Source organism: Momordica charantia, assembly GCF_013281855.1.
Source record: "Momordica charantia cultivar OHB3-1 chromosome 10 unlocalized genomic scaffold, Mcharantia_2.0 BLBB01000010.1, whole genome shotgun sequence".
Classification (NCBI taxonomy): domain Eukaryota; kingdom Viridiplantae; phylum Streptophyta; class Magnoliopsida; order Cucurbitales; family Cucurbitaceae; genus Momordica; species Momordica charantia.
In genome coordinates, this window is record NW_028275158.1 from 20,410,269 (window position 1) to 20,518,500 (window position 108,232).

The 108,232-nt window shown below is 33.7% G+C and overlaps 9 protein-coding genes, 2 long non-coding RNA genes and 1 other non-coding gene across 40 annotated transcripts; 5 read left to right on the forward strand and 7 right to left on the reverse strand.

The window, feature by feature from the left end:
* Window positions 1–1,045: 1,045 nt before the first annotated feature.
* NS1 (Class II aminoacyl-tRNA and biotin synthetases superfamily protein) lies at window positions 1,046–11,587 on the forward strand. Its single transcript, XM_022298331.2, has 15 exons — window positions 1,046–1,527; window positions 2,053–2,121; window positions 2,754–2,864; window positions 4,017–4,121; window positions 6,014–6,151; window positions 6,265–6,345; window positions 6,538–6,615; window positions 6,708–6,776; window positions 6,882–6,956; window positions 7,072–7,155; window positions 7,298–7,384; window positions 8,360–8,455; window positions 8,543–8,617; window positions 9,829–9,955; window positions 11,274–11,587. Exons 1-15 carry the CDS (start codon window positions 1,141–1,143, stop codon window positions 11,387–11,389), a joined length of 1,698 nt encoding a protein of 565 aa, XP_022154023.1. The 5' UTR covers window positions 1,046–1,140; the 3' UTR covers window positions 11,390–11,587.
* Window positions 11,588–12,548: 961 nt separating this feature from the next.
* LOC111021382 (protein transport protein SEC16B homolog) lies at window positions 12,549–21,693 on the reverse strand. Of its 3 annotated transcripts, none has more exons than XM_022298332.2 (14): window positions 21,537–21,693; window positions 19,424–21,380; window positions 18,873–19,202; window positions 18,024–18,152; window positions 17,791–17,913; window positions 17,478–17,645; window positions 17,040–17,165; window positions 16,819–16,953; window positions 16,011–16,138; window positions 15,319–15,427; window positions 14,907–15,227; window positions 14,662–14,814; window positions 14,228–14,535; window positions 12,549–13,437 (listed from the first exon to the last, which is right to left on the reverse strand). In XM_022298332.2, the coding sequence occupies exons 2-14, from the start codon at window positions 21,140–21,142 to the stop codon at window positions 12,909–12,911; spliced, it is 4,278 nt and encodes a 1,425-aa protein (XP_022154024.2). In that variant the 5' UTR covers window positions 21,143–21,380; window positions 21,537–21,693; the 3' UTR covers window positions 12,549–12,908. The 3 variants fall into 3 exon arrangements, with proteins under 3 accessions (XP_022154024.2, XP_022154025.2, XP_087974740.1); XM_022298333.2 differs by having other exon boundaries at window positions 19,424–21,357; window positions 21,537–21,674; XM_088118614.1 differs by having other exon boundaries at window positions 19,424–21,389; window positions 21,537–21,657.
* Window positions 21,694–23,497: 1,804 nt separating this feature from the next.
* DUO3 (Homeodomain-like superfamily protein) lies at window positions 23,498–35,940 on the reverse strand. Of its 3 annotated transcripts, none has more exons than XM_022298289.2 (14): window positions 35,515–35,940; window positions 33,795–35,425; window positions 33,312–33,672; window positions 32,140–32,224; window positions 31,673–31,729; window positions 30,699–30,758; window positions 30,415–30,606; window positions 28,090–29,085; window positions 27,526–28,002; window positions 26,245–26,436; window positions 25,154–25,238; window positions 25,007–25,063; window positions 23,871–24,083; window positions 23,498–23,749 (listed from the first exon to the last, which is right to left on the reverse strand). In XM_022298289.2, the coding sequence occupies exons 2-10, from the start codon at window positions 35,113–35,115 to the stop codon at window positions 26,413–26,415; spliced, it is 3,573 nt and encodes a 1,190-aa protein (XP_022153981.1). In that variant the 5' UTR covers window positions 35,116–35,425; window positions 35,515–35,940; the 3' UTR covers window positions 23,498–23,749; window positions 23,871–24,083; window positions 25,007–25,063; window positions 25,154–25,238; window positions 26,245–26,412. The 3 variants fall into 3 exon arrangements, with proteins under 3 accessions (XP_022153981.1, XP_022153982.1, XP_087974920.1); XM_022298290.2 differs by having other exon boundaries at window positions 23,871–23,911; window positions 24,018–24,083; window positions 33,795–35,940; XM_088118794.1 differs by having other exon boundaries at window positions 33,795–35,940.
* Window positions 35,941–42,961: 7,021 nt separating this feature from the next.
* LOC148208763 (uncharacterized) lies at window positions 42,962–43,318 on the forward strand. The gene has a single exon (XM_088119179.1). It carries the CDS (start codon window positions 42,962–42,964, stop codon window positions 43,316–43,318), a length of 357 nt encoding a protein of 118 aa, XP_087975305.1.
* Window positions 43,319–47,133: 3,815 nt separating this feature from the next.
* Window positions 47,134–48,171, forward strand: LOC148208764 (uncharacterized). Its single transcript, XR_015788467.1, has 2 exons — window positions 47,134–47,435; window positions 47,670–48,171. It is a non-coding gene; the product is annotated as an uncharacterized LOC148208764 (long non-coding RNA).
* Window positions 48,172–53,645: 5,474 nt separating this feature from the next.
* On the reverse strand, window positions 53,646–54,692 carry LOC148208765 (zinc finger protein ZAT9-like). The gene has a single exon (XM_088118931.1). It carries the CDS (start codon window positions 54,488–54,490, stop codon window positions 53,756–53,758), a length of 735 nt encoding a protein of 244 aa, XP_087975057.1. The 5' UTR covers window positions 54,491–54,692; the 3' UTR covers window positions 53,646–53,755.
* A 5,984-nt stretch (window positions 54,693–60,676) lies between these two features.
* On the reverse strand, window positions 60,677–64,349 carry UMAMIT7 (Nodulin MtN21 /EamA-like transporter family protein). Its single transcript, XM_022298351.2, has 6 exons — window positions 63,922–64,349; window positions 63,443–63,508; window positions 63,020–63,368; window positions 62,485–62,649; window positions 62,240–62,391; window positions 60,677–61,203 (listed from the first exon to the last, which is right to left on the reverse strand). The coding sequence occupies exons 1-6, from the start codon at window positions 64,092–64,094 to the stop codon at window positions 61,071–61,073; spliced, it is 1,038 nt and encodes a 345-aa protein (XP_022154043.1). The 5' UTR covers window positions 64,095–64,349; the 3' UTR covers window positions 60,677–61,070.
* A 952-nt stretch (window positions 64,350–65,301) lies between these two features.
* LOC111021398 (Pentatricopeptide repeat (PPR) superfamily protein) lies at window positions 65,302–67,355 on the forward strand. The gene has a single exon (XM_022298353.2). It carries the CDS (start codon window positions 65,552–65,554, stop codon window positions 67,274–67,276), a length of 1,725 nt encoding a protein of 574 aa, XP_022154045.1. The 5' UTR covers window positions 65,302–65,551; the 3' UTR covers window positions 67,277–67,355.
* Window positions 67,356–67,417: 62 nt separating this feature from the next.
* On the reverse strand, window positions 67,418–69,807 carry LOC111021400 (protein NONRESPONDING TO OXYLIPINS 2, mitochondrial). 8 transcript variants are annotated; one of them, XR_015788498.1, is made up of 5 exons: window positions 69,581–69,807; window positions 69,352–69,470; window positions 68,689–68,777; window positions 68,083–68,125; window positions 67,418–67,752 (listed from the first exon to the last, which is right to left on the reverse strand). XR_015788498.1 is itself a non-coding variant. In XM_022298356.2 (4 exons), exons 1-3 carry the CDS (start codon window positions 69,733–69,735, stop codon window positions 68,106–68,108), a joined length of 294 nt encoding a protein of 97 aa, XP_022154048.1. In that variant the 5' UTR covers window positions 69,736–69,807; the 3' UTR covers window positions 67,418–67,752; window positions 68,083–68,105. The 8 variants fall into 8 exon arrangements, 3 of the variants coding, with proteins under 3 accessions (XP_022154048.1, XP_022154047.1, XP_022154046.1); XR_015788496.1 differs by having other exon boundaries at window positions 69,292–69,470; window positions 69,581–69,806; XR_015788499.1 differs by lacking the exon at window positions 68,083–68,125.
* Window positions 69,808–71,298: 1,491 nt separating this feature from the next.
* On the forward strand, window positions 71,299–90,627 carry LOC111021367 (uncharacterized). Of its 14 annotated transcripts, none has more exons than XR_015788260.1 (16): window positions 71,299–71,452; window positions 71,668–71,849; window positions 71,985–72,108; window positions 72,194–72,351; window positions 72,605–72,745; window positions 72,869–73,019; window positions 73,318–73,402; window positions 73,597–73,687; window positions 76,124–76,332; window positions 76,591–76,687; window positions 76,863–76,939; window positions 77,026–77,145; window positions 78,147–78,247; window positions 78,546–78,683; window positions 87,101–89,627; window positions 89,703–90,621. It is a non-coding gene; the product is annotated as an uncharacterized LOC111021367 (long non-coding RNA). The 14 variants fall into 14 exon arrangements; XR_015788263.1 differs by having other exon boundaries at window positions 87,101–88,025; window positions 89,356–90,621; XR_015788265.1 differs by having other exon boundaries at window positions 87,101–87,955; window positions 89,356–90,621.
* A 4,483-nt stretch (window positions 90,628–95,110) lies between these two features.
* LOC111021375 (pentatricopeptide repeat-containing protein At4g16835, mitochondrial) lies at window positions 95,111–98,488 on the reverse strand. Of its 5 annotated transcripts, none has more exons than XM_022298324.2 (3): window positions 97,746–98,488; window positions 97,609–97,649; window positions 95,111–97,244 (listed from the first exon to the last, which is right to left on the reverse strand). In XM_022298324.2, exon 3 carries the CDS (start codon window positions 97,161–97,163, stop codon window positions 95,184–95,186), a length of 1,980 nt encoding a protein of 659 aa, XP_022154016.1. In that variant the 5' UTR covers window positions 97,164–97,244; window positions 97,609–97,649; window positions 97,746–98,488; the 3' UTR covers window positions 95,111–95,183. The 5 variants fall into 5 exon arrangements, with proteins under 5 accessions (XP_022154016.1, XP_087975139.1, XP_022154015.1 ...); XM_088119013.1 differs by having other exon boundaries at window positions 97,738–98,488; XM_022298323.2 differs by having other exon boundaries at window positions 97,734–98,488.
* A 1,985-nt stretch (window positions 98,489–100,473) lies between these two features.
* Window positions 100,474–100,547, reverse strand: TRNAE-CUC (transfer RNA glutamic acid (anticodon CUC)). Its single transcript has one exon. It is a non-coding gene; the product is annotated as a tRNA-Glu (tRNA).
* Window positions 100,548–108,232: the final 7,685 nt, after the last annotated feature.

Here is a 108,232-nt window from a genome sequence, read left to right on the forward strand (position 1 = left end):
AACAGATAACAAATTTCATGGACATTTTCTTGTAATTTAACCTGTAATATTTAAATTTGTAGCTAAAAAATTGTTAAATATATACTTCAGTGCTTGATATTTTTTCATATTTTTAAAATTTAATTTTTATAATTTCAAAACATTCCAGTTATGCCATGCCAGTGAAGTACTGTGAAAACTGAATGACAATATTACATTACACAATTAGAAACAAACTTAGAAAATGTATTAGAATACTTAATGGATTCAAAGACACTCTTTTTAAGGGAGAACCTTTGTTGTACTAAAATTTTAAAAATAATAATAATAATTTTTGAAAATTTACAGCTATTTTTTATTGTTTTTAAGGATAGCGAACATTCAACATCAAACAAGGTAATAAATGATTTGATTTACTGGATAGTTTGTATTTATTGAATAATTAACTTCTAGCGTCACAGGGTGAGGTTTCAAATTCATGACAAAATAGACGTTGTTTAAGTTATGGTTGGTTGACAAATTATATTGATCAAATTATTAGTTGTTAATAGTGTTAACAAAATATAAAAAATTGCCCGACTCTTATGTTGGCACATTTTTAATTATACAATTTCTATGGAGGGATGTTGAAGTTTTTTTCAGTATAGCGTAACGTGGAAAATCGAACTCACAGCCTCTTAATTAGAGATAAATGTCACTTACCAGTTAAGTTCACTTTGACAGTTGAAGTTGATTAAGGATTATAATGATAGTTTGATTATAAAATAAAGTTCCGAATATTTTTTTCAAATAAAAAAATATTGACTTCTCATTTTACTTAATTTTACGTTTTTTATCGACTCATCCGTTAAGTAGTGGTAAGAACATAAATCATTGTATATCACTTATTACCAAGTATTGAATCACTAGATTATTATTCAACTAACCGGAAGATCGTGACTTCGAATTTAACTAACCGAAAGATCGTGACTTCGAATATCGTGATGGAACAATGGTTTATATAAATTTATAAAATACTTCTTTTATAATTTGTCTATATACAACCAATTTTCTCCGGCCTGAATCAAGGATTATTGGAGTCCGCTCCACAATTGAGTGTGAGAGTGGATATATATCACAAACCAGTAGCAGACACTCAATTTTTCTTAAGAAAAGCCTTCAATGGCTGCCGCCATGTCGCCGGCCATTTCCCTCCGCTTCAATCCCTATTCAACTCTCCGCTTCATCGCCGGATTTCCAAGAAAACTGCCGCAGAGCATTCCGTTACCGCCGATTACCCGCCGCCACTCTTCGGGTTCTTTCCGGCGAAGTTTTCGCGCTGTGTCTGCTGCTCTCTCGTCCGGAGAAGCTGTGGAGAAGACCAAACCTGAAGTTTCCAAAGACTGGAAGGTCACGCGGGGCGAGAAGGTTGGGGAATTTAGGAAGAAGCTCAGGGTGTCTGAAATCAAGGGCGGTCTCGATGAAGGGCTGGATAGAGTCGGGCAGACGCTGGTCGTGAAGGGCTGGGTTCGGACTCTTCGGTTTCAGAGCAGCGTTACGTTTATGGAGGTAAGAAGAGTCAATTCGTGATGGGAGATACGATTTTAGAGGCTGAGAAATGCAGGATAGGAAGCTTTGTTGTTTCTTTTCTATTTCCTTTTTCATATCGCATGCATTCAGGAGGTAAATTCTTAATAGAATTGAAGGATAAGATTGCATTATTCATGTGAAACTGGCTTTAACATTCTGGGCCGGTCTGGTATTCTTAGTGTGTTAAGGAAAAGTCACTCGGTTTCGTTGAAGGACAACTCAGTCCTATGGTGGAGTTTCTGTTATCAACATAGTCGTAAATTTGTTTAAAGCTCTGTTTTGCTTCCATGAAAAAAAAAGTTGTCTTAGCAATAACAAATTAAAGAGGTTGGGAATACGAAACAGGGCCAGCATTGACATCAATTTTAAATGAGGAAAAGGAAAAAAGAAAGAAGGAAATATGAGGTTGGAGTTCTGGAGAGAGGGTTGGATATGGATCATAGGAAGAAGAAATATTGTTTAGTATTGTGATTATCTTAAATGCCTCCTTTGTCTTGTGCTTAGGTTAATGATGGTTCATGCATTTCAAATATGCAATGTGTCATGGATTCAACCACGGAAGGTTATGATCAGGTACCTGAGTCAGCTAAATCTGTTACTTCAATAGCTGTTTAATGTTTCTTATTTCTGTTTTTGAATTAATGATAGCAATCATATCTATAGTTTGAAACAAATAAAATGGCCATCTTGAAGATTTGAACTTCAAACCAAATGAGTTAAAAAAAAAAAAATGAGAAGACTGGATGTCATTAGAAACAGTATGGGGTTAGAAATATGCATGTATTTGTTCTTCAACTAACTTGCTTGACTGATAGTGTGATCAACTTCTTTCTCTTTCATTCTCATTTTGGTGGCTGATATTCTAGGTGGATGATCATGAAAGCTGTTAACAAACGGTTGGCAATAGAGAATGTAGTTATTTACCCATTTACTATTTGTTCACGATCATTTTATTTACTTTGAGACAGATTTTTTTTATTATTAAAAAAAGGGACATTTGAAGATCTACTGGTATGTGGGCGAACCGTTTTTTCCTCTTTGTTGTTGAGAGAGATAATAAGGATTACAAAAAGAGGCTCCATCAACTGTAGCAGATAATTTCAAAAAAATTATATTGTGCACACTGAGAGAGGCATTAAGATTTCTTTTAATATGGTATCTACTTGTCTCTGTGCTCTTATTCCAGCTTTGGAGTTTGTTGACAGGTTGAATCTGGCTTGATCACAACTGGTGCATCAGTATGGGTGCACGGGGTTGTGGTGGCCAGCCAAGGATCAAAACAGAAAGTGGAACTGAAACTGCAGAAAGTGGTCATGGTTAGTACTTCTCATCCTTTTTGCTCAAGTAGGTTTGGCTACAATATTTTTTCCTGCTTATGAACTGCAGTATTTACTTAAATACATCCAGCAAAAGGTAATATATAATTTGAACAACACAAAAAGTTGGTGCGAATATGCAAGTATGTGTTGCTTGTTCATATTTGATTTCTAGGACGAGGTATTAGAATGTTGGAATATCTTATTTGTAAAGGCAGTGACCATATGCATATGTGTATAAAAGGAAGCTAGAAAGAATGATACAATAGCTAAGGGTCCATTGGATAACTATTTCTATTTTTGGATTTAAAATTCCACATAAGAAAGTTATTGAATAATGATTTCTTTCGTGACACTTAAATTGAAAAAGTTCAATGCTGCACGATTTTGACTTTTCTAATAGACTGCTCAAATGGGTCTCCCAGGTTCGGGGTTCGGGCCTTGGGGTAGGTGCGGGTACCCCAGGTACACGGGAGCAAAGCTGTAACTTCAGTTATAAAAAAAATAAAAAACTGGACTGCTCAAATGGGACGGGCAAGAATGTAAAAGGAAATTGTGTACAAGGACAGGAAAAGAGGAGAAAGCACATATGGAGATACATTGGTGAGAGGAAGTGTGTACAAAGAAGTTGAGTGTGTACAAATATATTAGTGAGAAAACATGTGAATTGAGAGAAGTTAATAAGAGAATATTTGGGTAAAGGGAGATCGGTGAGAGAGACTATATAGAGAAAATTTTATTAAAAGTATATGAGAGAGAGATTAATAATAGAGTGGAATTAGAGTTTTTAGATAATAAATTTATGATTTTTGAAAAAGAAAAGAAAGTTTTCTGGCAGTTTTTAAAAATTAGATAAGATATCAAAAATGTTTTTGAAGAGTTCAGAATAAACTGTGATCAAACATATTTGATTATAAAAAAGTGAACATGGTAAGTGGAACGGTCTTCAAACAATTCTTGGATCCTTGCATCAGTAACTTTCTCCTTGTCTCTGTCAGTAAATAAAAATGGAAACAGAGTTTATTTAAATGAGGTAAAAGTTGAAATGTTGAAAATACCTAGATTCACACTCCATTCATGACTGATAGCATCCTAGGTGCAAATTCAGAAAACATTTCCTCTCTATTTATGTAAATGTTATCCATATTTCAGGTTGGCGAGAGTGATCCTTCCTATCCTATCCAAAAGAAAAGAGTCAGCAGAGAATTTTTGAGAACGAAAGCTCATCTCCGTCCAAGAACAAACACTTTTGGGGCGGTATAGTTCTGTTTTCTATTCAGTCTAGATTCTGGAATACAAGCCTAGAGTGCTAATCCTACTCATGAAAAGTAAAGGTTTTAATTGTATAATTTACTAAAACGAACCAAAGTTTTTGTTGAGGGGGGCTCTCTCATCCCCCTGCCTTTAGGTTGTTTCGTTTTGCTTTTGGTTTGTTAATATAATTCTTATCCAAAACAAAAATATTCCTCAAGAACATATTTTCCTGGCGAAGATTTTGACATGACTACAGGTGTTATTTATTTTTTTCTTTTCTAATGTAATGAGCAAAGGAGACAAGGACGTCCTCTTTTCATCTGCATATGGTATTATTGTTGGAGATTATTTTTTCAAGGTACTTGTATTGTTCTTGGACCTTTCATAGGTTGGCAAAAGAAAACACAATGTATTTTCACTATGTGGACATTGATTTAGAGGAAAGAATAAACCATTGGATGAATTCTGTGAAAGCAATTGTACGGATTTTGTGGTTGGAAATGAATGCTCACGTATTCCATAAACGGAAGGAGAATGAATGGGGTCTTTGGTTTGGCAAAATATCAATGCTCTTGTTGTGTAATTAACTCAAATTGAAGTGCCTTTGACGTAATCTAAGTTTTTTGTTAGAAGAATCTTTTAATTATGCTTTCCCTACCACTGTTGGTAATTAATTATGACAAATTATCTTAAAATGTAACGTCTGACTGTAGTTGATGGCTGTGATATTAAGATGGGTAGCTTCAATTTTCTTTTCATTTTTTTTCATTAATCCTTCATGATTGGAAGGCTTTTCAGTGATTAGATCCTGATTTTTGAAGTTATCAATGGGATAAATTTAATTTTTTATTTTGAGGAGGAAGTATTTGAACCTCTTATTCTGATATCTCATAGGGATGCTAATGGAGCTTCCTCTAATGCCTCTTTGGAAGCTTTTCATCTGATTATTGATGGAAACTTAGGTGTTTATTTGATCTCCCCTGTTTTATTGAAAGGGAAAGAATAGTGTGAGACCTTTTCTATGCCAAAGAAAACCGTTGGAAAAGATTTTTCTTCGGTTTACAGTAGTCAGTAGTAGAAGGCAAAGAATCAAATTGGTTATTAACAAGGATATTTTGGTAATTCATCAGGTTCATTCTCAGGGAGCGACAATCTATTCCTTGAATTCTTTTTTTAGAATTTTTTGATGTTTAATGATCTTTCTCTTTGGGTGCCGTCAGCTGTAAGTGTTTTTTTTTAGATGCTTCTACTTCATTTCGGTGGCTTCAGTGGTTGGAAGTTTCTTTTGGATCATTTCATTTTAGAGTTTAGTTTTTTGGGTTGTTTCAATGGAGCCTATTGGTTTCTGGGTGCTGCTGTTCATGGATCATTTAGATTGATGACTCATTGTTTGTTATTTTCTTTATTTATCTTTTTATGGTTGTATTGCTCCTCATTGAGTTCGTTCTTCATTTCTTTTTTTCTATCTATCTAACTTTTCTATCAATGAACAGTTATTTCTGGTTTTTCTTTTCTTTCTTTTTTTTTTTAAATCTCTAGGGAAGGGGGTTTACTCTTCTGCTCCCAGGCATCAGGTTGTTGGCTTCTTTTTTTTTTTGTTTTTTGTTTTTTTTCCTCTTTTCTTTTATCCCAATACCATTATCAAGTTTCTTATTGTAGAAAAAAAATCTTTTCACTAACTATTGACAAACGAAGAAAGTATATTCATGCTTTAAACACTTATATATTCAGCTTGTGATATCCTTTATGCAAGTTAATTGTCTCGTTCATGTTTCCTAATAATTGGTAAATGATCAAAATAATTAGTCGGATAAATTTCTTTATTAGCTTTTCGTTAGTAATTTCATATGAACAGTTGTCTATTTTATCAGTTTGAATATTATGGTGTTGTGTAGGTTGCGCGGGTGAGGAATGCTTTGGCATATGCTACACACAAGTTTTTCCAAGAAAATGGATTTGTTTGGATCTCAAGTCCTATAATTACGGCATCAGATTGTGAAGGAGCTGGTGAACAGTTCTGTGTGACTACTTTGGTGGGCATTTTAACTTAGAAAAGTCTGGAATTTGTATGGTCTATACGAGGGATATTTTAGTGGAACAATGGAATATTTGAAAAATAATAAAAAATATTTTCTGATTTTGACAGATTCCAGGTTCTGGAGAAGCTGCTAATTCTGATGTGGGTGCAATTCCCAAGACAAAGGAGGGATTTATTGATTGGTCACAAGTGAGTTAGCTTCGCCTAATTTGGGGATCAATCTCTTGAATCTAGTTATATTATATTATGTGTCAACCATCTTTTTGATTCTCACGATCAAAATTTATGGAAGAAATGAAACAAGTCATAACTGCTCGTTGCAACTTCATCTTATTATTTTTCTTCGTAAGTATTTAATTTTTTTTCCCATTTCTGTTGAAGGATTTTTTCGGGAAACCAGCATTCTTGACTGTCTCAGGGCAACTCAATGCTGAAACTTATGCTACTGCTCTATCTGATGTATAGTTTTTCTTCCACGCATTCTTTCTTGTTTCGACATGACGGTGGAATTTTTTTAAACCTCTAATAATTTGCCCTGAAATCTTTCTCAGGTTTATACTTTTGGACCGACATTTAGAGCAGAAAATTCCAATACATCTAGGCATTTAGCTGAATTTTGGGTAACTAGTATTCACACTGGTTTAACTTTATACCCAACTCAGTTCTACAAGTTTCCTTACGTGACAAGAAGCATCTAAAAGTAACCCTTTTACTTTGTTCTTTAGATGATTGAACCAGAACTTGCATTTGCTGATTTGGATGATGACATGGCTTGTGCAACTGCATATCTCCAGTATGTAGTATGTTACCTTTGACTATCATGTTGCCTTATACTATAATCGTTGACAAATATTTGGAATAGAAGTTCTATATTTGATTACTTGACTAGAGAGTAACAAAAACTTTTGTTTTTAGGTGAGACATGTTCTTGAAAACTGCAAGGAAGACTTGGATTTCTTCAACACATGGATTGAGAAAGGAGTTATTGATCGGCTGAATGTAGGAATTCTTACAATTACTCCTAGTCGTGGATGATTTTTCATATTCATTTAATAAGTATAACTGCTGAAACATTATTACACCTACTGTCTATGCCAGTTCATCGTTGACATAACTTTTGTAATATTTCTATGTTATACAGAACCTGGTTGAAAAAGATTTTGTGCAGTTGACTTATACTGATGCAATTGAGCTTCTTCTTCGAGCAAATAAGAAGTTTGAATTTCCGGTACTGCCCATTAGTTTTATTGCATCAAGCTGTGCATTTTTTGGTTCCATCTTGCATTTATTCCTTTGTATCATATTTCTTGCATATTGGTAATACGTTCTTTGTTGGAAGCAAACTATGCTAATGAATGCTTGCATTGAGTATCACTGATGTAACCATGGTACCGTTAGTTTACTTTGATGCTCAGTCTACTTAGGATAGTTAGTTTACTTTGTTGGGGTAGTTAGTTCGGTTATACATATTATCGTTAGCCTTACTTTTGGCTTTCCTTTATAAATAGGAGCCTTATGTACCTTTTGAGATAGATTTCATTCTTGAATAAGATTTGATTCCTTTACACTACACCAATCACTTAAATTTATTTGTTTGTTTGCATTATAATCTTGATAAGCAAGTCAAGTTGCTTTCACGAGAGTTGTTCTTGCCTCCCAAGTTGTTGTACACCAGGCCAAGTCTGTGCATTTATTTTTCTACTTACCCAGAAGTGTGGTGACTATGCAACTGTCCTTTTTATTACCATGTTGCACACTTATGGCATATCTACTTCATCATTGCTGCTTATAAAGTTATAACTTAAAGGTGATGTACAGAAGTCGCTATGCACTGTACTTGTCACCAGAACAAATATCAATGGTTCCCTTCACTTTTACTATATTACTTTCTTATCCAAACTTTAGTACTTGACGAGTATGGATGTCTGACACTTGCAGAAAACTGTTGCGAATAGAAAATAGCAATGAGTAAGAGAATGAAAATCCTTTATCATTCAACAAACAGGAGAGTCGAATTTGTTTTTAGGTGGCCATCATGTATCACTCTTGGTGTAAAGATTTTCTATTTTCATAACATATACGTTTTACTTTTATATTTGTAATACTCACATCATTTCTTATATGATGATACTTCTATATGTCAGTCACGTTTGTTATGTGGCCATTGCTGTGTTGGTCTTATGCTTTTTAAAAATTTTCTTAGGTTAAGTGGGGGAGTGATTTGCAAAGCGAACATGAACGATATATAACCGAGGAAGCATTTGGTGGATGCCCTGTTATAATCAGAGACTACCCAAAGGTAGGATGCTCTTCTTTTTGTTTATAACTTTTGTAAGTATTGATCATAGAAATTAAACTGATTTTCCCAATCGATGTGGAACTATAGGAGATAAAAGCATTCTACATGCGGCAAAATGATGATGGGAAGACTGTCGCAGCCATGGATATGTTGGTTCCTCGGGTAATCCTAAATATGTTATGTTAATTATATCTCTAGAAAAAAAAATATTTTTTCTGTGTAGCTCGTTCAAGGAATTAACTTCCAGGATATCAGACATAGAAACAGTTTAAGTAGTTGGGGAAAAAATTTCAATGGGTTATCTCATTTTCAATTTTTGATTAATATGCAAGGTCAGGAACTTGTCCTCTTTCTTCTCTCAACTGGTTCCTTAATTATAGAGCTTGAGATTGAGATCCCTTTTTCCATATCATTGGTTATTTCTATACTATCATTTTATTCTAAAAGGCCACGAGTACAAGGAAGGAATTTGTTGGTGTACATCAGAAAAAGGATAAATACTTGTTGCAATTGAGTCAATAGTTGATGAAAAACATTTCTACAACTGATCATCATCTTCAGTGTCATGTGGGGCTGCCTTCTCTCTGGAGATTGAGATCCCTTTTTCCATATCATTGGTTATTTCTATACTATCATTTTATTCTAAAAGGCCACGAGTACAAGGAAGGAATTTGTTGGTATACATAAGAAAAAGGATAAAGACTTGTTGCAATTGAGTCAATAGTTGATGAAAAACATTTCTACAACTGATCATCATCTTCAGTGTCATGTGGGGCTGCCTTCTCTCTGTTAAACATACTCTAATCATTGCAATTGTCAAGCAGACTTATTTGTTGTTGAGGTCCATTTTTCCTGTGATCACTCCTTTATTCCTTCGTTCTACCAAACTGAAACAAAATTTGGAGATACCTTTTGTCTGGTTCCTGCCTCCAATTGAAACTTAGTAACTTAAAATTCTTGTTTTATCCGAGAGCTTCGCCCATTAAGCCTCCTTGAAGATTAATTCAATGGGCTATGAGTATAATGTAAGGAGTGTGCTCGACACTCCAGTTAATGTGTTTTGCTCACTTGTATTCCATGGGTATACATGCTATACTAATTTAGTAGCTTTCAGAGAGCATGTCTCTTGATATGCATTTAAATTTTAATAATATATTTTTCTTATGATTACTTTTGAAATATAAGGGAAACTTCTTTTACTCTAGAACTTTTTCATTGTTCCTGTGCCTATGAATTTCCTTCCCACGAGCACAATTATTATCAAACCATATCATCGCCTTAGCTGTATTATTTTCAAACTTTGGTAGATCAATTGAAGGTAGCATATAAAGTTGTATTGTTCTTATCATTTATTTTTCCTCCTCCCTCTTCAGATAGGGGAGCTTATAGGTGGAAGTCAAAGAGAAGAACGGCTTGATTATTTGGAAGCTCGTCTGGATGACTTGAAACTCAATAAAGATAGCTTCTGGTGGTACCTTGACTTGCGTCGTTATGGTTCAGGTTAGAGCTTTAGCCCTACGGTAATGATATTAAGTTTCTTTTGTGATCAAAGAAAAAAAATTAAAAAAATAATGAATGAAGGACAATTCTAAATTGTTTAGAATATTGAACTTTTTTTTAAAACTAAGAAACTTGCTTTCATGGAAACAAATTAAAATACAGAGGGGCCTATGGAAAAGAACAACCCCAACAAAAGGAGCAAACAGGACAAAACAAAAGCAAGTTATATAAGATTGCTCCAATTGGTGAGAATTAAAAATAAGGGATAAATACAATACTTTTTAAGATGAGTATGACAGGGGCATTGAAATACACCACATTCCAAAGCTTCTCCCCAGACTTTTGTACCTCTAAAACTCCTTTCAATAAGATAGGGAAGAAATTTTCTTGCCAAAGAAAACCCCTTTTCTATGGAGGTGAGGGGACTAATTAACAAGCACCTTCCCTAAGATGTCCTTGCAACCTTTGGCAGTAACCAAACTGACTCCAAACATCCCTAAAAAATTTCTTCCAAAGTTCTGTAATGAAAGGACAATTCCAAAGCAATGATCTGAATAATAATCTTTTTTTTTTTATTATTAAGTAAGAAACGAAACTTTCATTGAGAAAAGTGTGAAAAGAGTCTCAATGAAAAGAGATGCAAGAAGAGCAAAGAGGGCCTACAGGGAAAAAAAAAAAAAGGAAGGATCTACTTCTTGTCTACACATGGTGCACCACTAGGATCCAGAACCATGGAAGAAGATATGGACAAAGTTGATGGTTTTTAACCTCCCCAAAGAAACTAACCAAGAAGAAAACTTGATCTTTGAAATTTTTGCCTTCCATATTAAGATCGAAAGAAGGGTGGGAGATGAGGATTAGATGTGGAATGAGATGGCCAAAAAGAAACTTGGAAGAAAAAATGCCAGAAGGCTAAAGAACACTTTTAGGCTAAAGAAAATAATACAAATCCTCAGACTCAACATCTCGAAGAGGCCAATTGAAAAAAAACCCTCAGAACGATCTCTCCAGATAGCAGATAGAAAAAAAAGCATGAAAAAATTCTTCAATCTTCAAAACGACCTTATTCTCTTTTAGGCGAAAAGATTTAGGCAGTTCCTAGAAATAGAATGTCTGCGAGACTGAACCTATCCAAACTGCTGTGTTCATTAATCACAAAATATTTGAACGAGTGAATACAATATTCTTGGATGATTGTATCCAAGTTTACAGCTAAGAGATTATAGCATTATTTGATTCATTTGACGATTTTAACCAATTTCTCATTGTACTTATTTCACTCCAGTGCCTTGAAATAATCAAGCTTAATGTGTTACAGTTCCTCATGCTGGCTTTGGTTTGGGATTTGAAAGGCTTGTGCAGTTTGTCACTGGAATAGATAATATAAGAGATGCCATTCCATTTCCGCGCTCGCCTGGCTCTGCAGAATTTTAATGACAAAATTGTTCATCAACAAGATCTTAATTTAATTCTTTTATTTTAACATCCCCCCTTATGGAGCTTGTTCTTCCTGCTCTTCATCTCTGTATTTCAATTCTGTTTAAGGGTTGAAGACTAGAAATTTGTGTTGTATTTATTGTATACATTGTAATAAAATGTTCTTCATGTAGGCCTTCTAATGGATTGAAACAAGCCCTTTTTCTTTGCCAAACTATTGATTGAGCTTATATTATTATATTTATTTTTACTGAAAAGTGTGCTCTTATCTATAAAACAGTCAAAGGAAAACTTAAGCAAAATGACAAAACAAGTTAGAGAACTCCTTAAAACAAGCATCCTTTTTGGAAAAATCTTCTGCAAGGCCAAAATTGACTTATTTTCCACATACATACAATTAATCACTCACTTCAAAAATGTCTCATCCTTCAACGATGAATCAAAGCTCAAGGAACTCTCCACTGCAAACATGTGTAAAATTTTCAACCCTAGTTGCCATTGGAAAAGTAAGGACTTGTTTGGTATACCATTCGAATTTTATTTCTTATTTCAGATTTATCGGATCAAATGAGTTCGTTTTTAGATTTAGTGATCTAAATACCGAAAATGTGATTTTTTTTAAAAATTATATTTTGTACTTTCACCTTTTAAATTTAGAATTAACATTAAAAAATATAAGAACTTTGATAAAAGTACTATTTTATGTTATAAACTCATTTCTAATTAAAACATGTAAAACATAAATACACCCAAAACAATTCTTCAAATTGAGATTAAATTTTCAATTTTGCTACCAAATACATTAGAAAATACTTAAAACGTGAAATACATCTCTATTAATCTATAACTTTTAGATTTATATTTTCAGATCACCAATCAAACTAAACTTCCGAAACTTCAACGATTGTACCTGTGCACCAGATGATTATGTTTTTAAGTGTCTTCTGCAATTGAGAAGAACTCATGGGACTAGTCACTCTCAATCACTAAAATTATTGAACTAAAAGTTGGTAAAAAGCGCAAGAAGCAAATCATCTTATTCTTCACAATTTCAGTACATTTTTCCATCTTTATGATGTTCAATTTGAAGCACCTTGAGGGCCCATTTTCTAGTTTTCTGAGAAAACGAAGGGAAAAAAAAAATAAACAAATGAACTGTACAATGGGTGCCAATAAAGGCCTTGTGTGTTTGGTTTAATGTAAAATAGCAGCTCCAGAAGTATCGAACGTTGGAAACTTCCTAGGAGAATCAAATGAACTGACATCTAACCATAAGCATACAGAAAGAAATTGTCGCGACTATATTTGTTCACAAATTTCAGGGTGTTGGGAAAGGGAACAAAGAAATTTCAGAGAAAACAAAAAGGGCATGTCCTTGCTGAGGACTTGCTTTAATGAACTCTATATTTTGGCGCATACGACGACCCTATTACACGGGAGAGATGCAGGAGCGACCAATGCATGTATCTGTGTGGATCGACTACGGAACAAAACTTGGTATTTACATGTTAGCTACTTAAAGTTCCACCTCATGGAGTTCATCTCCCATGCTACCGCCACCTCCATTCATCGGACCATGAACCGAGGGCGGTTCGGTAGGCACAAAAGATGGTGGGGGCATACCCAGTGCTTCACCTAAAGGTCTAACTCCCACTGGTTTAGGAGGGGGGCTAAGAGCATCACTGAAGTTTCCACCACTCCATGATGCAGTTCGTCGTGAGTTAACTGTTAATGCCTTGCTGCTTTTAATTGCAGCCTTGACTGAGATGTTTCCCATGCTAGGGAACCTTTGCATGGGCATGGTTGCGGAGGGAGTATGAAATGACTCATTTGTGGTGGATGTTGAAGGATGTTCATTGGTTGTGGTGTCTTCCGGTGAGCATTCCGGTATAGTCTCCTCTGTTGGTTCGGCTGACAATGCGGGACTTGGAACGAAAAATTTTGCATTGGCAGCAACCTTTGGTTTAATTGACGGAATAGAAGGCGAAGGCGATTGAAACAAGTTTGCCGAGCTCGCGTTCCCTTGGTTGAAGGTGTCAACATACCTAATAAAACCACAAGAGCCAGCACGGTTTAGATCATGTTCTTCATTCAAGGACTAAAAAGATGACTTTTAACAGAAACTAAGAAAGCAATAGCTAGCCACGAGAAATTAAATTCAGTCACAGTCCCTTATTCCTTTGATTTCAATACTTTTGTTGGAAATCAGTATGCCCAAATAAATTATCTTGAAAATGCAACTAATAGCAAGTAAATCCCAAATAGACCAACCACACCATCTCGAAGTCTCACACTAATCGGTGTAGTATATAACTCTATTGGCAAAAATAAATACATAATCTGCGTCACCGACTCGGCGTTCGTGCAAGACAGCCAGTACCTGGGAATCAGAAACCGCCAAAAACCAATCACGAAACAATATGTTACCAAACTTGTTCCCACAAACCATACTACTACTTGCACATTATTAGACATCTATACTTCATTCCTACAACACTCCAAACATAAGCATTCACATTCCTAATAATCCCATTTCAATTCCTACAGGCCAAACGTCCAATTGATTATCTATGAAGAACCTGCATTTCTAGTGCAAAGCTGTGTACTCAAGGTGAATACAAAGCCCGACAGTTTTCCCAAAGCATTCCTTTAACTATACATTCATTGGTTAGTTTCATGAATCTGAAAGCTCAATTTCTTGCACAAAAAAAAAAGAGAAAAGAAATAATAATAATAATAAATAAATAAATAGAAGTTTCAAGGAGACCATTGAATGTTGCAACGAGAAAAATGTTCCACTTAATGAAATCACATATTAAAAATTTCAAGTAGTACCTTGAACGAACGCCCATCCGTCCTCGAGCTGAGAATTGATTTGAACTGGGTGGGATAGGGGGGATTCCGGAAATACTTTCTGGAGGAGTAGGATTGGGACTTGAAAACTCTGCATTTCCATCATTGGATGGTGGTGCTTCTTTCTTTAGTGCAGATCTCAAATTGTAATCTATCCCACCGTTCTGAAATGTTGCAGTTGTAGGAGGTGGTGGCAGGGCTGGCTCTTCAGCCGGAGTTTCAACACCTTCCTCGACCCATCTCTTCAGCTTTTCATCATAGTAAAATTTGTTCTTCTCACCCAATTTGGCCTTCAGTAACACAACCCAGAAGGAAAACAAATTTAGTTGGCTGTTGAAAAAATATCCACAACCAGATTGAGAGAAAACGAGGATCTCATGAGAAAAAGCTACAAAAATCTTGATATGACTAACAACCTGGCGACCTGGGCGAGGCCTCAAGACTAATCCAACAGTCTTTTGCAACAATTGTGAACCGAAACCAAAACGAGTGAAACGAGATGTTCTTGAATCTGATGTTTTGCCTTGACCGTCAGCTGACATTGATTCCTTTGAAGAACTGACATGATTCTATTGAAAATAATAGAATTGGTCAATTGATCTGGTCCATAATAATTTTTTCAGCAGCGACAGAGGAAAAATAAAGATCACAAACATCACACCTGTCTTGGAGTTCTGCCAAAATCTGGCTCTGAAACACTCCTGTTTGAAGCTGTCATCTTGCTGCTATCAGCAGTCCACTCACTTATGGGCTCCATTGAAGCAGATGGCATCAACGATGACATTGCCATTGTTGATTGACTAGTTGATACCCTTGGGCCTACTGATTCATGAAAATGTTCATTGCCATGAACATTGCCATGTGAGGTTGTTGATGGTGCAGGAGGTGGTAAGCCCCCGACAACACGATGTGCAGTACTGTCAAAAAAGTTAAGCAATTTTCCGACTAATTTTCCAGGGGCCAAATTTGCTGTATATCCACCCTGGAAGTTGTATGCAAATTGTAGGAACATTTGTTAAACTGCTGTAAACAGTTTATTTTTAAAGCGAGGATACAAAAAACAAGATGAATACCTGTTGATAGGCTCTAATCCTCTCATCGAGAGAAAACAGTAACTGCTTCCACGTTTCAACTTCGGGTGCACGACCCGTTTTAAGTGATTTCAAAACTGCCTGGCAGTACCTGATCCAAATTCCAGAGTAATCATATGTTTGCTGAATTTGTTAAAACATGAGGTTAATACAAAATCAAATTGTTTCTCATAACTATAAGGAATCTCAATAATCTATTTGGCCACACTGTCAAAGGACTAAAAGATGCCGGTAATTCGGTTTTAAAATATTTAATTGTGTCCTACTTTTATCAGCAGAATATGCAAGTATTCTTCAGTTGTCATTCGGGCACACTTTTGACAAAAGGCTAAAATTCTTTATTAAAACATTATGAATGGACTTCTCAGTTTTCCAAGGTACTAGGCTGGAAAGAAACGTTAGAATTTTTAAGTGATGGACCTCAAGGTGCTTTTAAGTAAAATTGAAGAATTCGTTTCCTTTTTAAATTTTAAGCTTCTAGATGATTTTTCATAAACAAAGAGTTTTCTTTTCCTGATTCAAACCATTGGAGAGCATTTTCACATGATCTCCTTCGGTTGGTTGTAGAGACTAAGAGGATCGAAATTCCATTTTTTTAATAATTTATTTTCTTATCTGATCTATAATTCTTATCCAGAAGAAAAAAAACATGCAAAACCAGTAAAGGCACTTACTTCAATGAGTCTGAAACTTTCCCCACTTCCGCTAACATGTATGCATATATAAGCTTATATGGCTGAAATGGTAGAAGGATAAACTGAGAGTTTCCAAGAACTTTGGAGTATTCGTACAATTCAGTTCTCTGTCCAGATACAGAAAAGTAAATTCTGTATGAATGTCTAAAGTGATTTACCAAAATAATAGAAGGATAGAAGTGCGTAGAAGCACAGAGGACTGCTAGGAATAATTGTGGAACAGCTTTGGTATGATACACAAGGAAAATTTTCAGGCATACAGAATATGCTAGGGGCCTAGGGCAGAGGGAATCCTCCCAACATTGTAAGAAATAAATCAGAAAATAAATTCATCCAAAGAAGCACACAACATGATATGCACATTAGGACATGGGGACATGGTATTTTCTAAAAATTTGAGACACGAATATGACAAGGACGGGAAGGAAATGTTTTTTTTAAACACATATTATCTTTATACAAAAAGAAATTTTGAAGTAAATAAGCTTGCATAATTATATTAAAAAACAAGTTTGGTGTATTTTACCCTCAAAATTTATTATTGATTATTTATGTTTCATTTTACATCTATTTTTTAAAATAAATGAAAGAGATAAAGTTTTAACACTTTAGTTCATGTGTCTAATAATTCTCTTTCGTATGTTTATAAGTATCCACACGTGTTAATTGCTTAACAAGTGTATAACAAATACTCATTTGTTTGACGTGCCTGACAAGTGCGACAAAACAGGTTACCTGACTTATGTGTTTGACTGTTCATGCTTCATAGAATATGTCTAATGAATACCTGGATAGCCTCAGGGTTAGCATAGGTTCGAGGAAATTTCCAGTGATCAGCTCCAATAAGACAGAGCCTAGCACTGTCGGAATATGACTCGAAGTTTGCTTCCGCAACCAAATAGCAAATGTGAGCAGCAGTTATCTGAAAATATTACCCCGCAAAATTCAGGTTCTAAAACATTTTCGATAGAACATCAACCACAAGGCTTTTTGAAGAAATAATCTAACCTCACTCCTTTCCTTCCATAAGGAGTCTCCAAGATGAATAATTACAAGTTCATCATCTTTTGTCCTGTTGGCAGTTATCACTGCTAGATTTTCTTCCCAATCATCCAGCATACTATTTGCAGAAAACTGTGAATATGACCCAGAGAACAACACATGAGTTTCGTAAGGCAGAATGTACCCAAAAAGTATTACATCACGTATCCTGAAAAGCTAATAAAAAAAATCAATCATTTCAACAATTCTAGCATTCCGTCACTAAGAATGTTCTCCCATTATTCGAGTTAGTTTCCATTTTTTCAAGGAAAAAAGGAAAAAAGGAAAAAGAAAAGAAAAAGAAAGGGTATCCATATAGCCACCATAGTTGAGTTGAAAGATAAGTCATTCCAGCAACAATGCTGAATATATTTTACTATGCAAATCATCCCGACCCTACATCACCTGTGAAGAATTTTGAGCCATGCTACCACCCAGAGGATTGATGTTAGACGTTATATCTGTAGAAAAGACCTCTGCAGGTTGCCCAGCTATAAGCAGGCACAAAGTCCGCAAAGGTGATCCAGGTACCAGCTGCTTAAGAGCCATTTGCTTTACAGTATCAATGTAAAACTGCAAAAATTCAAGATGCCCGCTATACATAATTAAGAGTTCAAAAAAACAGAGGTTTCACCAAATTTGATGAATTTGAGAATCCAAGATGAGTACGAAGGATAGGTCACAAATACAAAATCCACAGAAGAACAGCAAAACAAACCTGGTCACCAAGTTGTGAAGCAAGAACAAGGGCAGGTCCCCATAATTGACCTTCTTGTGCACATTGCAAAGCCTCTTTCTTTCTACCAGATACCAGAAGAGTCTGAACCTCAGAAGCAGTGGCCTAGAACAATCACCAATAAATGTTACATCCACTCAGAAGCCAGTGAATTGAATCTTATTTCAATGTCGTTATCGTGGATTTTTAAGAATGGGAGGATTATGAATTAATACCCTCATTTGTCCTTCAGAAGGCAATATTTGCAAGCAGTGGCTAAGAGCACGATAATTATTGAATTCAACACTACTTTTCTTGGCAGAAGCAAAAAGATTGGCAACTGCTGATTCTGGACTATCGCTTTCCTGTTAAAAATGCAAATAAAAATTAGGATTAAATGCCATGGACCTCAAGTGTTTATTTAAGAAGAAGTTGATGGGCACATTGTGAGGATAGCTCAGAAAGGTGCAACGGTAATTTGAAAATCAACCAAAGAAAATTTAAGGAAAACCCCATGAGAAAGAGGTCTGCATGAGAAATTTGCCTTCTAATTCAAGCAAGAATTAAATAAATATATACTAGTTCACATAGTGCTGTTTTAAATAAATCCTCTGGACGCACATATATTGGTACAAAGCAAGAGCAATAGATATGGAAAGCTACGTGAGAAGTCTGAAAATGGAAAGTAGAAAAAAAAAATTAAATATTAAAGACTTGGAAATAGAAATTGATAAATAACTTTTTACAAGTAAAATTGGCATAACACACCACAAGAAGTCTCCAACCCCACAATAGTCAGCGTGACTTGACACAAACATGCATGTCATGAGTCATACTTGAGGATATATCTCCTACAAGTGATCTTTGAGACAAATTTAAAGGACTTTTTTATGAACTCCGTGGCCTACCACTCGGGGAGATATCTTAACCCCTCATTTGGCTTCTGTTTCTTTTTATTACTTTCATATATATTACTTTTTAAGATGTAAATTTATAACCATCTAAATTTAAGTATAAACAAAGATAAAACCTGCCATATCATCAAATACACAATATTCGGGGTGGGGGTGAGGGGAGTGAGTTACCCTCAACATGGTGTCTGTCCCAAATGGTGATCTAAGCTTCCCGTAATGCTGGTATCCTATTTTAAGCAAATTAAGAAGCAGCCTCAATACTTCGCCTTTTCTGCTGTAATCCATTCCTGACGAATCACAATTCACAATCCTTTCATCAATCCATTTCTGCAACTCTTTATTCCCCACGCTTCCACCAACCAATGGACCAGGAAAGGATTGTTGGCAGAGAGCACTGAAGTAATTGCATGCACCAACATCATTGTTAATGGCATTGGCCTTGGTGTTACCCATGACAACTTCCATCAAGTTCATGACAGAAATTGTGCCTCCAACAGGACCCTTCACAAGTAACAAAGTTAACATATCAGATTAAATTAGTGCATCAAAATGAATAAATCTGAAAATATTTAATTTGAAGAAGCACATAGTGAGGCATCTTATTTTGATCATGTGGTATATATCTATCTATAACTAAAATACTCAAAACCAACACTTGCAACATAATATTTTCCCCTTATTAGTCAATAAGCAACCGAAAGGAAATGGACAGAAATGCTAACCTGATTTCCATAATTTGAGTTTCCAAATGAGCTGCTATCTTTCACCACTACAAGTTTACCACCAAATCCAAATGTTACCAATGCATGTGGAGGACGTCCAGCAGAAGATCTTCCAATATTTGAAGCATAAGAAGACTGATGACCTCCGTGAAAGGACTGTTGGATATCCGTCACGTGTTTCTGATTGCTATAATAGTCATTCGATAGAGGCATATGTTCATGTTCCTTGGAATTTTCCTGATGAAACTGATGACCATAATCCATAGTTGAGGCAAAGCTATTTAAGCTGGCAGGTCCATTGACCTCATTACGACCCTGACTTGGTTGGAAATATGATGGAGCTGTTCCAAAAGAATTAACAGACTTTTGCTGGTCTTTTCTTGCAGAAAACTCAGGACTAGAAGACCTATCCAGTAGCTGGTTTCCACCAAAAGTTGGGGCAGCCTGAGATGAAACACTTTCAGTTTGCCAACTAGTCAAACTCTGTTGATTTTCGTTGTGGTAAGACCCTGCCAATTTGTCATCTAGGCCTTGAGTATGAACACCTCTTGACCCATATTCATTAGGTTGCACATTGTCGCTATACATACTACTGTCGCTATAATTATAGCTATTAGCTGATAGATACCCATTTTGATTATGCTGAATATGAGCTTCGTTAGTCGATTTAATTGATGAATTATAAGATTCCAAGGAGCACCATACTTGAGCAATTGTGTCGTAATACCAACCAGGGTATTGAGGATCAAAATACATATGTTCAGGGTACCCAGTATTTCCTTGTGATACCTGATTAAAGTTAGAAACAATATCTGTCGTGCTAGCCTCGGTTACAGTGCCTACAGCAGGCTGAGCAGTTTGTGAATAAGCAACCTCTGTTTTTGTGCCAGAAACGTCAGACCATTCACTGTTCAAATTGGTGCCAAACGTACCTTGGACATTTTCTGCTGCAGCAGAGCCCTCGACCTGACACCATTGTCCAGTAACCGAATCGTACTTCCACCCTGGATAGAGATTTTCCCACTGCTGACTGCTACTTAAATCCTGCCCAGCCGGAATTTGATCTGTAGATCCTTCATAAACTTGATGATCGTTTTGATACTGCACATAATTAACAGAGTTATTTGCATAGTTCTCGTCTGCACTAGATTTAATTGATGCTGCACCATTCAGATGATCCTCCGAGGACACACCGAGACTCCCTGCATCATTATTATCCAAATCATTGAAAAAATCTGAATACGATCCAAACCCCTGCCCCCAATTCTGCGATGAATCAGCATGAAACGAACTCCATCCTACCTCCTTTATTGCCGGACCGCCAGATTCATCACTCTTGCACACAAACGAATCTGAGGTTGATTCCGATCCAACACCATCATTTCCTGATTCCAACACACTAAAGCACCCAACAGAATTAGACGAAACCAGAGAAGAAGCCTTCACTTCTGCATGCGCTCCCAATGCTCCTGGATCAGCCTCCACCGCACCCTTCTCCCCTATAGCTTCATGCCCACGGTCACCATCGGAATCCTTGATTGTATTGTCCGAATCATTAATACACAGGTTGGCAAACGCCTTGGCATCATCAGAATCACTCCCATCGAAGAACTTGGATCCAGAATCCTCGGGTCCCACAAATTCATCTTCCACCAATTTATCAAAGAAATCTTCATCCGTTTGATCCTCCACCTGAAATGGAGGAGGATTGGAAGCCATCTTTTAAACCCTAAATCCAACGCCTAATAACCCCCGCCCAAATTCACACCGTTTTCCCACTAGAGAACCCGAAAACACTTCCGAATTCACACCTCAATCAATTCAATTACAGCTACAATCGCAGCATACACCAAGAGATCCAGCACCTAAACGATCAAATGCACCTCGAAACCACTTCCCCCAAGTACGCAAGCTCCGATCCAACACATCCAGCCCTAAAACCAGCAAGATCTGGGTTCTTCAAATCCTCCCCAATCAAGCAACGACGAATCAATTACAAGTATTACCGAAAAAAATTAATAATAAAACACAAACCTAAATATCCACTAGAATTCAACGCATTGTGTGAAACGCAAAAACTACGAATTCTAGCACAAAACACATAATAACTTACAGATCTACAGGTGGATTCGCAACGAAATGGCAGAGAAAGTTAGAGAGAGAGAGAGAGAGGGGAGAGAGAGAGAGAGCCCTGAAATTCGCACCACCCACCCACCTTGAGCTTCGGTGTTTTTTTCTTTTTTTTTTTTTGGGATCAATCTCTGTAGTTTTTTTTATTTTTTTTGTGTTTTCGTCTCATGTGATTTTATTTTCTTTTATAATTAATTAATTACATCCAAATGTACACGTGGCGATCGTGTGTTATTCCACATCGATGTTCCGCATTTCCATATTTTTCTGCTTGCCTCCTCTTTGGCGATCCTTTCCGTTTCCCTTTTTTTTTCTCTTTTTGTTGAATTAATAGTTTAATTAATTATTAAGTAGAGTTATTAATTGTTTTATTTAGAAATAAAGTGATTATTAGATACGATCCATTCAATAATGTTATATTTTTAAAAAACTTTTGAGTAATGTTTTACTCACATGAGTACTTCACTAAATTTTTAAATTTTATTTCGACTAAATACGTGTTTTAATTTCTAATATTTAGAGCCGTTTAAAAAAAATTCTAATATTAAGATATTCTTTTTTTAATTTTGTCCTTATTGTTTAAAATTTTTGAGTTAGTCCTAATATTATACATTTTTGTTGTTAGAATATTAAAATTAATTGATGGTAAACAGATCTAGCGTGATACTTAATAAATATACAAATATATATTTATATATATATCTCGAGGAGAACTACCTTGGAAGGAAAGATCAGAATTTCTACCACTTTTTATAAATTTGAACAATGCGTTAGAAATTTTCCTATCTTAGGTGACATCTTTCCTAAATTTCCATCAGCTCATTCAGTATTATGTAGGTAAATTTTGATCATCAACCAATTTCACAATTGATCAACAAAAAAGATATAGTTGAAAGATGTTAAAACGCAAGAGATAGGGATAAATTAAAAACGAACAAAAAAAAACATATGAACACTAGTTTGCAAAACGTAGATGTCACATTTTAAATTTGAATGAGACAACGAGATCTCACTTGGATAAATTTTTTTTAGTACCTCAATTGGATAAATTAAAAATTAATGGGCAAGTCAAATTTTTATAGCAAATTACTTAATGTTTATGAATTTACCCCTGCAAAATCAAAATTTTAAATTCAGATCATGTCACCTCATTCAAATTTCAATAATTAAGAATTATGTATGTGCTACATTAATTAGTGTAAATAAGTATTGAAATGTAATTGGAACATTTTAAAATTTAATAATTAAGTAGCCATACACAGATTAGAAACAAATACATTTTGAAAATATATATATATATAGAGAGAGAGAGAGAGAGAGATAATCAAATAGTAAATATATTTAGTCAACAAAGTTTTTATTAAAAAAAAAATTGTAAGCAATAGGAAACCCAAAAAAACTAAATGCAAGCCTCCAAGCCTTCATCATGTGAAAAACATGCTCTCTCTCTCCTACTCTTCATTTTCTCTCTCATCTCTTTTTCCTATATTTATTGTAAAAATATGCACGTGCAATATATGCAAACATATTCAAATATTAAGCTGATTAATTTTTTCATTTGTTAAATTCCTAATTTTCATAGTGTAATTTACCATTTGTGACATATGAAGCTACTTATAAAGAAAAATATTCTACTTCCATTTTTTTTATCCATTCTGTTCTTTGTCAATAAAGCATTAAATATAATGAAAAACTAACATAAAGTTCATCACCAAGCTCATATTGTCAATCCTTTCTACACAAAGTTCATAGAACACATATTACCTGTCAACGAATTATAAAAATAAAATATAAAAAAAAAGGCATACTCTCGTTCAAAAATATTTTGTTTCAATTTGGTGGGCCCAGAAAACCTATCAAGATTTTTTGTAGTTTTTAACGCACTTTTTAAAAATGTCAAAAGTAATATAATTTCAAAAATATTGACAAAAGGAAGGGGGGAAGGGAAGAAAATAGGGCTCTCAGCAACTTTATCTCAAACATTTATGGATCATCAAAGACTGGAAACAATGAAGACAAATTAAGCATACAAAACATTGTATGATTCTTTAACCTTCATATTTTATAGGAATTTGGTTATGGGAGTGATCTGATATACCCTTGTTCCTCGTCTTGGTTACGTTCTCCTATCGATCCGATGGTGAGGTTGGATTCATCCCCTGGTTGATTCAAAGGATCTCTCGAGAGCGAATGTCCCTAGCCAGAACCATGCGAGCAAGTTTCCCATGGTTAGATGGTGAACAGAAACTCATTCTCAATAATTTGCGAGGCTGAAAAGTAAGCTGTAGAGCCCCATCCTTTAGAATGTCTGCGTTACCTGGGTTTACTTTCTTGCAGGATCGATGGGGTGGGAAGAAGCTGCATTTCGAATGGTGTGGTGGTACTGACTTGTAAGTCCGACCGAGATTTGAATGTAAAGAACAATCTGGTCACTGGCGTATTTGAATCTAAACTGGACCATTACCTGTTACTTGCATCATCACGAGGTGTAGTATCTGTTTAATCTTCTTCCATTGACAAGTTTTGAGTCCTACAAACGAAGGAAGCAGTCTTTTAGACCATTAAAGAGCTTCCAATTTCAGTCAATAATGAAATAAAAGTATGTATCCTTCTCCCCAAAAGAAAAGTTTTGGTAAAAAGATCATAAAGCAACGTAACGAAGACATACGATAAGATAACATTGAAAAGGCCGTTATGGTCAACTTTCTATAGCATTTCTACTAATAACATCATGGAAGCCATTTTGGGGAAAGTCATAAGATTTTACGTACCATTTGCATAATACTAACTATGGCAAATGCAGAAGAAAATTTTCAATGGTGTGCTATTACAGTGTTATTTCTTTTTTCTCAAAAAAAGTTAACGTTTCAGAAACAGAGATGTTTTGTATGGTAGTAACAAAGAGCGCTATAAAATAATGATGCAAAAAGTTACCACAGCTTCCTCTTAAAATCATAGTCGTTTGGAAACTCAAAAATACAGACTATCAAATTAAAACCGTTTACTATTTACACTATCCCTTACTAATCACTAGGCCAACCTATGATGGTTAAATGCAATTTAATACATATTCAACGGCATTTAGAACCACCATATTTTTCGGCTTCCAATTCAAACTATTATAGATTAACAGGGCTTATTTGTAAAGCTTATAAAAAGAATCCACTTTCTTCTTTACCCTTTGTATTAAAATGAAACGACCAATGTATAACTATCCAGTGCACTTCGATGCTCTGGACAAATTATAAAGAAATGTAAAAAGGGTAAAAGTGTAGAGCTTAATAGCTTGTAATTTCATATCATCAATAAAACTGTTCCTTTCCAAAAAAAAAAAAGTTTGTCAAAACATTGAAACTACATAAAAGGGTTACCAAGACTGGAGGCAAGAAAAAAAGGTTTCTTGAATCATTTCTAGCTAACTATAGAAAATTTAACAACAAATATGGTACTAACCTTTGTATTGTGTACTTCCCAAGCATATCACTGGTGGCTGTGGGAAAGTGCCAAGGACTGCAATAGGAGGAGAAAGCCACACAATATCATCACATGGAATCACATCGATCAGAATAAATTGAATTAAAAAATAAAAAATAGTAATACCCTCTACTTAATTAGCTCCACGTGTAGCATATTTCAGCTTCTTCGTATCTTCAAAATTGGAAACTGATCTCCAGGAGTGAACAACCTATCAAAATTATAATAATATGCAAGATAAGAATTTTCACTACCATCAGCAATAGGAGAATACCCAATTGTCTCATTTATAAGTATCTCCAGTGTTTTTGGTATTACATACAAGAGCAAGACAATACATCAATACGATTAGTTAAAAATTAATAACTAATTTAGTACTAATTTTAGACTGACTACAAATGGTTCTTTAATTTTTTAGTTGTGCAAGCCTAAGTTTAACCAAACAATATTGAACTTTATTTGATTATAATCAACTCAAAGTTACTTAAAAGTTTCAGAGCAAATTTTAGCTAAGAATATAAATGCTTAAGAAACTTGAGTATGGAATTGTGTCATGTTATTAGATTAGAATTAGAAGCTCGGGAATGTGTTCTTATTGAAATGCCTTCACTTTAGAAGCATTGGAGCTTGAGATAAGTTTATTACTTCTAAATTTCATCTCGTCTTTTTAGCGAATATAATCAAACACCAAGGAAGATTTATTTAAAAAATAACATATAGCATGTTTCTAGAAAATAATTTGCATCCAGTTAGTTGCCAAAGATGAGAAGGAAGTTTAAGGAAAAGCATTTAGGAGAAACATAGCAGTAAAAATACAATGTATTAGTGCCATTCTTGATGTAAAAATTCAACATGCAACCAAGCAGTGAAAAATCGACCAATGTGAGTTCTAAAGAGAAGATTGTTGAAATTATTATAATTTAAGCAAAAAAATAAGAGTATTTAATGCATAAGAGCACTTTTAAAGAATAATGGCACTTTTACAGAAGTAAAAGTCAGTAAAAGTTCACTGCTCAGAGCACATTCTCCAGGAAAAGGGTTGATTAGAAGTCAAAAGCGTGAGGAGAAGGTTTTTCCTTTTCTTTTTTTTTAATTTAAACAAGAAACAAACTAGATGAAAATATAAGCTTTTATTTTTTTTAATAAGAAAAATGTGTGAGGAGAAGATTGAAACAGAGTAAAATCTGATTGTAATCTAAGAGAGTAGAAATACTCACATTGTAAATTACTTTCAGGTCTCCAAATTGCATCGAATTTCTCAAACAAATGCTTAGCAGAGTCATATAAAGCAACTCCGAGAGAAATGGCAAACCAACTCGGTTATGATTCTGATCATGAGTTCTCTGCAATGGAAATGAAAATTTTCTCCACCACTCCGTACAAACTTAGCCTGCACTTTGAATATCCCTCTAAAAACAAAATTATCAGATTTAATGTATTATATTTGGGCAAGGAGAAGAACATCTCTATCCAAAAACTATTATAGAATGATAAGCAACATTTGGATTGAATGAGAGTCCACTTACCATTCGCTATGAATAGAAGCAATATATATACCTTTTTTACTATTTGTTTGTCTTTGTCGTGAATCATTTGAAGTAGGTTTGGGTTTGGATCGAGTGACGGTGATAATACATCAAAAGGACTAGGGCTAAGAAGATTCAATTGGACGAGCTAGAATGATAAAACTATGATTGGTAGGATTTTCGATCAAGCAAACTAGACCTGAGAAGCTTCAACTAGAAGCAGGTTTGGGTTTGGAGCAGTAGCAAATTCATAGAAATACAATAATTATATCCAACATTTTTTGCTAATTATTTTCGCATGCCTGATTTTACTTTTAATAGCATCAATGATGTGCAAATGCTATTATGATAAGCTATCGTTCCCTTAATTTAATTGTTAACCAAGTATATTATCACTTTTTTTTTTTGTAAGAATCACATTTATATTTTATAAACCAAGGAAAAACTAGATTTGAGCCCTCAGTATGGGAAACCAAAATATGGCATCGCCTAAGAAAAATCCATTGACACGATCAAAAGCCTAAATGCAGTATGATTGAAGATCAGATTGTCACTTGAAAGATGCAACTAGAAAGAAGAGATATGAGTTTCTGAAAACAAAATGGAAGGAAATAATAACCACTACAATGTTTATCTCAGGGACAAAGACGTAATGAACCAGTATAGCAGAATTAGTGAACAACTAAGCTTGACCTTCCCTGACAAAACCCTCTCCCCAGCGAGTCTATAAACAAGTTACCAGAAACTGATAATGTGGCCATTGAAAAGTTCCCATAAGCTGTAAAATTCATGCCAGTCAATAGTGTCTCTATATTGAAACGCATGTTTGAAAGATCACAACTCACTGTTAGTAAGAATCTACAACTGATCAACTGATCAACTGATCAATATATGCCTAAACAACTAGAGGATAAAAATATATTATCAATCATTTTTAAAAATATATCATAAACATTAACACGAGTAGATTACCTTATGTTGCAAATCAGTACTCGGTTCACAGTCAGATCCATCCTCTCCTTCAGAGTCAGCCATCTCCTCACACTCAAACTCTACATTTTCTTCAACTTCTTCATCGGTGTCACTTAATTCTTCCTGTTCCATTATGATACCTGGATGAGAATGTTCATCCACATCATCACTGCTATTGTCCACAGACAGTAGAACCAGGGGATGAGCATCAGAAACAAGACTGCCCTTATCATTGGTTCTTTGACATGTTTCAACATGCAAGTGACTATTGTGTAGGTTCTCTAATGCTTCTGAATTTCGAGCAGCTGCTGTTGATTTCAACTGATCATGTGCAGTGAATACTCTATTCCCTGGAACGGTCTCTTTGTTGGATGTTGAACTAAGATGCATCTCTAAATCCAAACCATAGGTCTTATCACCATGCTTGGTGGGTTCAGTACCCCTAGTAAACTTTCCGTTACTAACCGAAGGTTGATTCTGTAGAGCACCAAATATGTCATGAGCATTAGGAGATCTGCCCCCTGAACATGATACAAAAGCATCTAAATGTGCAGCCATATTTACCTGGTTTATATCATCAGTTCTTTGCAGGAGAGGATGGAAGTCAATGCCACGTGATGAAGAAGTGAATTTCTTTGACTTCAATAATTTTTCAAAACCTATATGGTATTCTGGCTGTGGATTATAAAATAGACTGAGATTCAACTGAGGCTGGTTTCCTGAGAAGAAACTGAAAGAATCAGATGAACCAGAGCTACAATTTAAGGGGTAATAAGGCACAGATCCATCATCAGAGGCCCGGAATAGTAAAGGATGCATATGAAGATCAGAATCAGTGCCTCTTTCTCCCTCAGTTGATTTATCATTGTTAGCTCTGCATTCTTCCACGTTTAATTTATAAGCATCTTCCATCAACGGGATGCTATTGTTTGTGTCATTTAATGGATTGCTTTTGTTCAGCCTGCCACTGACTGTATCAGCCACTTGAGAAATTTCTTTATCATTACTACTTTTGGCCACAAAAGCCTTTCCTGGTGCTCCAAACATGGATCCTTTGAAAAATGACTGGGGAACTACACGAACTGATGGAGGAAGATTTACAGGCGGAAGGTCTGGAGCTAGTTTGACCAGATGTGAACTATTACATTTACGAGCGCGGTAATTCCTAGAGTAGATTGGGGAATTTGAAGCATTTGCTTTTACATCTGAAACTCCGAGATTCTGTGCATTAGTATTGGATGTTACATGTCTAGTTGTGGTTGAAATAGATGATGGAGGCTCTGAATACTTTGATCCAGAAGAAAACCAATGAACATTTTTTTTCTGGATTTGCATGTCTCCGGATTCAGATTTGTTACTTTGTTCTCTGCTCTGGATATCCTTTTGTGGTAATATATCAGAAGGAAGGTTACCGTCAGTGAGGTTTGAGCAAGAAAGTCCACTGGATGTACCTGGTCTCCAATCTGCAACGAAAGCCTCATTTACAAAAGGAGTACCATCATTATCCACGTTCCCACATCTGCTATTATTTATCCTGCCAGTATTTTCAGATTCAGAATCCTGCAAAAACATCAAAATAAAAAAACTTGAATCATTAGCGAACAAACTCCCATACCCATAAATCTATTAACTCATACTTAAAAAATTCAGGAGTACACCTCATATGATAAACTTTGGGTGAAACTATATGGTGTAAAGTGGGTGTAAACTATCTAATAGTATAGCAAGCATGCATGCATTTTCAGCTTGATATTAAGTATATATAGTCTAATGGATAGTACCAACTTATAATTTATTGATAGGCCTGCCCTACAGGCAAATCTTATATAATCTAATGATTAATACCAACTTTTAATTTATTGACAGGCCTGCCCTACAGGTAAATCTTATATAATCTAATGATTAATGCCAACTTTTAATTTATTGACAGGCCTTACAGGCAAAATCTTTGCCTTTTGACCTCTCAACTAGGGTAGAAGCTGTTCCTATAAAGTTGTGCAATATTTTGTAGAGTGCCAAATGTACTAACAAATATCAAGGTGTTCTTGTGGCCCTCATTTAGGGCAGTATCAACAAGTATGCGCTTCTGTCCTTAAAGTCACACTATTTGTTAAGGATGAGTAAGATGTTATCACCCTATTCTTTCATGCTCTTTCAAGTTGAATTGTTGGAGGAAGAAAGATGATGAATTACTTAAGCTTTGAGGCAATATTTTCTAGGGATATCAAAGGCTTTATATATCTTACAAATGCTTGTGGGACACCCATTCATAGACAAAGGTAAAGCCCTTTGGATTGAAGTGTTCCTAGGTAAACACTTGGGAAAATGGCTTGAAAGAAATAAAACTTTTAAAGGAAGAGAGTTTTGGGAAGTATTGGGATCTTATTTCTTTTAGTGCCTCCTGCCCTCAGTAAAGTCTATTTTGTCATAACTCTCCCTCTATATTTAGAGCCAGGAGAGTGTTGCCAGTATCTCCCTTAAATTGGTTAGGTTGAATACCTTATCCGCCGACTTTCATGCAATTTTTTCTTCAATGGAAGTTGTTTATATCAAACATTTACTGGCAGACATTCACGCAGCATTCATGAGGCTTAATATTTATTTTTATTTTTTCAACACTGAAAGAAATCAGTGTCCTAAGGATCATGACATGACATTGTTTTATGTAATTATTATGCATTTGAAAAGGCCATCGATGGATATCATCTACCAAATTGGCATCTATAGTCCACACTGCACTACTTTTCACTAAGCATCAAGATCTCCATAAAATCTTGAAACTCTTCAGGACTTTAAATAATGGCAACTAGTGGATGAGTCGTTTCTGTAAATCGTTTCAGAGACAGAAAAAAAAAACCCCTCTCGTCCAGAAGAACAAGACCAACTTACAAGATTTGCAGCCTTCAGCTTTCTTCGTGTTGATTCGTACAAACGACGCTTCTCTTTTTTTTCTGGATCTTGTTTATAAGACTTCTGAATCCCAAGGGCAATGCGCCATTGCCGCGGTAGTAATGAGGGATCCCTATAGGGGACAACATATTGCCATACAGACATCCAGTCAGATTTGTAAATTTTAAGTCCCTGAGAAATTAGGTCATCCGTTAAGTTAAACAGACATTTATCAAATGCAAAACAATAAAAATTAAAAGTCAGCAAATTTTCTGGTCAATAACCTCCTGAATGCGTGTTATCTCTTCCACAGTCAAAGGTGATGTCTTCATCCTCCGAACTGCCTGCAAGAAGGAATTATCGAAATCAACTTTTAATCCTTTATTTTTTTAAGAAAAGAAACTAAGATGTCATTCAACAAAGAAAACTAATAAAAGACGGAAAGAAGAAACTTCCCAATTAGCTACAATACTCTCCAATTGACTTGAATATCAAAATAGAATAATTATAAAAGATCTTTGAGAGAGCATCCATATAGAAACCCCAAGAAATCAAATAACTAAACCAAAAGTCGCTTTCTTGGTGTAAATGTGTCCTGTATGGTTCATTTGTTTCTTTCGTCTGGCATAACATTTATTTATATGTCAAAGAAATTGGGCCACTTAAAATCCAACAGGTCTTATCAAAGAGAGTAACAAAAAGGTGAGGCACCTTTTTGTTACTCTCTTTGATAAGACCTGTTGGATAGAGTTTCCCATCTGTAATATTTCATATCTATATCATCGATCAAATATTTGTTTTCTATCCCAAATAAATAAAAGGCTAGGCATTTATATATCCAAAACAGGTTCTCTAATTTTCTAGAATCTACGATTTTTTTCCTTTAACTTTGATAGGAAACAGGAGCAACTTTCACTAAAGCATAAGAGTACAAAAAGATTGGAAGCAATCAACCCAATAGATGGGATTGCACAAAAAACCATAGTTACAAAAATAGAGAGAGAGATAGAGCAACAGAAAATGCTAGAAAGTCTATAATCTATGCACTATATGGGACAGTTGCAGAACACAAGGAAGAGATGCAAGGACTTAAACAATCAAGGAGAACTAAGAGTGTAACTTCTTTTAACATCTAGATAAGTTGCGGAGAAAACTCATCAATGAAATTGAAGTTTCATTCCCAAAAAATAAAAAATTAAAAAAAAAAATTGCAGAAAGAAGCTTACATCAAATTCCCCAACGAAAGGTAGTAACATACCTTGATTGGATTTTCTGGTGCTTTTGATGAGCATCGATTTTTCTGCCTAACAAAAATCTGCAACGTGAATAGAAGAAAATCAAGAAAAATACTGATATAGAAGGACTCATGCAAAAGAAATATATCGCACTAATAGGAGAAAAAACATAATTCAATACCACACTACTAAAAGAATATTCAGCTCTGTCATAGCAAATCTCAAATAATGCTAGATGTGTATTTTCATCCTTATCACCAGAGGAAAATGTATTTTCATACTTACTACTTTGGACAAACAGGTAACTATAGTATCGAGTCACAAAAACAACCAACAATTCTAATTCAGTCGCACTCATAACCATTTCAAATTCTTTAAACCTAGAGAAGTGTCTTCAATGACTATCCATATCACAACCAGCAATGCAACTCTCCCCCAAACACGAACGTTAGAAGAAAAGGAAAAGATTCAATTTATAGTATGAACCTACCTGATGCCTAGACTTGCAAGGAAGGAATCGCTGTTGAATAGCTTTCCAATCTGTATTATATTCCATCAATCCTAGGGCTAATAACCTGCATAGGTATTACTATTAACAACAGACATGGAGATGGACAATGAGTTAATGACATGCATAGGACGTCATCCTTGTGTGAATTTACAGATTTAGGATTTTTACAAATATTTGCAATGTTCATTTATTCATTTAAAATCATAATCTTCTGCCAAGATAGATAACTAAAATATGATAACTTTAAACAGTGAAGATCACATATAATTACAAATGATACAGCCTAAAACAAAGTTTTCAAAAGAACTACCCAAATGGCCATATTCCTGCCTCCAGAATTATGTACATGACATCCTTCAGGATCCCCACATCTTAAACCCGAATTGACCCAAAAAAAGGCTGATTAATAGGTTTTACTACCTTTCAAGACAATATTCCTCTATCAAAGAAGATAATTTAGAAATTCTTGAAGATCTTTCTCATTTTCCCAACCTTGCAAAAGTTTGATTAATGCAGCAGTGGTTGATTTTTTGAAGATGGGATTTCTTGGAATGGCTCATTTTTAGTTTATTGCTTTTGATGGGAGAAGTTTTTTATAGATTGAAGACTTTCATCTAGTGATCTTGTTTGCTATTTTCGGTTCATGGTTTCACAACTCAAGGGTCATTGACTGTATTTCTGATTTTCTTAGTTATTTTATTTGTTGTTAGAAGTGGTAGTCCTTTCAAAGCTTTGTATTATCTTTTCCTTTCGCTCCTTTTTGGAGTTTGTTTCCTTTGAACACTGTTAGTTCCCTTTATTTTTTCAATGAGAAGTTCGTTTCTTGTTAAAAAAAAAAAGTATAAACTTCACAAAGAGGGTGACAATATATTGACCCTACAAACTAGTGGGTAACAAATACCCCCACTCACTGGTGTTGATAAAAAAAATAATCATAGTAATATAATATCTATATAATTTATGTTTATATTTCCTCATGGAATGAGAGGGAGCAAAAAATTATCATTAATATTATCCTAAAGCATTGGCATTCTAGGTAATGAAAAGCAGCAACCGGTGAAGTGAAGCAAAAAAGTGAGCGATATTAGGAGAGAGAAAAATTATAATATAAGAGAAAGAAATTAAATTCCATTGGATAGAAAGTAACTCACTCATCCTCTGCATCAGTAAAAAGAACCCGATTTACCACAGCGGCAGGGGGTGGCTTATGAGGAAATAATGCTGGGTTGAATAAAGGAAAGAACTGCTGGGCCAACTTTGCAATTTCCTTTAGAACCATGGCAACAGACTGCTTCTTGGTGCTTTCAACGAGTGTGGCTGCCAATGTCTTCTTAGGTGGCTGTTGACTGGGAGAAAGTGCTTTTGTGTTGACAGATGAGGAAATGTTTTCAGGTAAAACTTCACAATTAACTCCAGGAAATGCATGAAGACTTGGGAGGGGGAAAAGGGGTTCTCTTTCTAAGGGTGTATCTGATGTTGATTCCAAACGACGTCTTCTATATTCTTGAATAACTGACATGCATTTCCAACCCAATAATAAATTAATTAAAAACATCAGAAGACTTTCATAGCATTTAAAACTTGAGACAACATTTAACTAAACATCATAGAGCACTTGAGAATAAATGTTTTACCATTATAAACATTATCCAAATAGCTTCCAGATAAGTGTAGAGGAGCTACATCCAGTGTAGATAGTACTGGCCCACTTACAAATGGTGCCCAACTTGAGCCTTCAATCACCTGTCTACTAGAAACAGAATCACGCCCTTTATCACTTGTTTGTGATCCGACCCTTTGATAGGTTTGTTGAGCAGAGCACACCACATGTCCATTGCAAAAATTATTTGATAGCAATGTTCTTTGCACCGGGAAACTATTGGGTACTTCATCTGGAATTGACGAATAAACACTTGGAAAGTCAAAGCAAATGCTAGGAAATGGATTCTTTTTCCATGCCAATACTTCATTGCGATTGTGAAGCATCTCCGAGATTAAACCATGTACCTGGGAGGCTATATGTTGTCGAGAAGAATCACATATACATATGGAAAATACTTGAATGAGAAGTTGAACATGCTCATGAATCAAATAGTATAACTGGCCTATTTGGTTTGGCGTGAAACCATTTATTAAGTTATCTTTATTCACAGAAGACCGACAAGTATGAGCGTTCCAAGTTGCCATGGTTTTTCCATCGTGACTGGAAAAAGAAGTTATAGGTTCATTTGGCAAAATTGGCAAGAGTGGCCGCAAGGGCCGCTTTGCCAGTCCTAAATGTCTTTTGCCATTTTGAACAGAGGCTTTTAAGCGCTTGTTCTGTCTGGTTTCTGGTCGTCTTACAGCTCTGTTATTCTCCTTTTGGGTTAAATCCCTTGTAATTTCATCAACATCACTCTCAAGTGCCTCTTCAAGTTCAATCTCAAAGTCAGCATCATTATCCTCATCCTCATCTTCGACAGTCGCATTTCCTTGACTTTTGCTACCACCATCTCCATCCTGCAACACTGCAACAAGAAATTTCCTATACTCTTCTTCATCGTCAACGTTTTGAAGGTCATCCTCATCATCAGTTTCTTGTAGAAAATTTTCCAGTTCATCAAGTGTGAAATTAGCAAGTGAATAGCGAGCCCTTGTGCGCGTACAAATAGCATCTTCATCATCTAACTCTACCGAGGGCTTCTGAGGTGGTTTACAACTAACTTCTTCTGTCATAATATCGTTAGCATCAGTCCCTGTACTTGATCTATTATCTTGAACCTGACCAGTCTCAATCTCAGGCTCCATGTTTAAGGCCTCTTTATTTTCCTTATGATTTTTTGACCCACTTTTCTGAAGTTCTTTCTCGCATGTTTTCATAAAAGAGTCCGTTATTTCCCGTACAATCTCCTTATCCTGCTCGGAATCTCCGGTGACATGGTTATGCACCTTGTCATCCAGGTTTGATAACTTCATCCCTACAGTTGCAGAGCTACTAATGATATCACCATCCAAATCTTCGGTTTCAGAGCTCAAACTTGATGTAGTTTCTGGTAAAGGTGTTTCTAATAGGAAACAGAAATTAAATTGGAAAATTAACGCATAGGCTAATATTACTGTTGAAAGATTTTATAAAGATAAATAAATACTGAAACTGTCGATAGCCTTCCAAGCTTTACTCCAATATTTGCCTATGCATGAACGTTCCCCAAATTGCTAGAGTAGTAAAATTCAAATCCCCATCAGCTAAATTTGCCACTCACAACCGAAATTTCTTCAACATCACCTGAATGACAGCATTCCATCCCAGCGCCAACCTCAATTACATCACTAATAGCTATTAACCATTCTGAATACAAAACTTTCATCACTCACCTTGTGCCCAAACGCTCCGTTCGTCGCCCTCGACTCTCCGGAACCAATAATCCCACCCTAATTTCAGCTATTCTCCTCCTCTCCGGCAAGAAACAATCATCTTCAATGTATCCCCCTTGCTCCACAGAATCCTCAATTTCTATTCACCATTCTTCAGAGTTCAAACATTCTGGCCGCACCAACGCCGACCACGCATGGTCGTGCCGACGTTGCTCCGCTGTCTGTTGAATTAGGTCGTCGAAATCGAGCTCACGCTGCTCATTCTCTTGACATTCCTCGGGTACAATGCCAAAAACTGCAGTCCCATGCGAACCACAGCTTCGATCTTGTAGGTTTTCTTCTTCTCGATTCTCTGCAACTGTCGTGAAATCTGATAAACCTTCGTTTACTATTCTTCACAGTTTTGTTATTCGTATTTTAAGTTATTATTTACCATTTTTTTAGGTTTTGATGGACTCCCGGCAAACGAACTTTGAGTAGATTCCTTTTCCATATTCCTGTTTTTTATACTTTTATTATTTCTTTTTCATTTATACAAATTTATAGTATTAATTTAGTAGATGTAATTTTATTTTAATTATTAATAATTTTTTAATTTAATTAAATTGTTATAATACAAATATTATCTATCAATAATAAAATAAAATAAATTTTATTGTTATTATTATTGAGCTATGCTCGCTTTGATTATTATTATTTTAATTAAAAAAATTTAACACACAACAATGTATTTGTAATTACCAATAAATAAGAAATTGGTATATTGGTAATTTTTATATATCTGATTCCTATTTCGATTCCACACCGTTTTAGTAAACAATATTGAAAGAATCATGATTCTAATTCTAGAAAATTTATGGTAAACACCACCAAAACATTATTTTTTCATGAATGAAATCAAATCGTGGGACCCACCTCATGAGGTCGGTCTCATTCATCCATACAGTCTCATCAATCACATTTTTATTCCTTATTCAGTGTACCTAACACATTTATAACAATTACTTTACTACTTTTATCGTTTCAGGTGCATCAGTGAGACCTGTAACCTTTTAAATTAATTGTTTTATACGTTTATTATTATTTTTTCATTTATACTACTAATAATTTTTCTTTCAATAAAAACGTATACCACTTTTATGAGTTGATGTGATTTTATTATAAAATATTATAAATTTATATCTAATTTTTTAATTTTACTTTGTTGTTTTTAATTAATATTAATAAAATTTTTAAAATATAATTTATTATTATTAAATATTAGAATAATTAATTTGAATAATATTTTATATTAAATTACTCTTCTTCAAAGTATTTTAGTTCGATTGAATTTTATTTTAATTATTTATTATTTATTAATATTAAATAAATGTTTAATGATAACAAATATTTGCTATCAATAATATAGTAATACATTAATGTGTTTATAATTAGCTAAAAATAATAAATCGGTAGACTAGTAACTTTTATGTATATGATTACGATTCCGATTTCAAACAGTTTTAGTAAACAACATCAAAAGAATTTTGATTTCGATTCTATAAAATTTATAGTAATTAACATGGAATGAATAACATTTTCATTCTGGTTGATTTTGTTTATTATTAATTCTCATTAAGTAAGTAGGATCTTATATTATGACTTTTTATATTGTAAAATAATCAATTCATTATTTAAATATAATTATTTTGAAACTAAATTTTAAAATAGTGATGCACTAATTTGGATTTATGTTTTGACACGAAGGCTCACGTTAATTGCTACACACAATAAATTTTTACATTGTCGTAGTTCTAAACCCGATATTTTTATATTGTAAAATAATCAATTCATTATTTAAATATAATTATTTTGAAACTAAATTTTAAAATATCGATGCACTAATTTGGATTTATGTTTTGACGACGAAGGCTCACGTTAATTGCTACACACAATAAATTTTTACATTGTCGTAGTTCTAAACCCGATATTATTAGCAAATAATTTCGTTAAGAATAGTAAAAACAAGGTTGTTAAAACATACATCGCATTCTTATCCATAGTTGATCTAGTTTGGATTGACTTTGGTATGATCTATTAACTGGTCTTACTAAGATAATTTGAACTAACTCCAAATCATGAAAATTTAAGTTGTCTACTATTTTACTACCAAATTAAATATAAAACTAATTATTTAATTAAATTATAAATATTAAATATTATTTAGGTCAATTAAATTTTAGACTATGTTTAATTAACAAATCAAATATAATTATTTGTTTAATTATTTAAATATTAAATACTAAATAATTAACTAATTATATTTAGTTTGTCCCCACCCATACCTTCTTGTTTCTCTTCACCTCCATCTTAGATTTGATTTGGTTTGATTAGGTTAATTACAATTAGTTTGCAATTTAATTTAATTAAATACTAATAGCTTATCTTAAATAAATATGTTTAATAACCTACGGATAAGACCTTTAGATTGTTTCAAAAAAAATAATAATAATAAGACCTTTAGATCACAAACTAAAAAACTTCAAAATGATATTAGAACCAATCAAAGGAAAAGTTCTAGAATCGATTACCTTAACGATCAATATCAATAGTAGAGAAAACTCATTTATAAATTCGTGATTTGAATCACTCTATAAGAAGTATGATCAACACCATTTGCACAAAAATAAGAGACGAAACTCTCAACCAAGCTAATGATAAAACTAACTTTTCATTCAGCTTCAATTGTGTCTAAAAAGGAACCTCGATACTGTATATAGTTATCCTAGTATGCCATGTGAAAAGACTGAAGTAAATGAAAAGATTTCTAATTTACGAAAAAAAAAAAACATAACTTACTAGGAACGAAAAGACATAACTATAAATGAGAGTACAAGAAAAAGAAAATACTAAGAAAATGGAGTGCCAACAAAATAAATTACAATCTCGTCCACAGAGATGCGAGTGTTTGATTTGAAATTTGAATTGAATGAGTTGACTTTATTGTATTGAATGAACTGATTTTGACTATCCTTAAAAACATTTAGAATGCATAACTTGTTGTCCCATCTTCCTTTAATTCTCATGTCGAGAGTTCATCAACACTTAAACACGAAGTAGTAAGATTAATTTGTTGAAGTTTTCTACCTCTTGATCTTGTAATCTATCCACAAGATTGGAATTAGTTTAAATTATATTTAGATTTGTACGAGTTACCTATACTACTCTTTTGCCTCTTTGCCATCTTAACAAATTCGTTGCTTCCCTCACATTTAAACAATCATATTTTTAAATTTAATTTATAACTTATTATATTTAAATACTTAGTGTGGTTTTTGTACAAAATTGAACAAAAAATATCCTAGTTACTTTCAAAACTTTTGTTTTCTTCCCTCAATATTACACCATTATCAATTTTATCTTTGATATTTTGAAAGTTTCCATCTTAATTTTAAAATATCGAACTGAATTACCTACAACACTGCAATCATTTTGATGGTTTTGGGAAGTCCTTCCTAAAGATTTATTTGATCTTTTTGTTGCTATGGACTGGCGGTCTGGGAAAGAAAGAACATAGAAAGATTTGGTGATTTGGTGTTTCTTAGTTGGAGGTATATACCAATTACAGCTGAGTTATGCTCGTTTTACCTATAAAATTATGATGGACCTTTTCTACCTACCATCTCAATACTATCTTAAATCTCAAATCTCATACTTCACTTTCTTTAAGAGTTAATCTTATTGCAAATTAGCTTAAAATTAAAAAAAATATATATTTTTTTGACATCTAAAATAAAATTATTATCTATAAAACTAAGATTTTTATGTGATGCTACATATATAATATTGTCATTGGTTCTTTTTCTTTTTTTTTTATGCATTTACACAAATAGCCTAAAATAAACATATTTTTTCAAATAAAATATATCACAAAAATATAAATACATATTAAATTAATGCCTGGAATTTCTTGTTTTTTTTTCTAAGAAAAAAATTTTAGGTTCATTAATTTGTTGCATTGTACGTAAGTCTTTATCAAACTTTTTTTTTTTTTTTTGAGAACGATTCTTTATCAACTTGATATAGTAACCAGTAATATAAACATTATATGGTTCTTTCTTTAAATTTACATGGTTAATCTTCAAAATTCTTCTAAGTTTAAAAAAATTGCACTTTAGCCTCTAAATTTGAAAGATTGGTCTAAAAAGTCCATCACATTTTTATGTTTATTACATTAACATTGATTTTTCTTTCTTCAAAATTTTAATAATATTTTTTAAGCTCAGCAATCTATTAGATGTAACGTTGAAAGTTTAGGTTATGCGTTACAAATATTTTATTTTTGATTTTATAGTTTTTAAAATCATGATCACTTCCCCCTAATTTATTTACCATGCTCTTCGAATTTCTTAAATAACATCTTTGGATTTATAGCAAAAATGTAAAACCTTCGAACAAAAATTTTAAAACTACATATTCTTTTGTTTTACAACTTGGATTATAATTGGAAAATGAGAGAAGAGAACTTTTTTCCCCTATTTTTGTAAGTTTCAAATAGAATAAAACTCAAAATAAAATAATAGAATGAGTGATTTTAAAAAAGGAGATTTAAATATAATTGATTTTTCAAAATCACCATCAATTGGTACTTTAAAAGTCAATTTAAAGTGATTTTATTAATTTTTCTAAAATAAATTTTTTAATTTGTCAAACATGATCAATGGAAAGAAAATGGCTCGTTTGGTGACGTTCTTGTTTTTATTTCTCGTTTTCAGTTTTCTTAAGAAATCTAAGCATTTGACAATTATTTAATAAACAATAACGTTATCAAAAGAAGCCTTAAATGATTTTAACAATAACAAAAGTGATTTGACCACTCCCAAACACATCCTTACTTTCAAACTTTAGATTTTGATTTTGATTTTGATTTTGGTTTAAAAAATCTTATTTTTTTCTCTAAATAAATTATTGTGGTTAATGTATTGTTTTTATTATTATACATATAAATTATTATAAAATATTACTTAAACAAAATCTTGAAATATTCATCAAATAATTTAATTTAAAATATCAGTTATGGAATTGACAGGATAGTTTTTTTTAATTAAAATTTTTAAAAACCATTTAAAGCTAACTCCAATAGTACAGTACGCTAAAGTCATAAATGAGAAAAAAAAATTCCATTTACACAACTCTAAACTTTTCTTATCCAAACTGTTATGCAATGGAAACCGAAAGTCGAGGTACAGGTGAAGATCGGAAGGAAGCCATTGGGCTGCGATGGGCTCGGTCCCGACCCGTGGCTCGGCCCATGGCCTTCCAGCGGCCCTTCGTCTTCGATCCACGGTTTCGCCCAGGCCCGCCAACGAAATTAGGGTTAGCTACCTATGGAATGTTCTGGAACAACCTGGCGACTATAAGTAGCGATCGAGCCTTAGAGGTAAGGGCATCTAAAACTAGCTACATTTCACATTATCCTCCTGCTAACTTAAGCATCGGAGCCCGTGTGACTAGAGTCGCACCGATTTAGCTCATCTGGTTTTGCAGGTACTAGTCCCGGATCAACAAGTTTGGTAGGTGCGAGGAGGAGAACCATAGGACCGAAATCACGCATCAACAATTGGCGCCGTCTGTGGGGACGACTTAAAGCATCCAGTTGAGCAACATGACACCAGAGAGGAGTCCACGACGCTCTGATGATGACTGCTCTGCCAAGAGGAGGCTGAACTTGGGCGACCCCCAGGTTGGAGGACCCGAGGATGGGACCAGCCAGCCAAACCAAGAGCGTCAGGAGGGGTTGCCCGAGGTGCAGGCATTAACGACCCCTGAGCCATTCCAAAAGCAGTTCGCGGTCTTGGAAGACAAGGTAGAGGGCATGCTTCAACGCATGACCCAAGTCCTTCGACAATTCGAGCGACAGGAGTCCGACGAAGTGCCCCTTGTCAGAGACCCGAAAAAGGGGAAGGGCCCAGCGGAAAGCGATACCAAGGAGTCAACGAACAGTGCAGGGAGCAAGTTGCGGATAGGTGGAAATACCAGGCGACGAACCCGAATTTTCGACCCTCGAAAGACGAAAAAGCAACATAAATCCCCGGCACCAAATGGGGGCAAGAGCGACCATGATGACAGAAACTCTGAACCGATAACTCTCGACAAAGGCAAACCGGTAGATCGGCCAGAGTCCTCGGAGAAGCGACATAGCCACAAGGAGAAGGGATTCGACCTCGAAGAACTACTGGATCAAGCCGACTCACCGTTCACGGAGGAAATCATGAGAGAAAAGGTCCCTCCAAAATTCAAGCTACCTACGGTGAAGCAATTCGACGGGATGACCGACCTAGTGGACCATCTAGATGCTTATCGGGAATGGATGGATATCTACAGAGTGTCGGAAGCGGTCAGGTGCCGGGTATTCTCGACTACTTTAAACGGGTCGGCCAGAATATGGTTTCGACAATTAAAACGAGGGTCGATCTCGAGTTTCAAGAGCTTGGCCAGAGCATTCGTGACCCAGTTTGTAGGGGGGCGGTGTCGGAGCCGACCCGTGGCTTATCTTTTAACCATTAAGCAGAGGACGACAGAGAGTCTACGCGACTATGTAGCCCGATTCAACGAGGAGAAGCTGCAGGTAGAAGGCCTTACAGACGCTGTATCTCTGCTGGCCTTCATGTTCGGCGTCAGGGATGAAAATTTGCCATTCTCGTTCGGAAAGAGAACACCGAACACCTTCTTGGAGGCGCTGAGCCGAGCTCAGAGGTACATGAGCGCTGATGAGTTCTTTTACTCAAGAAGGGAACCTGACGGAAAGCGAACCGACCCAAAGAGGGAGAGGTCGGGAGATAAACCGCAGGGGTCGAGATGGGAGAAGAGGGATCGGAGTAGCCAGAAAGATCCACCCCGAAAATTTGAAAAGTATACCCCAACCACCGTTCCAATCGAGCAAGTGCTGATGGAGATCAAAGACCAAAGGTTGCTTAAATGGCCCGGAGAGGATGAAGGCCCTGTCAGCTAAGCGCAGCAAAGGCAGGTATTGTCTTTTCCACAGGGATCACGGCCATGCAACTCAGGATTGTTTTGATCTCAAGGAAGAGGTGAAAGGACTAATCCGAAGGGGCTACCTCAAGGAGTATGTAGAGGAACCTAAAGCGACCCAGAACGGCGAAAGCGACAAGTCTCCCGCAAGAGAGATTCGAACTATAATGGGGGGCCCATAGAAAGAGAATCCGGGAAAGGAAAAGGCGAGCAGCGTGAAGCTAGGACGAGTCGCGAGCAAAATGAGGTCTACCACGCGTATACTACAAACCGGCCGGTGACAATTGAATTTTCGGAAGACGAAGCAACTCACCTCCTTCACCCTCATAACGATGCACTTGTTATCACGTTGAAGATAGCAAATGTTAAAGTACATCGAGTCTTGGTGGATGGGGGCAGCTCGGCGGATATCCTCTCCTAGACAGCCTATAAAGCTATGGATCTAGGAGAAAAGGTGCTCAAGAGTAGTCCGGCACCACTGGTAGGATTTGGGGGAGAACGGGTCATCCCCGAAGGGAGGATAGAGTTGCCAGTAACATTCGGAAGTGGGCCGAAGAGTGTCACCAAGATGGTGGACTTTTTGGTCGTTAACTACACATCCTCCTACAACGCAATACTGGGAAGACCGACGATGCATATGCTCAGAGCAATACCATCCACATATCACCAATCCATGAAGTTCCCAACACCGGGTGGGGTAGGAGAAATTAAAGGAGAACAACGAGTGTTACGGGAATGCTACTATACCTCAATGAGGGACAACGACAGAACTTCTACCAAGGGGGGCTGTTGACCTTTTTATTTCATCCTTCAAATATGATTGTTTTCTACTTTTAACAAGATTTCTAATTATAATTCCTTGTGTTCAATAAAGTACTCATTTATTTGATTCTCTGTCAACTGTATCTATTAAATCCAAAACGAGATACCAAGAGACTTTTTGATAAAATACTTTGTCTCGTCTACAAGCGTACTCTCAAAGGATATCGACAATACAATTGAGAGTAGGGGCAACAGGTACCGACTACGGCTACTCAACGACGTAAGCTTGGTAAATCCAATCCTACACGGTGACGGTAAAACCAGCTATACAGAGCAGGCCGAGCAGGGCTCGGGGCCGACCACTGCTCGGGTCCGACCACTGTTGGCGTCGACCAAGTGCGAACGGGCACAGATCTACATTAGTCGACGGTTTTACGAGATAGCCTATGTTTGTTAATAGGTCTTATTTTCGACTAAACACGGCTCGTGGACCGACCACTGCTCGGGTCCGACCATCACTCGACGCCGATCATGTGCGACGAAGCATGAATCTACTTTAATCGACATGTTTGGAAAGAACAATTAAACAATCTCGACACAGCCAAACCAGAAGCGGGTCAATTGGCCTAGCACGGTTAAAACATGAGATGGAGTAAAAATACAAAAACAACAGCGGGTGTAAAACCATTGGCTATGACCAACGAGTTAGAAACCTACGAAAAGAAAGCAACAAAACTCCATCAGGGTTAGAGCCGTAAGCCAGTAAGTGACTGGTAAGAGGGTTAATTGATGATTCCAAAGAAAAGAATACAAGCAACATAGTGACAAAGCACATAAAAGTCAACCGTAAGAACTACTCGCTCAAGCTACCCTATTCCTCGTCGTCGTCGTCATCCATGTCGTCAGGAGCGTCACGCTCGGCCCTAAAACGCTCCGGGAGGAAGGAAAAGTTAATGTCAGGGTGTTGAGTAGAAACCTGACGGAGAGACCAGGAAACACCACACTCCATGGCAGAGTTTTGCAAGTCAACATACTCCTGAGTTTTCTTGAATTCCCTGGCCAAGAACTCAGAATTAGAGAGTCGAGCGTTGGCCTCGTCAAGTCTCCTCTGCAGGTTAGCTAGCTCGTCTCGAGATTTTCTCTTCTCTGCTTCCAACTCGCGTTGGGTACCCTCCAGAAGGCTGGTGGCCTGGTTGAAGGAAGAAATGGCCTGTTCCAGCTCCTTCCGAGGGGCATAGTGGCAGCGGAAGTGGTTAATTTCGTCAACAATTCGACCCGAGAATACCACCAGACGGTTGAAAGTCTGCCAAGGATAAGATTTAACATTAGGGGAGAATGCTATGACAAGTACTGGAGGTTACCAAGCACTCACCTGGTGGAGATCGCTAAGGCAGGTGCTGATGCTGTGCTGAGGATTTGACAGACCAAAGTCTGACCCACTTGATGAGTCGCCGAGGCCTTGCCAGAGACTAAATGCTCGTTCCAGGTAAGCTGTCCCGTCAGCATTAGAATTATATGGGCCAGAGAAAGGGAAAATTGGGACTTGAGAGGAGCTTCCTGGGTGACCTCGAGGGGAGGACGGGGTAGCTATCTCATGAAGTCGAGCAGAGCGCCTCGGGACTGTCGGAGGCATGGAAGATCGAGCGTGTTTGAAGGGAGTCCCTCCTCGGTCAAATCAGTTACCTCGATATCCGAAGCCCGACTGGAACTGGCCCCCAAACCCCGGGTATTCCGACGACGCTCTCTTTCATACAAGGAAGCACTCCGTCTCGACATGTCTACAACCAAAGATAAAGGTAAAAAGCGACGTTCATGCAAAGGGAAGAGAGGATTTCGACAAGGACCTGGAGGGTTACGCGGAAGGGCCAAGCCAAAATCCACTAGGTTTTGCTCCGTAACCAAATCTGGGCCCCAACGCTCGATATCCGGTAGCTGGATAATGGTGTGATAGAAAGTGGTTGCCTCGGCGGTGAGCTCACAGTTGCGGGAAACTGCCAACAAAAAGGAATATCAGAATTGACGTTTGCGAAAGTCCCAACGGAGTTCGGAAGCTACTTACCCAACTCCCTACACTCGGTCGGGACAGGAAAATACAACCCTCTCTCATCATGGGCCAGCCAGTCACCGCCAACAAAGAACCATTCATTCTTCCAATGCTTCACTGAGGAGGGACTCATAACCAGAATTTGGTTCCGGGAACTAACATAAAAATGAAAGTTATCCTCGGGGCTGTGTTTGAGATAATAAAGCGACATAAAATCCGCGGCGGTTAGAGGCTGCTCGCCCCCGAGGTGCGACCACAAAATAAAGCAGCTAATCAAAGTAGACCACCCGTTCGGGACGATTTGGGAAGGAGCTATTTGATTAAAAGCTAAAAATTTTTGAAGGAAAAGAGGCAATGGTAGGCGAACTCCAAATTGGAACATCGCAGCATAAAATACTACTTCACTGGGATAAGAACCGTCAATACTCTCTCCCGGGTTCGGAAGACGAAGGCTAACCGAATCCGGGATACGGTATTTCGAACGCAAGCGGCGCAGGTCCTTCGCCGTAAGAGTGGAGTTATCCATCCAAAATGGACGATAAGACTGGGACTCTGACGAAGGATGCGATGATGACCCATCATCCGAGAAAGTCCACTCGAAATCAAGGTCGGCCATATAAAAAGAAAATACGACAAAGAACAGGGCAAATAAATGAATACCTTGTTGGGAGGTTGGCAAGAATTGATGAGGATGGAGGGGTTTAAATAGCCCTCAACTCATACCACAGTTCTCGGTCCAGAGGTCTTTACCCAGCGGGCCAAAGGGTGCTCGGCACAAGGCCCAACACTCTTGTGACTACTCGGCTCGGTACCCAACACCCTTGTGACTACTTGGCACGGTACCCAACACACTTGTGACATCTCGGCTCGGCGCCCAACACCTCGAGATCTCAAAGCATGGGTCTACTGTAGATGTGACAGTTGCATGACAAGCTGCATCGGGTCTTGCAAGGAAAAGGAAAATTGACATACACTTTCACTTTCTCGTGTCCCGTGAAGATAAGATCACTCACTGCGACAAGGGTGCCATGAGCCCCGCAATGATTCGACAATTCATTCAACTCGGGCCCGTATGACAAGATAGATCACTACAAAATCTATACTCCCAATGAGATTGAAAGCATCACATTGAGAGTAGGGGGCAACTGTTATGCAATGGAAACCGAAAGTCGAGGTACAGGTGAAGATCGGAAGGAAGCCACTGGGCTGCGATGGGCTCGGTCCCGACCTGGGGCTCGGTCCCGACCCGTGGCACGGCCCACGGCCCTCCAGCGGCCCTTCGTCTTCGATCCACGGTTTCGCCCAGGCCCGCCAACGAAATTAGGGTTAGCTACCTATGGAATGTTCTGGAACAACCTAGCGACTATAAGTAGCGATCCAGCCTTAGAGGTAAGGGCATCTAAAACTAGCTACATTTCACACTAACTTAAGCATCGGAGCCCGTGTGACTAAAGTCGCACCGGTTTAGCTCATCTGGTTTTGCAGGTACTAGTCCCGGATCAACAAGTTTGGTAGGTGCGAGGAGGAGAACCGGAGGACCGAAATCCACGCATCAACACAAACAAAGACTTCAAAACTCCAATTTAAATATTCCTACATCTCAAATACGTATTATACAACTTCACAATTTCAGATTTTTTTTTTTAAACAGACAACTTCAGACTAATTAACTTCACAAATTAAACAAATGTAATACCTCCACCACCCAACAAATAATCAAAGGGTCTTTAGTTGTTAATTCATGCTAGTTTATAAATATACTATTAAACAACAATTTTAATAAAAAAAAATATATTTTCAAATCTGAATCCTTATTTTTTAATTTGACAAACGCAACCTAAAACACCGAAATTTCCCTCCAATTACCGTTCATTAGAGGGAAAACGAAGCATTCCGCCATTGTCGAAAGCTTCTTCTTCTTCATATCTCGTAAGACAATCTCAACCTCTGAAACTTCTTCTACTCTGTCTTGCGGCAGATCCATAATCGAGAGCCTGTCTATCTCAGCGCAGATTGAGAAAACGCCGAATTCGATCGCAAGTTGAAATCCTTCTGTCACCGCGATCGTTTAATTCGTCGTCTCGGAGCACGATTCGACATAGAGGCAAGTAAAATTCCATTTGAATCGCAAATAATCGTCCCTACCCCGAAGAAATTATTCTGTTGTTTGAATGCAATGTCTGTATCTAGTTTGAATGAAGTAGGAACTCACCGATGCGACGGCTTCCTCCGATTTACTTCAATTTGTTAATTTTAGAGAATTTTAGGAAATTTGACCTCTGTTACTTTAGGATTTTAATGTTTCTGATATTGATTATTTCCGATCTCATCCATATAGGGATAAATCCACTCTGATTGAAACTTTGACCTTGAACAATCTGGTTTCTCCTCAACTGAATTTCCCACAGAAGTGAGCTTCAGAACATTTTTAGATAATTAATCCACAAGATTTACAATGTTGGACCAAGGAAAGTTATCGATCGGAGGCCAATCCTTCAGCACCTCTCTTACTGATTCACAGAGACATTAGGGCACGGGGAAGATTTTCATCCCTCTTACCACAAGCTAGCACATGTATGATCCATCTCTAACCTTCTTCATCCAGAGATTAAAATTATCTGGAAGCACATTTGAGCAAGCTCTTCACGAGAAACATTTCAATTTTTGGAAGGAGCTTCAATTCCGTAGATATCTCCACAACTCTAAGAACTAGAATACGAAGAGTTGGAGGGCCGGGGTAATTTAAAAGCCAAATAGGTAGCTTGTAGCCACCCTTCACCGAATAAAGACCATTCTTAATATTCATTTTTATTTAATTTTATTATTTTGATATTCTTGTTTTCAGCCCAGCTTGCTACTACATTTTCATATATCCTAAATAAGTGGTTACCATAATTTGAACTAATTCCCTCCAACCCTTTTGCTATTTATATTGGTCCCTATTAATCTATGATGGTTCACTAGAATATTCATTATTGGGTTGAAGCTTTGTGAATCCCTAATAAGCATATACACTTCAGTTTAGATAAATTGTCTAGATACATGTTTGTCATTTTGATACTCATCAGTCGTGTGTTAGATACTTACTAGCTCAATAGATGAGTGTCACACTAATTGGTAGAAAGTAAATATAGATTAAACACTTAAGTCCGCATGTAATTAATACTTGTTAGGTATAAAAAATCGTCAATGTTCTAAATTTTTAGAAAATGGCTCATCACCACGTCTAGACACCGTCCAACAAAATTTTTTTTATTACTCTCATTTAACTTGCTGTCTGCGGTTAGAAACTTAGAAGGCAAGAAATCATGCCATCCAATGGCAATTTAGGCAGAGAGCAAACCTGAAAAGTGGTCTTCGTAGGCACCTATTTGTCAGAGTAAATACCCACTAAGTTATCATTTCCAACACGCCACCCTGCCTTTACTAGAGCAACATCTCTCGTCCAGAGAGTACCAATTTAGGTAAACGAAGGTCTCCCTCCATTCCTTGTTTTACATCCAAGAAACTACTTTTAGGATTAGCTTTCTGCCTTCTAAGTAACAAAGAGGAAGGGTTCTTTATGACTCTTTCTGATCATGTGCTTCAGCCAGTTTGGCTCGATTAAAACCAATGGATTCCTCTAGAACCCAAACCACCCTTTACTTTTGGTGTTTCCTTATGGATATCAATAGGAAACTTGAATCAAGATATATTTGTAGAGATAACTACCTCCAGGTACGGCCTTCGATGATATTTTCTTATCTATTGTTGTGTTAAGGATTCTACATTGATAAGATAAGAGACCTAACAAACATGAGTTACTCTTTTTATTGTCAATTAATTTTGAAATGAAATCCCATGAATATATAGATATGGTATCAGAGTCTAAAACGTTCACACAAGCATCCGGTTAAAAAATAGGATCCGACCAAGATCGATGCAGAAACTATCAATTTTAAAAGAGGGATTAAGGTAAAATTTAATATACAATGTGGAAGTATACTTTATTAATAATGGAAGAATAAGACTTTTAATACAAATTTGAAATCTATATGCCATGTCAAGTCAAATGTAGTATTTGAAAGAATATGTGTACTTTTGAAACAAAGGGAAATCCTTCCATCATTACACAACATTCCACTCTCTTTCAAAAAGTTCAAAACTACATTAAAAAAAATGGGATCTTCGCCGGATCCCATTTTTTAATCAGATGTTCATTTTATTTTGTTGGGCTTTAATACCATATTAATATTTATAGTTTTCTATCTCGAAATCTAATTGACAATAAGAAGAGTAGCTCATATCTATTATAAATAATTGTAAGATATCTTTCGTTTCAATGTGGGATCTTTAACAATGTTCAACACATTTCTACACTCTCTATTTCATTGCTTATTGCTCGAAAAAGAAAAAAAGGGCTAATTGTCATTGGTAAAGAAAAGATGCGTGATAAAAGAGGTTTTCTTTTACAATTCTTTAACCTTTGTTCAAGTCATTCTCCTACGGACAAAAAAGAAAATGAAGAGTGCTATGATGAATCAAGTGTAAACATGTGACATACTCCTACTAAGATATGTGTGTGTAAGTCTTAGCTCCAATATGCCAAGAACGAGGAGGAAGTGGCCCACGTGCCCAAAAATAGAGCTTAATTCGATTCTAAACCTGGGAAAATTCTAACTGGCGAAAAACACATAGGCAGTGAAACGACAATTTCTACTGGTAGGGGATCTTTTGATTGCCCGTAATAAAAAAACCATGTTTTCTAATGTTCCTTTATAAAAAGAGGAGTTCCACCTCGTCAAAGGTACCCCGTTTGTCTTCAACTATGTTTAGTTTGACACCAACTCAGACTAAGTATTAACTTACTAAAGTTTGGAGTGTACGTAGCCAAACATAATACTGATAACATGTCACTGTTTAATTTACATTAGAGTTCACTTGCTGACATGTAACCTTAGTCGAAATCTTCCATCAACAAAATCTATAATTGATCTGGGATATTTCTTCATTAAACCAGCCGATCCATGTGAAGTTGAATTAATGTTCAAGGCAATGATCCAATCCTCAGATATTTTAGGTTCTAATCTAGGAATCCATCCGAGTCTCCTGCTTTTGACGGGGGAATTTGTTTAATCGCCCGGTTGATATCCTCCTTCAAAGATCAACATTCGTCATTAAAAAATAAAAAACTTTGATTTTAATACTCCAAACAGGTGGTCCAAATTATATAAACTTAAACTTTTCCACCTTAGATTTCATAATCCCAAAACTTTTTAAGTCACTGGCGGGGGATTTCCTAAAGATTTTTTTTAGAAAGGGGGGATTTCCTAAAGATTAGTTCATGTAAAATAAAAATAAAATAAAATGTTAACAATACCTTATGGACAAAATTTTATATCTAGTTACAAAATAGTTCTTATGTTTTTAATTTTTGTTTATTTTTGTTAGGGTACTTTTAAAATTTTTACTTTATGGTTTATTTTAGTCATTATCCGTTTAGAACATTCATTTTTATCCTTGTAGTTTTAAAATGTGATAGTTTTTTTTATCAATTCATTTTATTTTTTATCTCATTTTTTCGATCACAATTTCAATACGGCATTACATTTAATATATTTATTGAAATGTAGTCTATCATTTTGTATCGAAAGAGTCGTGTTATATATAAAATTTATGTTAAAATTTTACAAACAAAGAATAACATAAACATCTTTTAAAAGTTTAGAGATCAAAACAAACATTTTAGAATTAGAATAATTCAAATGAACTAAAGTTCAAATACATGACTAAACCATGGTTCTAAATATCCGTCGACACGTCGACATTTCCATCGACATATCCATGTTTACATGGGTTCGATATCGACATGAGGCGATAAATCGACATTTCCAGCATAGTACAATAAAATCGACAAAATATGAAAATATCAACGAAATGTCACTAATATATACATAATATTAATATTAATTATTTTTAACTCATTTAGAAATAGGAAAATGTTTATTTTATTAATTTAAATATTTTTTACGATTTTTTAGTTTTTCTAACTTTTAGAAAAATATCTATCGATATTTCCATCGATATCTCTACGAAATTTAGACTTAGATATTTTCATCGACATTAATATTTAAAACATGCGACTAAATTGAGTGTTTTAACCCAAAAGTATTTTCAATTTTTCTAACGCAAGGAATAATCTTCTTTCTCTCGACAAAAAATAGAAAAAGAAAAAGTAAAGATAGAACTGAAGATGGATTAATGGTCAATGGATCAACTGCCATGCGTCGTACAAAACATCCATAGAAGCTATAAGCTATTCTATTGACCAACTTGATTAGACTGCATATAAATATTCTTTTAAAAATGTCACTTGTCAGCCAGTTCGGCGTTGGTCTACCAGTTTTGCATTTTCCATTTTTGACCTTCTCTATTTTAATTAATTTTTGGTAAAATATATCATTTCATTCAATTAGAAATTTAATTTCTATTATTTTAAATACGGTACCTATTTAATTTTGTAGCAAATCTATATATATCATTGGTCAAAAAGTTAGACATTTAAATCTCTTCCACCTCGAACTAAAATATTTTATTTAATTTTATCATATAAACATAGTTGAGTAGAACTATTTTCATTGTTACAGTACTCGCTATTAAAATTAACTCTACATGTCTAGGACTAGATTTTGGTACAACTCCATAATAATCAAAGTCGAATTTTGAACTTATTAATGAAGCAACAACTTGGATAATAGAGAAGTGAGACTATAAATGAGAGAATCGTGACCAATTTGAAAGATCATTTGATGGAGTTGAAATAACTGAAGTTTGGATTGTCTTATTAGGTAACATCTACTATTTCTTTTGAGATTGAAAGCTTCAATTTTCAAACCCTGCATTTGTTATAATAGAAAAACGACACCTATTTAAATTTATCTTTTGGGAGATGTCATAATAAATTTTAAATATTGACGTTGGCTTGATCCCTAACGTTAGCTTCAAATTTTATTGAAAGGTAAAGTCGAAAAGTATGATGGATGAAGATAGGAAGCTTAAAATTAGTTTAATTTAATTTATCACAAACTTAATAACATACAATTTTATTATTGACTTTGAAAATGTGGATACATGTTGCCTAAAATGCAATCTATATGGTTTTTCATGGTAATATTAACGCAAAACATACTATAAAAATTAAATAGGCAAAAATTAAAATGACAAAACTCTATATTATTATTTTTTATATTTTGCAACATTTTGTCCCTACTAATTTTTCCATGTTTGTTTGTTTGTTATCAATAAATAAATAAATATATGTTTATTTTGAACTCACTTTTGTTTTGGATGAATTTTCAAATGTTGTGCCAAAGATTGAGTTAAAAATTTGGGGACTTTTTAGAAATTAGGCTGAATTCACTGATAACTCCCGTTGAAATCTTCTCTTCACCCTCCCTTCATTGTTCCAAGCTCCACTTCTTCAGTTAATACCAAAAACACAAACAAATTGTTCACAGAAAATTTGGAGTAATCTTGATTCTATCTTGAATCATTCAACTTCAAAAATAACACAGTTTCCATTGATCAATTCGTTCTTATCGTTATATCTTCAATTTTATCGATCAAGTCCCTAAATTTTTTAAGGTGATCATTTTGATTGTTTCATTTTTATTTTTATCTCATTTTTTCCAATCATAATTATAGCATAATGCTTTATTTATTAAAATTATTGAAATTGAACTATAAATTTATATGAAAGGATTTTCATTGCGTATAAAATTTGTGTTAAATCTTGCAAATATTAATCAAATTGGTTACTTTTTGAGAGTGAATAGATCAAAACAACATTATGGAAATATACTTAATAAAATGAAACAAAATTGAAAATTTTGATACTAAAATGAACCAAAATCAAAATGGAAATAAAATAATATTTAAAGTGTATACTATTATTTTTAATTTTTTTTAAGTACAATATGCTAAGATTTGAATTCTCAATCTCATAATTGAAAATATATATCAATTATCGTTCGATTATACTCATTTTAATATTATAGTAGTTAGGAAAGTAGTTCTTTCATGTTTGTTCCCTAAAGTTATCAATTTTTTTTAATTGTTAATTAGATTAATCTCTTTTTTAATTAATTAATTTTAGTGATGGATTGAGGAATTTCTTAAAATGCCAGCAATAATTTATTATAAATTTTTTTTTTAACATACTTCACTCTAGTAATTCCATTTTCCCAACCAAAATATCAAACATCCAAGCTTCTTCCTTCAATCTAAACACAAACTAAACTGATATAACCTTAAAAAAGGGAAAAAAACGCAAACATTTAGAAAAAGAAAAATATATATATATCTCTGATTGAAATTTGCATAAAAACTTGAATCTGTGACAAAAATCTGGACAGGGAAAAAAAAAGAAGATATGATCATCAATCATCATGCCTCAGAAACTACGCTGTAATCATCTTCTTCCAGTGGAGCCGGCAAGTTGAGATCCAAGCCGATCTCAACCTTGCTGGAGCTTCCATTAATGGCGGTTCTCATCGAACCCTGTAGATGGGATCTCTTATGGCCCCCCAAAGCTTGTCCTGAACCAAACACTTTACAACAATATGGACATTTAAAGATCTTCCAGTTACCTCCATTTTCTTCTTCTTCTTCTTCATCTTCGTTTCTGCAAATTTTTCTGTGCCCACACAGTGCTCTGCCCGATCGGAAACTTTTCCGGCACTTCTCGCACCGGAGAGATACCCCCGCCGCCGCCGTCGATTTCTTCGATTCCGGCGTCTGGTGTTTTTCGGCGCCGATCGATTTGTCCATCGAAAGCATCACCAGGCATATGGCGACGTCCTCCTCCGGCGACGTGTCGGAGACGGAACTCGCTGGCTCCGGTGACTCGGCGCAACTCGGCCGCGGCGGAGGCGAGTCGATCCTCGACCTCCGAGTTCGCTTGGAGCGCCTCCGAGTTGGGTTCTTCGACTCGGTCTCGCTCTCTCTGTCTTGGACGACGGAGGAAGAAGAGACCGAGTCACGGCCGCCGAGTTGGCGGCGGGCGACGGCGGCGGCGGGTGGAAGAGGGAAGGTGGCCAAATGGGATTTCATGTGGCCGCCTAATGCGCGGCCATTGGAGAAGCTTCGAGAGCAGAGCTTGCATTTGTTTCTCTCCTCCATTTTTGTTCACAGAAGAAACAGAGGAAAACAGAGGAGGAAGAAGAAGAAGCAAAATAAAAATCAGATCAAAATTTTCTCTCTCCTCCTTTTTTTCTCTCTCTCTCTAGAAAGTAGAAGGAAGGTTGAGAAGTTGAGAGAAATGAGTAGGTAACAAGCATTCCCTCCTCCACCAAAAGACACACACAATCCAAAGTTATGATTTTTAATGCCTCTCTTCCTTTCTTGCATATAAATTTTTTTAATATTAATACAAAATAGGGAAAAAAAATAGTTTTGATTTCTCTTTTTTTTTTAATAATTTATTGATGTAGTTGGTTAAAAAATATTTTGGTCCTATAATTTAGTGACGAGCACTGATTTAATCTAAAACATCAAAATTGAGTGTTGATTTTTTGTTATGTAACAATTTATAATTTATAAATATATTTTGTCTCTCGTCATTTTATTGATCTACGTATATAAAAAATCTTATTAGGTCTTGAAAAAAAAAAAATTATGATGGTGACTAGATCTTTAAATATTGAATTGTTATATATTAAAGTTGGACTAAATTGTTATCCATTTGAAAATACATAGACTCAATTGTTACAAACTAAAATTTATTAACTAAATGTAAAACCGAGCATAGCTCAAGTGGTTAAGTTTTTAGGCCTTGATTCCATGTTTCCTATCTCTAAAATTTATGTAATAAAAGTTGATTTGGTATTTGTTGTCAGACTTATCTAATGCATATAATAGAATTTTGAAAGAATATTACATGCATATAATAAAAATTTAAAAGAATATTACGACTCAAATAAAAGATAGGGATTTAAAATTATGCCTTCTCTATTATCTCGACAAATTGAGCTATCTTTAAAACAGTTTGCTTTTATTTACTTGTGCCAAAATTAGTATTAAATTCAAAATTGAATGACAATAAATTTATGTTACACGTTATAAAGAAAATTACTTTAGATTTTACTATGACTTTTAATGTTTATTGTATTATAATTTTTAAATTTTCAATTATTCTAAATTAGTCAATGAACTTTGCATAAAAAGAATATTTTAGTCCTCATCATTAATTATCTATAAAGCATATTATGAAGAAAAATTTATGTGATTTGTTAATTTGTTTATTTATATGATAAGAAGACATATGTTGAATTGTGGACAAGGTTTAAAGCTATATTTGGCTGTTTTTTTTTTCTTTTGATAACCATGAGTATCTAGACGAGACAACCGCCTAACCCGACTATATTTAGTTGTTGAAAAAACTTACAATATTAAATTTTATGTAAATGACCACCATGGTTTGAACCTCACGTTTTGTAAATTAACTTAAGTTAACAAGTCAAAAGATTTGTATAAAAATTATTAACAAAAAAAGGTAATAACAATGATTGAAATAGTCATTTAGGTAACCAAGCGAGCATAGTTCAATAGTAATTGACATATATCTCTCAAGAAGTTGTAAGTTCAATCTTCACCCCTACGTATACTAAAAGAAGAAATAATTTTTTTTTGTGTGTAAATTTTAGGATTACAATATAAAAGTTAACCGTTTAAAACTAAAATAGAATATTTAAAATAAAGACTAAAAAAATAAATATAGATCCAAAATAAAAAATTAAAAAAGAAATCAGGGGCAACAATCAAAATGCATATGTTAATAAAAGGTAAAACATCAAATATTTTAAAATATCATTATTAAAACAATAATAATATGAAAATTTAGAGATTAAAATAAAAATAAGTGTAAGATTAAATTAAGCCCCCTCTCACTTTAATCCATATAAGCTCTTTTTAACCCTTTTTTTAGATATTATTTCATTAACTTATGTTGATACTTGGGAAGAAAGACAACTCGAAAGCCGAAACTCAATATTTAAAATTAAAGAGAAAAATATTTAAAAAAATTTATTGGTTCATTTCGTTTATATTTTGTTCTCTATATTTTTAAAAATGGATCATTTTGATCTTTATTTATAAAATTTTAATACAAAATTTATTCACAATAGAAATATTATTATATAAATTTATGATTACATTTTAAAAATTTTTAATGAATTAAATATCACACTAAATTTTTAGTCAAAATAAATGAGTTAAAAAAATGAATGGAACAAAAATTATAGCTTTTTAAAATACCGTTACCAAAGCGATTAGTAAAAAAAAAAAAAGAAGAAAAAGACGAAGGTAATTTCTATTAAATTAATTATTGGGATCTGTGTGTCCAGTTTGCTAATTCCAAAACTTATTCACGACTTGATTCGAATTATCGTCTTATCCTTTAAGAAATATTCTTTTTTTTTTTCCTGTTCAAATTGAATACATTTGAGACAAAAAATGTGTTATTTTAAATAAATTTTTTTCTGATTGGTCTAGATTTTTCAAAATTTGACTGAGTTGTGGACAAGGGTGTTATGAAATTCTTTATATGTGTTTGTGTAAATAAATTAAATTCCTCTCAAATTAGTTTGAATTCAACTGAACAAATTTAAATTAAGGAATTTTAAAAAATATTTTAATTTCTTTTAGAACATGACTACAAATATTTATTTTCTTTTTCCTTAAAGAAATTCTCAAGTGGGCTCTTAAAAAGGAAAAAAAAAATTATCCAATGATCTTTAGAAACCAATTTGTTGAAGTTTTTTTAGTATTATTTTTCATAAATTAAATATAGTATTGAATTACTACTTTCGATTCAATATGTGAAAATATTTTTCTTCTTTTGAAAAATTATGTGAAAATGTCGTTCTAAAAGAACTAAAATTTTTGCTACTTTTTGCACAATTTTCAAGATAATCAACTTTCAACCCTATGAGTTTGACCCCAAAATATTGCCGATGACCGTTTCGTTTCCAATTTTTTTTTACGATTTCATTAATAATTTTTTCACCTCGTCCTGGAAAAATATATTTTAATTTTTAACTAAATAAAATAAAAATTTTAAAAACGATTTTTTTCTTTAAATTTTGGTCTAATTTTTAAAATGTTAATTAAAACTTTATAACAAAACAGATAAATGAAGTAATATTTAGCTTAATTTTTAATAATAGAAAATTAAAAATAAAATGGTTATCAAATCCATGCGGTTGAGTTAGGTGCATCACCTAACTAATTAAATATCATTTAAATTAGACAAAACTGCAATTTTAATATTTAAATTTAGTTTAAAAAGCCTATAAATCTAACAAAATTTAGTACATAGACATCCTTATTCTCGAGGTTGGAGTGTTTTTTTTTATACTATGAAATTATTCTCATTTGAATAAGGTCGAAAAGTAAGTTTAGAGACCCTTACAATGTCCAAGACATTTTATGAATATATGACACATCGATGATTTACATTATAGTAATTTTTATCATAAAAGAATAATAGATATGCAGTGAAAGATTACACTAATAAATGAAAAAGACAAATACAACTAGATTATATCTTTCTTCAAAAACCCAAGTTCAAATAAAGAGAACAATTCTACTTTTCTTATAAATGGAGTAATAAAAACAAAAACAAAAAAGTATTCAAATTTCAATTATATGATCCCATAAAATTAAAATTAGATTGAAATGAAAAAAGTGCTTTGCCATATTGCTTCTTCCATAAAACCACTGCCAAATGGATGGAAATAGAATTTTTTTTTTTTGAATAATATTTACCTCTCGACCACCGATAAGAATAGAGAGATGTAAAAAGTACAAAGAGAATAGAGAATATGTAGCTATCAAATTTTTAGTGATGATCATGCTCCTTTTTAAGTAAGTATTTTTTAAGGAAGTAGATTCTCAAAATATAAAGGATTAGGTTTTAGGTTTTAGACGTGGACATAAAAAAATTAAAAGATATATAAAAATGTCGAAGCTTCAATTTTAAAAAAATGACAACAAAAATAATATTAAAATACGATGTTTGAATTTCTATAGAAATTATAAAATAAAAAACTCATAATAAATATTTAAAATAAAAATAAACATTTCACTCTTTTTAAATAAATTAAAACTCATTAATATTAATATCATGTTTATATTATATATATTTTTTATATTTTGTCAATTTTGATGTGATACCATAAAAATATCGGTTAATTTCTTGTGTTAACGTCTAATATATGGACATATAGAAATATCAATATGTTGACGATAATTTAATGCCGAAGAGTGTGGAAGTAGGTAAAAAAAAAGGATAGAGAAAGAGAGGGAAGAGAGAGAGAGAGTGTCAATTATTATATGCCACACAAGTTGTTGGAGTTTGTTGCATTTTGCACTCACAAGTCCTTTGATTGTAAACATCATGTGATCTTGACAATGTGAACTTGTTATTAATTTCCAACTAAATTCATTCATTAAAAAAAGTCCCAACTAAATGTTGTCTTTTTCTTTGCTATTTTTTTTTTCTTTTGGTTTTTGAGGAAAATATGCATCATAAAAGGTGAGTTTTTTTAGTAGAACAGATGGAAGATGGAAGTGAGAGATTCAAACTCATGACCTCTGGATCAGAGATAAGTGTTAATTATTGGTGAACTAAAATCATTTTGACAAATATATATAGCCTAAGTCTCTTAAATTCGCACTTTTAAAAAGCTTAAATTTTACTTTAGTCTCTAATATTTGTGTCGTTTTTCACTTTCGTTATTAAACTTTTTTATGGGTCTTTCTTTTTTCCAAACAAAAGGTAGAAATTACGATTTCAGGAGGAGAATCGTTTGAATCAACTTTTAGAAGACTACTTTTTTTAAGGCTAACTATGGAATTTCATTAGCTAGACGGTGTTGCGTGGGCTACAATAGAATCATCCATATTAAGCTATTAAGGAAAGTATTTATGTTGAGATTGCAACCAAGTCTCATACATTGACGGTACAAAAAGATAAATATATATATAAGTGAGTGAACAATATCTTCATTGATATAAAGTCTTTTGGTGAAACCAAGAGCCACGACATGAGGACTTACGTTCAAAGTAGACAATATATAATACTATCGTGCAGAATATGAGATGTTAGTAACATTACATTTTTTTTTATTAACGTACTCAATCTAGTTAGGTTCTAATCGAACCGAACGCCCCTATAAACCAGAAGTATTCAAATCCTAACAAATTTAATAAATTTGCTATCCTCTCCAATCCAAATCACAAATTGATTGAATTTTTTTCAATCTACTAGTTTTTTTTCCCTTCTGATAACTGATATAAAAGTTAGTTTTGCTGAGCTTAGTTCAACGGTAATTGACATTTATCTATTTCTGATTAAGAGATAATGAGTTCGAATTCTTCCTCCCACTTATGGTACTAAGAAAAATAAAAAATAAAAAAATAAAAGTTAGATTTAGTACATTGTATTGAGGTTGATCTAGCATTAGCATGCTTAAAAAACCCTATTTTGCATATTAAATTTCTAAAATAACAACCAATTCCCTTTCCTCTCACTTTTTGTCTCTTTTTCTTTGTGTTATAATTGCAAGCACATCTATGTCCTTTTAAGAATCCCTCTAATTGGGCATCTTTTTCTTTTTTTGAGCCACTAAATTAGCTTATAATGTGAGATCTTCACAATTTTGTCCAACTTTATTTCTCTCTTATAAAAAAAATTTAGAATTAAAATAAAAAACGAGATAGATATACATTCTAGAGGGTGCATTTAGTTTGCAGAAGTAATGACTCTAAATGACGGGTCTCGTTTTCCATTTTCAATCTTTTAGAAATAAAAGTGTTTCTCATTTTTAAGAAACATTTTCAAAGTTGGGTAGAAGTTTTGGAAATAACAAAATTAAGTTTATTGTTTCTCATTCCTATCTCCAAGATATAGATAAAACATTACTTTATTCACTTGTTTCCTAAAAAATGCATAATAAATAACAAAAGTTAAATATAACATAAAACGGTTGAATATTTAATTTGAAAAATTAATTTCATACAAAATTTTTATTTTCTCTAATAAAATTTAAGAGAACAAAAAAACAAGAAATTGTTACAACTGTTTTATTTTTTTTCCAAAAAAAAAAAGAAAGAACAAGAAACAATAGTTACCGAAAGCAATTTTATTTTTATACCAGAGATGAAGGCGCAACATAATACATGATAAACCTACGGAATGATAACGAAAAAAGTGATTGAAATTAAATTAATGGAGAGAAATTAGACCAGAAAACATGATGAAATCGTCTCTCTAAAAGGTCAAGAAATTACAATTCTAGCAATATAAATAATGAAAACTCAACTATATATTGAAAAATTGAATCTATCCCACAATCAAATTCAAACTGATATTATTCTAACAAAAAAAAAGGGAAAAAATTCAAAAAGAAGAAAAGATTCTGATCTGTTGTTGCTGAACTGATATTCCACTCTCTTCTGTGTACAATTTTCTTAAAAAACTCAACCATAGAGCACAGAATTTTCCCAAGAAACAAACACCCAAAGATTGGAGCTTGATCAAGTTTCTGCAAAAGTTAATGTTGGAACTGTTCATTTGGTGTTATACTCTAAAACCCTCTGAGTTTATTATTTTTTTTTCTCATCAAAATCCTTGTGTGTGTTTTTCTATCTATTCCTAATGAGAATAAGAGATAGATGATGTATTGTGTTGTATATTCATTCAAATTCTTGTTAAAAGAGGCTTGTCAATGTCGAACTCACTCTCGGGGCCGTTTCGGGTGCCGTAACTTTCCTTCCGTTTCGCCCATAGCACGAAGTAGAGCCCGGTGAACATCAGGAACATACCGGCAAGGCTGCAAACGATAATAGTCAAATATGAAGATACAACGAAGATGAGGATGATGAAAATTAAGGACTCGTGTGATAGTGTTCATATTTCTCGTTTACTGTTTCGTTCATTAAGGACCCGTGTTTCTTACTGTTTCTTTTTTTTGGTTTACTTTTTTTTAATAAGTAAAAATAGAGTTCCATTTCGTAACTTAAAAAAAAAAGAAACATAAAAGTAACCATTTCTAATTTCTCATTCTTTAAAATTGCAAACTAAAAAGGTAAAAATTTTATGTGAAAGTTAATTTTAAATTTTTAAAAATATTTATTATATATTTTATAAGTAAAAAATGGTAAAATAATGCTTTTATGTATGTTTTGAAAAAAAACTAATATAAAAAACCAGAAACAACAAACATTTCTAAAATTTATATACAATATTGGAAATATTTCTTAAAATATTGATAATACCAAATTTTGTAGACTACTAATGAAATAAAGAAAAAAAAAACCAAATTATCTTTTTTTATATTTTTCAAAAAGTTAAAAAACTATCAAATCTTTATTAGCTTCAATAGATTAATAATCACTTATGTATTATTCTTCTTTAAAATGAGAAACGATAAAACAATTAGAAAATTCTTACAATTCATTTGATTTGAAAACAAAAATCTAAAAAGATTAAATGAAAAACAAAATTGTACAAATTTAGACCTTAAATTCCAATTTAAAAGATTATTCAAAGTGTTTTAGTAATATTGGTAAACTAATAATAACTCTAAGTTAAATATTTAGTTAATTTATTTATTAACATATATAAAATAGTATTTTATCAAAACTTTTGTCATTTTTAACAATAAATCTACCTTTTAAAGTTTCAAACTCAAAATCCAAAAATACTACAAACATAAAAGTATTCTTTTTCGAATTTCTACTAAAAATAAACAGATCTTCACTGAATGGATGAATATGAAAACAAGAAACATAATCCAAATTTTCTACCAAACAAGTTGTTTACGTTTTTTAAAAAATTAGAAAAAACGAAAACGTTACGAAACGTACCTGCCAACGTTGATGGATTCTCCCAAAGTGAAAAGTGAGAGAATGAGTGATGAAACAGTTCCTATGGGACTAAACATTGACACCAAAACCGGGCCTCGTTTCTTCATCGCCCATCCATTGAAGCTCACGCAAGCCCCGCTCACGCTTCCACCCTAGACCCAAAACCCAAAACCATTCATTAATTACTTCATCTTTAAACCCAAATTCAATACCAAAATTAAACTAAACCACGCAATATCTCTTACTATAACACAATATGCAGCCATTTCTTTTACACTCACAAACCATGGCCACACAATCTCCACTGTTTTATACTCAACTATCTGCACCCCTATTGTAAACATCACCCCGATCAAGGACGTTATTGCGCACAAAGACATTGGTGCCGGGAAGTCCCCTAGTGTCGCTGCCTGTCCATGCAAAACGGTCCAACACATGAATTTGATTTATAACTCAAAAGTTCTAACAAAGATTTATAATAGACATAGACTAATCCTCTAATTGGTTTTGAGATGGAATCTCATAAATATCGATAAAAAGTACACTAAGATATTGTAGGGGTCCATCTTCTTACCTTTTTATCTATAGTATGTAGTTTTTTATGACACTATTTATTTAGTAGGTAGATGGGTGAATTTTTGGGGTATTCAAAATAGGAAATGATCTCGAAAATTCACTTGGTGTGTGAATCCATCTCGAAAAACTAGTACGTTAAGGTTTTATGAGTGGAATATGGTAAGAAGATGAGACCCTTGCGATAAAAAGACACTGTTTGCATACCTGCAAGACAACTATGCTGGATAAAACAACTACCGCCGTGAAGAGATACAAGCAACCGAGGATCTTCTGTCTATCCAAAATTTGATCTTGCTCGTCAAATAGCGGTAGAATGGTACTATCTACTTTTGAAGCGCTGTGCATTATGGTCATCGTGAATGCACCTACTACGCAGAGAAGTGTACCTAAAATCTTGATCTTGCTATAGATGCAACTCAACTCTACTTTCTCTAATCTAAAGATCCAAGCAATCACAAAGATGAGTCCCGGGGCGAGATTCGGCATCGCCGTTGCTAACGAAGGCGAAGTGAGCTGTATTCCTTTCAGAAAAAGGGACTGGAACAATGTTACCCTGCAACAAACACAACCACCTCAATCACTTTCTTACCATACTTTCACCTTTTCAAACCCATCTCATTTGCTTACCCTCCAAAGGATATGAGAAGAAGCTGAGAAATCAACTTTAGAGTAAGTTTGTTTGGCCACTTGGACCTGCAAAACCATCAAATTTTCTGTTCCAATCAGATTATTCAGTTAAAAAAAAAAAACGCGAAACATAAACCTTTGATTCCGAATAAGTCCTTAAAAATTAACCAACAAGATGATCATGTAATGTCAAAATACACATTAGGTAAAATGCACTTTTGATTCTTAAGGTGACATAAGTGCTGACTGTACTTATTGATTCGACTTATTTTAATAATATTCTTAGGGTGATATCGGTATTTGGTACTTTCTCTCTCCTCTCTCCTACTCCTTTCTCTTCCTCCTCCACTGCCCCTTTCGGTGGCCACCCCTCCCCATTGCAGAGGAGTCGTCCAGATAAAAAAACGACTCGAAGCAAGAACATCGGTAACCGTAAAACAAAAGAAGTTTTTGTCTGTGAGGGAGAGATAGAGAAGTACCTTTCAAAATAAACAGCAATGGGAGAGACAATGAGGAAAGTGGAGAAGGTAGAGAAGATGACAAGAGTTAAAGGATCAATTCCCATGGACATGAAAAAGCTCATAAGAACAGAGTTTCCTGCATAAACAAACTGCACACCCACCAATCCACCCATTATTGCTAAATCTTCCATTATTATTCCCTTTTTCCTTCACAACACAACAAAAATTCCTCTGTCTTTCTCTATGTCTGCAAAAAAACAACAAAACTTCTCAAAGTTTCCTTTTTTCTCCCATGTTTCCTCATTTTTTGGGTTCCTCTCTCTGTTTTTTTTTCTCCTTTGTTCTGTTTTTGTTTTTGTGTGTTGTGTGTTTGGTTGGTAATTAGTGGTCAATCAGAAAATGTTTGCTTTGGTTGTTTTGTCTTCTCCTCCATTTTCTTTTTTTGGTTGTCCTCTCAAAGGATATCCATTTCTTTCCTTAATTTTAGCAAATATCTCCCAAAAGAGTGGGGGAATGTTGTTGGTCATATATAGCTTCAAAAGGAATTGGGATTTATGTTTCCTTTTTTTAGTGACCACTCATCTTTCTTTTGACTCTTTTTAAGTTTTATGTTTTTCTTTTTCTTTTCTTGTCTTTTCCTTTTCTTTTGAGAGAAAGAAAGAGAGAGAACTCAAGAGCATGATGTGTAAGGTCATGAAGTTTCTTATGGTGTTCTTCTTGATTTGATTAATCACAAATGCCAACTATTTAATTGTTATAATTTCAATTGCTGAGCCTTTCATGGCCAAAATTAGATTTTTTTTTCTTTAACAAATTGGTAAAAACTCTATTTTTGTTTTGATAAAATATTGGTATTAGATATTATATACAATTAAATTTAATCTTATTTGTCACTATTTCTCATAATAAAAAATTGTACTAACTTATTTTATTGAAATGTGATTTTATTATAAAATATTACAATTTTATATTTAATTTATTTAATTATTATTAATTAATATAATAAAATTATTAAAATATAAACATTATTATTAAATATTATAACAATAACATTATATGAATCCATTTTAGTTGATGTAATTTTGTGTTAATAGTTATTATTTGTTAGTATTAAAAATTGTTAAAACAAAAAATATATATATTACTATCACATAAAATAATATGAGCGAACTATTTAGTAAATGTAATTCTAATTAGCTAGAAACAAGAACGGGATATTCTAGCTATTGTTAAATGTTTTATTCTTATTCTGATTCCAAACAATTTGAGTAAACAACGCCAATAAATTTTATTATTCAAATTCAAGATAATTCCAAATAATCATTTTGATTGAATTCCTAAGTAGGGTTAACTCTTGATTCTCAACGGTTTAGAGAGTTTAATTCAAATCCATCCCCACCTATTTTATGCCCTTCCTCCCAAAGCATTACAGAATCTATTATTCTAGGTTTCACCATGTGAAGCAAACTCGGACGAGGAAGAAAGACGAATCAATAGAGAACACCAGTGGCTAGGAATTCAATTTCAATATGAAACTATTGCATTCAAATTTTGTTAACAATATCCCAAAAAACAAAACTATAAGAGGGGGCAAGAGGGCAAAAAGAGTGGAGAAAAATTGTGCAATGGGTAATTAATTTGCAAAATAATGCAAAGAGCCTGCTCTAAAAAGTTCCTAATCCTACAAACAAAAACACCACTCCTTCAAAAATCTGCCACCATTCACAACGCCAGCAATTTTCAGCCATGTCCCACAATCGCCGATCAAGATCCATGGACCAGCCTCCGAGCCGCTTTAGCCGAAGCCTTTCAGGCGAAGCCAAATGGCTACGCTCTGGTTCAACTGGTTCGAGCCTGCACGAGCCAGGCCTGCGATTTCTGCGGCCACCAGCTCCACAGCTACATTTTACGATCTGGGTTTGCCTCTGATGTCTTCGTGGGCACAGCAATGATCAGTTTCTACACAAAAACCGAGTCATTGGATAATGCCCGTAAGGTGTTCGATGAAATGCCTCAACCAAGTTTGGTTTCTTGGAACTCTTTGATTTCTGGGCATGTGCAATGCGGGCAGTTCCGCAAGGCTTTGTCTCTGTTTATTCAGCTTGATGGGTCTGAAAATCTTGTGGACGCTTATTCTTTGTCTGCAGTTTTGGGTGCCTCTGGTCACCTGGGTTGGCTGCCAATGGGACAGTCGATTCACTCAAAAGTTGTAAAACTTGGTGTGGAAGAGAATACCTTTGTTGCTAATTGTTTGATTGACATGTATGGCAAATGCGAGTCTTTTGAAGAGGCAGTTAAAGTATTCAATGGTATGGTTGGTAAGGATACTATTTCATGGAATTCTGTTATTGCAGCCTGTGCTAGAAGTGGGAGGTTAGAAGAGGCGTCGAGATATTTGCGACAGATGCCTCGACCCGATACTATTTCGTACAACGAACTGATAAATGGTTGTGCTCAATTTGGAGAAATTGAAGATGCTGTGGAAATTTTGTCAAAGATGGAAAGCCCCAACTCTTCTTCTTGGAATGCTGTGATAACAGGGTATGTTGATAGAGATGAGGCGTGGAAAGCTTTGAGTTTCTTCTTTAGAATGCACTCATGTGATGTCGGGATGGATCAGTTCACATTTTCAAGCGTTTTAAGTGGCGTTGCAGGGCTATCAACTTTGACGTGGGGTTTGTTGATTCACTGTTGTACAATTAAATGTGGCTTGGATACATCGACTGTCGTTGGTAGTGCCTTGATCGATATGTACTCAAAATGTGGGCAAGTGAACTATGCTGAATTGATATTTCAGCCATTGCCCAAGAAGAACTTGGTATGTTGGAACGCGATGATCTCGGGCTTGGCTCACAATGGCAAGACAGTGGAAGTGGTCCATCTTTTTGAGAAGCTAAAGACAGTGAAGGACGAAGAACCTGATAGCATCACATTTCTTAACGTTCTACTTTCGTGTTCGAATAACCAAGTTCCATTAGAGACCTCAATGCAGTACTTCAGATCAATGATGGAGGATTATGGCATCAAACCAACCATTGAGCACTGTTGTACTATGATCAGACTAATGGGACAGAGAGGGGATGTATATGCAGGTAAGAGGCTGATACACGAAATGGGGTTCAGTTCGAGCGGGTCGGTCTGGAGAGCTCTTCTGGGTGCTTGTGGCACTTGTAGGGATTTAAAACTAGCAAAGGTAGCGGCTGCAAAGGTAATCGAATTGGGGGCTGCTGATGATTATGTACATGTTACGATATCTAACATATTAGCATCTCATGGAAAATGGAGAGATGTGAGAGAAGTTAGAGAGCTGATGAGGAAGAAAGGGGTCAGAAAAGAAACTGGGTATAGCTGGTTGATTGGGATGGAAAACTAAATTTCTTTGCCAAACCATGTATGTCGAATTTGACGAATTGGAAGCTAATTTGGAAACAAGTTTGCAGATTTTGAATGTACTGACTAAGATCATGAATGACAACGTTGAATGTAGCTAACTAATGACTTCTTGCTCACAGGGTTTCAGTGCAATATTTTCCCAACAAACCTTGGTTATAATCTCTAAGTTCATAGTACAAAATAAGGAATGTACATATCCATCAGTATGACACAGATCAAACATTCATAACGCACAACAATGGCAACAATATAATTCTCTGAGTCACTATGAGAACTAGAATCACTATATTCTTATTTCAACCTATTCTGTCATTTGGAAAAATCAAAATTAGTCGAACAAATTCAGCAGTATTGGTCACAGTACTTAAAAGAAATCCACCAATCCATTTGCTGAGATCCCCTTGTCACTGCAATGATCAGCCCAAGGAAGTCACCTTGGGACGGATAAACCAAGCTCTGCAGCCACAAAATAAGAGTGCAAAAATAAGAAAAACAGAAACAAAGAATGGTAAATATCTACTGCAGGAATACTGGAATAGAGTCCAGAATGCAATAAGATTCGTATCATATCTCATTCATTATAACTTATGCCGCAATCTAGTTGTACACTAGCAAAGACCACCATACAATACCGTGAATGATGCAACTGATACATGATCCTTAAGCATGATATGGATTTCGTTACATTAGGTAAACCAAGGCACCAAGAACTAACATCTAGGGAACATTTATGCATCACTCGAAGTGACATTGCTAGATTAGTGAAGCATAGAGTGACAGGCCCACCTTCAAAAAACAGCATATATGTCTCACGTACCATCAATTGCATCTGGGGCAATGAGCAGTTATGTCATATAGATTATTTGACAAAAGAAATTAATGGGTTGAAAGATAAGAACAATCACCAGAGTATTTATGAGCTACAACTTTGAAGGTGCAGCTTATAAACTCTGCTACACACAATTAGATGTAAACAAAAATGATGCAAATGATCGCCAAAAAAAAAAAGCTTCATTCACATAATGGAGTAAACTAAAAGTATTGACTGAACCAAATGATGCCCATAAGGTCAGACTAGATTGTCGTTGAGATAACTTACTACACAATGATGATAACTAGATTGTAGACACAAAACTAACTTCATTTACTTCATTGTTGTTTTGGCAGTAAAACTTTTCAAGCTAAAGGTGGTTCGTAGAAAGCATTACAATTAAGGGATTCGGGAAATGACTTCTGTTAAATAAGAAAGTATGTGAAGACTTCATTTTTAACTGGGCAGATTAGAAGTGGTGCAAAGCCACCGACAGAAATCACTAGTTCCTAACAATAATGACAACCTGAATGAAATTTTTTTCGACATTTAGGACTATTATGAGACAATTAATTTCATACTTGAAATTGATTCACTGCACGATAATAGGAAAGCTCCACAAAGTTGCAATCTATTTCTTTCAAGCATATTGACAATTGATATTATGTGCCTGCAGGAACCAAACACTCCAGTCAGTTTCAAGGTCCCCAGTCAACAACCAAAGCCATTTATTCACTCCTTATTGTTATAGTAACAAGTTTACTCAAGAAATATGCCAATTGAACGGAGGCACAAAAGTTGAAGCCACTAGACACCGAGTGCAAACGGAAGAACCAAAACTACGATGGTTCTTCCTACTGCGGTGGTTAACTTAGACATTCTAGCTTAGCCTTCCATCTTTTAAGTAAGTTGATTAACAACCTCCCAAAAGATAAGTAACAATCCAGTATTCTAAACTTTAAAACTAAAATTGCACCAGAAAGACGTAAAAGAAAACTGAAAAAGATATCAAATGTATGAACACGGAATATGGTTGATACTTCATACACAGTCCACAAGATTTTGCAGAGCGATGCACCAATAACAAGACAACAAGAATTAGCAAATACCAAGACAAGAACACTGACAGACAATCTTAGAGCAAGAAAAGAAAAAGTCAGGTAATGCATAAAAAAGCTACTCACACTTCAAAAGAAAGTACAATATTTCATGTTAGAGGCCGGGAGAGGTGCAGCAGAGAGTACCCTGAGAAAGCGCACGGCAACTCCTCGAATTGGTGCTCAGACACGAAATCATTCTCGCTCCAGCAACCGCGTTGTGAAACGGCAATAGAGACTGCACGCATCCCAGCTCCGACGGAGACCTAGTAGCAGTGCCAAAACATAAAAAACAAGAAACTGAAACAATCGCACGACGAAATTTACACAGAGAAGAAGAAGAAACGAGGAGAAATGGGAGGATAAACGGAGATACCTGGCGAGCGAGAACCGGCGAACTGAAGGTGCAGTGGATTTAGAAGGTAGAGGGAACGGAGAAGATGGAGATTTGACCGGAGACTGTGTACGGACGGCTGCTCTGAAGGAGGATTGAGAGATCCTGCTCGCAATTCTGTGGCAAGCGGAAGCCATGAAAGGAGAAGAGAGGAGATCTGGAAATGCTTCAAGAAACTGCTGAACAACTGAAGGGGGTTAAGGGTTTTAGAAATAAAATAAAATCATTTTAAATTAAACTTAACAAAAAAAAGAAAGGAAAAAAAAAAGAAGAAAAAGGACGGGGACCGTGATGAGCTGGGCTTTTGCCTTGAGTTGGGCTGGCCCATTCTCAATTGGGTTTAGATAGGCCCAAAACCCATTTTATTTTCGTATTTGTAAATTCGGAAATATAGGTATCCAAATTTCAAAAATGACCAAAATTAAGTGTGCTTCTAGCTGGTGATCTGAAAAAAAATATATAAAAATCAGTGATTAAATGAAAAATAATGTTGTATTACTTCTTTTGAAAAATAATGTTCATATTATTTATTTTTAATGTTTTGGGATATATATTTAGTACAAAATTTGAAAATTGAATCTCAATTGAAAATTTTCTTCCTATTATAAATTTTGTAGGATTATTATTTTATAGTGTTATATAATTTATTGGTTTAGTTTTAATAAAGAATATAATAAATTTATAACATGGTCCGTTTGATAACCATTTTTTTTGTCTTTTATTTTTGGTTTTTTATTTTTTATTTTTAAAAAATAAAAACTATAATAAGATAATCTTATTTTAAACTTATTATTATCTTTAAAAAATAATAATAAGATAATCTTATTTTGAACTTTTTACTTCCTTCTTTTTCTTTATTTTACAACTTTTACTTAAGGCTAACAATAATAATATCAAAACTAAAATAAATAAATGTATATGGTAAATCTTGAACACAAGTCTACAATGACATCAATTAAGTGCTTACCCATACACCAACATATAACTTTGTTATTGGGTGCTATTTTGTATTATATAATATTGTAATGGTTTGTATTTTTGTTTTCTAACCACTTCAAAATGTCCACCTAGTTTGTCGTCTCGACCATGTTTTGATTTAAAAGAAAAAAATTAGATGTTGTGCCGACTAATCGACATGTTTGAAAGTCGTCTATTGATCTACTGACTATTCATAGGTCGAAGACCAACTATTTTTCGAGCGGAATATTTTTTGAAATAATTTTTAACATAACAATATTAACAAAAATAAAATCCCACTTCTTCTTACTCATATTAAATACAAAATTCATTTTCAATTCATTCATTATGAAAATATGAATTTATTATATAGATCTAAATTTGAAACTAAATTTTATTTATTTATTTTTATCATTGGCTGTGATGTTTTTAATGGGAGAGGGAGGAGTTTGGAATATAATGGAAGAATTCAAATAAAAATATTGAAATGGGAACATAAAAGGAAAAAAAAGTAGTAGCGTTGGTTTAACAAAGTAATAATTAGTGTGAGTTATAGAGGGGACAACACCTGGAAGTGGAACAAACAATAAATAAGGAGATTTTAAAATAAAAATGTAATTATTTAATGTAATGGAATAATTTATAATGGCGCGTGTGCGTGGACGTGGAGGGACGGGAGGAAGCAATTTTCCGTTATTTTTTTAAAAAATTTTGAAATTGCCAAAACAAAACTCAAACTCTGAAAATATCTGAAAAGTACCGTTGTGAACTGTGATCTCTCTTTCTATTTATTCTTCTTCTTGGCCAACACTCCAATTACTTCCTTCCGAAGCCATTTCTGATCAAAGCTTCGAATTGGAGAGTTTTTTTTTTCAGTTTCCGATCCACCACCACCAGGTACGTAGAGCTTCGTGTAATGGCAATTGCAGCATCTTCTGTTCTGTTCTTCAACCTCGCATGCACTGCGAAAATACACAATCTCCTCTTCTGTTCTGTGCTTGTTTGCTTGCGCTTCCATTCATTCTAGTGCTCTATTATTGTAATGTAATGTAATGCTGTGGCTCAACGATTAATCCATCGAGATTCTGTAACTTTCTGTGGACAATCATCAGGGCGATATTGGCCGAAGATTTCGATAACCAGAGTGCAGTCCGGCGGCCACGACCGGTGAAAAAGGTAAATCTCTTCCGATCCATGTTTTCGCTGGAATCATCGTCAAATTACTTTCTCCGTTTTCTAATTGCTTCGATTTCTGATTTCTGCTCGCGCGGCGGCGATTATAAAGCTACTCCAAGTAAGTGTAGAAACGGGAATGTTTCGATCGCATAGTTTCCCTGCATTTTGACTAGTTCTGCTCATTTTTTCAACTTAAATTCGCTTTGAAATCATGCATTAACATCTTGATTATTACTTCGTATGTTTTTAGCAGATATGGTCCCTTAATCCTGTCCTGGATGGGGAAGCAGGCCTGAAATACATGTTGAAAAATGAAAATAATCATTCGGGTGATATCACCGTGTCCGTGCTTCAGAAGCTTTGATGGTTCGCTGAAGGTATATTCGGACGATGTTCAATGTCACTTGTTTCTTCAATTGTTTGTTTGGAAACTTCCCTCCTACTTATTAACGATTTTCTCAGGTTTGGGATTTGCGCCAAATGAAAAAACCTCTCAAGGTGTTTGATATTCTCCCATTAACTATGCCCAAACAAATAGTCCTGATGAGCAACTCTTTCTGACTCGAAAATCGGCCGAGAAAGAGAGCAAAACAGGTGGGAATATCCCAAAGTTGAATCAGGTACAGTTTCTTTTACTTTTTTTCTATCTCACATGATGCAAAACACGTAAAATATGCATATTAAAAACCTTGTTATGAAGAAGCATGGAAGAGCGAGCAGGCTATGACTGAACGTATCAATCTATTCTGGACATAAGATGTGGGAGATATAGACGCTTTAATTGGGACTTTTAAGCATACTATATGATGTCAGTTTGATGTTAATAGGGTGTCGTATTATTTATTTTAAAGTCTTCTACCACATATGTAGCAGAGTTAGATTTTGTCCGTCCAAGAAGCATGTATAAGAGAAATGACACGAGCCGGACATGGAACAAAACAAAAAACTCCTTCCATATATATGTCAAAGTTAGATTTTGGCAAATACCTTCTTCATTTAGAATCTGCCTGTAAGGTATGTTTCTGTGCTGCACTTTTCTAAGTCGAGCAATATATCTAATCTATGGATAAGGTGTCCATTTGTTTGCTTCTTTTATCTAATTTAATTGAACTTTGTAAAACTACATTCAATTGAAAGCATTGGCTGAAGAAATGCAAGCAGGGAGTATATAGGTCCTGATAAACTGGAGCAAGAGCTAACTGCTTCAAAAACGTCCATATTAGTTTCAACCTATCAGAGTTGCTGAAAGCCAGCTCTCCTTCTCACAGGTCATCCTCCCTTGAGACAGGTAAGCTCAATGACATGGAGCATCATATTGTATACAATGCATTTTCTGTAAGTTCCATTTTAATTTGTTGAGTAATTCACATCCTTGAAAGAATTTGATTTATAAGTATAATTTATTTCCTCTTTGAGACTAGACTACATATCAAAGTTTTCGACTCCCTTTGCACTTGACCTCGTATTTTTTAACTGAATTCCCATTGACATAGATCATCATATTGTATACAATCTGTATTCTTCTAAACAAGCTCTAGTATATGAGAGGCTGTTCTTTTCAGGGTCTAACACTCTGCACTATTCAGATACGTTGTGACTTGTGATTGACCTCTCAGATGGCCTTTTCATGTTCATACAAAGGCATATTTGGATTGTGCTATCCTTAGAGATGTAAGTGTCGTCTTTTTCTCAAAACATAACTTGATCATTTTGTTTATTTGGTATTCATATTGGTAAGAGAATTCAAGCTGACTATATAGTTTTCATTTACTAGTTAACTGCCTTCCGTGTAACACCAGGACTGTTGGGAATTTATAGCAACCTAACGAATGCAATTTAGTGAATAATTGCTAAATTTATTTCAGGAAATGGAAATTTCGGCTGATGTGCTCGCCACAGGTTTGCTTTTGAGGTTGCTGACCCAGATCTTTATCTGATAAATTTTTCCTTCGCCAGGTTAGTATAAATGTTCTCAGTTCAGCATATTGGTGTGGATTGGAATAATTTGCTGGTAAACTCAAGTTTAATGATCTGTATTTTTTTGTGCCTATGAGCGTTGGATGAATGAACCTGATGTTTCAAATGATTCTGTGCTGAAACACAAACCTTTTGGGCTACAATCATGGATACAGATATTTGTTCATTTCTGCCCCTAGTTTTCTATTATTACTTTTATTATTTTTGTTATTATTATAATTTCTAACTTTAATATTATTTTCAATCTTTTTCTTTAATTTAACACCAACAAATTTTTTTATTCACTTTCTAAATTTAGAATTTTTCACTTTTAAAATGGTCTCTCTCAATTTTTTTTTCTATTTCTAAAATTTTCACACATTTTAAGGTTTTTCCTTTTTATTTTTTTTTTCAATTTTCAACTTTCTTTATCTCACTTTTTCAAAATTCCCCATCTCTCATTTATTTTCTTACTTTTTAACATATTTTTTCCTATCTCTATATTTTTCTCTCCTTTTCTATACGCAATATTTTAATCTCTTACCTAACTTTTCTCTCTAAAATTGGTCTGTAAACCTTTTTAACTGTTTTTTTCTCTCTAAAATATCTTTTATCTATAAAATTTTTGACCATCTTATTTATAATTTTTTACCTCAAAATTTTCTCTCTCTCTCTCTTTTTTTTTTACTTTTTTTTTTCCAATCTAAGTTTTTTTCCTCTATCTATTTATGAATTTTTTCTCTCTTAAATTTTTTTCTAACATTCTTCCTCTCTTTGAAAAATCTTCTCACCTTTTTAACTTTCTTTTTTTTTTTTTTAAAAAACCTTTTTAACTTTCTTGTATTATAGATTTTATCTCTAAAAATGTCATTTTCTTACCTCGTACTTGTCAGGAGAGTTAATTTTCTTACCTTAAACTTATTTCATCAAATTAAGACTAAAACTTGAGAAATTATATAACATCAACAAAAAAATGAAAAAAATAAGAAGAAAAAGAAAACACTCAAAATCAAACAACAAAAACGTCCAAACCCAACATTGAAAACACTAGAACATAGCAACAAAATCAAGTAGGTGAAAAACATCACTTTTTCAAGTATTAAGTTATTTGATGAAATTAAAGGTTTAAGTTTAAATTTCACTGAGTCACCCAGTCAACTACAGGGGTAAAAAGAAAAAGTATTTTTTTTTTTTAAGTATTTCTATTATTTTCTCACTTTTTAATTATTTATTGTCTAGTTTTTTTCCTTTTCATTTAGAACAATGCTCTCTCATTTTTTAACTTTTTGTATGTAAACCTTTTTTTCTCTCTAACTTTTTTCTCTTCAACTTCTTTTTTGGGGGGACATCATTTTCTTACCTCTTACTTGATGGGTGAATTGTTTTTTTCCTTAAACTTATTTCATCAAATTAAGACTTAAACTTGAAAAACTATTTAACTTGGACCAGAAAAAAAAAACACCCAAAATCAAACTACAAAAATGTCAAAACCCAACATTGAAAATACTATAACTTAGCAACAAAATCACGGAGGTAAAAAACACTACTTTTTCAGGTTTTAAGTTTTTGATGAAATTAAAGGTTTAAGTTTAAATTAAATTGACTCTTTCAGTCGAATACAAGGGTAAAACAATTATTATTTTCCAACCTCTTTCTATTTCTAGATTTTTCCACTTAACTTTATTTTCTATCTTTCACTTTTCAAACTTAGTTTCTCTCCCTTAAATAATCTTTACTTCTAATTTTTTTGTTAATTCTAAAATTTTTGTCCCCTTTTATCTAACTCTTTTTTCTTTTTAAATTCTTTCATTTTTTACTTTTTCTCTAAAATTCCCTTTTTCATAGTTTTTACCTATTCCTTATTTCTCTTGAAATTTTTGTTTCTTTTCCCTCTAAAACTTCCCCCTTGACCTTTTTCTTTCTAATTTTTTTCTTTTTCTTTTTTGTTTTTTCTTATCTCTAAAATTTTCATCATTTAAAAGTTTTTTGGGTCTAAATTTCTCACTTTTTACTTATTTTCTACTTTCTAACTTTTTCCTCTATCTAAAAATTTCTCACTTATTAATTTTTCTCTTTCGAACATTTGAAATTTTGTTCCTCTCTAATTTTTTTTTTAATTCTAATTCTTTTGAGTTATTGGAACGTCTCGCTACACTTGATTCGAGCGATAATTTTGTAGTTAAACTGGTATGTTAATTCTTTCTTGTAGTATCGTTTGAAACCACATTGTTGAAGTAATAATGTAATTTCAAAGCTTTTCTTCAACTGAATTGTTTGTGATGTATTGATACTGGCAGCCGTACTTTTGCGACATTACCTTTCATTTAAGAGATTTTGATCTTCCTTTATGTTGGTATGAATTCATTAAGTTGCTGAAACGAGGTAAAATTTAAATGTTGGGTCTGAGTTTTTATGTTTTCGTGTCTATATTTGAAGGACGGCTCATGAGAGGTGCTATGCAGTTGGCATTTGCTTTATAATCAGGTCAGTTAGGAACATTAACGATCACAACCTGGCTGCAGATTTTATATCAACGAATGAAATAGTACAGGCAGTTGTTTACTTTTACAAAGGTTTGGCAAAGTTCTCACGATAGATTTGTTTTAAGCCAGCCGGATTTCAGATTTGATTTCATCTCTCTCTTTGTAAGTTTTTCTTTCATCAATGAAATTCTAGTTACCTATTAAAATGATGATATACTTTACTAATGGGACTGATAATTCGCTTTTATTTTTATTTTATTGTTATTGAAACAATAAATAAACATTTACAATTTAATAGTTACCATTAAACTATAGAGTTGGACTAAATAAAACATGAGGCTAAACCTTAAAGAACCTTGAATACCTTATAAAAGCCCCCTGATTTAAGTTAATAACGAAGCTATGTTGGTACCACTACAGGCAGGACAGGATGAATTGATAGCTCTCGAGAAGGCACTAAAGGATAGAATACCATGATTCCTGCTGGAACTGCAAGAGAGGTGGAACTTAAGCTTTGGTATTTTTTTTTCCCTTTTCCATAATGTTTGGGGGCAGTTTGTGAACATTTTTTTTACTTTTATTTAATTATAAAAGTTGTATGCCTCTCAAGACTGATTTTGGAAGGGAGGTACCTTGTTTGAGTTAGAAGGAACAACAGTTGAAGAACTTATATTCCTATATATTTGACACAGATAATCGGGGGTACTCTGCTGCTGAGATGGATAGACTTATCCCAATTGCCATATTTATGGTCAAATTTGATAATGAGGTTTTTCTTACTACTATCATCCTTTGTTGATTTAGTTTTATTTATTTTCTTCCCACCATCTCTTACTTTTTCACTCTACTTCCTAGAAATAAGGAAGTCGATCTTTGGGAAATTTTGTCCAGCTAAATGAGGAAGATTACTTATCAATTACATTATTGATATGATGGAGGAGGTGGAGCAACTCAAGTTTGGCTGGGCTCTGGCAGGTATTGTTTTGAAAGTGTCCTGATTTTAAGAACTTTGGCTTGTTCTTAGAAACATTTGGGAAGCCTTGCTACATTCTGTGTGCTATATTCTTTCTGTTCACTTTGTCGGCATTGCACCATAGGTTATGAATTGAGCACTTTCTGTTTTGTTATTTTCCCAAACAAGGCAGACTCTATTGATTTATAAACTTGAGTCTTTGATTTCATATTATTCAATTCATTAACGTATTATTATCCGAATTTAGGTTCTTTAAATGGTTGAGATTTGGTTATTGGCTTACTCGTCAATGGCATGTAGGATCATAACCCCTTGAGATAGCTTAAAATGTTTTAGGAGTTGTGGAATAATTTTTTACTTCTTTATTACATATTTCATGAATTCAATTAGGCATACACCATCAGATTCCTACTTTCTCTTCCTCTTTGATTTTTCCTTTTGCCATTTCTCTCTGTTTTTTTTGCTCTTGCTCTGCTTCAAATCTATCATAATTTCTAGCCTTACCCTGCCCCGCAACAAAGAGTTTGCGGTTTCAGGTCGATACTAAATTTTTCTCTCCTGCTTTGATTTAGCAATCAAATAGTTTTGTAAGGAAAGTGGATATTGCTCTGTTTTGTTCTGTTCTGTTCTGTGCTGCAGCTTCGTTCAAAAAGATGGTGCTTTACCTTTTTCAAGATTAACAAAGAGTTTTTTTTTCTAATAAATAATAATAATAAATTAATTGGAAAAATTCTGTGTGCTTTTTCGCATGGTTCTCTCGAGGTCTGTGAAAACTTTTAAAATATTGATTCTCTTCACAACCAACAATTAATTTTTTTTTTCTGGCTTGCTTTCTTTCTTTCTTAGTTTCTTGTATATCACTGGATTTATTATTTTCTGTTACTACCCATAAACTAATATTCATTTATAAATAATTGCAGTTTTTCATATATTTGAAATGCCCATCTGTATTTTTGTACAAAAGCTCTTTAGTCTAGCTACAATATTTTTTGTACCACTACAGGCAGGTCAGGCTGAATTGATAGCTCTTGAGAAGGCACTGAAGGGATGCAATTCTGTTTATATGCAATTAGGGCATATTTGGATGGCACTATCCTAAGAGAAGTAAGTGCTTTCTTTTTCTCAAAACAGAACTTGATCACATTTTGTGGTTTTCTGGTATTCATATTGGTCAGAGAATTCCAGTTGACCGTGTGGTTTTCATGGACTAGTTAAATGCCTTCCATGTACCCTTTTTAATTTTTAATTTTTTGTGGTTTTCAAAATTTTATCTCTCATCATATCCTTTTTTATTAAATATGGATCAATTTGAGTATAGTGTAGGTGCTAGTTATCCTTTCTAAAGCAATGAATATGCATACATGTTAATGATTTCCATCTCATTCTTTCATTAAATATCTAGGAATCCAACTTCTAAGGACGACTAGAACGTGGTAGATTATGTTGCCACAAAGATATATTTCCTTCAATCATCCAGATCAAGGGGTTTTTCACAATTCAGTGGCCAAAACCTGGTTTTGATCCTCATTTGCAGACCTTGGTAAGCTCTCAAACTTCTAATTGATTTTGCATGCATGGAAGTTTTACATAATTTATGTTTTAGAACCACTATGTTTGTGCATGGAATACCAGTAGCTCTCTTCCACCCTTCCCATTCTCTTTACCTCCATGCCCACGTCTGTAACAACCCGTATTTTCTAATACGGTCATTCTGACCAAAGGCGGAAACGTAACTTTCAAGAAACCTTAAGAACTAAAATTATTCAGCGGAAGCAATTTCTTTACAGAATTTTTATAAACTAACTTAACTAAATAGGAGGATGACTTTCAAACTCATGCCAATATGCTAAACTTCACCTTCTACCAGAACGATCATTCAATCCTTCATCTGAAAAACATTTAGGAAAACAAAAAATGAGTACAAAAATACTCAATAAGCAATTTCCATATCGAATTTCAAAATTCATTTTCCTTTCAAAACATTCGTAAACAAAAATACGAACAGATCAAAACTTTTAAAGTCCTTTAAAATATTTAATACAATTTTCAAAACTTTCAAAACAAACTAAATTTTCAGAAACAAAGTCTTCAAATAAAGGTGAAATTTTCAGTCAATCAAAACAAACTTTCATTCATTCAAAATAAACTTTCATTTGATCAAACTCAAAATCCTTCAAAACAAACTTTCTTCCAATCAAAACTTTCAAAGTTCCTTCTAAAACATTTGGTACAACTTTCAAACTTTCGAATAACTAAATCATTCAAACATTCAAAACAATCTTACATTCATTCATACTTTCAAAATCAGAGTGGAAGGTTGCATTATTTGGGTAGCCTACAGAACATATGTGGTTACCCGTCGGTAACGCCAAATCAATCAGAAGCTTCTATCAGAGTTGTCGAATTAATATCGACCAGAACAAAATTGTCGAAACAATATCGACCAGAACAGAGTTGTCGAAATAATATCGACCAGAACAGAGTTACTTAAGTGTGAGGCCATGTGAGTGAATAACACACACATGAATCTTCATTCCCAAGGAATGCCAAACCACAAAAGTGTCTTCCCACAAATAAGCCAGAACAGAAATCCATCAATTCTAAATTAGGCTACTACCCCAAATAAGCAAAACATTCATCAAAACAAAAATCATGGCAGCCTATGAAATCAGTCAAAATATCTTTCAAATAAAATGCAAAACAAATACTCTTTCAAATAAAATGCAAAACAAATACTTACTTTCAATATTAAATTAATTCAAAACATTGAAATAATTTAAAACAAACTTTATCAATCCTCCAAAACGTGATTTCAAATATTTCACAAATAAACAAAATATCAATTTCAAACCTTTAAATATATCTAAACAAAACTTTATCAAATCATTTAACAATACTTCAAATACTTTGCAAATAAACATAATTTCAATTGCCAAATTAGTTTTCAAATCCATAATAAAACTTCAATTTCATATGCAAGATATCAATTTCAAATCTTCCTATCAAATCCAAAATACATTTTAGTTTTTGAAATACGACAAATCACTTACAACACTTTTCGAAGGGATATGGTAAATTACTTACAATACTTTTTCGAAGGGATATGACAAATTACTTACAACACTTTTCGAAGGGATATGATAAATTACTTACCTCTTTCAGAAATCCTACGAATCTAATTAACTTCTTCCTTTGTAGTTGTCAACTTAGAGGCCTAGAAACAACCAACATCCAAAATCAATTCTTAAATCCTGACCAAGGATTTAAAATTCAACCAATTACTAACCCAAATCTTATCTACTCAATTTTCCAATTCAAAACACTTTTTTTATGCAAAATAATTAGGAAAGTATGGATTTGGGGCTACAAACCCAGATCTGAAAACTAGGTTAAAAAGCCTCTAAATTCAACAATAACAAATTTTAAAATTAGAATAATCGATATAAATCAATACGAACTAAATTTACAAAAAGTTTCTCAATAAAACCAGCTTAAAAACCTTCTAAACAATTGAAAATTTGGGGATTTTAAATCTGAAAAATTTTATGTTTTATAAAATAAAACTTCCAAGAATTTTCCATAAAACAATTAACAATTTATTGATTTTTATAGAAAAATCAGATCTGAAAGCTTTATAGAAAACCTTTAAAATTTGGTCAAAACATATAATTTTTCATGTAAAAATCATAACAACAAACTATAATTTATAGGATACAAATAGGTAAACTTTTTATGTAAAAAGAGCCTCAAAATAGCCCAAAAACAGTCTTATAAACAAAAAGATTCAAACTAAAAATTCTGAAAAAATTTAGGATAAAAAGTCCTTAAAATCTTTTATTCTAAAAACAAAGACCTCAAAACTTTTCCCAATAAACTGAATTAAAGAACTACAAATCAAGAAAAATAAAACTAAAACAATGAGAAGAAAATCTTACCGATCTTTGAGAGAAAATACCAAACTCTTCTTCTTTTCTTTTCTATTTTCTCTTTGAGAGAAAACTAGGTCTAACAGTTTAAGAAAATAAAACCTAGCGTTTAAGGGCTTTTATAACAAATCCTAATGAATCCTTATTTAAAAAGGATAATAAAAAGATAAAGATTTAATAAAACTCTTTCTTTTTATTTTTTTTCAAATTCTAAGAACAAATTATCTTTCAAAAATAATTTCTAAAAAATAATTTCTAAACCAAAAAGGTTTATCTTTGAGAAAATAAAAGAAAACAACTAAAAAATAATAATAATTTAAATATATATATTTATATATATTTTTTCGGTTGTTACAACGTCTTTCTTTCCTTATCCTTCTCCCTCTCTTTCGGCCTCTCTCCCTCCTTTCTCCCTTCTCTCTCCTTCCATTCCTATAATCAGAGTATTGTGTTTTGATGGTTATAAGGATTTGTTTGAGTTAGAATTGTGTCTTAGTTGGGTGTGATTATTAAAAGACTTGTGTATTTTTTTTTTTTTTTGCATGCATGTTCATTTTACATAATTTATGTTTTAGAATCATTATATTTGTGCATGGAATACTGGTAGCTCTCTTCCACCTTCCCTATCTCCTCTCTATCTTCGTTCCTCCCTTTCTCTTTATCTCTTGCCCCCGTCTTTGTTTCCTTATCCTTCTCCAGCCTTTCTCGATCCCTCTTTCTCCCTACTCTCTCCTTCTTTCTCCTTCCATTCCTATGATCCGAGTATAATCGGAGCATTGTGTTTCAATGTTATTTGGTTATAAGGATTTGTTTTGGTTAGAATTGCGTCGTTTAGTTGGTTGTGATTATTATTCAAGGCTTCTATTTTTTCTGTTTTAGATGAGAATTATATGAATATTTTTCTCCATTTATAATTCTAATACCTATCTCCTCTCTCTATTTGTGGTTGGTCTGTTCATTGCTTGTTAGTGGGTGGTAAAGGTATCTTGCCGAAGGCTCTTTCAATAGCAGCGTTATTCTCTTTTTGGTAAAGGTGTATTGTCGCTTCTTTTTCTTTGTTTCTTCTTAATAGTTGATTGTTTTTGTTATTCATCATCAGTTGCAATGGGAAAGTTTCAAAACTTTTATGCATGCACTTAGTCATCGTGTTGTCTCTCTTCTCCTCCTTCATTTCCTCTCTACTCTACCCCCGTTTCTCCCTGCTTTTCCCTCCTTCCCCTGTTTCCTCTCTTTCCATCTCCCTTCCTCTCTCCTCTCTCCTCCTTCGTGCTCCATCTCTCTCTTTCCACCTCTCTTCTTCCTTTCCAGCTCTCTCCCTCCCTATTACTAATTGTATTTATTGGATTAGATAGATTTAGTAGTTGTTAGGTTCTTTGATTAGGTGTTTACAGTTTGCTTACAAATAAGGCCTATTTCTTTAGTTTTGAATGAGAAATAAACAAATATTTTGCTCCATTTAATGTTCTAGTATATATCCACTGATGTTGACTATAACTACGATTTTCATTTACTGAGTAGTTGGCCTTTATATAGTCAACAACTAGGATCTTTTAGCTTTGTTCCTGACTTTTGGATGTTTATTTTTTTTGTTGGCAAATATGTTCCTCCCTTGCATTTCCCCTCCTTCGTTTCCTCTCTCCTCTATCTCCTTCCCTCCTTTCCATTCTTCTATCGTTCATTTCTTCTCTCCTCTGTCTCCCTCCCTCCCAATTCCAATACCAATACCAATTATTGGAGTGGAGTATTGTGTTTCAATGTTTTTTAATTGAACATTTTTTATTGATTGTATTTGGTTAGGAATTTATTTACTGTTTTCTTCTTTATACGAGGTTTGTATTTTTAGTTTTCTCCAATTATTGTTCTCTCTATTCCTCCCTTCATCACTCGTCTCCCTCCTTCCTCCATCCCTATTATCTAGGTATATTGGAGTATTGTGTTTCAATGTTTTTTGGTTTGGAGGATTTGTTTGGGTTATAATTGTGTCTCCCTGCTTGTATTTTTAGTTTTAGATGATAATTATATGATTATTTTCCTCCATTTATTATTTTAATACCTATCTCCTGGTGCATGATAGTATTATTCAACAGCCATCAAAAGGGATTACAAACCTGTATTTACAGGAGATGGGTCTCGGCAACTAAAAACTAGCCATTAGAAAAGGCTACTATTTTATAAAATAGCAACCGAGCTATTCTCTATTTGGTCAAGGTGTCTTCTAGCTTCATGTTTCTGTTTCTTCTTAATAGTTGATGTTTTTCTGTTTCTTCTTAATAATTGATTGTTTTTGTTATTTTTCATAAGTTGCGATGGGGAGTTCCAGAATTTTTATGCTTGTACTTTCTCTCTTTACCTTCTCTTCATTTCATCTCTCCTCTATCTCCATCTCTATTTCTCCCTCCCTCCTCTCTGTCCCTCTCCCTCTCCTCTCTCTCTTTTCTCCTTCCCACTCCCCCTCATACATGAATACTTTTCTCCATTTATTGTTCTAGTATACATCCATTGATGTTGATGTTGACTATATCTACGATTATTATTTATAGAGTAGAGTTGGCTTTGATATAGTCAAAAACTAGGATCTTTTAGCTTTGTTACTTACTGTTTTTGTTATTCTTCAAAAATTGCAATGGTCAATTTTGAAATAATGTGAAAGTAACAAGATTGATGCAAGGGGCATTGTAGTATTATGATAGATTTTTTTTTTTTTTTAGTTTGTTGACTTTTGAATGTTATTTTGTTTTGTTGAAAATATGTTCCTCCCCTTGCAGTTCCCCTCCTAAACTTTTTCCTCTCTTCTCTATCTCCTCCCTCCCTCATTTCCATTATTCTCTCCCCTTCCTCCCACCAATTATTGGACTGGAGCATTGTATTTCAATGCTAGTTTAATTGAACATTTGTTAGTGATGTATTTGGTTAGAATTTTATTTACAGTTTTCTTACTTATATACAAGGCGTAGGGGTGTATTTTTGGTTTTTCTCATTTATTGTTCTCTCTCTTCCTCCTCCATCTCTCCTTTCTACCTCCTCTCTCCGTCTCTCCTCCTCCATCCTTCCATTCATATTGTTGGAGTATTATCGGAGTATTATGTTTCTTGGTTAGGAGGATTTGTTTCTGTTAGAATATTGCGATCTCCATTTGTTTGTAAGTATATATCACATTTGTTTCAATTCAATTGATATGAAAGTGTTACTTTTTGCTTCATTGATCCTTGACATGGATGTCTTCTGTTCGTTATTTCGTCTCTCCTCCACTATTTTCTCTTTCCCTTCCTCTTCCATTTTTTCTCCCTCCATCTCTTCCTATAGTTTGAGTATATATCCACTGATGTTGACTATAACTACGATTATTATTTACTGAGTAGTTGGCCTTTATAGAGTCAACAACTCTCTTAGCATTGTTCCCGACTATTTCTGTTATTTTTCATAAAATGAAAGGGTCAATTTCGAAACAATGCGAAGGTAACTATGTAGTATTATGATGGCAAATATGTTTTTGATCTCTTTAGCTTCTTGACTTTTGGATGTTTATTTATTTATTTTTTTGTTGGCAAATATTTTCCTCCCTTGCATTTCCCCTCCTTCATTTCCTCTCTCCTCTATCTCCCTCCCTCCTTTCCATTCTTCTCTCCTTCATTTCCTCTCTCCTCTATCTCTCTTTCATTTGTTATTGATTGTATTTGGTTAGGAATTTATTTACTGTTTTCTTCTTTATACGAGGTTTGTATTTTTAGTTTTCTCCAATTATTGTTCTCTATACTCCTCCCTTCATCACTTGTCTCCCTCCTTCCATCCCTATTATCTAGGTATATTGGAGTATTGTGTTTCAATGTTATTTGGTTTGGAGGATTTGTTTGCGTTAGAATTGTGTCTCCCTGCTTCTATTTTTAGTTTTAGCTGATAATTATATGATTATTTTCCTCCATTATTTTAATACCTATCTCCTGGTGCATGATAGTATTATTCAACAACCATCAAAAGGGATTACAAACCTATATTTATAGGAGAAGGGTCTCGGCAACTAAAAACTAGCCATTAGAAAAGGCTACTATTTTATAAAATAGCAACCGAGCTATTCTCTATTTGGTCAAGGTGTCTTCTAGCTTCATGTTTCTGTTTCTTCTTAAAAATTGATTGTTTTTGTTATTTTTCATAAGTTGCGATGGGGAGTTCCAGAACTTTTACGCGTGTACTTTCTCTCTTTACCTTCTTCGTTTCATCTCTCCTCTATCTCCCTCTCTATTTCTCCCTCCCTCCTCTCTGTCCCTCCCCCTCTCCTCTCTCTCTTTTCTCCTTCCCACTCCCCCCTCTCTTTCCACTTCTCTTCCTCCTCTACAAAACTTTTATGCATGCACTTAGTCTTTACACAGTTTACTTATTTGGATGAGAAATACATAAATACTTTTCTCCATTTATTGTTCTAGTATATATCTATTGATGTTGATGTTGACCATATCTACGATTATTATTTATAGAGTAGAGGAGGTGGCTTTGATATAGTCAATAACTAGGATCTTTTAGCTTTGTTATTGACTGTTTTTGTTATTCTTCAAAAATTGCAATGCCATTTCGAAATAATGTGAAGGTAACAAGATTGATGCAAGGGGCATTGTAGTATTATGATAGTTTTTTTTTTTTTTTAAGTTTGTATTTTGAATGTTGTTTTGTTTTGTTGCAAATATGTTCCTCCCCTTGCAGTTCCCCTCCTACATTTTAATTTCAACACCAATTATTGGATTGGAGCATCGTATTTTAATGCTGGTTTAATTGAACATTTTTTAGTGATGTATTTGGTTAGAATTTTATTTACAGTTTTCTTACTTATACAAGGCGTAGGGGTGTATTTTTAGTTTTTCTCATTTCTCTTCCTCCCTCCATAACTCCTTTCTACCTCCTCTCTCTGTTTCTCCTTCTCCGTCCTTCCGCTCATATTGTTGGAGTATTATCAGAGTATTATGTTTCAATGTTGCTGCGATCTCCATTGGTTTGTATGTATATATCACATTTGTTTCAATTCAATTGATATGAAAGTGTTACTTTTTGCTTCATTTGATCCTTGACATAGATGTCTTCCGTTCGTTATTTCGTCTCTCCTCCACTATTTTCTCTTTCCCTTCCTCTTCCTCCTTTATTTTCTCCCTCCATCCCTTCCTATCGTTTGAGGATTGTGTTTGAATGTTATTTGAATGAAATGTTTGTTATTAATTGTATTTGTTGAATGAGGTAGATTTAGTAGTAGTTGAGGATTGTGTTTGAATGTTATTTGAATGAAATGTTTGTTATTAATTGTATTTGTTGAATGAGGTAGATTTAGTAGTAGTTAGCTGTAAAATTGTATCTAGTTGGATAGATGTTGTTTTATTGGTAAAATAAGTTATTTAGAGTTTGGTTTTTGTAAAATTAGAAACGACCCTACCAAAAACTCTCGTCGAGGAAGAGACAAATGTCTGACCATACTCTACCCCAACATAGCTTGAGATCCTTTGGAATTGATTCTTTTCCTTGAATCTCTCTCCAATGAAATCTTCCTCATTCTTGCCTTCAACGTGAAAAGAAATTTCCAACCTGTACAGATCAGAGTCTCGTGACAGACTAGCAGCAGATTGCTTCTCCTTCTCAATCTTCTATTTTTGGTACACTGACAATATCTTTTCGGCATTCATTATAATGAATGCTCTTTCCTTTCTTGTCTTTTTTCAATTCCTTCTATATGTGTCCTTAGTAGCCGTTGTTTTCCTTTTTTATTTTCTCGTGTAATCAGTATTTAGTTGACATTTTGGGTGCTTGATGAAAACACACAAGGGAAAATATCAGCCCACTGTCATTTGATTTGTCCAACAAGCTAAAACTTTAATTTTGAATTCTTTCTTGGTATCAGAGCCTACGATTACACGAGAAAAGTTCTAATCAATCTTTAGCTTTGGATTTCAAAATGGCCAAAACAGAAAATAGTCTTACTATTCAACTATTTCATCAATGCTCGAGCCTCATTTCTATTAAGCTCAATTCCAACAACTATCTTCTATGGAAATCTCAGATCCTGCCCCTCATTAGAACTATGGGAATGGAGCAACATCTTACTGATGATCAGCCACCAGAAGAACATGTTGGAAGCAGCAAGGAAGACAATATACCATGTGGATAAACAATGATGGTCTCCGGACTTCGTGGCTTTTAGGAACTATCAATGAAGATGTGTTGAGCATGATTGAAAACACAGAAACTGCCTATCAAGTGTGGAGATCATTAGAGGAGCAACTTCTCACAATGACCAAAGAAAACGAGATTCATCTCAACGAGGCGTTACTCAACTTGAAGAAAGGGGAATCTCAACCTTGAAGAATATTTGAAGAAATTCAAGGCCCTCACTGACAAATTATCGGCAATGAAGAAGCCCTTAGATGAAACAACAAAGATATTTCACTTGGCAAGGGGCTTAGGTAACAAATATAAGGACTTTAGAGTAGCAATGTTATCCAGAGCTCCATATCCTACCTATAATCAATTTGTTCAATCGTTGAGAAATCATGAACTTCAGTTGGTATCTGAAATAGATGAAGAAAAATCCTCTCATGTTGATCAAAATCTAGCTTTCTACACTCAAAGGGGGAGGTCTAGAGGCAGAGGACGAAATTATAATCAAAAAGGAAGAGGAAGTTTTCAAGGCAGAAGTCCAAACATTACTCCTCAACAAGCAACAAATCTATCCCCTCAAAGACATTTTTCGGAATCAACGCAACAAAAAACTTCAAATCTAAGTGCCAAAGAAGGAAATGTGCAATCTCAGATATGTGGGAAGTACAATCATACAGCCCTTCAATGCTGGAACAGATTTGATCACTCTTATCAAAGTGAAGAGATGCCGAAAGCCTTTGCTGCAATCTCATTCAATGTAAGTATAGCCACAGATCCTACTATGTTTGCAGACTCTGGAGCCTCGACCCATGTAGTTAGCAATACTGGTAAGCTCTCTAATATCAAATCATATTTTGGCAATGAAAAATTATACATAGGAGATGGCAAAGGATTAGATATTATCCATATAGGCAATTGCTCACTAAATACTGGAGAAAACAAGTTGCATCTTAACAATGTATTAGTTGTTCCAAAAATTAAAACAAGTTGCATCTTAACAATGTATTAGTTGTTCCAAAAATTAAGAAAAACCTACTATCTATCAGCAAACTAACTACGGAAAATGATTGCTCTCTCTTTTAACTCTGATGGTTTTGTTATTAAGAACAAAGGCAAGGGAGCTAAACAAGAAGGGCTTTATGCTCTGATTGAACAAAATCAAGAGGCTTACAAGGCTTTTGCAGCTATGACAAGTACAAATAAGGCTACTTACTCCATTTGGCACCAGAGAATGGGGCATCCAAATGATATTACCTTGAACTTCTTAAATAAATATCAGTATCTTGATATATCTAGCTGGAAAAAGGATGATTCGTTTGTGTTTCATGCAAATTAGGCAAGAGTTGTAGATTGCCTTTTAATTATAGCAATAATACTTCGATTTTTCCTTTACAAAAGATCCATTGTGACTTATGGGGTCCAGCCCCTATATCCTCTTGTCAAGGTTTTAAGTATTATGTAAGCTTTGTAGATGACTTTTCTAGATACTCTTGGTTATATCCTCTAAAGAAAAAATCTGATTTTCTAGCATGTTTCATTAAGTTCCAAAAGCTGGTTGAAAATCACTTTGATAGAAAAATTAAAATTTTTCATAGTGATGGTGGTGGAGAGTTCACATCTTTAGTAGCCTTTAAAAATCTCCTTGAACAAAATGGAATTTTACACTTATTTTCTTGTCCTCACACACCACAACAAAATGGAATAGCGGAGAGAAAACATAGACATATTGTTGAAATCGGCTTAACTCTTATTTTCCAATCAAAAGTACCCTCTAAATATTGGGCAGAAGCATTCTTAACTGTTGTTTACTTGATAAATAGAATGCCTAGCAAAGTTATTGATATGAAAACTCCGTTTGCAAAGCTTTTTGGAAATGATCCCGACTATAGTTCATTAAGAGTCTTTGGGTGCAGGTGTTTTCCATATCTAAGGAATTACAACAAGGACAAATTCTCCAAAAGAACCTATCCTTGTGTGTTCATTGGATATAGCCCTATCCACAAAGGATATAGATGTCTAGACATGACCACAAATAGAATATACATCTCTAGACATGTTTTTTATGAAATTGTGTTTCCTTTTGAAGAAAGCAAAACTGACAACAATATTGGAAGAAATCTTGTAGTTTCCAAAATCTTGTAGTTTCTGAATTCACAGGATATGAAGAATGGTTAAATACAAAAGCAGAATCAACACACAAGAAGCAAGTTAGCTATGAAGCTCAAAAGGATTGTGCAGCCCAGTCAAATCCTAGGAAGAAAACTATAGTCTTGGAAGAGTCTTAAACTCAACAAGAAATGACCGATGGATGCTCAATTGAGGAAGATCAACACACTAAATCAGAAACAAAACATACTCAGCACGATGCAACTGTGGGAGAAAATGTCGTCAATCACTCAGACATACTTGCAGTTGATTTAAGCCCACAAGTAAGTGAGTTGTCGTAAGTGAGTTGCCAGACATTAGTGAAAATCTCTTCATTGACTTGTGTTTTCCTACTGCAGACTCATCCACAATTGATCAATTGACAACCTCAACCTTATCAAATGAAGAGCAACATACACAATTGATCAATTGACAACCTCAACCTTATCAAATGAAGAGCAACATACAGTACCATCTTCAACCATTCTGAATGCATCACATCCTATGATAACAAGGAGGAAGCTCTACAACAATCCACAATTGGATCCTAAACTACATCAAGAATTACAAAGCACCAAGTCAATATCGTGCAGCCAAGCCTTGGTAGCTGAGCCAAAGAGCTTCAAATCAGCACTCAAAATTCCCCAATTGGAAAATGGCAATGGAAGAAGAAATGAAAGCACTCAAGGAAAATCACACATGGGAACTTGTCACTCCTCCTCCTAATATCAACATTGTCGGCTCAAAATGGATCTTCAAAACAAAGTTGAAAGAAGATGGAAGTGTTGAAAGATACAAGGCCCGATTAGTAGCTCAAGGCTACTCTCAAGTTGAAGGAGTGAATTATGACGAGACAGGACTTCAGTCCTGTCGCCAAGCCAACAACAATTTGATTGATCATTGCCTTAGTAGTCCATTTTGGATGGATTTTAAGACAACTTGATGTCAAGAATGCATTCTTGCATGGATACCTTAAGGAATATGTATACATGACTCAACCACCAGGCTTCCAACATCCTAACAAGGCCCACCTTGTCTGCAAACTTAATCGTTCCTTATATGGTCTTTATATGGTCTTAAGCAAGCTCCGAGAGCATGGTTTGAAAGGCTCTCACAATTTCTCCTTCATACATATAGGATTCACTTGCCCATACTCTGATCCCTCGTTATTTGTGTTTAAAGATAACTCAACTCTTATTCTAATGTTAATTTATGTTGATGATATCATAATGACAGGAACAAACACAAACGCCATGGAAAAACTCATTGCCAGGACAATCAATGCAGCAACTGCATGACATAAAAGACCTTGGCACCTTACACTACTTTCTTGGAATTGGGGTGACTCACACACCCCTAGGAATCACACTGTCTCAAGCCAAGTATGTCGAAGATATTCTTACAAAGTCCAAAATGTTAGAAGCATCTCATCTCAGCACACCAGTTGCAGCAACAACCACAGAAGCTATAGAGGACAACAATCTAGTTGATCAGAAGGAATTTAGAAGCATCGTGGGCTCCCTCCAATATTGAACACTAACTAGACCTAATATAACTTTTGCTGTAAATAAAGTATGTCAAAAGCTTCAAGAACCAAGATACAAGGACCTGAAAGCTGTCAAGAGAATTCTGAGATATATCAGAGGCACCATCAGGTATGGGTTGATCTTTCACAAAAATGGTTCTCTAAATCTCTATGGTTTTTCAGATGCAGATTGGGCAGGATGTCATGACACAAGAAGAAGTACCTCAAGCTCATGTATCTTCTTAGGACCAAATTGCATATCATGAAGCTCTAAGAAGCAAACTACAGTAGCAAGATCTAGCTCAGAAGCTGAATATAGAGCAATGGCAGCCACTACAGCAGATCTCACTTGGATTATGTTTCTCTTCAGAGACATTGGAATCAAAATGCTCAAGCCACCTTAACTCCTATGCGACAACATGAGTGCAATTCATATGGCAAAGAACCCTGTTTTTCACGCAAGAACGAAGCATATAGAAATAGATTATCACTTTGTAAGAGAAAAGGTGAGTCTTGGACACTTAGTCACAAAATACGTACCCTCAACAAAACAAGTGGCAGATATATTCACAAAAGCTCTATCAGGCTAGTTTCAAAAGAAATTTCCAACCTGTACAGATATCAGCCCACTGTCATTTGATTTGTCCAACAAGCTAAAACTTTGATTTTGAATTCTTTCTTGGCATCAGAGCCCACAAGCTCAAAACCAATTGGTAATGAGAGGAGTAGCCCATGTCTATTATAAACCATTGTTAAGTCCTTTCTTTTATCAATGTGGGATCCTTAACAGTTTTCCGTGCTTTCTTATGGTTGTTGATTGGTGGAGAGTGTTAAAACTTGTATGTTTTTTATATTATTTGTTCTTTCCTTTGATAACTGAGTCTGAACGTGGAAGGTTGTAGTGAGAAATTAGTTAACAAAAGGGTTAAGAGAGAGTAGATGTAGACTCTGCCTTGGTTATTGCGTTGCTAGCTTTATTTATGCAGACTATATATTTTTGTTATTCTTTATAAATTGCAATGGGTCAACCTCAAAATATAATGGGAGGATAACCAGATTGACACGATGCCATTTTTTTCTTATCTTTAGTTATGTCGACTGTAATGTGTGTTTTTGTTTGGTAAAATATGTTGTTATTATATAAAAATGTGTGCATCCATTATTTTAAACTATCCTTATCTTTATCCTTAGTCTTCGTGTGTCTCTCTTATATTCAAGTGGAGTTGTGCTTCAATGTTATTTAAATTGAACATTTCTTATTTATTATTGTATTTGGTTAAAATTTTATTTACAGTTTTCGGTTTGTATTTTTAGTTTTTCTCCATTTATTTATGTATTGTTTATTTATTATTTTTAGCTTATTTTTCCTTTTTCCTATTCCCTTATGGATGCTTGTTTATGTACCTTAACATCTTTTCCCTTTAATTGAATATTTGTTATTGTGATTGTATTTGGTTTGATTTTACTTTACAGTTTTCTTATATATACAAGGTTCGTATTTTTTGTTTTCCTCCGTTTATTTTTCTCTCTTGACCCTCTGTTACTCGGGTATTTACGTATTGTTTATTTGTTATTTTTAGATTATTATTTTTCCTGATTACTTATGAAGGTCTGTTTATGTCCTTAATATTTTTTCTCCATCCTCTTTTTAATCTATTTCCTCTCTCTCTCTCTCTCTCTGTGTGTTATTTATAATCAGTTATTTACATCAATTCATTGTTTGTTGTTTATGAAAATTTTCTATTTGTTTACTGAAATTAATATATGATCGCATCAAGATTAAATCCCACACATACTAATATAGAAGATATTAGTGTTCCCAATTGTCGCTCTCTTACATTTTTATGCATTTCTTGTATCATTGTGTCAAGTTCCTTTTTTTTTTCCTCTAAAACTTTTGTTTCTCTATAACCATTTTTCTCCAACTTAAGTTTCCCTAATTTTGTCCCATTTTCTTGTATCACTCACTTTTAAGTAATTAATGAACTAGTAAAACACGTCATTCAAAGGTTAACGTCACAACTCTATGAATTTGGGTATCGTAATGAAATTGGAGTGGACGCAAGATTCGTGCTTGCTTTCATTTGATAAATAAGAAGCTTGAGATCTCTATTGGGATATACTAGTATCTAGTGCCAGACACTCTAATCTATTGTGAATATGAAACATTGAAAGATATTTGTAAGTATTCTTAAATCTTCTTTCCATTACTCTCTACAATTTCTCGTTTGTATAAAATAATTTTAAAATGAAAATAAATCAGAAGTATATCATTAATAAAGTTGTCGATGGGCTTCCAATTTCAAGGGGCCAGAATACGGGCCCATAATTTTCGGCCTTTTCTATTTACCTATCGAAGCCCAGTGTACCTACCCACGGATAAAACTGGGCTTTCTTAATCAAATGTAGATTTGTTCCCTTCAAGGAAGGCCGAAGGGTCGGTCGAAGTCCACGTCAAAGTAATAAATATCAACTTTAAATACTATTTCTGTAATTTTCGCTTTTATTTATTTAGTATTTGTTCATTTTAGTGATGGTGAGACATCCATTTCCATATTTGTACTTCTGAAATTGACTAACTTGGTCTTCATTTGTAAAATTTTAATATAAATTTTATATGCAATAAAATCATTTAACATTTATGGCTATTTTTTAAGAAATTTTGTGAACTGCAAAAAAATGTGACGGAAAGAAATGAAATAAAAATTTAAATTAAAAAACTAAAAGGATCACTATGATGACTCAAATAGACGTTTTAAGGTTGAAAGTGCGTACATGGACCAAAATAAATTAAAGCAAAAATTATAGATATTAAAATAGAGTTTGAATATAGACAACTCCATTAAGAAGCTTGAGATACTGCTGAGATGTACCAATTAATCATAAATAAAATAATAAACAATAATAGATATGTTTTAATTAATAAAGACAACTTTGGAGATCATAAAAGAGAACGCGAGCCAACTATATAATTAATCAAAAAGCAAATGAGATCATTCCACTATAGAACAATTTTAATCCAACTATATATCTAATGTGTGGAGCACAATTTTTTATTTGGTTCTAAGATTGATTTATTACATAATTCAAACAACAGTAAAAAATTAAAACTGGAGCTTCTTAATTCAAAAATATTAGATTTAAAAAATTGCAGTTTTTTCAGAGATTTGGCCGTTGTTTGCCGATAAGACCTTTTTTTCTTTTTTCTTTTTTTAATGCCTTCTACGAAATTTGTTTTTAAAATAGGTTTCTTAGCAAACTTATTCAAAAAATAGGGCGACATGAGGCATCAGTTGACCCACGTCCCAAAATTTATATGTATATTATTTATATTCTTTATTTTTTTAGTACAACAAACAAGTGGAGATTCGAACTCACGGTCTCTTAGTTCGAGATATATGCTAATAGCACTGTTAAAAACATCTCGAATATCTCCACAATGTTATGATATTGCCAACTTTAGGCATAACCCTCACGACTTTATACCAATTATTGGAGTTGGAGCATTGTATTTCAATCTTAGTTTAATTGAACATTTGTTAGTGATGTATTTTTATTTACAGTTTTCTCATTGTATGTTAGTTTAATTGAACATTTGTTAGTGATGTATAAAGGGTAGACACCAATTAATGTGGAGAGTCGGAGACTCAAATACCCCATGTCACTTAGTAGCGCATATTTATTTTTTTTCCAATTTCGTAGATAATTTATTTTTCAATTTAATTGTCAAGAAAAAAAAAAAGATATAAAAGTGTTACTTTTGGCTGAGTCAATATTACCATGACATTTTTTTTTACTTTGGTTTATGAGTTTATCCCTAAAATTCATTATTTAGGGGCAACTACTAGTTTATTTTGAGATTTTTAATACTCAACCCGATCCCTGTAAGTACTCAATCCAATCGGGTCGGAAAATCTTATGGGGTCAAATTGAGATCCTAATTGGAGTCCGGGGCGGGGACGAGGGAAGGTCTCCCCACCTGTCCCCATCCCCTACCCCGTCCTGTTTAATATTTTATTAATTTTAATATTTTAATATATATTAATTTTAATAAATACTTTTTAATTTTCTTTAAAAAAAATCCAAGCCCAATGCACATTTAGCCATTTTTTCTTTTACTTTTTAACACCCATAAAATTAAAAAAATTTATCGGGGGAACCTGCCCCCGACCCCAAAAATTTCGGGGACGAGGATGGGATCCCCCCCCCCCCGACCCGTTGCCATCCCTAGTAACAAGTGTGTGAAAATTATAAAAAATATCTCAAATGACCTGTTAAACACAAATGGAAAGTTCTAACAGAAAAACTCGATTGCTTACCAGTAATCGCCACAAGAACAGAATCCATTACTAAAATGATGAAACCGTGTAGTGTCTCTCACAATAATCTCCCTTCTTTCTATAGCTGATATGAACTTGATTGCTCTGTGACAATCCCCACAGACTCTCAAGTTTTTGAAAACCCGAATCGGAGTCTCGGGCGCCATTTTTAGCAATCCGAAAGCGATTGCCAATTTCTCACTGTGCCATAGCAATAGCTTCTCTTTGTGCTCTTCTTCTACATCATGCAGCACAAATTCAAGGTCTGGAACATACCCTGCTAGCTTCATCTTCCCATATAACTCATTTAGTTTCCTGTGAATGGAGGTCAGTTCTGGATGAACTCTGTCCCCCGATCTGAACTCATGAGTTACACTCTTGATCTCAATCCAACTGTAACCAGGTATTTTAACTACATTGTGTTCTTTCATCATCTTCCTCACTTTAGCCACTCGGTCCCATTTGCTCGTTGCTGCATAGATATTTGCAAGCTGAACGTATCCGGTGGCGCTCATGGGGTCGAGGTCTAACAAGTTCTTGGCTGCAAACTCCGCCAGATCCAGGTTTTTGTGGATTCTACAGGCCCCCAAGAGGGTTCCAAAGATTGCAGCATGAGGCTTGAATGGCATCTCGTTGATCACGCTTACTGCTTCGTCTAGCCTACCAGCTCGACCGAGAAGGTCGATCACACATGTGTAGTGGTCTGGTTTTGCTTCGATTCCGAACTCCTTCATAGATTGGAAATACTGAACGCCGAGATCGACGAGGCCTGCGTGGTTACAGGCTAATAGGACTGCAACGAACGTGATCCAATCTGGTTTCATTGCACCATTTCTCATCTCGTCAAACAAATTAAGTGCTTTTCGACCAGCACCGTGTTGAGCATAACCTGAAATCATGGCATTCCAAGTAATCGCGTCCTTTCTCGGCATCTCAAGAAACAACTTCCAGGCACTATCTAGATCTCCACACTTGCAATACATGCTAATCAATGAAGTACAAGCAGTTGTATCTTTGGATAGAGGAGACTTACTAACCAGTTGATGCACTTGCCTACCCATAGGCAAAGCAGACAAGTTGCTACAACCAAGAAGGACACTGCTCAAACTCGAAGCATTCGGCCTCACCCGAGATTCAATCATTGCCTTGAAGAGCTTCAGACCATCCTCAGCGCGACAATTCTCGACATACCCTGCTATCATAGAGTTCCACGTGACCAAATTCCTCACACCCATCTTATGAAATAACCTTTCAGCTAAGTCCACCTTCCCAAACTTCATGTACCCAGTAAGCATTGCAGTCTCCACAACCACACTCTTTATAAACGCTTTCTCATACAACTCCTCGGCTGAATCCAAATCTCCTTGCTCCACGTACACGGAAATCATAGCGCTCCATGAGACGCCGTTCTTCTCCGGCATCACTGAAAACAATTCAAACGCCTCTCGCACTTGTCCATTCTGGGCAAATCCCGTGATCATCGTGTTCCAAGACGCAATATCCTTGACAGGCATCCTGTTAAAGAAAGTCAAAGCAACCCCAACACCATAGTTTCTTAAATAACAAGCCAACATAATGTTATAAGACACGGAATCTGGTTGAGGAATTTGATCAAACACTTCACAGGCTTCCTTCATTTTTCCAACCACCTTCGAGTATCCCGACAACATAGAATTCCAAGTAACCGTGGTTCTAACAGGCATTTTGTCGAACACCTCGTGGGCGGACTCTAAATCCCCAGCTCTTACTAAACTACTGATTGTTTTATTCAACGAAACAACATCAGAAGTGGTGGCAAAATGAACTTTTGGGTTCACGTTATTGGGGGAAACCAAATGTGTTCTTTGCGGTGGGTGGCCGGAACATGATTCTTCATTTGAATTGGCATGGAGGTTCTTGACAGGAACAAAATGGAGGAATAAAGATAGGAAATTTTTGGCGTAGGCCCTCGCGATTCTAAGATTGATGATGATCATTTGTCATGATTGAGATGGGAAAGTAGAAAATACCATTTTCAACACTGAGCTTCGAGCTTCTTTCGCAGATCATGGCAGATTCTGAAATAGCAGAACTCTAAACTCATTGGATACAGAACGACATGTCGAACATGCATGCACAACATTACAGATTTCTCCCACATTAATTCAGTATGCATTCACGAACACAACCATACAACGATAAAACCATTCATAATCCATAATACTTTCATAAATATCACTAAGCATCAAATCTAATCACGCAAAGCAAATCAGTGATAAACAACCAGAACCAACATGATTTCATCCAAACTACTCATAATCATTAGCCAATATTCACAAAGAGACAATCAACTTACATATTAATGAATAATAAACACACTGAAAGCATCAAACAATTCATAAATATTCAAACAACAAACATCCCCAAACAAGAATTACTTACACAAAAGTCCTAACGCACTACTAAGCTTGTCAAAGGATTCCCTAAATCAAAAGCAACCAAACTTGGGTTAGAGTTCATCTAAAACACTTAATTTGAATCGAGACAAAGTTTAGATGAGTTGTTACCTACTAACTCACACTAAAATTTCTTGGGTTAGGAGTGGGTCTACGTCGAGGAGGTCCAGGCTTCCAAATCCAAGTTCGAAGGGCTTTGCACTTGTTGATCCGATGCCAAAAACTGATTGGTAACTCAAATAAAACTTTGAGCGTGGATAGGTGCCGAATAGATGCCGAAGAGGTTGGGTACCGCAAATCTAACTTCGAAAATGGGTGGGTCACCGTAAAACGTCCTCAAAATGCTACTGTCAATTGAATCGCCGCTGGAACGTCAATGGTCGCTCGTGAGATGCTAGGAAGTCGCCGAATCTGGACTAAAAACATGAATCCCGCAGCTAGTTTCGTTGCTCGAGCCGCTGCTACCGAAAAACGCCGCCGTGGGAGAAGTACCGTCGTCGGTTGCCGCTTCAGCTGTAGGCGACGCGTCGCTGCGAAAATCGTAGCGCTACCGAGAACCGCCGGAAGGAGACGATGAAGCTGTAGGTCCCGCCACGAGTCTACCGAAAGATGTCGGATCTGGGCTGACCGTAGATGCTGTGGAACACCCGAGGATGAAGCTCGCGCCGCCAGAGCCGCTGTGCGCTGTCACTGTTGGTTCGCCGAATGCCGCCGTCGGTTGCTGGAAAATAGTACCGCCGCTGCTTGTCAATGACCGTCGGATGGAGGTGCTAGGCGGCGAGAATGAAACCACGGGGGCCGGCTAGGGTTAGAGGGAGGGAAGATGACTTTTCTTTTAAGGCTTTGTTTTGTTTTAAAAACAAAACCTTTTTCTTTAATATTTTTTTATGAATGAGGGATGGGTCAACTAAAACAAAACAAAGAAGAGTAGGCTAAGTCCTACTGGGATTCTTCTTAATCATTTTTCTAAAATAAAATCCACTCCAAAATGATTTGGAAAAATAAATTAAGAAGTTAACTTAAAGTTTGAAATACAATAATAAAAATCAAAAGAGAAATTAAATTACCAAACTCTTGGAATAAGATTTAATTAAAAATCTCATTCCGAAAACTAAATTTATCTTAATCCAACGAAATTAAATTTAATTCTAATTTACTCAAAATTAGAACTCCAACTTAGAAGCCTATAAATTTAATTACTAACTTAGGGAAAATTCTAAATGTCGAATTTAAATCTTAGGATAAAAATAACTCAAAAATTTGGGGTGTTACAAACTACCCACCTTAAAAAAAAAAAAAAACTTTCGTCCTCGAAAGTTGACTGATCTCACAACTCTAAACACTAGGGTGTTACAAACTATCACCTTAAGAACTTTCGTCCTTTAAAGTTACTAGTCAACGATCCTTGGTGCTTGTCCAAAATCTTCCTAAACTATTTAGTTGCTTCCTTGCAACAACTTTATTCTGGGAAATTTCTTGCCTCCTTAAGGTCATAGTGGAAAAAAATGAATAGTTGCTTCCTTGCAACAACTTTACTCAGGAAAACCCAAGTTGTTCAGATGAGAGCCAAATATACTGACAAATTAGACTACAACGATTGTCGATGGATAATTTAATTTCAAAAAAAATTTATTGACTAATAAATCAAGGAAAAATAATTTTATTAAATAGGTTTGGATTTTTTTTAATATAATTTATTAAATAGGTTTGGGTTTTTTTTAATAATGTAATTTAAAAAAATATATACAAAACTAAGATAGAAATCGTAAGCAATTTAGTGAAATCGTGGATAATGGATGCAAGTTAGGCCAAACTGGCGCGTGTTGAACGCTATTTACATTTACTCTTGTTTGCCATGCCGAAGCGATTTTCGCTTTGTAAGTTTTTTTTTTCTTCTCTATTTTTTCATGGCCCTCCATTTCCTCCATTGTTTGTTCTTTCTTTATTTCTAGAGAGAAATTTCTTCCCTGAAAAAAGGGTCGGATTTGTCGAGCACAAACCCATTGTATGTTTAAGATCTTGAACAACTCATATGAAATGAAATGGGTCCAACAATGTAGTTGTGAACGTTTCGACGGCAAGCGGTGCGATGAAAACTTTGGCAATAGCACGGTAAAGATGATGGTGGCGAAACAGTAGCGAATAGTGATGGTCGGTAGCGGCACACTTTGTTCGAGAAGAAAAATTTGAAGGAGGGAGGTGAAGGGGAAGGAGTATGCGATTCCTCCGTCTAACTTGCCAGCTCCTGCCACATCGCTCCAATTTGGCAACCCTAGATCGCAATTAATGATTGCTATTTTTTACAATAGTTTTTTTTTTAATTTATTTTATTTATAATTTTAAAAAGTTACTTTCTAACCTACTATATTTTTCTAATTTGTTTATAATTATTAGTGAAATTAGGAGTAGGATTCTTCTATTTCTTTGGTTTCATAATCTAGGATTGTTCTATTTTTTTGGTTTCACAAACTTTTAAAGAAACTAGTTTGTGTAATGCATATTGTGTTTTTTTTTTTACTTTATTATTATGATTTAAAATTTTGATTATATTTTATCTAACTAAATGGCATGTGCATTGAATTTATAAAAAAAATTAATGAAATTTTTATTTTGTTTTACAAATTGATAAACTTTTTAAGTTAAAGATACTGTACTTTTCAATATTCATTTTGGTTCATATACTTTCAATTTTTGTTTATTTTATGTTAGGGTTGTAAGGAAAATACAAACTCAAATGGGTTCCTCGCATTGGCAGGTAAAATGAATTTTTTGAAAAAAAAAAGAATGAAAATGGGGAAAATGAAATTTTTGAAAAGGAAAAATAATAATAAATAAAGGTTTCAAAAAAAAATTCCGTTGCCGGGAATTTGAACCCGGGTCTTTCGGGTGAGAGCCGAATATCCTGACCAACTAGACTACAACGGAAAGTTGATAGGACAATGATAATTAAACATAGAAACGCAAATTTTATTGGCAAATAATTCGAGAAAAGACCTTTAAAGAGAGAATAAAAAAACTAGTTTGTGTAATGCACATTGTGTTTTTTTTCTTTTAACTTTATTAATATGATTTAAAATTTTGATTATATTTTATCTAACTAAATGCCATGTGCGTTGAATTTATAAAAAAGTTAATGAAATTTTTTTCTTAATCAGGTCTGGTCGGGTAATCCCCGATTTGACCAGGGATGCGATCAAACCGGAAATCTTAATCAGAGTCCGGGGCGGGGACGGGAGAAGGTCTGCCCACCCCGCCCCCGTCCCCTCCATGTTTAATATTTTCATATATAATAATATTAATATATATTAATTTTAATAAATACTTTTTTTAAAAAAAAAAAGCACAAGCCCAATGCTCATTTAATCATTTTTTTCTTTTACTTTTAACACCCATAAAAAAAATGAAAAGAAAAAAAAATTCGGGAATCGGTTCCCCGTGGAGAACCCATCCTCGCCCCCAAAATTTCGGGGATGGGGAAAAATTCTCCAACGGAGTAGGGATGGGGAAGCCCCTGCCCTGCCCATTGCCATCCAGTGAGTAAAGTTGAAATTGCATCTATCCATGTATCATTATATGTACTATTTTTTTTCTAAGATCGCTATATGAACATTAAGAATTCATGTCATATATGTTATTTTAACCTATGGTATGGGGAAGCTAGTAGTCATCACATTGATTACTAAGAGTGTTCGTGAGTTGAGTTGGGTTGATGTACTAACTTAATTGTTCATGTTGTAAATTTATTAAACCTAAATAACCTTTATTAAATAATAAACACAACACAATCCAAATATTGGGTTGATTCAGATCGGATCACTTATTTAAAGTATTGTATAATAAGAAAGGTAAACGATAATATCTTAAGCATTTATTTATATATTGTCTAACATTGAACAAAGATTTGTATTGTTGTAAAAGATGTTGTAGAATAAATCATTCATAAACATTATTGAAGGAAATAAAATTAAAATAAATATAACTATATATAATTTGTATGGTAAGTAAAAGAAATAGTCTTAAATTTAATAATAAGTTGGGTTGGTTCTCTTCAACTCAAACTTATTTTAGGTGAACCTTGAACCGACCCTGCCCATCAAATTTTCATTTATTTTAACACAACTCAATCCAATCCAAACAAGTTTATTACCCAACCCAAATTGTATGGTTGGGTTCGATTGATTTTTGGATAAGTTATTATACGGAGATTCAATTACATAAATAGATTGATGTTTAAAATTTTACACTTTTATCTTCGGAACCACTATAACTTTACAAATTTTCTCTCTTAAATATATATTTAATAAAAAATTAAGAAAAAATCCTTAACTTTAGAGATTTCAACTTCAAATCTCTCTCTTAAAAATCACATTTCCCCCCCTCTTTCTCTCCCGCATTATATGAAATTCTAATCTCTATCTTTCTTTCCCACCTAAAACTTGTCTGTCACATTCCTCCCTCCTCCGACGAGAGCAAGCAGCGACATACAGCATCCATTAATCCAATCAAATCTGTAGCTACCTCTACGACGGTAAATTATAACTTAATATAAATAGGGTATATACATTATATTCATGAGATTCCTAATAATAGTTTATTTCAAAAGTACACAGTATATATGTCATAACTATAATAAGTATGTGCATACAACACTAGCATAAAATGAAATTAATGAAAAAAAACAACAACCTAGTTGATTGGCATAATAAGAAATATATATAACGGAAAAAATGAAAACTTACGTGAATGGACTTTGTGGGAATGAAGCAGGTTGAATGAATGGTATTGAAATTGAGAAAAAAAAAATCAAGTTTTGAAAAGGAGCAAGCAAATCCAGTGGAAGAAAGAAAATCCAGAATAATATTAAAATGAAGCAAAAAAATGGAATGAAATAAAATCCAACGATGGATCTCAGCAGCAGAAATATTTTGTAATATATTGAATTATTTAGTATAATATATTACGGGGAAAATTAGAGGATCAGGGGAATAAAGAATTTGAGGTTAAAATTTAATGTTTCGTAAATCAAATTTGGAAAATTAAATATTTTACATTCAAATGAAAAAACAAATTATAATAAATATAAATATCATACATGAGGGCAAATTTGATATTCGAGAAAAATTTTAAATCCAGAAATCTATAAAAAAGCATTGACATTTATCAAACGTACAAGATAATATCTCTTGATTTTTTCAAATAATCGAGTTCTTTTAACATCCTATTAGTTGTATTTTTATATGGTCATCGTAACTTGGTCTCATACTCCCCTCATAAAAGCTATGATTTTTGCACAAACCACTATATAATATAAAACTCATATGTATGGTGTTATACATATGAGTTTTAAAATAATGTCCAATATAAAATAACATATGGTGTTATATAGTAGTGATAAAATATAAAATAATGTACAAAATCTTTTTTTTTTTTCTGCAAAGGAATGTACAAAATCTTATCTATAAATTAAATGTTCTGACGTAAATTACACAAACCACTGTATAATTAACATTGGAAAAGAAAAATCCAAATTGAATGTGAGGGTATTTTGGTAATTTACAAGTTTTATTTTCTTTGTTAAATTTTAAATTTTGTACTAGTGAGATTGATTTGAACGTGGAAGCCTCTTTGAGCTCCCAAAGTCATATATAATTTATTGATATATAATATATATATATCTGATTTTCGTAGTCGAAAGTGCTTTTCATGTTTGATTTTATCTCCACATAGAATAGTCACGCGGCCGATTTAAATAATGTGGTTGACCACTTTAATTTTAATTTTAAGATATATTACAATTATTATTTTTATTTTTATAATGATAAAATTTTCAATGATAATTTCATACATATTAAAATTTTATCAACATTTTCCTATGTCTATAAGTTTGACAAGCAATATAAATAATGAATGATATTTTATTGTATTGCAAAAATTTGACAAAATTTAAAAAATTATTTACAAAAGATCACAAATGTTAACTGATAAAAATTTGTAGCTTATTAAAAAAGTAAATATTTATCTGTTAATTTAAATATTTTTTTTAATAAAATCATTTTTTTCACAAGTGATTATTGAGATCCATATTTAGGACTTGTAAAATATCTTTGATAATATAAAACAATGGTTTTATTATTTATTTATCTTCTCTTTTCTGCCTATTGTCACTAATATTTTCAAAAATTGAGAATATTGGCTGTATTACTGGTTTAAGTTTAAGATATAACTTAATAAAATTGGAAATTTAAAGTTAGAATTTATCTATTGTCTTATTAGTCAAGTATAGGAGTAATAATTGAATTTTCTCTTCAGGTAAATAATAAACCTTGTACTTTCACTTGCCCAGAAAAGAAAAAATATTTTTTAATTAATATAATATTACAAATAAGGCTTATTATGCTTTCAACACTAGAGCATCAAAAAATTATTAAGGTCTAAATTAATTGAATTGGAATCAAATTAAAATTAATAATAATAATAATTAATTAATTAATTAAGGTATGTACTACCAAAAAATTGTTAATTTTTGCAAGAGTGAGTTATAATTTAGAATAGTGTGTCTATTTTTTTAAATTTCTTAATTTTAGAGCACGTTTCTACTTCGTATTTATCGTTAACGTCGTTAATGAAAAATGTTGACATGAGACCATAGGCTCATTTTTCTATATGTATTATGTTTTGTTTTATTTTTAGTCAACAACATGTTAGGGTAGATGGTAAAAAATATATATATATATATGTAAAGGTAGGAAGTTCGAGTATATATACTTTAACCGATTGAACTATGTTTAGATTTGCATTCCAATTAATATTTAATTCTTTATTTTGTCTCGTTACATCAATTTTTATTTAACTATAATTTATTTAATGGATATGTCATATTAGTTTTTTTTTGACACACATATCACATTAGTTGTAATAGTGTTGAGAACATGAACTATATATATACTATTTAAAATTTTAAGACAAAATATAGTGCTTTATTTTATTTTATTTTTATTTGAATTCCAACCTATGGATTCTCACTTTAATATTTATGATGTAATATTAATAAAACCCTTTAACAATGAAAAAAGGAACATTGGGTGAAAATAAGATCCTAAGATAAGAACTATTTATTTGTAGGAATAATCTGTTTTGTGTGGTATAATTGAATTTGATTTCATTAAAAATAAATGAAATATTATATTATATTTTTTATTATAATATTTGTTTGCTATTTTAAAAAATTATCTTGCCAAACAATATTTTCATACCAGACAACCATTGATTAATTTTTTTTTTTTAAATAAGCACTGCCTTCAAATATTAATCTTTAAGAAATTATTATCACATAGAACAAGGTATCCAATGTGGCAACCTATTGACATGAATGCAACTACCTATGTGCTCTCCTCAAATATGTTTTTATTATGTTTCAAATCTATTTATTAAAAAAAAAAGCACAATATTTTTTTAAAAGATAAAACAATAATAAATAGGCAATAATTAAAAATTACGATAGTTAGTATATTAATTAATTCAAATTTTAGTCTTATTGAGAGGAATCATCAATCATCATAATGGCAACTTTTGCTTTTTAAAAAATAAAGTGATAAAAAAAGGTTTAGCTTGGTATACCAATTCTAACTTAATGATAAAAAGCAACATGATTGAATAAAAAACGCCTTCTTTTTTTTTCTCTTTTGACTAGCTCATAAAAATGGATTAATCAATAACATAATTAAAGTGGCTAGGCTTCTGATTTTTTTTTCTTATTTAATTTCTTTCTGTAATTTGTAATGCATAAAATACTTATATAAAATACTCGCACGATAAATAATTATAATTCATGAAGAACAATTTTAGGGCAAAATTAAAAACGTTGGAAAGTCAGGGACAGAAGTAGAGGTTGAAACCAACTATATAAATCAAGGATGGTTCCATATTTATAATGTTATATTCTAAAAAAAAGTATGTATTTTGACCTAGTTTCTACAACCATAGTATGCCTCTACACATGTCAAATTGAAAAATAAATTTCTAGTAATTAAAAGTATTGTAATTATGGCCCATTTGAACATAGTTGAATCGTAATAGTCTCAAAAAATGTTAAATTACAAATTTGGTCCCCGTTATAATCTCAATTTGGTCCCTATAGTCTTAAAGAGTTTTCATTTGGTTCTTATGGTTTAGTTAAACCTCATAAATCGTCCTTGATTTGTTTTTTAGGTACCCGAAAAACTCACTTATTTTCTTATATTTTTTACTCAACCTTAAACATTAATAAAGCTAAAATGGTTAGTTAAATGGAAAATATCAGCACGTGTCATGTAAAAAAAATATGTCAATTTGGTATCGACAAAGATGTTTTGTGATCCTAGACTAAAAATCATAGTGACCAAATTGAAACTTTTAAAATCATAGGTACCAATTTAAAACTTTTAAAATTACAGGGACCAAATTGTAATAAAGTCCAAAGTATAAAAATTAAAATAAAAAATTTAAATTATAGGGACCAAATTGAAACTAGATCCAAATTATATATATTAAAATTGTAATTAAAAAAACTATAAATATGAGACATTTTAATAAATTGACAACTATTGATCATCTATCAACAAAGACGTTTTGTGAAGTTAGGCTAAATCATAGTGACCAAATTGAAACTTTTAAAATCATAGGACCAATTTAAAACTAATAAAATTATAGAGACCAAATTGTAATAAAGTCCAAAGTATAAAGATTAAAATAAAAATTTTAAATTATAGGGACCAAATTGAAACTATGCTCAAACTATAGATATTAAAATTTTAATTCAAAAAAACTATAAATGCGAGACATTTTAATAAATTGACCATTATCGATCATATATCTAATTTTAGATTTATTTTATTAAAAAGATAAACTATTAAACAAATGGACGATATTTTAATTCAAAAAAACTATAAATACAAACTTGAACTAGAGACTTTAGACCTTCAGCGTGTTAGACCGACGTAATAACCAACTACACCACGACAGCTTAGTGATCAACTATTCAATTAACTTTCTTTTAAAGGGTAAAATAATTTACTTAGTATTTCATTAATTAATATATTACAATAATCAAATTTACCAAAAAAAACTATGTTTTAATCAAAGTAATTAAAATTAAAATTAAAAATTAAATTTCACATATGAAATTAGACTCCCCTGCTAATCAAGCTCCTCAATGGTGAGGAAGAGGACTTCGACGGAAATTAACATTTTCGTCAACGCATTTCTATCAACATTTCTCGTATGTTCTAACTCAACATAAAAATTTGACATTTTCATACATATACAAATTGATCAAACGTCAAAAGATATTGACAAAATAAATATCATTAACGTAGACCTAATTCTGATAATTTTTTTTATATCACACAAATTGATGAAGTGTGAAAAAATATTAACAAAATATCACAAATATGCATATAATTTTAATAATACTATTTAAAAAAATTGTATTTATATTTTCATAAAGTTGAAATAGATGTCAATATTTGAAATCTTGGGAGAGAATCAATTGCAACTCCCAAGAATCATCATATCAGATCACAAATTTATCCTATGGATTTCTGTAGAAGGGCATCGATTGAGAGCTAAAATACTTTTTTCTTTTTCTTCCTCATTTTCAATCTTTAAAATAGAGTTAATAAACTTCAGAAATCATATTAGACAGCTTAAACTATAAATTTAGTCCATAAATTCTAATGATGGTATTTATTTTATTTTGGTTTAAATACTATTTAAGACTATATATCTTTTTTTTTTATTAAAATTGTAGTACAACACTACACCCAATAAAATTTGTGAAACATAGTAATTATATTTTATTAAAAAACTCCTTAAAATTTGTGTTGAAATTTTGGAAAGGGGAATTAGAACTACAACTTCTAAAAATAAAAGGATTTAACATTATTTATTTTTAAATTGAAATAAATAGGAACTAAAATGAGTATTTAAGCATTTAGCATTCATAATTTTCAATTTTCATTATTTATTTTTTATTATATTTTTTTGTGGTAATTAAATTAATTTTTTTTTCATTTAGTGCGATTAAATTAAAACTTCTAGCACCTCACTTGGTAATTGACATATACCTCCAACTAAGAAGTTACTATGAACAATATCTAGCGCGTACATCTTTTGGATTTTTTTAAAAATTGTTTTTATGTATTTATTGTAAAAAAAATAAAAAATTTAATAGTTATCGACTATAGACAAATATTTAAGTCAAAGTTTTAAATGTTAATGTCGATCAAAACACCGACATCTCAATTTTGTGAAAATGTTGGTGTTGATAGATATTTTAAAAAACTTATTAAAAAAAACACTCTTTTTAAATTAAAATTTACCAATATTAAATTATATCAATATTAGTACTATTTTGTCAAATTCTTTTATGGTATTACTAATATCGGTTCACCCCTTATATTATTTATTGTTCATAGTAACTTCTTAATATTGTTTTTATGTATTTATTGTAAAAAAATAAAAAATTTAATAGTTATCGACTATAGACAAATATTTAAGTCAAAGTTTTAAATGTTAATGTCGATCAAAACATCGGCATCTCAATTTTGTGAAAATGTTGGTGTTGATAGATA

What these genes read in the sequence shown, in the direction of transcription:
- UMAMIT7 (XM_022298351.2), bottom strand. Translation starts at nt 64,094, where the DNA reads ATGGAAGATTTAGCAATAATGGGTGGATTGGTGGGTGTGCAGTTTGTT. An exon ending in CTTCTCATATCCTTTGGAGG is followed by an intron (nt 63,369 to 63,442) that starts GTAAGCAAATGA and finishes TGTTTGTTGCAG; the next exon opens with GGTAACATTGTTCCAGTCCC. An exon ending in TGGCTGCATATTGTGTTATA is followed by an intron (nt 62,392 to 62,484) that starts GTAAGAGATATT and finishes TTTTGGGTCTAG; the next exon opens with GGTGGAAGCGTGAGCGGGGC.
- LOC111021400 (XM_022298354.2), bottom strand. Translation starts at nt 69,735, where the DNA reads ATGGCTTCCGCTTGCCACAGAATTGCGAGCAGGATCTCTCAATCCTCC. An exon ending in CGCCGGTTCTCGCTCGCCAG is followed by an intron (nt 69,471 to 69,580) that starts GTATCTCCGTTT and finishes CACTGCTACTAG; the next exon opens with GTCTCCGTCGGAGCTGGGAT.
- DUO3 (XM_022298289.2), bottom strand. Translation starts at nt 35,115, where the DNA reads ATGAAGTTATCAAACCTGGATGACAAGGTGCATAACCATGTCACCGGA. An exon ending in AGATAACACGCATTCAGGAG is followed by an intron (nt 30,607 to 30,698) that starts GTTATTGACCAG and finishes CTAATTTCTCAG; the next exon opens with GGACTTAAAATTTACAAATC. An exon ending in GAACTGATGATATAAACCAG is followed by an intron (nt 28,003 to 28,089) that starts GTAAATATGGCT and finishes GGTGCTCTACAG; the next exon opens with AATCAACCTTCGGTTAGTAA.
- LOC111021375 (XM_088119015.1), bottom strand. Translation starts at nt 97,163, where the DNA reads ATGATCATCATCAATCTTAGAATCGCGAGGGCCTACGCCAAAAATTTC.
- LOC148208765 (XM_088118931.1), bottom strand. Translation starts at nt 54,490, where the DNA reads ATGGAGGAGAGAAACAAATGCAAGCTCTGCTCTCGAAGCTTCTCCAAT.
- NS1 (XM_022298331.2), top strand. Translation starts at nt 1,141, where the DNA reads ATGGCTGCCGCCATGTCGCCGGCCATTTCCCTCCGCTTCAATCCCTAT. An exon ending in CCACGGAAGGTTATGATCAG is followed by an intron (nt 2,122 to 2,753) that starts GTACCTGAGTCA and finishes GTTTGTTGACAG; the next exon opens with GTTGAATCTGGCTTGATCAC. An exon ending in GAACAAACACTTTTGGGGCG is followed by an intron (nt 4,122 to 6,013) that starts GTATAGTTCTGT and finishes GGTGTTGTGTAG; the next exon opens with GTTGCGCGGGTGAGGAATGC.
- LOC111021382 (XM_022298332.2), bottom strand. Translation starts at nt 21,142, where the DNA reads ATGGCTTCCAATCCTCCTCCATTTCAGGTGGAGGATCAAACGGATGAA. An exon ending in ACTCAAATTATGGAAATCAG is followed by an intron (nt 19,203 to 19,423) that starts GTTAGCATTTCT and finishes TTACTTGTGAAG; the next exon opens with GGTCCTGTTGGAGGCACAAT. An exon ending in GGATTAGAGCCTATCAACAG is followed by an intron (nt 15,228 to 15,318) that starts GTATTCATCTTG and finishes TACAACTTCCAG; the next exon opens with GGTGGATATACAGCAAATTT.
- LOC111021398 (XM_022298353.2), top strand. Translation starts at nt 65,552, where the DNA reads ATGCAAAGAGCCTGCTCTAAAAAGTTCCTAATCCTACAAACAAAAACA.
- LOC148208763 (XM_088119179.1), top strand. Translation starts at nt 42,962, where the DNA reads ATGGATCTAGGAGAAAAGGTGCTCAAGAGTAGTCCGGCACCACTGGTA.